General features: G+C 38.1%; 5 protein-coding genes, 3 long non-coding RNA genes and 4 other non-coding genes across 22 annotated transcripts; 6 read left to right on the top strand and 6 right to left on the bottom strand.

Annotated features, from left to right (window-relative positions):
• Positions 1–28,452: 28,452 nt before the first annotated feature.
• On the top strand, positions 28,453–31,768 carry LOC110920606 (paramyosin). Its single transcript, XM_022164782.2, has 5 exons — positions 28,453–30,005; positions 30,082–30,158; positions 30,302–30,413; positions 31,077–31,193; positions 31,274–31,768. Exons 1-5 carry the CDS (start codon positions 28,662–28,664, stop codon positions 31,643–31,645), a joined length of 2,022 nt encoding a protein of 673 aa, XP_022020474.1. The 5' UTR covers positions 28,453–28,661; the 3' UTR covers positions 31,646–31,768.
• Positions 31,769–38,838: 7,070 nt separating this feature from the next.
• Positions 38,839–41,368, top strand: LOC110925607. The gene is made up of 4 exons (XR_002584612.2): positions 38,839–39,621; positions 39,868–40,003; positions 40,663–40,764; positions 41,229–41,368. It is a non-coding gene; the product is annotated as an uncharacterized LOC110925607 (long non-coding RNA).
• A 4,175-nt stretch (positions 41,369–45,543) lies between these two features.
• On the top strand, positions 45,544–48,072 carry LOC110925685. 2 transcript variants are annotated; one of them, XR_002584661.2, is made up of 4 exons: positions 45,544–46,326; positions 46,573–46,708; positions 47,367–47,468; positions 47,933–48,072. It is a non-coding gene; the product is annotated as an uncharacterized LOC110925685 (long non-coding RNA). The 2 variants fall into 2 exon arrangements; XR_004886243.1 differs by having other exon boundaries at positions 45,544–46,708.
• A 23,471-nt stretch (positions 48,073–71,543) lies between these two features.
• LOC110925115 (protein-tyrosine-phosphatase MKP1) lies at positions 71,544–74,136 on the top strand. 2 transcript variants are annotated; one of them, XM_022169084.2, is made up of 3 exons: positions 71,544–73,275; positions 73,363–73,772; positions 73,869–74,136. In XM_022169084.2, exons 1-3 carry the CDS (start codon positions 71,826–71,828, stop codon positions 73,974–73,976), a joined length of 1,968 nt encoding a protein of 655 aa, XP_022024776.1. In that variant the 5' UTR covers positions 71,544–71,825; the 3' UTR covers positions 73,977–74,136. The 2 variants fall into 2 exon arrangements, with proteins under 2 accessions (XP_022024776.1, XP_022024775.1); XM_022169083.2 differs by having other exon boundaries at positions 71,546–73,772; positions 73,869–74,065.
• Positions 74,137–74,287: 151 nt separating this feature from the next.
• LOC110925116 (coilin) lies at positions 74,288–80,551 on the bottom strand. 4 transcript variants are annotated; one of them, XM_022169085.2, is made up of 14 exons: positions 80,306–80,551; positions 79,532–79,596; positions 79,218–79,439; positions 78,448–78,603; positions 78,013–78,079; positions 77,820–77,891; positions 77,671–77,745; positions 77,469–77,580; positions 76,603–76,634; positions 76,307–76,477; positions 75,787–75,858; positions 75,560–75,691; positions 75,290–75,464; positions 74,288–74,923 (listed from the first exon to the last, which is right to left on the bottom strand). In XM_022169085.2, the coding sequence occupies exons 1-14, from the start codon at positions 80,501–80,503 to the stop codon at positions 74,439–74,441; spliced, it is 2,034 nt and encodes a 677-aa protein (XP_022024777.1). In that variant the 5' UTR covers positions 80,504–80,551; the 3' UTR covers positions 74,288–74,438. The 4 variants fall into 4 exon arrangements, with proteins under 4 accessions (XP_022024777.1, XP_022024779.1, XP_022024778.1 ...); XM_022169087.2 differs by having other exon boundaries at positions 78,448–78,591; XM_022169086.2 differs by having other exon boundaries at positions 74,288–74,920; positions 80,306–80,550.
• Positions 80,552–94,060: 13,509 nt separating this feature from the next.
• Positions 94,061–96,392, bottom strand: LOC118489108. Of its 3 annotated transcripts, XR_004886241.1 has the most exons (6): positions 96,360–96,392; positions 96,143–96,258; positions 95,954–96,058; positions 95,169–95,868; positions 94,592–94,652; positions 94,061–94,385 (listed from the first exon to the last, which is right to left on the bottom strand). It is a non-coding gene; the product is annotated as an uncharacterized LOC118489108 (long non-coding RNA). The 3 variants fall into 3 exon arrangements; XR_004886240.1 differs by having other exon boundaries at positions 94,061–94,652; XR_004886242.1 differs by having other exon boundaries at positions 94,061–94,652; positions 96,143–96,282; positions 96,360–96,386.
• A 1,365-nt stretch (positions 96,393–97,757) lies between these two features.
• On the bottom strand, positions 97,758–101,741 carry LOC110922404. Of its 4 annotated transcripts, none has more exons than XR_004886237.1 (13): positions 101,190–101,741; positions 101,023–101,115; positions 100,860–100,925; positions 100,641–100,726; positions 100,478–100,515; positions 100,309–100,372; positions 99,862–99,933; positions 98,782–98,898; positions 98,481–98,524; positions 98,312–98,390; positions 98,092–98,217; positions 97,944–98,011; positions 97,758–97,828 (listed from the first exon to the last, which is right to left on the bottom strand). It is a non-coding gene; the product is annotated as an uncharacterized LOC110922404 (transcript). The 4 variants fall into 4 exon arrangements; XR_004886236.1 differs by having other exon boundaries at positions 98,782–98,888; XR_004886238.1 differs by having other exon boundaries at positions 98,782–98,882.
• A 2,578-nt stretch (positions 101,742–104,319) lies between these two features.
• On the top strand, positions 104,320–110,389 carry LOC110920633 (protein PECTIC ARABINOGALACTAN SYNTHESIS-RELATED). The gene is made up of 11 exons (XM_022164810.2): positions 104,320–104,689; positions 105,509–105,559; positions 105,659–105,749; positions 105,831–105,907; positions 106,253–106,341; positions 106,591–106,710; positions 106,983–107,099; positions 107,192–107,335; positions 107,452–107,575; positions 107,680–107,871; positions 109,756–110,389. Exons 1-11 carry the CDS (start codon positions 104,393–104,395, stop codon positions 110,113–110,115), a joined length of 1,662 nt encoding a protein of 553 aa, XP_022020502.1. The 5' UTR covers positions 104,320–104,392; the 3' UTR covers positions 110,116–110,389.
• Positions 110,390–112,925: 2,536 nt separating this feature from the next.
• Positions 112,926–113,651, top strand: LOC110921311 (sufE-like protein 2, chloroplastic). Its single transcript, XM_022165606.2, has one exon. The coding sequence runs from the start codon at positions 113,044–113,046 to the stop codon at positions 113,632–113,634; it is 591 nt and encodes a 196-aa protein (XP_022021298.1). The 5' UTR covers positions 112,926–113,043; the 3' UTR covers positions 113,635–113,651.
• Positions 113,652–114,973: 1,322 nt separating this feature from the next.
• On the bottom strand, positions 114,974–115,046 carry TRNAR-ACG. The gene has a single exon. It is a non-coding gene; the product is annotated as a tRNA-Arg (tRNA).
• A 73-nt stretch (positions 115,047–115,119) lies between these two features.
• Positions 115,120–115,192, bottom strand: TRNAR-ACG. The gene has a single exon. It is a non-coding gene; the product is annotated as a tRNA-Arg (tRNA).
• A 70-nt stretch (positions 115,193–115,262) lies between these two features.
• Positions 115,263–115,335, bottom strand: TRNAR-ACG. The gene has a single exon. It is a non-coding gene; the product is annotated as a tRNA-Arg (tRNA).
• Between the last annotated feature and the right edge of the window lie 28,844 nt (positions 115,336–144,179).

Raw genomic sequence — 144,179 nt, 5'->3', positions numbered from 1 at the left:
ATACTTTTCTCATTCAAGATTTACAGGAAGGCAAGGTGAGGAAGAAAAATTTAGAAAGCAAACAAAATAATCATACTCTGTTCTGAGGACCCCGAACAACTGATGAACCCAAACCGAGACCCGAACAGAAATCCGAAAAGAACCCGAACCCGTCTATGATCTGCTGATTTGTCTTGACCCGAGACAAAGACAAGTTCTGACCCGAACCGGAGTCTCTATTATCGTCGTCGTTGACATCCATCTTCGTCGGCCGTCACTAGTGTCGACATTGTCGCCGCCGTGAGTGGCGGCGCCGCTCCATCTCTAACCGTTCTCTCTCTCTCATCTCGATTCTTCGATCTCTCGGACCAGTCGTCGCTCATCTCTCTTTCCCGAGTTGCTCTTCGCTGGTGAACGACGGGGTGGGTGTGATGAGGATGATGAAAGGAGGGAGGGTTGGGTGTGCTCGTTGGAGAAGAAGGAGGCGCCGGGATTGCAGCTTGAACCGGCCGGGATGTCGTCGCCGGTGGGTAATCCGGTGACCGGAGAAATGAGAGGTCAGAGGATTTGAGTGTTGTGCGGCTGTAAGTGTTTATAGGGATTAGGGTTTTGGTTTCTTTTGAACACAAATGAAAAGGGTGAGGTTTTAGTGATATTTTATAGTGTAGGGTTTTTAGGTGAGTTGGGTTGGGCTTGGGCCCGAGTGTGCTTGAATCCGCAATGTTATGTGCCTCGCTTCAACGTATTGGCCCGTTTATAATAACTCGTTCGTACATAGTTGGAATTCTCGTCATGGATTATTATTATTTCACAAATAATAATAATGATAATAATAATAATAACTATAATAATGATAATAGCAATAATAATAACGACCATAGGCTCGTCTCTCGACGATCAGGATCAAGGGTTCGAGTTGTCACATTCTCCCCGTGTTACATGAATTTCGTCCTCGAAATTTAAGCTAAGGCATATGATTTGCACTAATTATAGACTCGCTGATTACCTAATGTCATACGTTCATATACGTAGTTCACAAAAGTTCACAGAATAAGCATATAAGCAACACAGAAGGTCACATAGCACGTAAAAATCATGTAACCCAAGATACACAGAGTTTGTATTTATTTCACATAGCATAGAATTCCACAATTTTAATTGTAACATCCAAGTAATGTACAGGAAGGCCCGAAGTGTCACATTATCCCCAAGTTCAAGAAATTTCGTCCCGAAATTTAGCACGCAGCCACTGACAAGCTAGTGTGTTTAAACGTTTTCGTGGGGTGTCACATCATCCCCTTGTTGGCCTGGAATTTCTTCCCAAAATTCAATTGTAGCTTCAGTGCTGGAAGTAATGTTTGTAAACAACTGGGGATACATGCACATCTGCTGGTTTTCCCGTTCCCATGTAAACTCTGGGTTACAGCGTGAGTTCCAACGAACTCGGTATGTTGGTCACACTACGCTCGAGGGACTTGATTTCTTGATCCTTGATCTCAACCGGTTTCTCAACGAAGCGTAGTTTGTTGCTGATCACGAGTTCCTAAAAAGGAATTAACGAATGTTTCATCTGACAGACACTTCTTCAGATTAGGCATGTGAAAGACGTTTGTGTACCGCACTCGGCTCTTCAGGCAGGTTTAGTCTATAACAACCTTACCGATCCCCTCGGTAAATTTCGAATGGTCTAACATATCGCGGATCAAGTTTGCCCTGTTTGTCAAAACGTACCACACCCTTCCAGGGTGAAATTTTAAGTAGAACCCAGTCTCTGACTCGGAGTTCTAGAGGTTTCCTACGCTTACCCGCATAGCCTTTCTGACGGTCTAGAGCTGCCGCCATGCGTTGCCTATTCTGGGCAATCCTACCCGTTGTGTCAAGTGCAAGTTCTGGGCCGGTAATTTGGCTTCCGCCCAACACAGAGGTGACCGGCATCTGCGTCCGTGCAATGCCTCAAATGATGTTGCCTGAATGCCAATGCGGTAGCAGTGGTTGGAAGAGATTCTTCAAAGGGAAGTGTCACTCGTGTCAAAGGACGATAATACATGTTCTCAGCATGCGTTGGAGTGTTTGGATGGTGCGTTTGGCCTGACCATCTGTTTGCAGGCGATAAGTGATGCTCATGCCTAACGGTGAGCCAAAGGTTTTTGTATCTAGCCTGAGGCGAATCGGATACAGAACGTAGGTTTCGATCAAAAGCGATAGCAGTTGGCACTCCGTGCCCCCACAGCTACTTCTATTAAGTAGATGGTTGTAGGTTCGGAAACCTATCGGTTTCTTGGGTTGCGTGGCGTTACTAGCAGACATTTCACCAATGCCTTGGATATGATAAGATAAGATAGAAGCACCTCGTAGAACATCTTTCAATTGCTGAAGTTGCGGATTATTGTGCACCTTCCTAATGTCAGGTGATACTCTATCCGGTCAAAATCGTGAGGGGTTTCGTGTGGAAGTACCAGGGTAGAGCCTAGGAGTCGTCCTGATCCCCACTGGTTCTCGGAATAGGTTCAGACGCTGTTGAAAGAAACAAGTGTCGAATTCTGACAGGATGGAATAAATTCGAGTGTCGTAACTAGGTATTAATCGTATCGAGTTCGAAGAACAGTGCTTGCCATACCCGTTACCCCCGGGGTATCCTTGCCTCGTTGCTCCAACGGGTGACATTTGTAGAAAGTAATTCGTCCGAACGGAGATTTGTGCAGAATAGAGTAGGATAAGGAGCATGGAATCCATGTAACATGGCACGAGTAGCGAGATAATGCAAGAAGGGTAGTCAAAATTGGTGCGTCCAATTTGGGACAGAACACAAAAGGCTTTGAGGTCGGCAAGAAGGATTTTCCTGGTGTCGATGAGGTAGTTGGTCGTACACAAGCTGTGGGCGGTTTGGATTAAGGAACGTCGCTTGTCGATAAGGTGCATTACGTCGATGTGGTTAGCACCATAAGAAACGGCTATCGAGGGATGATCGTCGTGTGGGTTTGTAGGTTTAAGGGTCTACTGAGACATATGGCAAGAGGTAATTCTTCGAATCGGTAGAATCCAAGTTCGAGTGGATTGTTCTAAGTCGCGCGAATGAGTCTGGAGTAGCGCTCGCGTCGTCGAGGGGGTTTCTATTGCAAAAACAGGTTTTCGAGATATACGATTGAAAGAACACGTTGCTGAATTTCAAAGGCTAAAAGTTTGTCGACTGAAGGTCGAGGTTGTTGGATTCACCAACTGATGAGAGATCTGGTCAAGGTTCCTACACGAATAAACATGGATGTCGTGATAAAGAAACGATAGAAGCGGGGATACCATCTGAGCAATAAACGCGGGTTCGTGCGAAAGCTAGTGAAAGAATTCACTGAATCAGAAAAATCGTCAAGGAATATGGTTCTGGCAATTGGAGGATAAGGTAAGCATCTAGATTACCGTGGTCGTCAGTGGGTTGAATGGCTCATACAGTCGTCTTGCCACGCCTTTAAATATGCCGATTTGTAAGGAAGATATCATTTTGCTGGGTTTTGGGGCGTGCTAAGGCATAAGGTTCAACCTGAGTAGGGATTAACCATGTAACAAGGAATTAGGAGGAAATAACTTCGCGGTCAATGGAAAGGGGATACAATTGCTGGCACCACAATGAGAAGCATACACCATGCATGCTTTTCGTGTTTGAGACGTGCAAACAGAAACCCGAAAAGTGTAGACTCACTAGAACGCTTCAAGATCCACATAATCAGTCGTGTGAGGGAACAAGTCTCACTACTTAAGTTGGTAAAAGAAATATGCAAGTGAAAAGGGTGCGAATGGCGTCGTCGTTCCTTCTAATATCCCATGGTGTAGGGGTGGCTCCCCTTCGTTGATTCGGTTTGTAACTTCTCTATGTGCTTCGTAGCAAGCCTTCCCTGGGTAGGTCTATCGAGTGGACGTCCCTCGCGTCGATTTGTAGTTCAATGATGATATCAGGAAATATGTAGACGAGGGCTTGGAATAACTGGTTTCTTGCCCTTAGTGTATCGTGGTTTCGAATCAGGTACAGGAGGACTCACTCCTGTTTAAAACGTAACATGCTAGCCTAGCCTTCGTATGATCCACTGTGTTAAATACTACATATACTCATACGTACTAACACATATATGCCAATTATACACATACACCTGCGTGTTCACACACATAAGTTATGCACAAGTAAACGTCGTTAGCCTACCATTACCAGGTGAGCATCTGAGGTTGACGAACCTTGCAATCCGGAGTGTGGTGTAGTTGTGGTTTCCACTAAAGAACGGTTATAGTCTGGTTTTCTTATAAAAATATTTTATTCCCAAACCAAAATATTTTATATTCAAAACCTAGTTCGCTATAACCAATGGCTCTGATACCAATCTGTCACACCCTCAAAATCCACACGCGGAGTATTACCGCGAGGCGTGTGACGACCAGGATCTTAGCCACTAATTATTTTGAACAGATTAGTTATGGTTATAAACATTAGCGTAATTAGTGACCTAATTTAAATTTTTCAAAACAGAGTTTAAGTTCACAGCGGAAAAGGGAAGAAAACTTATCATAATTGAAACCACAAGTTTATTAACATATTACTTACGAACCACGTACTCCATCCGATTGCAACGTCCGTCCAAAGCTGTATCGAGCAACCTGCAAAGCATGCAGTAGAGTGTCAACATAACGTTGGCGAGTTCACGTGTTTACAGTTTTCCAGTTTTAATTCCAAAAACTTGTTTTAACCAGTTAATTTACTCGTTTATACATGCCATGGGGAGCTACCCCATAAGTAAGCGACTAAACTGTTTTTCCAATACCGAACACTAGGTAACCGTTGCGTTTCCGCAGGATGCCCCGATGTCAATGTTCTATCATCATTGACGGATGCCTGAGTACATTAGTTCACGACCGATTCCATACCATGGCACGGTGTGAGGTTGGTAAGACCTAAATAGCGCTATCAACTAATAACCCGTTCGCCTGGCCCCGGCGACTAATCGGTATTATGTAGTAGGGACTTGAGTGATAGAGTTTCGTTTAGTGTTGCTTGTTGCATTTCCGTATAAACAGTAATTAACTAAAATGTTCCCAATAACCAGGGAAGGAAAGTAAGTTGTACCCCTCACAAGGGGGTAGTGTTGTTACCCGTATCCCACACAAGGAGATAGAAATACCGCATCCCGCATAAGGAGATAGTAAGCAATTCCAAACCAGGAATAGTTGTTTCGTTCCGTTTCCCAACCACCGGGAACGCATGCTTTAAGTAAAAGTAGTGAACTCACCTTTGCTTTGCTCGGTAGTCAATTTACTTGTGTTACGTTGGTCAACCATACCCTATTATGGTTATTAAATATTTATTAGGTTCGTATGCAAGTAGTGTCACGTACAAACTACACGTATCTAACACATAGCACGTAAGTCATACAAGCATATACGTTATTGGGCCTATCCTAGTTTAAAAACAGCCAGACAGTAACAGTTAAATAACAGTAGCACATAGTCCATAACATCAGTTTGTGCGGCCCAATAACTAAGCAAAGTTGTCTAGTCAAAGCCGGGTGGTCTCAACTCGAGAACACGAGGTCTCGAGTCGCAACCACGAGTTCCTGAGTCGCAACAGCTGGTCTCGGGTTGTGCAGTTTTTGAGTCGCAACCTTGAGTCGAGATCAGGAGATCTACGAGTCGCAACCAGCTGGTTCTCGAGTCTCATATTGTACGTTGTTCCGTAGAGAGGTCCCGAGTCGCAACCTTACGGTCTCGACTCGCAACCACCACCGATGCTTCTAGACCCCTTATTCAAATTGGTACTATCCAATTACATTTCATTAACATTTTCTATCATACCGTACAATCACTAATTTAGATCAAATTAACATATTTCAATTATTTTCATATCATTCCAACAGTTCATGATAGCATACATGCAATCACTTTATGGCATAACATCATCTACCAAAATAACACATCCCTCGGTTATCATCAAAGTTTTCCATTCATTTCATCATTCAAACCAACAAAAATTAATAAACACAAGAAAGGTAGCCATTTATATTAACTCAAGTTTACACAATAAATCATCAGTCACAACAAACATTTTGAGATCAACAGTTAACATTATTCATATCAAACCCGAGAAGGAACACATATTTTGCTGCACACATTTTATCCTTATTTCAATTCCAAATGACCAAGATTCCATCATAATATTCTAACAATGCCTACCTTACTGTTTATTTACACTACATTAAGCAACAAGTATTAAGAATCATAAAAGATGTAAATAATGATCACATATTAACCAACAATCACGAGATGCAAACTAGAACAACAAACATATGTTGTATATGCATAATTACCCAATACACTAAACACATATTTGTATTCAACACTCATATGAACAGATCTAAATATAGCAGCTTATTACCAACATATATGTACATATACTTTTCTCATTCAAGATTTACAGGAAGGCAAGGTGAGGAAGAAAAATTTAGAAAGCAAACAAAATAATCATACTCTGTTCTGAGGACCCCGAACAACTGATGAACCCAAACCGAGACCCGAACAGAAATCCGAAAAGAACTCGAACCCGTCTATGATCTGCTGATTTGTCTTGACCCGAGACAAAGACAAGTTCTGACCCGAACCGGAGTCTCTATTATCGTCGTCGTTGACATCCATCTTCGTCGGCCGTCACTAGTGTCGACATTGTCGCCGCCGTGAGTGGCGGCGCCGCTCCATCTCTAACCGTTCTCTCTCTCTCATCTCGATTCTTCGATCTCTCGGACCAGTCGTCGCTCATCTCTCTTTCCCGAGTTGCTCTTCGCTGGTGAACGACGGGGTGGGTGTGATGAGGATGATGAAAGGAGGGAGGGTTGGGTGTGCTCGTTGGAGAAGAAGGAGGCGCCGGGATTGCAGCTTGAACCGGCCGGGATGTCGTCGCCGGTGGGTAATCCGGTGACCGGAGAAATGAGAGGTCAGAGGATTTGAGTGTTGTGCGGCTGTAAGTGTTTATAGGGATTAGGGTTTTGGTTTCTTTTGAACACAAATGAAAAGGGTGAGGTTTTAGTGATATTTTATAGTGTAGGGTTTTTAGGTGAGTTGGGTTGGGCTTGGGCCCGAGTGTGCTTGAATCCGCAATGTTATGTGCCTCGCTTCAACGTATTGGCCCGTTTATAATAACTCGTTCGTACATAGTTGGAATTCTCGTCATGGATTATTATTATTATTTCACAAATAATAATAATGATAATAATAATAATAACTATAATAATGATAATAGCAATAATAATAACGACCATAGGCTCGTCTCTCGACGATCAGGATCAAGGGTTCGAGTTGTCACAACGGGAACCGCCCACAAGGAAACCAGGGAGGTGATGGGAACCGTGTCAACAATGCTAACCAAGCAGGCGCCATGAATCGGAACCAGGGAAACCATCAAGCTGGAAACAATGGTGGGAACGGGCAGAGGCCCGGATGTTTCAACTGTGGAGATCAAGGGCATTACAAGAGGAATTGCCCAGAATTAAACCAGGCACGCGGAAGAGTGTTTAACATGGAGGCCAGGGAAGCGCGCCAGGATCCCAATGTTGTCACTGGTACGTTCCCTGTAAACCAACGCTATGCATCTGTTTTATTTGATACTGGCGCCGATTATAGCTTCGTGTCGTTAGAATTTAGAAACATGCTTGGTTTAGCCGCTAGTAAGTTAGATATTCCATACACGATCGAATTAGCAAATGGGAAGTTAGTAGAAGCAAACGAGGTGATTCGAGGTTGCGTAATCGAGCTGGGAGAGCGTGAGTTTGCTCTCGATCTACTACCAGTCCAGTTGGGAAGCTTCGACGTGGTAGTAGGGATGGATTGGTTATCAAGTAACAAGGCAGAGATAGTTTGCCACGAGAAGATTATTCGTATCCCGACCGATGATGGTGAGACCATTGTGGTTCATGGGGAGAAGCGTGAGACGCCGTTAAGGATGATTAGCTGCCTGAAAGCGAGGAAGTGTTTGCAGAAAGGATGTGTTGCTTTTCTGGCACACATTGTGGATAAAAAGGCTGCTGAGCCGAAGATCGAAGACATCCCTGTCGTGAGGGAATACCCAGAAGTCTTTCCAGAAGACTTGCCTGGCTTGCCACCTCAAAGGCAAGTGGAGTTTCGCATCGACTTAGTTCCAGGCGCCGCGCCTGTGGCTAAGGCACCTTACAGACTTGCTCCGTCTGAGATGCAAGAACTGTCGACACAACTTCAAGAATTGTTAGACAAGGGTTTTATCCGACCAAGCTTCTCGCCTTGGGGAGCTCCAGTTTTGTTTGTGAAGAAGAAGGACGGTAGTTTCCGTATGTGCATTGACTACAGAGAGTTGAACAAGCTGACGATCAAGAATAGGTATCCCCTGCCAAGAATCGATGATCTGTTCGACCAGCTTCAAGGTTCGAGCTTCTATTCAAAGATCGATCTTCGATCTGGATACCATCAGCTACGGATACAGGAGGAGAGTATCCCGAAAACAGCCTTCAGAACTCGATATGGACACTACGAGTTTCTCGTTATGCCGTTTGGGTTGACAAACGCACCTGCAGTGTTCATGGATTTGATGAACCGAGTTTGTAAGCCATACTTGGATAAGTTTGTGATTGTATTCATCGACGACATCTTAATTTACTCGAAGACAAAGGCTGAGCACGAGCAGCATCTTAGAGCCATTCTGGAGCTGCTAAAGAAAGAACAGTTGTACGCCAAATTCTCTAAGTGTGAGTTTTGGCTAAGAGAAGTGCAATTCCTTGGGCACGTGGTGAATGGAGATGGAATTCACGTGGATCCAACCAAGATCGAGGCGATCAAAGATTGGGAAACGCCAAAGACGCCAACTGAGATTCGGCAATTCTTGGGTTTGGCTGGCTATTATCGAAGGTTCATCGAGAACTTTTCAAAGATCGCTCAACCGTTGACACTCCTCACGCAGAAGGATAAGAAGTTTGATTGGGGAATCAAACAGGATGAAGCGTTCCAGATATTGAAAGATAAGCTTTGCAACGCGCCAATCTTAGCTCTACCAGAAGGCACTGACGATTTCGTGGTATACTGCGACGCATCGCGTCAAGGATTGGGTTGTGTGTTGATGCAACGTCAAAAGGTTATCGCCTACGCATCACGCCAACTGAAAGTGCACAAAAAGAACTATACCACTCATGATTTGGAGCTAGGCGCAGTGGTTTTTGCCTTGAAGATCTGGAGACACTACCTTTATGGTACCAAGTGTACGATTTTCACAGATCACAAGAGCCTCCAGCATATATTCAATCAGAAGGAGTTGAATATGAGGCAAAGGCGATGGGTCGAGTTGTTGAACGATTACGACTGCGAGATCAAGTATCATCCAGGGAAGGCGAATGTGGTCGCTGATGCCCTAAGTCGTAAGGAGAGAATCAAGCCCATAAGGGTTAGGGCTATGGAAATGATAATTCAAACCGACCTTTCCTCACGCGTTCGTGCAGCACAGAAGGAAGCTCTCAAGGAGGGAAACCTTGAGGAAGAATATCTCCGTGGGATGGAGAAGATATTGGTGCCAAACAAGGAAGGAATGTTATGTTTTGGGAAAAGGATTTGGGTTCCTCTGTTTGGTGGTTTAAGAGAGGTTATCTTTGATGAAGCTCACAAGTCGCGGTACTCTATCCACCCTGGAGCGGATAAGATGTACCAGGATCTTAAAGATTATTACTGGTGGCCTAGGATGAAGGGCGATGTTGCTATTTACGTGAGCAAATGTTTAACTTGCGCCAAAGTTAAGGCGGAATACCAGAAGCCTTCAGGACTTCTGCAGCAACCAAAAATTCCCCAGTGGAAGTGGGAAGAAATCTCCATGGATTTTATTACGAAGTTGCCAAGAACGCCAAAAGGCCATGACACTATCTGGGTGATAGTGGATCGCTTAACGAAGTCAGCACACTTCTTACCTATCCGCGAGAAGGATCACACAAGCAAATTGGCTGAAATCTACATGAGAGAGATTGTTACACGCCATGGAGTACCTCTCTCGATTATTTCTGATAGAGACGGGAGGTTCGTATCGAGGATATGGCAATCCTTCCAGGAAGCTTTTGGCTCAAAGCTGAATATGAGCACAGCTTTTCACCCGCAGACCGACGGTCAAAGCGAGCGGACGATTCAGACGTTGGAGGACATGCTGAGAGCATGTGTGATGGATTTAGGCGGTAGCTGGGATAAGCATTTACCACTGGTTGAATTTTCATACAACAACAGCTACCACACCAGTATTGGTGCCGCGTCATTCGAAGCGTTATATGGGCGCAAGTGCAGGTCGCCGCTCTGTTGGTCTGACGCAGGTGATAGACAATTGGTAGGTCCCGATGTAGTTCAGGAAACTACAGATAAGATCGCGCAAATCAGAGATCGCATTAGTGCGGCTCGTGACCGTCAGAAGACCTACGCAGATCTGAAAAGGAACCTCAGGAGTTTGAGGTTGGGGATATGGTTTTGTTGAAGGTATCACCCTGGAAGGGTGTGGCACGCTTTGGGAAGCGTGGAAAGTTGAATCCGCGCTACATTGGTCCTTTCAAGGTTTTGGAAAGAATTGGGACCGTAGCATACAAGTTGGATCTACCTGCCGAACTGAATAATGTTCACGATACATTTCATGTATCCAATTTGAAGAGAAGTCCAACTCAAGTTAACGTTGCCATTCCTACCAACGAAATTCATATTGACGACACGCTCCACTTCGTTGAAGAACCTGTCGAGGTCACGGATTGGAAAGTTAACAAGACCCGCCGGAGCAGTGTCAAGCTCGTCAAAGTTCGCTGGAATGCTAGACATGGTCCTGAATTCACCTGGGAGCGTGAAGACCGAATGAAGGAGAAATACCCCAACTTATTTCCTGAGAACCCTGCTTCTACAAGCAGAATTTAAAATTTCGGGACGAAATTTATTTAACGGGGGGAGAATGTGACAACCCTCACAAAACCAGGTATCCGTACGACTTAATTAACTATTAATTGTTGCCTAATTACTGTGCTTAACTGAGATTTCTGATAGACTGCTACTTGATTGTTGATACTTGTACATATCTGCATCATACTTTGATTTTTCCGTCACTACATTATTACTTACTGAACTCTAGTGACAAACATGATGCACAAAAGCACAGTAGCATTTGAACGGATAACCTATTGAACATGCTGATATAGCCAGCATCAGGCAAACACTGCCTCTAAAGGCCTGAATGAGCCAGAAATATTTTACTACACCCATAGTGTGTGTAGGGATACAAGGGTTGTTAAACTACGTCTCTAGGAATAAGATACAGAGATTGGATGTGCCTAAAATGTACTCTAAGCACGAAACACAGCACTTTTATTTACATACTAGCTTCTAGCTAACTAATAAAGTGCCAAAACATGAGGAATTATTCCTGACACTTTTCAGAATAAATTGTGTCGCTAAAAATATTATTTACAACGCTTAAAAGATTACTTAAGCACTTTAACGGATTACTATCCAACCGAACAACCGGACTATACCCGGAACATAAAAATATTGCCAGAAATATTATTAGTATTTTTCTGAGCCAGTTAGGGTCCCTGATTACCCTAACACCCGCATTATAACGCGTCAAACAACTAACGGGGTTAATCCCTAAAGTTAACCGACTTAACCAAACTGAACTCTAACTGAACGATCAAGACCCAACCGGATACCCCCCCCCTAATGGGATCGGCTAACAAGAAAGGACAAGAGGGTACAACTTTTTGATATTTTATTAGATTTCGTGGATATCTAGAAAGCTTGAAAGACCGTTGGACGATGGCACAATTTTCTCTATATAAACACACACACACACACACAAGAGATTTGCACACACACAAAACATCACACACTCTCTCCCTCTCTCTTTGGTTCTCGGCCGAGAGCACCCACAATCCATCCATCATTCTCGAGTCTTGATCTTGCTATTCCAAGCTTATACAAGGTGTGCGGGTCACGTACGAGGAAGCTTGAAGCAAGCGGAAGTTGAAGGACCTCGTTCATTTGCTTTTACCCACGCCATTTCCGCCAAAGATCTTCCCTAGCCCCGAGCTAGAGGTATAACATTTAAAACTCGCTTTTGATCGTATCTAAAGTGGTTAAAATGATTTTTAACGGTTAAAAGTCGGAAACCCATCTTTTGAATCTTTAAAGACTACTAAAACTCGAATATTGTTGGTTAAAAGCTTATAACGCGTGTAAAAGTCGTAGTATTCGAATATGTTGATTATTGAGGCCCGATCTACGTTGTGGTGGCTCTTATCATCGTTTAACCCGACTTTGTTAAGATCATGAATCTTGACATACACTTGTTTCTTTTGGTACAAGGGTTAAAAGGTGAAACTCCACCACACGAGAAACATGAACTTGTGTAAAAGTATTTTGACTTGTAAAATAGTACTTAAAACGAGCCGATCTACGTATGTACAAGTGGTATATTCGTAGAACCAAGTGTCGAGAAAATCATGTTTTATAAAAGTTGGATAACATGTTAACAAATACGATTTTTACAAACTACAAGCATATAAACACTTGTGAAACGAAAGATCCGACAAAATAATGATTTTTATAAAAATTGTCGGGAAGTTGTAAAGGATGATTTGTTCTAAAAACGGGGTTTTTGCAAGACTAAACTATTTTATACATAGATCCACTAAATATAAGGTGATCTACACTATAACTTTCGGAAAAACTACAAGTTCATGTAATAATGCGATTTTACATACTAGTCTACAAGTTTAATGTATTGAAACTGGTTTGAAGTATCGGAAATTGATTGGTTGATTTAAAGAAGTATTGGAATGATTTTGTAAAAGAAAATGATACGCTTGAAAGCGTGGCCACCTCCAGTTACAGGGGAAACTCTGGCGAAATTTTTCTAAAATCTAACACTTAGAATTATTTACAAGTGTTAGACTATTTTTGATATATTTTCAAATATATTTCGCCAAGACTTTATTTATTAAATAATCGGAGGTGGGATTTTTCACAAAACTAAACGTGGTAAATATTTATTCGATAAATATATTTTTCACCACACTGTTTATGATTATTTTGTGAAAATATATAAATATTATTTTTAGAGTAAAAATAATATTTACAAACGTTGTCGAACCCAAAATGATACCAACGCCTACACGACAAACATATAAGTTACAACGGTAATTATTATTACCACTAAATCGCCAAAACGTAACTTACGCTTTATCCGGAAATATTCATAAACGCGTATGTTGTCAACGTATTATTTTGGAAAGTATTATTCGAAGAGAAAATATATTATTTTTGAGAAAAATAATTATATTTTGGAATGAGAAATAAAATATATTAAGTGAGACTTAATATTATGAACGCACATGTATTAATTCCCCCATCCTTGGGAAGGAAATTAACTACAAACTTATGTACAAGGAACAGTTGTCTAACTGTTTCCCGAAGATTAAACTATAAAGCTAAAGCACGGCCATCCGTCTAATAGAATTAGCACATGTAGGTCTTTGCACAGCTTTCGGACATTTGGAGTGCTTGATTTAGCTACGCACTGACTGTGAGTTCATGTCCCCCTTTTCTCTTAACTGTTTTCAGTTTTATAAACTGCGGGGGTGAAATACATGTTACAATGATTATGAATATGTTTATACATGGTATGGTTAGCGTAAGGAGGTTTGTTACTTAGATCATGTGAGTGGGTAGGCGGAAACTTGAGGCCATTAATCCTCATAGTAGGACCGAGGGACAGGAGCGGTAGATCTATCTGGGTGTAGCGAGCCCAGCCCCAGGTCCAGCTGAACGGACCTCGGGGTGACTTAGTGCCCGACGCATAAATCCGCTAGGTTTGAGTCATCCCTACTTGCACTTCACACATATCAATGGCCTTGCAAACCATTGGTGATCTCTTTCTCCTTATTTGCTACATACCAGGTTTTGATAAAGATAAAGGTTTGTTTACTCACTATCGCATGAACTCGCTCAACATTATTGTTGATTTTTCAACTTGCATGTATTTCAGGAAATTAACGATCTGGCGCGGTATGGCTTGTTTTCCGCTGCATTAGGCCCGAGGTCATCCAGGGTTCGAGGCTTGTGACTCTTTCCTGGACAAGTCACAGTCCTTGAATCATGTTTATGTTAAGTTTGCATTTGTAATGTTAAGACAAGGTTATGATTGTTGGGTGTTAACCCGTTAAGACAATGTTTAATATTTTTATCAATGGATGATCTTGCATATTTTTAATTCATATAGCTTGTTATGATTAAGCTATGGTATTAAGAAGTCACACCAAATTAACCACGCTTCCGCAAAGCCAGGGTGTGACAGTTTTCTTCACGATGTCCTGTGGTCTTGCAAAAATTGCAAATTCTATTGCATTTTCCAAAATGGTTCTTTTTGCAAATTTTGCAGAATGGCACAGTTGAAGATTGCCCTGTTCCTTTCCTTTTGAAATTACTACTGTTACCCATCCTGAATCCTTGGGTAATTTTCTGAGCACGTTCCTTCTTCCTATCTTCATCCCTTGTGCGTATCAGTTCATTAGTTAGGGTGTTAGCTAATTCTACTGCATCGTCAATAGTGCGAGGTCTCGCAGCCTTAACGATATTTCGAATTTCGCTGATTAATCCCCAAATAAAGCGAGAAATGAGTACCGGTTCTGGCGAAGCCAGGTTAGGTACCACTCTAGCATATTCGAAGAATGTCGAAGTATAACCACGACAATCCACACCTAACATCTGATGAGTTAGGAACTTATTTGCCATTTGTTCCTTTTCATACTCAGGACAGAATTTTCTTTCTACCAGATTCTTGAATTCTTCCCAAGTCATAGCATAAGCCCTATTTCTTCCTTTAGCTTGTAACACAGTGTTCCACCATTCGAGTGCTCCTTCTTTAAACAGATTTGATGCGTACATGACCTGATCATCTTTGGCACACTTACTTATTGCAATTACTGCTTCGGTTTTCTCGAACCAACGCAGCGATGCAGTTGCCCCTTCGTTGCCTGCAAATTCAGTGGGTTTACAAGCAAGAAATTCCTTGAAAGTGCAACCAGGTGCTGCAGCCTTTTGTTTCTTAGGGAGCGGCGTGTGCTGGGATTCATTATCATGATTAGCATGATTATTACCCCCGTTTATACTATTACTGAAGTTATCCTCAATAGTATGTTTACTAGGAATAATATGTTGGGGTTCGACTGGATTTTTCACAGCAGCAACAAATGCTGGAATAGCATTAGCTATCCCTTGAGCAACAATATTTTCAATATCTTGTCTAGTCATATATTGATCCCCTGGATGTTGCTCTGACTGATTAGCTTCATTTATCGGTTCATTACCACTATTAGCCATCTGATAATATATATTAATTAGTATCTTGATAAATAGCAATTTATACACAAACAATCAGAAAATTTATAATGCATGTAAAGTCAAAACTATCGATTTCTCGATTCTATTTCATATCCGTTATAGTATGCATCACTACACACAGATATTTTACAAAGTTTTATTCGAAGTTATGTTACAGACTGATTTTACTATTTACTATACTATTATACAACTATAGTTTTACCATCCTCCTATCCCTCACCATTTGTTGTTCTAAAAACGCATTTCCCTTTCATCATACTTCCAAGCAATCTGTCCCCCTATCTCCCTGATTCTATTCCCTGCATCCATCAACTCTTCACCGAAATGGCGAAGTTCAGCCATATTCTCAGTGCTCATTGGTAGATTAGGTAGGGGTTCTGGATCGAATTGTGGAAGGAAGGAATAAGGGTCGTTGACAATATTTTGAAATTGCCAATCATTCGTCCACCATTCTTCCATTTCTACAGGTTGAGCGTGGACTATTGGTTCTGGGATTGCTGGTGCAAAATTCATTGGGAGTGGATTTTCACTAGGATAGGTAAAAACATTCGTATTGACAGGCTGAATAGTTTCACAGTTTGCCAATAGAAAATCTATTTCATCCTGAAAAGTTATTTCCTGATTCTGGTTTTGATTGGAGCTCTCTCCGATTTCTATCTGAGTTGGTCTAGAACCTTGCCCTACTTCCATTTCTATTTCTTTAGAATATTCCTCAAACTGTATTCCCATTTGCCTAGTCTCCTCCTCGACTTCAATTTCCATTTCCGGCTGTTTACCAGTGTCTTTTGCTATTTCTAAAGGATTGTTTATTTTAGGAAGTTTCGGAACTGGCTTTTTCCTACGGATATGATGTCCCCACACGTAATTCTTCTTTTTCTTTCGTTTTGGCTTTGTCAAAGGTGGAGCATGGAATTCTACAGGTTGGTCTACATCAGCAAAGTATCCAGTAAACTCTTGGGAAACTTCTATATTCACCGGGTAAAGATTGAGGTTCTGAAAAGCTTCAGATATCTCGCTCATGCTGTGTAGCATATATGCAAAATGCACAGAAATACTAAGTTAAAACTTTGGAACAAAGTTTAACAAATAAACATCGAAGTTTTATTGCACACTATTTGTACAAAATGACAGAAAAGAACACACTCAGATTTATTTATTTATTTACTGAGAAGTGTTATTACTAGACTTAGGGTATTTAAAGATTGGCATGTTCGGCTACAGTAGCTAGCGTATACAAATTTGCCCATTTCTCATCTAGCTTATCTTCCCAAGGTGATTTATTGATTAATTCCTGGGTTTCCTTTTTAATCCTCTTTTCTCAGATTTGCTCTTTACTTTTCTTAATAATCATACTCCTTTTTCTAGGAGAAAGCGGTTTCTCATATTGTGCTTTTCGCACAAATATTCCTTCTTCAGGAATTGTAGGGAGCTTTGAAAATTTAGTTTTGGATGAACTTCCCTCTTCGTAGACTGACCTATCTAATTTAAGATAGATATCTTGCAACTTTTGCTTACCCATACTGTAACTAACAAATAGTCAGTTTAATAAAACACATAATCACGTAATAGTAATCAGGAAAAATTAAGTATCTGTTAAATACTTAATTAGCTTAACTCAGTGGCTCTGATACCACCTTATTTCTGTCACGGCCCCCGACCCGGTTTAACCCGTTTCAGGAGCCGCGGAACAGAAATCCCGTGATATTATTTAATTGAGTTTAGCAGCGGAATTTTAACGTCAGGATCGTTTTAAAGCTAAAAACTTTTCCCGATTATTTCATTTCACAATTCGGGACAAAACCCCGATAATTTACAATAATAAGATTTTTCTGATAATCTTTGTTTCAAAACATATTTCTTTATTTTATATTGAGCCACTATCGTAAGCTTGAAATGCTCCTCGGCACTTTTCCTGAATTACCGTAGATCACCTGAAACATGTTTGAAAAAGGTTTTGTCAGCGGGGAAATACTGAGTGAATCATTCATTTTACTGAAAATGACACATTTATTATTATTCACAGTGTTAAGATCTTTTACGCATGTTTCTGATATCAACCAACTACCCACAGTATTTGTCACTCGACCGGATCTGTGACAGTGGTCATATCACCATTGGCTGCCCCAATGAATGACGTAAATCAATTAAAATTAGGTTCGCCCACCTAAAATGATTTAAACTGTAGTAATGTGCACAATACCCCACATACTGGCTGTAATTTGGTGATTACATCAACTTAATCACTGTAATTATAATTCTGAAAATAATTTGGAGTATTGTAAAACAGTTGATAAAAAGAAGAATGACTCACATTGCAGATTTAATACGGACAGAATATGATTTAGCCTTGTTAACCTAATAGTAATAATAATGCACACAAAACTGGGTTAGTGATCAATACAGCAGTCACGATAACTCACGAAATCAAATTCTCACAATGAACGACAAAGTGCAATACTTAAACATTCATCGATTTAACGACGAACGACAAAGTATAACCCTAATGTGGGCGGCACTTAAACATTCTTTGGATATATTGATCTCGGAAAATGAATCGTAATAGCGATCGAGTAATTACCCTGATTTGCGGCAGCGATTCGAGTGCAGTGTGTGTGTTTAATTGTAGTATTACGACTCTAATTCGACGCACAGACAGCAATTTAACGTCGTTTTCAGTTCTCATTTCAAGTCCCAAGATCGGCTATTTATAGCCAGAAAATAGACTTGCTTACGGACCGTATGCTTCAACCCTTACGGTCCGTAAGGGAAGCACATATGCTTACGGTCCGTAAGGCATTTTCCTTTACGGTCCGTAAAGGGTGCAGTCTATTTACCTAGACTAGCTGAGTTCGGGACTAGCTTAGCTGACTCACTTAAAATTCGAATTTCATTTGTACAACGCAATTTTGTTGATAATTATCAACTAGGGTTTACCCCCCCCCCCCCCTGAGTTTTAGGGGCCCTGATCCTAATTCCGATTATTCCGAAAATTTTAGGGTTAGTGCGGAATTACTTGGGTGTCTCAATTAGGGTTTTCTTATTGACTAATTATTATCCTAATTATTAATTTTAATAAGAGTTGTTACATGTATTGTTAAGAGAAGACATATTTTCATAAAACAATCAAAGGGACGAATAAAATTATCTAAATAATTGTCTAAGTATTCATGAACAAGACATATTATAAATAAATGTTCATCTTGATTAATATTTCACAACTATTAATAGAAATATTCTTTTATAAATATATATATTTATCAAATGTTATTTACGCAAGCCAATATTTAAGTATGCTTGATATTAAAATAAACATTTATTATTTTACTTTTATAATTTAAAATACCCTATTATAAAATCTTATAATCAAACACACTTGATTTTAAAAATGATAATCATGAGTTCTACGATATTGGGTAAACCTATTTATAAAAAAAATATATCATTATTTTGTCAAAAATTTACCCCGGGTTTGATATTTTAAACCTATCTATATTTATTTATTATTCTACTTTATGATAACATAAAAGGAAAAGGTATTTAGTAAATCAAAATATCACCTATCTTTAATCAAACATTTTGATTAAAGTCATCTGAATACAATTATGTAAAAAAAAAAAAATACACTAACTTTATTATCTTTTCATGTATTCTTACAAATCACCCATCTCAGCACATTGATTTTTTCATATCATAATTCAATATTTGACAAAACATTTTCATGTTTTCATTTCATTTTGACCCAGTCAATCTTAAGTCTTCCTTAGGTACCAATCAAGGTAAGTTTTCTTCTGACAAAGAATTTTACTAATTCCAAAAAGTTCTTCACATTCATTCTAAAAATCTATAGATCATATATCTTTTGGCTTAAACATAATCACCTTGGAAACTATATCATTTCATCGGAATGTCTCATCTTTCGAAATATCTAGATTCGCTTCCTTGAAATCTCAAATTCGAAAACGATAAATTTATTCGGTCATCATTGAATTCTTTCAATCATTACAAACACTTTGTAGCGTCCGAATGGATTTGTAGCCTGTGCTAAATCCTATTCATACGCCATTCGTTTGATTTTTCATATTCTTGGTACAATTATGTACTCAGATTACGATACACTAAATTCTATTGTCCAGTACCATTTAAGTAAACGATATTGATTTTCGGATAATCATTAACAAATCATTTTCCATACTTCCATTCATAAATAGATATTTATCAATTCAGAATCTCCCCTAATCGATCAAAGTAAGTTTATTTCGGATATTGAATCCAATTGTTTCTATAAATCATTTTTATTTTCAAACCCCTCGAAATATCTTTTGATTCCATTCCACGATACATTGTTTCTCTTAATTAGACGAAGAAACAGAACCCAAGAAAATATCATAGTCCAAATCTCGAGGACGAGATTTTTATTAAGGTGGGGAGGATGTAACAAGTCTCACTAAAATTAATATTTAATATGATAATTATCCAATAAGGAAACCCTAATTGAGACACCCAAATGATTCTGCATAAACCCTAAAATTTCCAGAACAATCGGAATCAGGATCAGGGCCCCTAAAACTTAAAGGGGATAAACCCTAGCTAACGATTATCAATATAAAACGTTGTTTAATTCTTATTGGTCAAAATCATCAAGTCAGCAAGGCTAGTCCCGAACCTAGGCAGCCTATAAATAGAGTGCTTCCCTTACGGACCGTAAGGGATATGGCTTACGGTCCGTAAGCCTGCCAAATTTCATGTATAAATAGCAGACATTGGCACTTGCTTTCTGTGATTGAAACGATGTCAATTCTCACTATGTACGTCGAATTAGAGCAGTAGTAGTGCAATTAAACACACACGGTGCTGCTACGATGCCGGATATTAACTCGATCGTTGTTCAATTCTTTTCTTTCCGTCAGCTTTTATTTTTGTAAATAATAGCTCGGGATTTTACCCTCTAAATCCCTAAACTCTGCTCGTTATCAGGGTAATAACTCTAATCGCTGCTACGATTCAATCTCCGATCGATTATAACTATCCAACGATTGTCTGAGTGCTGCTCAAATTGAGTTATACCTTGTTATTCATCGTGATTTCGACTTGAATGTTTGAGTGTTGTCCGAACTCGGGCTATACTCTGTCATTCGTTTTGAATCCGCTGAATTGTTAAGTATTGCACTTGTAAATCGTTGTGAGGGTTTCTATCTCGTGATTATCGTTAAAGTTGAATTGATTTAATACACTAATACGGGTTCCCTTGTATCTAGAAATTAGAACTCGTAAGCAGGGAGATGCTAGAATACTTAAAAGCTAAGTAAACTTAATAAGTTAAATAAACTTAGCAGTTAAGTTAGCTGAGTAGATTAATTAATTTGTTAATTAAGTTTAGTATGATTAATTAATCAGTTAATCAATATTAATTAAGCTAACAAGATTAATTAAGCTAAGTAAGGTTTATTAAAAATAGATCTATATATAGGGTCGTATGAGAACGTTTAATATTAATAATTAAATATATTATATTTTTTTCCTTACTCCGTTTTTAATGAAACTTAGGTTAAAACGTAGATAAAAATATGCTCGTCCTAAAGACATATTCGTCGTTTTATAAAACGTCATATTTTAAAAGTTATAAGAGAAAAACGAGTGAAACAGCTGAATTAATATATATAAGCAAGCTAGCTAGCATGTCAAGCAGGTAGGTAGGCACGTCAAATCTATCCTATATCGATCAGAAGATTATTTGAGGTGCTTGCTTGCTTGCTATAAATAAGAAGCTTAGGATTCATTTTTCTTTGCTCATTTCTCTTCTTCTTCTCTCTATACATTGGTGTTCTAACCAATAATCACCGATACGATATTCTGTTCGGTCGATTCAGGAACCAACTAACGGATGCCAAAGTATTATACTTTGTGAATTTCGTTAAACGGAATCCAAAGTACTATACTTTGTGAGTTCGTTAAACGGAATCCAAAGTACTATACTTTGTGAGTTCGTTAAACGGATGCCAAAGTACTGTCTGAATAAGACTACACTTTGTGAAGTTCGTCAAGGTTCGAATCTCGTGACTATCGTTAAGGTTTGATTTAGGTTTTACACAAATACGTATTCCATTCTGTTTAACTACCGAAAATACTTCCCACTACACACTCACAATCAAACAAACTATTAAATCAGCAGAAGATCCAGAATAATAAAGTGCATGATTAATTATCGGAAGAAGTAGAATCAAGAAGTTTGTTAACTCAATCCTGCATGCTGATTTGTGAGTCATTCTCTTTTTATCAACTGTTTAACAAAACTCCAAATTATTTTCAAAGTTATAATTACAGTGATTAAGTTTATGTAATCACCAAGTTACAGCCGGTATGTGGGGTTTTGTATACATTACTTGATAATCGTCACCATTGGGGCAGCCATTGGGTGATATGACCATAATCACAGACACCATTGGACAGGTGGGCCAATGGGTCGAGTGGTAAAGTACTGTGGGTAGTTGGTTTGATATCAGAAACATTGTAATCTCTCTTAATACTGTAGATTATAACAAATGAGTCGTTTTAGTAAACTGAATGAACTCACTCAGTATTTCCCGCTGACAAAACCTTTTTAAAACGCGTTTCAGGTAATTACAGTAGATTGGAGTAAGAATTCGATCCAGCACTGAAGGACTTCAAGAAGTGGCTTATTTTATTAATTAAATCAACTTAAGAAATATTGTTTTTATTAAAAGCTACCTTTGTAAAACATGGAATTTATTCCATCTATTTAAATAAAATCCGGTGTTTCTAAACTCTGATATTTTTCCTAACTCACGGTCCTGATGAAATTTCCGCTGCAATGTTTTTCAAAATGATCACCGGTACCACTTGACTGCTCGCGGCTTCCGATTCCGGCCAGGATGGGGTCGGGGGTCGTGACATTATCACTTCTTTTGAATTGGACGTTCCTACTTTCTCCTGGCTTTTTCTAATAATCCAAATCTCTCTTCTCGGGAGAGAGTGGGTTTTCATAGGATGCTTTATGAATAAATATTCCTTCATTGGTATTCACTGAATATCTTGAGGAATTTGATTGGGACGAGGTTCTCTTCGTCTTTTGGGCACTATCTAGTTGATGGTAAATATCCGAAAGCTTTTGCTTACCCATTCTGTACATTAACAAGTAGTCAATTAACACGAAAAGACAATTTAAGAAACAAATAGTCACACAAACATGTACAGCCAAAACTGTCGACTTTGCGACTATTTGATTTTTATATATTTTTAATAGTATACGTCCGTACACACTGATTATCTTACAACGTTTTATTTTTAGACTATTTTACAAGATTGATATTTTACTATGATTATTATTATTATACACTACAACCACACCACCCCATGCAATCCCTGTTAACTGGTTTTTCAGAAACGACGTTCCCTCTCGTCGTATTTCCAGGAGATCTGCTCTCCTACCTCCCGAATCCTATTTCCGGCATCCACCAACTCCTCGCCTTAACGGCGGAGTTCAGCTAAGTTTTCGTTACTCATTGGTGGGTTCGGTGCAGGTTCCGGGTCGAATTGAGGGAGAAAAGTGTTAGGGCTATTCATAATGTTCTGAAATTGCCAGTCAGCAGTCCACCACTCTTCTAGTGTTCCTGGTAAAGGTCTAAGGTGCATAATAGGGTCTGGAATGGCAGGTTCTAAGTTAACAGGCAGTAGGGCTTCTGCTGGGTAGTTAAAGAGAGTTTCATCGGCAGGTCCGATGATATCAGCTAGTGACAGTTTACGGTCAATTTCCTCTTCCCAAGATAGTGGTTCCTGGTTTTGCCTAGAACTCTCCCCGGTTTTTATGCCTTTCCCTTTGTCTTTTGGGTCGTCCTTTTTCATGGTCTTTTGAGTTGCTGGCTTCTTCCTGCGTACACGCCTCCAACCTGCCCACCTATGTCTTTTTTTTTTCACTACTTTAGGTTTTTCCTGGGGTTGGGCTTTAAATATCATAGGTTCTTCCACATCTGCCAGGTATCCAGTAGTAATACTGGTGATATCCATATCTTTACTATGGATTGAAATATTCTGTAGGGCTTCTGATAGTCCGTTCATGCTGTTAGCACACACGAAGGCGCACATAGTCCTAAGTTAAAATTTTGTAAACTAAAATTTCACAAAATCACAGAATGGCAATCAAATAAATTAAGTATTTTTAAATACTTAATTGGCTTAAATCAGTGGCTCTGATACCACCTTTTTCTGTCACGGCCCCTGTGCCCGGTTTGACCCGGTCCAGGAGCCGCACGACAGAAAACCCGTGGTATTTATATTTACAGCGGAAGTCTTAGCAGGATCGTTTTAAATTTGAAAATGCCCGAGTATTGTTTATGTAATAATGCGGGATAATCCCCGTAATTTATAGTAGAGGAATCTCATAGGAATTCCCTTTTTATTTTACAAAACATGTTTATTTATTTAATTTGAGCCACTACTTCAAGCTTGGGAGTGCTCCGTAGCACTTGTACTTGATTCACAGTAGGTCACCTGAAACATGTTGTAAAAATATTTTGTCGGCGGGGAAATACTGAGTGAATCATTCATTTTAATTAAAATGACACGTTGTTATAATTTACAGTATTAAAGGAGATTACAATGTTTATATGTCAACCAACTACCCACAGTATTTGTCACTCGACTCGTTTCTGTGACTGTGGTCATACCACTATTGGGTCCTGTCACCCAATAGTGACGAATATCACTAATTTTAGGCTCGCCCACCTAAAGTGATAAAACAGCAGTAATGTGCACAATACCCCATATACCAGCTGTAATTGAAGACTACAAAAACTTAATCCCTGTAATTATAGCTTTGGAAAATAATTTGGAGTATTGTAAAACAGTTGATAAAAAGAGAATGACTTACTTTGCAGATTTAACGAGCAGTGTATAAGCCTACTGATTAGCCTTTGTTTAACCTAATTTAAATAACAATGCACACAAACTGGGTTAGTAACTAATACAACATTTACGACAATTCACGAGATTAAACCCTCACAACGATTGACAAAGTGCGATACTTAAACATCCAGCGGATTCACAACGAATGGCAGAGTATAGCCCGAGTCCGGGCAGCACTCAAACATCCTGTCGGAATCACAACGAATGACAAAGTATAAACCCAATTTGAGCAGCACTTAAACATTCGTTGGATAGTTTCAATCGATTGGACGTTGAATTGTCACGGCCCCCGACCCGGTTTCACCCGTTTCAGGAGCCGCGGGACAGGAATCCCGTGGTATTTAATTTAGGCGACAGCGGAAGTCTTTTTAAAACAGGATCTTTCAATAATTTAAACTGCTCGTTTCATAACTTAGGGATAAATTCCCGAAATTTACAATAATGTGATTTCTCAGGGAAATCTTTATTTTCAAAACATGTTTATTTATTTATTTACATTGAGCCACTTTTCTAAGCTGGGAGTGCTCCACGGCACTTTTCTTTGCTCATACCAGATGACCTGAAACATGTTTGAAAAAGGTTTTGTCAGCGGGGAAATACTGAGTGAATCATTCATTTTACTGAAAACGACACTTTTGTTATAATTTACAGTATTAAGGGGAATTACAATGTTTCTGATTTCAAACCAACTACCCACAGTACTTGTCACTCGACTACCCATTGGCTATCTCGTTGTCCAAATGGTGTCGGTGACTGTGGTCAGATCACCCCTTGGCTAACTCGTTGTCCAAGTGTGACGGGAAATAAGTAATGTATACAAAACCCCACATACCGGCTATAACTTGGTGATTACATAGACTTAATCACTGTAACTATAACTCTGAAAATAATTTGGAGTTTTGTAAAACAGTTGATAAAAAGAGAATGACTCACATTGCAGATTTACGAGCAGAGTATAAGCTTTACTGATTAGCCTTTTAACCTAATTTAAATAACAATGCACACACAAACGGGATTAGTAACTATTTCAGCAGTTACGTCAATTCACGAGATTAAACCCTCGCAACTATTATCAAGTGCGATACTTAACAATTCAATGGATTCACAACGAATGACAGAGCATAGTCCGAATTCGAACAACACTCAAACATTCAAGTTGAAATCACAATGAATAACAAAGTACAAGCTCAATTTGAGCAGCACTCGGACAATCGTTGGATAGTTATAATCGATCGGGCGTTGAATCGTAATAGCGATCGAGTTATTACCCTGATTGCGGCAGCACCTCGTGATCGTGTGTGTTTAATTGTAGTATAGCAGCTCTAACTCGACGTACAGACAGCAACTTTACGTCGTTTTTAATTCTCTGTTCAAGTCCCAATGTCTGCTATTTATAGTAATTTTTGGGTCTCCCTTACGGACCGTATGCCTGACCCCTTACGGTCCGTAAGCTAAGCAGTCTAATTCATAGGCTGCCTAGACTCGGGACTAGCCTTGGTGATTCAAAAAATCTAACCAATCAGAGCATAGCAACGTTTAACTTTAGATAATTATCAACTAGGGTTTGTCCCCCCTTGAGTTTTAGGGGCCCTGATCCTGATTCCGATTGTTCTGAAAATTTTAGGGTTAGTGCAGAATTACTTGGGTGTCCCAATTAGGGTTTTCTTATTGACTAATTATCGTCCTAATTATTGATTTTAGTGGCAGTTGTTACACGAATCGTAGCAGCAATCGAGTTATTACCCTGTTTTGCATCAGCACTTCGTGAATTGTGTGTGTTTCAAGACTGTTTCGACTATAACTCAGAGTACAAATTGAAATTGAACGTCGAACAAACGCACAGTACCAAGTCCCACTGCCCTCTATTTATACCCAGAAATTCGCCCCCCTCGCGCCACGCGAAAGATCTCCTTGTGCGCGTCGCGTGGCGCGAGAGACCCTAGTCTACCATAGCTTGGCTTCGTGTCTAGGTAGCTCAGCTGAGTTGGTTTCGCATGCAATTTCATTTCACACGTAAAACTGTTTAGATATTATCAACTAGGGTCATGGTTGCAAAAGTCGCTAGGCGCTCCCTAGTCGGTCGGGGAGTTGAGAGTACTCGGCCTAGGCGAAGAGTACACGGGGAGTACTCGGACATGCCAAATTATAAAGAAATTAGTTTTCGGAAATTAAATATATGTCAAATAACATAAATTTACTAATATTTATAACAAAATACGTGAAATTGATATTCATTCTTTAATATGATAGGCATAGAAATTATGTTTTATTTTATTTTAAGTCAAAGTCGGCCCGAGTTGACCTACTAGATACGGTTTTGGCCGATGTTCACCGCATTTGATCGATTCCAAGTAATTAGTCGGAGTTGAAGAAAGTCGCCTCGGCAACCTACCTTGTAGCGACTACTCGGGGAGTACTCGGCCTTGGAGACCTTGTTTTACAACCATGACTAGGGTTTACTCCCCTTGAGTTTTAGGGGCCCTGATCCTGATTCCGATTGTTCTGAAAATTTTAGGGTTTATGCAGATTTACTTGGGTTTCTCAATTAGGGTTTTCTATTGGACAAATAAAATAATAAATTAATAGTTTCGGGTGAGAGTTGTTACAAGTTTTGTCCTTAACGTTTCAAAATCCTGCACGTTATGTCCTTTAACCCTAACTCAGTCAGATTTTTTTGTTAAATATGGTCATGTGACTTGCACATGAGGGCATCTTTGTCATTTTACCTCCTTAGGGACTATTAAGTAAATAACTTGATATTCAAGGGACCAATTATGTAAGAATTAAAACATATTCTCTCTCCCCCTCCCCCCTCTCTCTTCACCCACTACCACCATCCACCTCCCACCACCAACACCTACCGCCGCAACTTCCCACCACTACCCTTCAGCCGTCGCCACAACCTCCCACCACCAACTTTCAGCCACCACATCCCATCTCCCACCACCACCAACACCCAACCACCACCGCCTCCATTGCTTAGAGCTGAATCACCATCACCACCAAAATTTTACATGCTCAGTTTGCACCCCCCCCCCCAATAACCATACACAACAAATGCAATTCAAACAAATCATACATTACTACCAGAGTATCGATTCAATTATAGAACAAGAACAAGAATAAATCTAAACCACTTTCACAAACAGATTCAAAACATCAAATCAAATCAAGTATCGAACAAGAACAAATCACCTGAAACCTTCATATATAATAACCATGCCCAAACATCTTTCGCATCGATTCAATCTTTCAAGCAGTTGTCCAGTTCTTCAATCGTGAAAAAATAGGGCAAACTATGCAATCGAACTCCGTGAAGATCTCGGCGCTCGATCTGGTGACTGCGTTGCTAAACGGCAAGGGTTTTGACACATCGAACGCATCGGAATCCGGTGAATCGACGGCGCCGATAACGATAGCGATGATTATGAAGAATCGTGAGTTGTTGATGATACTGACAACGTCGGTTGCGATTTTGATTGGATGTGTTGTTGTTCTAGTACGGCGGAGATCGTCGACGAAGAAGTTTATGGGGCTGCCGGTGGTTGTGCCGGAGAGATTGCAGGAGGAGGAGAGGTGGTGCTCTGAAGGTTAGACTTTAGAGAGAGTGTAGGCTGGTGAGAGAGTGAGAGAGAGAGAGTAAATGTTTTTTAATTATATATTTTTTCATTATATTACATAATAGTCCCTAGACATTAAGCATTTACACAATAGTCCATTTAATAGTGAAAAGACAAATATGCCCTCTTATGCAAGGCACATGACCTATTTAACTAAAAAATCTAACTAGGTTTGGTCTAAAAGTTAAAACGTGTAAGATTTTGAAACGTTAAGGACAAAACTCGTCAAATTTAAAGGCAAAGGACACCGCCTGTAATTTGATACAAACATAAAGGACAAAACTTGTAATTTACTCAAAAAAGTAGAGACGCATGTCATTTTTCAAGTACAAACGCATGCCATCCCATTGTGTCTGGCCCACTTGCAACATTTGAAAATGACACACGTTCATTTTCTATTGGGTGCTTCAATAAGGACGCATCAGGTGCTTGAGAGGTCTGTTGAAAGACGTATGAGATGACCATTTTTTAAAGTCATGGTAGATGATTGTTTTCGTAATTTTTCAAAAGAAAAAGTTGTTCTAAAAAAAAAAAAAAAAAAAAAAGATAGTCAGCTACAATGTTCTGTCGTGCCACCGGGTACCCAAATCATCCCCAATCTTTCATACCTAAACCCTAACGATATCGATCTCGATTCCACTTACCGTTACCCACTTTACATCATTCTTCCACAATCCCAATCCATCAGGTACACCCACTTCCTATATTCATCAACCAATCAATTCCCCTAACTCAATCCCCCACCACCAAATGGCCGGAGAAGAAGAACAAGATTCCACCGCCGTATTAAGCGACGTAGAAGAAGAAGACAACATTCCTCCACCAACCGTCATCAACACAACATCATCATCATCATCAACAGACGACATCTCGGTTGAACGCTTCCAACAATTAGTCACAGACCTTGACCGTGAACGAAAAGCACGCGAGGCTGCAGAAAAATCAAAATCCGAATTACAAGTCTCATTCAACCGGCTGAAAGTTCTCGCACACGAAGCCATCAAAAAGCGCGACGAGGTTTCGCGCGCCAAAGACGACTTATCTGCACAAATTGTTGAAGTAGTAAAGGAGAAAGATCACATGGTAAAACAGAGAGATGATGTTGTTAAGCAGTTAGAGGAGGTTATGAAAGTTAAGGATTCGAGTAAATCGGAGATTGAAACCGCTGCACAGATGTTAGTTACCGGGATAGATAAAGTATCCGGGAAAGTTAGTAGTTATAAGAATTTTGTTGGTGTTGGTTTGCCTCGGTCTCAGAAGTATACCGGATTGCCTGCGGTTGCGTATGGAGTTATTAAACGGGCGAATGAGATCGTGGAGGAGCTTTTGAAACAGATTGAGTCGGTAACGAAGTTGGCGAATGAGGCGCGTGAGCAAGTTGACCAGAGGAATTACGAGATTGCTATTGAAGTGTCGCAGCTTGAATCGACGATTAGTGAGCTTAGAGAGGATGTGTTAAAGAAGGATTCGGTGATTGAGCGTTTGGAGAAGTGTGTAGCGGAGAAGGATGAACGGATAATGAAAATGGAAACGGATGTGCGGGATTTGGTTGGTGATTATGATGTGAAGTTGAAGGATTTGGAGTTGCGGATTGATTCGCAACGGCCGTTGTTAGTTGACCAGTTGAATTATGTTTCGAAACTGCATGAACAGCTTTGTAGTGTTGTTAAGATACTGGACGATGACGAGAAAAGCCAGTCGGTTGTATCGGATTCGATGTTTCTGCCGCAAGAAACCGATGTTGGGGAGAATATTAGGGCGTGTTTAGCAGGGTTAGAGTCCGTAAGTGAGTTGAGCTCGATTGTTTACCAAAAAGCGAAAGATTTGGTTTTAGAGAGAAATCAAGAAGTGAAAAGGTTGGATGATAACGTTGCGCAGTTGATGAAGGAGAAAGAACATATTGGATCGTTACTTAGAAGTGCTTTATCGAGAAGAATGTCGGCTGATTTGTCGTCTAAAACTAATGAGCTTTTTAGAGTTGCGGAAAACGGGTTGAAAGAAGCAGGGATTGATTATAAGTTTAGCAATCATACCGACAACAAAACCGCTTCAACTTCAGATTCTGATAACAAAGACGATGAAATTTACACGTTGGTGCGTGTTCTAACTTCTAAAACCAACTGTAAATGTTTTTTTCTTGGCTAATAAGACTTTGATATGGTTTGTGCAGGCGGGCGCTCTTGAAAACATTATAAAGCAATCTCAGATTGAGATAATTGAGCTGAAGCATACTGTTGATGCACTGAGGTATAATTGTTTTCTCTTATATGAATCTATATATGTATCTTTTGGGGGGGGGGGGGGTTATCATAAGTTGATGGTCTTCATGAGGTAAAGATATTTGCTAACGACCAACTGTGGTGTGTTTTGGATAATATTTGTAATTTAAGGGAAGAGATAAGGTTACTTAAGGAAAATGCCGAAGCTCAAGCAAAGGAGCTTATGCAAAGAAGAGAACAGGTAGAGAAACTTAAAGAAAAGGAGAGAGTGGCCAATGAAAATGTAAGTTACATATTTATCATCATACATTTTGTACCTGTTTTGCTGTATTTTTGTGTTAAAAAATGCAACATTCGGCCCTTCATAACAACTAGAGCTGCAAACGAACCAAATGTTCAGCAAACAGTTCGTGAACCGTTCGGCGGGAAGTCGTTTGTGTATTAGTGTTCGTTTGTTTGTAAAAACAAACGAACACGAACAAAAAAATTCGTTCATTTAGTTACATGGACAAAGGCTATGTTCGCGAACGTTCGGTAACGTGTTCGTTTATGTTCGATAATTCATTATGTGTTTAGGTTTTATATCTTATTTAAATACTTCGAATTCCGACAAATAAAATATTAATAAGTATCAGTGTATTATATATTTTGTCGTTCATGGACGCTTGTTTGTGTTCGTTTGTTTCCATCTGTGTTCATGAACATTAGTTTCTGTTCATCAAAGTTCGTTGCCTAAATTTAACTGACACAAACAAACACGAACACGTTCATTTCCTTAACAAACGAACACGAACATAAAATCTCGTTCGGTAAGTGTTCAAGAACAATTCGTGAACACACATATTTCTTAACAAATGAACACAAACAAGGTTTTGTTTGTGTTCGTCCGGTTCGTTTGCAGCCCTGATAACAACCAATATTGTATGTTGAATTGTGTATGGTGTAGGTTGAAGGGCTGATGATGGACATTGCTGCAGCTGAAGAAGAGATTACAAGATGGAAAGCAGCAGCCCAGCAAGAAGCCGAAGCGGGCCGGGCAATAGAACACGAGTACGAGGCCCAGGTAGGCCGGCCGCTTAGATAATTATCCGACATTCAAACTCGTTTCATTTTTTAACACGTCTTATGTTACTATTCCGGCAGCTATATACTCTGCGACAAGAACTGGAAGAAGCAAAACAAGCTGTGATCGAGTCAGAAAAAAAGCTAAAATTCAAGGAGGAAACAGCAGCAGCTGCGATGGCAGCTAGAGATGCAGCTGAGAAATCATTACGACTAGCAGACTCTAGGGCTACTCGGTTGAGGGAACGTGTGGAAGAGTTGACTAGTCAACTTGAAAAACTGGATACACGTGAAAGTCAAAGCGGTCAAAGTAGGGCTAGGTATGTATGCTGGCCCTGGCAATGGCTCGGATTAAATTATGTTGGGTCGTCCAACACACACGCGCACACGAACACGCCTAATTTACAACCACATATTTCAAATGAAATGGAGCTTTCCGAACCTCTTATCTGATAGCATTCTTCTCGTTCGTTACTTTTTCCTTTCCCTGTGTGCAGTTACTCGTTAATTTATTACGAACTATTCTTTTTTGTAGCAAAATTAGTTTAATGTATATCAGCGGTTTTTGTTTTACCTTCTTTGCAACCTTTTTGGTTTCCCTTTACCCATTTGAATCATAGCATAACACGATTTGACCCACTTAAACTATGATTGGTAACCCGGTTATAAGCGGATGATGAAAAAGTTATAGTGGTTCAGTAGCCAACACATTCATCGTCCTTTAAGCCGATGATGCGATAACACATGTGCTATGTTTTTCACTTTCTTTTAACAAAGTTATGCTTTTATGTATCTTTCTTCCTTCATTGGATCACATTCGCATTTCACCATGAAATTTTCATGGTTTTTCACACACTTTCTATGGTAGTTCTAGTTTTTGTGAATATGCTACCGGTTGTTCACGATGGTACTCACTCGATGATCTCTCTGTGGTGCTCCCCATGAGCTAAGTAGTTAATGTGGTAAAATATCGGATATCGGTCAAGGACCGATATTTGAGATATCGGTTATCGCGGTGGGATATCGGTAATTTTTATATCATGCTAAATTTATATATATAGCAATTTAACACTAACAATTGCAACAAGTAAGAACTGACTAAGACTTAAACACTAACATTTAATAGTAACAACTAACAATTAAGACTTAAAACGCTAATAGCAGCAATAAGAAGAAAAATTAACGGTAGAAATAAGAAGAATGGTACTGATATCGGGAAAATCGGTGATTTATCGATCAAATATCGGTCCTATATCGGTCAAATATCGGACAATATCGCTAATATTATCGGTACTGATATTCTAACCAATATTTTGTACCGCTATCTTGGCAGGGGAACGATAACTGATATACTGGTTGATATATCGGGATATTAACTACATAGCCCATGAGATCTCCCGGTGGTTTATGTCGGTTCACGGTAGTTAGTTACGTAATCTATTAAGATGAGATTTTTACTACAAGTTTGGAGAAAATGTCGAACGATGGATGTTTTTTTATCGAATTTAATACTTCATTTCGTATTTGGGCACTTGAAACTTATTTCCATGGGATTTATACTAATGGTAACTAGAAGTGCACAAACCGGGTTTTTTCAATACTCGGTTCTGGTTATAAATTAGGCTCCGGGTATGGTCGGGTATCACCTATACCGGGCATTGAAAGAATAGGTTCCGGTTCCGTTCCTAGCATAAAACCATGCCTGGTATACTTGGTTCCAGGTCGGGTATGGAACCAGTTCTTCAAAAACCGGGTACAATAACCGTGTTATAAAAAACCGGGTATGGTACAATATCCAGGTATACCATTGGTAACATACCTACTGCAACATATGGAGTTTAAAACATTGGTGGCATTTGTTAGGGGAGTTCATGTATTTGTTGACTATATTTTTTTTCTCTAATGGCTTAAATTACATTAAATCCGCATTTGATGGGACTCAAACCCTTGATCTCAAAGGAGCAACACCTTAATTCCAATGGCTTTGCCAATTCGACCCAACCCCCGCCCTTGACAAGATTTATTTGGTTTTTAAGTTTATGTTCTATTGTTATTATATTCTTTTATATAGTGTAATTTAGTTTTATTTTTTTATATTGTTTTACTTTTATTTCATAGTTATGGATGTTCGACCCTGACGACGGGGGTAGCCCAAGGATAAACAAAATGATTAATATGCAAAGAGCTTAAAAGGTTGAAAGGTTCATCGGATGAAAAGCTGTAAAAAGAGGAAATCGAGAAACAGTAATCAGTCATGTCTAAAGACTCGTCCCACCAACTCATGCTCACCAACTCACAAAGTCAGAGCAGGTCTGCACAGGCACACTCTATTAACCAGGGGTCCAAAGCCTTCAACCCCAAAAGGGGAAACCCTCCATTGCAAACAGGTTTCACTAGTCTTGTTTATGCCATTTCAGGAGATGTCTTCCCCTATAAGAAGACAGCTCATGTTCACTTCCAGGACATTCCAAAAGGGCAGAGATTCCTTAATCTCTAGTCATTCAAAGAGTTCTTTGTCACTTCCAAACAACTCTTCATCACTTTCATTCTATTTGCTTTCTTTTCTGGATTCAAGCTGGCCTCGGAGAAGGAACCTCAAAGCAAATATCAAGTACATACTAGTGAACCTCTTTCCACGTTTTGCAAACGTGGAGGGACCCCGCGACCTGCGTTAGGCAAAACTGAACCCTTCAGCCTTTTTGCCTAACCAGCTTAGCTACCATCCTTGGTCCCGTGTTTGTTGCATCAACAAGTTGGCGCCCACCGTGGGGCTACGCCGCTGTTTCTCCTCAAAAGAGACCTGGTAAGTGTAGCTCCTTTCACTCAAAACCACCATGTCAGAAAGTGGATCTCCGGGAGAGGTAAACCAGATCCCTAACGCCTCTACCCCGGGAAGTGGTCAAGCTCACACAACAATAACAACGCCTTTTTCAACTCCGGGGAGTACACCCGAGTTCCTTACCTTCAACACACCAACCCCATCCAGATCTGGAGCTCCGTCTCCCAACGTTGGTGTGTCAGACACTCCAGCACGTGTTGAACTTACCCCCGAGGGGGTAGCTAATAACTTCCTTGAGCTAAGATCACTTCTTAACCAACATGTGAACAGAGAAAGGGAAAAAGGGGTAAGGATTCGTCTAGATTACGACGAACCTGAGCCAACGTTGTCTCCTGGGCCACCTCTACCACCCTTTGTTACAAGAGGTGAGGCTGGTCCCAGCAACCCTTCAAACCCTCACCCTTATCTATCCACTATGACAAACCCCACTGTTCATCCTATTCTCTCTTCCCAACCAACTGCTAGTGGTACTCCTCTGGGACACGAGTTAACACTCGACCAACTCCTACAGTCCCCGGTGACCAATTGTCCCACTTCTCTAACTACCACATGGGAGCAAGCCCTGTCCGTGCTCCCTTTAGCACGAAGCGCTGTTGCTAGCACCCCTCTCGGGGTAAGTTGCTCAGTTGGTCCGGGAAGCCTTCAAGGTTTCAATTTCATACCCAACATGATGTCTCAGATGATGGCCAACTTCCCCTGGCAACACTTCATCAACCAAGTGCTTGCCACCCAGGGAAACCATGGCAATAACAACAACGTAGGTACGAGACCTGAAGAAGACTTGGCTAAACCTTACAAGCCAAGTAACCTTTCATGCTTTTCAAGACAGATAGCTGATTATGATTTTCAGTCTAAAATCAAAATGCCAGCTCACATCAGAACGTATGATGGGACTGAAGATCCCGAAGATCATCTTCAGATCTTCACTGGTGCTGCTCGAATAGAAAAATGGACAAATGCTGAATGCTGCCTAATGTTCATGCAGACTCTTCTTGGGTCCGCTAGAATCTGGTTCAACGACCTACCTGCTCAAAGCATTCGAAGCTTCGATGATCTCAGCAGAGGTTTTCTGGCAAACTTCTCCCAACAAAGGAGGTACGTTAAAGACGCAACAGTAATCTTCCAGATAAAACAACGCGATGATGAAAGCCTACGGGCATTCATTGAACGATACAAGAAAGAAGGGCTAACCTATGTGGGGGCTGATGAGAAAATGAGAGTGGCCGGTTTTATGAACGCCATAACCTCCAAGTATCTCACACGAGATTTCAACAAATCTCTGCCCAAAACCTTGGAAGAAGCCCTTGAAAGAGCCGAGGCTCACATTCGGGGAGAGGAAGCTGTAGATATCAAAGAGCAAAGAAAAAGGGGTCCTGGCTGGCGAAGCAGTAGCCCAGCCAGAAAGAGAGGAAACTTTAACTCTTACGACAGACGCTCAAAGGGTTCAGACCCTCGAAGGGTTGAAGGGCGAAACCCTTCAAGCAGAGATAAAGGCATGAGTTTCACTCCCCTCACCAAAACCCCTCAAGAAATCCTGGCAACGGAAGAAGTCAAGCAAAACTTTAGACCTCAAAGACCTCTTCCCAAGAGTCGAAAAAATGAGAACTCCACTCAGTTCTGTGAATTCCATGAAGAAAAGGGACATCACACCAATGACTGCTTCCAACTGAAAAAGAGAATTGAAGAGGCTGTTAAGTCAGGAGAACTCGCCCATTTGGTAAAAGGGGTTCGAGACAAGATGGCTGAAGGCAAAGGGAAGGAAGTAAACATGGTGTATTCTGATGAAAAGGTCCCTTACAAGAAGCGACGGTTGGAAGATTGGGAGCTTCAGTGTGTCTGCTTCCCCCCAACAAGGAAGGACCCACTTCCTGGTCCCCTTGTGGTTGAAGCCACCGTGGGCACCTTACAGACGTGTAAAGCATACATAGACACGGGAGCAGCCACTGAAATCATGTTTGAGAAATTTTTCAACCAATTAAGTGATGAGGAACGTTCAAGGCTTCAACCTTCCGGGACCTCCATAAAAGGTATCGCCGATATAACCCTGAAGCCTTTGGGGCAAATAACCCTTGATGTCTGTCTTAAGGAGGGATCAAAGGAAAGAACCCGATCACTAACCTTCGTGGTTATCAACATCCCTTCCAACTATGACGTAATCATAGGGAGGCCCGGACAATGTGCATTCTACATGGCAGTGTCCGTTGGCCATGGCACTGTCAAATTTCCCACTGAAAGAGGAATTGCAACCCTTCAACCCTCTCAGGAAGCTTATCTAATCGAAGGGGAAAGTTTGAATGGTGAGAAGGACAAGCAAGGGTTAGTCATCAACCCTAAATACCCTGAGCAACGAATAAGGGTCAACCCCAACCTTTCCCAAGAGACTCTTTCATACCTTGAAAAGCTGCTGAAGCATCACAGTGATGTGTTCGCCTGGTCTCCTGAGGATATGACTGGGATCCCCCGAAACATCGCTGAACACGAGTTAAGGATACCACCCAATGTCAAGCCGGTGGTTCAAAAGAAAAGAAGCCTGGCACCCGAGAGAAGCCTGGCAGCTTGCCAAGAGGTCGAAAAGCTTGTATCAGCTGGCATTCTCCGAGAGGTCAAGTACCAATCATGGATTGCAAATCCTGTTATGGTCAGAAAACCCGACAACTCTTGGAGAATGTGCATAGATTTTAAAGATCTTAACAAGGCTTGTCCCAAGGATTGCTACCCGCTCCCGGAAATTGATCTCAAGGTTGATTCTCTCACAGGGTATCCGTTTAAATGTTTTCTCGATACATACAAAGGTTATCACCAAATCCTCATGAAGAAGGAGGATGAAGAAAAGACAGCCTTCCACACAGACAAGGGCATTTTTTGTTACCAAAAGATGCCTTTTGGCCTCAAGAATGCGGGTGCCACCTACCAACGACTCGTCGATAAGGCCTTTGAAAACCAAATCGGTAGAAACATGGAGGCATATGTCGATGACCTGGTGATCAAAAGCAAAACGGAATACCAAATGCTTGACGATATCCAAGAAACCTTCAAAAACCTTAGAAAGATTAACATGAAGCTCAACCCGGAAAAATGCTCGTTTGGATTTGATGAAGGAAAATTCCTGGGTCACATCGTTGGAAAGCAAAGTATCAAAGCCAACCCGAACAAGGTAAAAGCTGTCCTTGAAGCTAAACCACCGAGAACCAAGAAGGAGGTTGAAAGCTTGAACGGGAAGCTTGCAGCCTTGAAGCGTTTTACCTCAAAACTGGCCGAAAGGTCTCTACCATTCTACAAAACGCTCAAGAACTGCTCAGATAAAAAAGATTTCAGATGGACCGAAGAAGCCGAAGAAGCTTTCAATCAAATGAAGCAGCACTTAGCTTCCCTACCTGATATCGCAGCACCAGAAACTGGGGAGCTCATATCGGTGTACCTTTCAGTTGCCGACGAAGCCATCAGTGCAGTTCTCACTATTGAAAGAGACAAGGCTCAGGTACCCGTTTATTTTTTCAGCAAAACTCTAAAACTAGCTGAAACCAAATATCCTCCCCTTGAAAAACTTGCTCTAGCCCTGGTCCAAACAGCCAGAAGGCTTAGAAGATACTTCCAAGCACATCCTATACAAGTGGTCACTAACCAACCTGTCAAGAATGTGCTTGAAAAACCTGAGAACTCAGGAAGGTTGGCAAAATGGGCAGTGGAACTAGGTGAACATAACATCACCTACGTCCCACGAAAAGCCATCAAAGCTCAGGTCCTGGCTGATTTCCTAGTCGAAGTCCCAAGCCAAACAATTGAAGAAGTAAACACCACAACCGCTGAACCCTCCAACCCTGAAGCCTGGAAATTATTCACTGACGGGGCTTCAAGCGTTGAAGGGTCAGGAGCTGGTTTAGTCCTAATCAACCCTGAGGGGCTAGAATTCACGTATGCTCTCCGTTTTAATTTTCAGACCACCAACAACGAGGCTGAATACGAAGCACTGATCGCCGGTCTACGGCTGGCCAAAGAAATGAAAGTCAAAAAGCTTGAAGTGTTCACTGATTCACTACTAGTATCAAGCCAAGTTAATGACAGCTATGTCGCCAAGGAGCCCAACATGAGAAAATACAAAGAAAAATCTAAGGAGTTAATGAACACCTTCCAGGCATGCAACATCAAACAGATTCCAAGATCCCAAAACAAAAAGGCCGATGCCTTGAGCAAATTGGCATCTCTCACATTCGCCCACCTCACGAAAAAGGTGTTGGTTGAAGTATTGAAGGCCCGGTCGATTGATGAATTGGAAGTGCAAGATGTGGTCACCGAGGAAGATCCAAATTGGATGACTCCTATCAAAAAATTCCTTCAAGACAATGAACTGCCTAATGATCAAACGGAAGCTGAAAGGGTAAAGATCAAAGCAAGACAATATGTGTTGCAAGGAGAAACTCTCTATAAAAAAGGTTACCTTGCACCATTGCTAAGGTGTGTAGGCCCTGAACAAAGCAAGTATTTGGTTAAGGAAGTGCATGAAGGAATATGCGGAGCTCATTTTGGAGCTAGGTCGGTGGTTGCAAAGCTCATGAACCTGGGATATTTCTGGCCTTCAATGCATCGTGACTGTAACGCTCCGCGTTTCCATAACCTTCCTAATTTAGAAATCGAGACAAAAAAATATATTTTTAGAAGCTTGTCTCTTTCAAAAAAAATTAATCCGTTGTAACGTCGAAAAATCTTTAATCCTTAATTTAATTCGTTATAATTATTCCTTATTTTAATTAATTAAATTAATTAATTTTGCTATTTAAAAGTTATTTTTATAATAAACTAAGTTAGTCCCGTTAAATCTTAAAGTTAGTAAACTAACTTAGTTAGTTGTTCTATAAAATTAGCTCCCTCTTTTAAACTATATAACTTGGTTAATTAAAGTTCAGGGGTAAATTATGTAATAAATGAAAATATAAGGGTTTTAAGTCTGAAAAATAAATAAATAAAAAGAATGCTGACCGCAGGGATCGAACCCGGGTCAACACATTCGCAAGCACACGCACAAGCCAGCTGGGCTGGGTCTTGACATCGAACATAACTCGGCTCACAATTCATTTAAACCCTCGTTCAAGCCAAGCCCAACATACTAATTAAACTATAAAACACTAGCAAAACCCTAATGCCTTCTTTATTTATTTTTTTTTTTTTGAACAGCCGCACATAACATAGATGTTTCTCCTCTTTTCCTTGTTTGCCTGTTAATACACACCCTCTTACAAATGGAGACAAGAGACTCCATCTCTTTCAAGCTTATAATCTCACCATCAACCTCACCCAACTTCCCGCATCTCTCTCTCTCTCATTCAGACGTCGGCGACAGGAGCCGCTCCGACCGTCTTCTCCGGCGTCGGTTCCGGCCGACCACACACCTCCCTCGCTCACCCCTCATCCCTGCTAATCGAATGACCAACCACCGCCCTTGGTGGCGGCACTCGTCGGCAACAGAAACGGAACGACGGCAGAACCATCGAGCGGCGAGAACGGCGGCGGTGCTAGGGGTTTCTTCGCGGCGGCTCGTTTTAGTGTTTGTTTGACTCGTGTCGCGTCGGCTCGGTCCAGATTCGGTTCAATTCAGGTATCGGCCTCAACTTAGTTCTGATTCAGTTTTGGGCTTGATGACAACTCCGATTCGGGTCGGTTCAGGTTACCGGCGCCGGCGACTGTGGTGACCATCTTTTTGTTGTCTTTTCTGCTCGATCCAGGCTCAACGGGTTCGGAGCCTGATCCAGATTACGTGTCGAACTCAGATCAGAATCTGATTTGGGTTTTGTTAGTTCAAGTTCAATTCATGTTCATTTCAGTTTTTGTTTTGTTGTTTCAGTTCCGTTCGGGTCAGATTCGATGTTCAGTTATTGTCTCGGGTAGTTTCGGCTCGAGTCGCACAAGGGGCTTGGCATACATATGGGTTCGTTGCGGATTATGTCTCGGTGCCACTCGGCTCAACCCGGTTCGACTCGGTATAATAACGCTTATGCTAATTACTTTGTCTCATATTTTTGTAACGCCTTAACTCGCTGAACCGAACACTACATGATTTGTAAACATAATAAAAGCGTATAGATACATATATTTATATTGTTTGGTTATTGTTTATTGAATCTTGAACATATAAATCGATAACTTTAGTTGTCGGGATCGTCCAAAAACAGAGGAAACTCTGCCCGTTTTTCATAAAAATCCGCAAAACAAAACATGTATTCTTTTAAACAAAACGTGTTTATATGTAAACTAAAGTTCGTTATACATTATGTCTTTTTTTTTGTAACATGTTTATATAAACCAAAATTTATTTTCTTAAACCATTTTTTTTAGAATTAGTAAGTATAATTCAAATCCAAAAGTTTTATTGATTAACTCCTTTCTTTAAATAAAACCTTAAATATAAAATTAACATAATCACTCAACAAATTATTATAATTCTTTTATAACCCTAATGTTAATTTTCACGATAAGATAAAATATTTAAATATTTAATCTATAAACAATAAATATTAGATTTCTTATTTTCTTTACCTATAAATAATAGCGAGTTCGCGATATTTTAAATATCTAGGTCAAATACTCTCGTTCGTTCTCTTGAATTGTCCCAAACCTTACTCGTGCGTTATTCCACTAGGAGTCGCAATCGTAACCACTCATAATCTCGAGACTTCAGTGTTCCATCCTTTTCATCTCATACACTCGTCAACACTTGGATAATCGGAAGACTTAGCAATTTGTGAGTATACTCGAACCCATTTTTACTTTTAACACTTTGGGTGCAACATGTATTCTATATTAAACGCACATGACACTTGAAACTTATTTGAAACTTACTCTATCCATTTAAACATGAAACATGAAACTTGTGAATCTTGAGACTATTTTGTGCTATGTGAACGTTTAATTCTTGTGTGTAGTTCCGCCTTAACAATAGTAGCGCTATAGGAGTAATGCACCTCCCCGTTAGTCTTTGGGGTATTGTTAGGAGGAGACGTATCAACCTCCCGTGAAACTTTGGGTTAGGTACTTAAACGCATTGGGAAACTTGGGCTATCACTTGGACTACGTAAACTAGCACGTTGAAACTATTTTATTATGTTCATGTTGGATTGAGTCTTTTATTCTATTATGCTATGTAACCAAACTTGTATACTCGCTCTTTGCTTTTGCATTGAAACTCTATTTTAATACATGTTGCAGGTTGTTAGACAAGACGATAAAGAAATCAAGTTAGGATGGACTTAGATACTCACTCAATAATAAACAATGTTGTTGCAATTTGTCTTATTTGAAACCATGTAATTCAAATTTTAGTCATTTATGAAATTGGATTTAAATTATATTGTCACATAGTGTTATGATGTCTCTTGCAATCTTCACACTTCGTCTCATCCCGATGTTTCCGCCATTGGTTGGGGTGTGACAGATTGGTATCAGAGCCATAACTATAGGGAATTAGGAAAAGTAGGAATGCTTTAACCTAGTCTATAGTTTTAGAGCTTTATTCTCATGTTTTGCTTGAAACTACTTGCATGCTATCTTATTTGCCTTTATTTGTTCTCTTTTCATCTTCACAAACATAAATGTCACTTATGTGTTAACACTTGACATGCTATACTTGTTTTATTATGTGTTAATACTTGTTCCATCGTTCGATTCTTTATGTGTATTCTTGGTATATATCTCTATGTGTTGGTACTTGTTTTATCGTCCTATTCTTTATGTACCGTTCTTGAAGTGCATTCTTATGTGTTTATACTTGTTTGCATATTCCTTTAACACACTCCCCTTTCTAAAGCATTTTAGTCGATTTTTCTTGAACTCGAAAACACTCATATTGTACAAAAGAGACAAGTTTACCAAAATAGGCGTGAAACCCACAATTTGGTAAACAACTCTCATCCCGCTTGATTTCATTTTGTTGCACAAAATTACACCATTAAGTTAGGAGTGAAATCCACATCTTAATGGAAATTTCAAATTTCAAATTTCAAACAATTTCTAGTGGACCCTCGTTAACGTGTCGAAATTAAATTTTGACCCAACGAGTACCAACCACACTTAGGGTACGAACTCGTCAAGCTAGGGGTGAAACCCGCATCTAGTCGACTAGTCCCACTCCTTGAATTTTACAAAAATCTCGCCAAGTCTCGAATTTTCGATTGAATTGGGGCATGTAGTAACTGGAAGGGTGAATACCGTTAACCGACTTGTCGGCGAGAGTATACCACCTATTAGGCCAAAGCATGCTCTCAGATTCAAAAGACCTTTCGACCACTTTGGTTAGTCAACGTTCCGTTTTGGAACCATCCAAGTTTCTTTTTATCAGATGTACGCTTTATTATCTTCGATCTTTTATGATGAAACTCTTTCTTGTCAATTTTGAACCATTTTTAAGATTTCACTTTTGCGCATACATCATACGATTATACATCATTATTATGCATAATTTCACTTAATTTTAATTACACTTTTGTAACAACGAGTGAAGACATATCATCAAGATAGGAGTGATTTCCTTACCTTGACGATTAACTCCGCTTCCTTTCCCATCTTACAACGACCTCGCCAACGGATCAGGGGTGATTCCCTTACCTAGGTGATCGTTACCAATGCTTTCTTTTAATAGATTATTTTATGTAAATACGATCATGTTTATACCTAAATCATTTATCATGTATTTCAAAATGCTTCATTTATTTAAAAGTACCTCTTATTCTATAATCTATTTTCACAATACTCGCGTTCACAAAAAACTTTAATGTTACCATAAACGCTTGTTCCTCGATTTTCAAAATTTCACGAAATACTACTTGTCAGCCTAGTCGGTCTAATAAATCTGTTGTCCACAAATTCACCAATCAACGTAATTATTGAAACACGCTCCTCTCACACCATTAAACTAGAGATTTTTTTTATTTTCAATTGAGAATCAAATCCACTTTGTCGCACATACCTATAAAATATTACCAATATTATTCAATCATTTACTAAAATTCCTTTTCAACACCAATGAAACACTTTTCAACAATCACTAAGTTCATGTATCAAATTCCTTTTTTTTTCTAAGGATCAACTTTTTCACAAGGAGCTGTAAGCTTCTAAACTTTCTAATACAAAGTTACTTAAATGATACAAACTTTTTTTTTTTTAATCCCAAGAACTGTTCAAAACCTCGCTTGATACACTAATTAAATTCAAAACACGTGGGCACGGAAACCTTATAAGGACGACAAATTTTCAACTATGTAAATTCTTTTAAAACCATAGTAGCAATTCCATTCATTTCCAAAGTACCTTTTACACATAACCAATAGACGTTTTATACTCTCTTTACATTCACGAACTAGAGTCTATATTTCGTGTCAACTCAATCTATTTTAACTCCGCGTTTTGCGCAAACAACTATATATGCATATCATTGTACACATTTTAGTCAATATCTCACAACAATCTCACGCGTGTCACTCGTTCTCTTTTCCTTTCATATTCAAAACTTTAAATCTTTTATGCGCATAAACTCGTGTATTTTAATTTTATATTATAAACAAAATCATTATTTCCTGCGTCCACACTTATACATTTTATGCCTTCACTTATGTTCACACTTACGCATTTATGTTATACTCACGATTCAAAATTCATACGTTTTACGTTTATACACACACTCACAATTACACATTTACGTTGTCCTTACATTCATGTCTATACTACATTCGTATTCATATTCATACGAGTTATGTTTTCATTTGCACTTTTACAACTTTGTTACACTTATACTCATACACATGTATTTTATTCATACTTAAACATTCATGTTTTACACTTAATTTTCACATTTACATCCATACTCATGCATCTTATGTTTATACTCATATTTATACTCGTATTCACACTCGTACTCGCGTTTATACTCTCGTTTATACGATTTAAGTTATACTCGTACTCGTGTTTATACTCTCGTTTATACGATTTAAGTTATACTCGTACTCGCGTTTATACTCTCGTTTATACGATTTAAGTTATACTCGTACTCGCATTTATACTCTTGTTTATACGATTTACGTTATATTCATACTCGCATTCATACTCCCGTTTATACGATTTACGTTATATTCGTACTTGCATTTATACTCACGTTTATAAGATTTCTGTTATACTCGTACTTTTGTTTGTACTCTCATTTATACGAATTGTGTCTATACTCACGTCATTCGTTTGTGCTCAAATTGTGCTCACATTTATGCTCATTCTTTTAATACACGTTATGCTTATGCTTGTACTCATACTCCTGACATGCGTTTTGTGTTTATGCTCACGGGCGTGTTCAAATTTAAACTTATACTATTCTCATGCTTTTTACTCAAAAAATTTATACATTCGCACATGTACACGGGCGAAACCCGAAGGATTCGCTTACGTTGGACTTATACTATTTGGAACGTAAACATGCTTATATGCTACATTTCTATACTCACGCATTTTTGTTTTCAAAATTTATGCATGCCTTGAGTCATACGTAACTAGTACAAGCTATGTAGATCATGCGACGGTCAATATAATCGCGGGTGCACACGGGATTATAGTGATGGGCGTATGAGAAACCATAGAGTGTACTACTGTGTATGGTAAGACACGGGATGTAACATGACACCGAATACGAAACGGACGTAACGTGGTCAAAACATGGTGGATGCGCCGTTGGTACTTCCTATATATAAGTGTTTTCACTATGTTACCGAACTTTCGTAAAACGTGCCGTGAGAAATTCAGTGTTTTGTAGACCTTTTGGACCTAATACAAACTTTAAACAACTCACAAACGCATTATATCTGATTATCCATGACGAGACTTCATTCTTGACACACTACCTTGTCTATCCGATACTTACGCTATTCTCATAATCGCATTCGTTTATTAAATCAATCATTTACTGTTATACTCCCATTATTCACCGTCTTTTATATGAACCCCGTTCGTAATCAAGTCTATTTAAACGTTCGAATCCTGATCTACGTCCATGCTTTTGAAACTACCTCTCTATTCTTTATTCTTCTTCAAACACCCGTAGTTGGTCGTTACCTCGAAAATCATTTTTGTATACTAAATTTACCCTTTTAAACGCGACACATTTTTATATTTATACCTCTCCAAGTTGATTCAAAACTGTGTAAACTCACACACGTGCACGCTTTTACTTATGCTAAATATCTCGATTCTTTTAGTTAAAATGCTTTTCTCCAAGGTCTTCCTCTTGAATAAATTTCGGGACGAAATTTCCTAAACGAGGGGAGACTGTAACGCTCCGCGTTTCCATAACCTTCCTAATTTAGAAATCGAGACAAAAAAATATATTTTTAGAAGCTTGTCTCTTTCAAAAAAAATTAATCCGTTGTAACGTCGAAAAATCTTTAATCCTTAATTTAATTCGTTATAATTATTCCTTATTTTAATTAATTAAATTAATTAATTTTGCTATTTAAAAGTTATTTTTATAATAAACTAAGTTAGTCCCGTTAAATCTTAAAGTTAGTAAACTAACTTAGTTAGTTGTTCTATAAAATTAGCTCCCTCTTTTAAACTATATAACTTGGTTAATTAAAGTTCAGGGGTAAATTATGTAATAAATGAAAATATAAGGGTTTTAAGTCTGAAAAATAAATAAATAAAAAGAATGCTGACCGCAGGGATCGAACCCGGGTCAACACATTCGCAAGCACACGCACAAGCCAGCTGGGCTGGGTCTTGACATCGAACATAACTCGGCTCACAATTCATTTAAACCCTCGTTCAAGCCAAGCCCAACATACTAATTAAACTATAAAACACTAGCAAAACCCTAATGCCTTCTTTATTTATTTTTTTTTTTTTGAACAGCCGCACATAACATAGATGTTTCTCCTCTTTTCCTTGTTTGCCTGTTAATACACACCCTCTTACAAATGGAGACCAGAGACTCCATCTCTTTCAAGCTTATAATCTCACCATCAACCTCACCCAACTTCCCGCATCTCTCTCTCTCTCATTCAGACGTCGGCGACAGGAGCCGCTCCGACCGTCTTCTCCGGCGTCGGTTCCGGCCGACCACACACCTCCCTCGCTCACCCCTCATCCCTGCTAATCGAATGACCAACCACCGCCCTTGGTGGCGGCACTCGTCGGCAACAGAAACGGAACGACGGCAGAACCATCGAGCGGCGAGAACGGCGGCGGTGCTAGGGGTTTCTTCGCGGCGGCTCGTTTTAGTGTTTGTTTGACTCGTGTCGCGTCGGCTCGGTCCAGATTCGGTTCAATTCAGGTATCGGCCTCAACTTAGTTCTGATTCAGTTTTGGGCTTGATGACAACTCCGATTCGGGTCGGTTCAGGTTACCGGCGCCGGCGACTGTGGTGACCATCTTTTTGTTGTCTTTTCTGCTCGATCCAGGCTCAACGGGTTCGGAGCCTGATCCAGATTACGTGTCGAACTCAGATCAGAATCTGATTTGGGTTTTGTTAGTTCAAGTTCAATTCATGTTCATTTCAGTTTTTGTTTTGTTGTTTCAGTTCCGTTCGGGTCAGATTCGATGTTCAGTTATTGTCTCGGGTAGTTTCGGCTCGAGTAGCACAAGGGGCTTGGCATACATATGGGTTCGTTGCGGATTATGTCTCGGTGCCACTCGGCTCAACCCGGTTCGACTCGGTATAATAACGCTTATGCTAATTACTTTGTCTCATATTTTTGTAACGCCTTAACTCGCTGAACCGAACACTACATGATTTGTAAACATAATAAAAGCGTTTAGATACATATATTTATATTGTTTGGTTATTGTTTATTGAATCTTGAACATATAAATCGATAACTTTAGTTGTCGGGATCGTCCAAAAACAGAGGAAACTCTGCCCGTTTTTCATAAAAATCCGCAAAACAAAACATGTATTCTTTTAAACAAAACGTGTTTATATGTAAACTAAAGTTCGTTATACATTATGTCTTTTTTTTGTAACATGTTTATATAAACCAAAATTTATTTTCTTAAACCATTTTTTTTAGAATTAGTAAGTATAATTCAAATCCAAAAGTTTTATTGATTAACTCCTTTCTTTAAATAAAACCTTAAATATAAAATTAACATAATCACTCAACAAATTATTATAATTCTTTTATAACCCTAATGTTAATTTTCACGATAAGATAAAATATTTAAATATTTAATCTATAAACAATAAATATTAGATTTCTTATTTTCTTTACCTATAAATAATAGCGAGTTCGCGATATTTTAAATATCTAGGTCAAATACTCTCGTTCGTTCTCTTGAATTGTCCCAAACCTTACTCGTGCGTTATTCCACTAGGAGTCGCAATCGTAACCACTCATAATCTCGAGACTTCAGTGTTCCATCCTTTTCATCTCATACACTCGTCAACACTTGGATAATCGGAAGACTTAGCAATTTGTGAGTATACTCGAACCCATTTTTACTTTTAACACTTTGGGTGCAACATGTATTCTATATTAAACGCACATGACACTTGAAACTTATTTGAAACTTACTCTATCCATTTAAACATGAAACATGAAACTTGTGAATCTTGAGACTATTTTGTGCTATGTGAACGTTTAATTCTTGTGTGTAGTTCCGCCTTAACAATAGTAGCGCTATAGGAGTAATGCACCTCCCCGTTAGTCTTTGGGGTATTGTTAGGAGGAGACGTATCAACCTCCCGTGAAACTTTGGGTTAGGTACTTAAACGCATTGGGAAACTTGGGCTATCACTTGGACTACGTAAACTAGCACGTTGAAACTATTTTATTATGTTCATGTTGGATTGAGTCTTTTATTCTATTATGCTATGTAACCAAACTTGTATACTCGCTCTTTGCTTTTGCATTGAAACTCTATTTTAATACATGTTGCAGGTTGTTAGACAAGACGATGAAGAAATCAAGTTAGGATGGACTTAGATACTCACTCAATAATAAACAATGTTGTTGCAATTTGTCTTATTTGAAACCATGTAATTCAAATTTTAGTCATTTATGAAATTGGATTTAAATTATATTGTCACATAGTGTTATGATGTCTCTTGCAATCTTCACACTTCGTCTCATCCCGATGTTTCCGCCATTGGTTGGGGTGTGACAGTGACACTGTCGAGCAATTGAAGAAATGTGATGTCTGTCAAATCCACTCCCCAATACCAAAAAGTCCCAAACATGACTTGGTCCCCATAACCTCAGCATGGCCATTCCATAAATGGGGAATGGACATTGTTGGACCATTCCCTCCAAGCAAAGGGGGAGTAAAATTCTTGTTGGTAGCAATTGACTACTTCAGCAAATGGCCAGAGGTTAAACCCCTTGCCAAGATCACAGGAAAGCAAGTCATAGACTTTGTTTGGGAAAATATCATCTGCCGTTATGGGCTGCCAGGGGTAATTGTCACCGATAATGGGAAACAATTCGCTGAAAAACCCTTCAGCCTTTGGTGCAAGGAGTACAGGATCAACCAAATCTTCAGCTCAGTGGCTTACCCGCAATCAAACGGCCAGGTTGAAAGGACCAACAGAAGCATAGTAGAAGGCATCAAAACAAGATTGGGGAGATATGAAAGTAATTGGCTGGAAGAATTGCCTAGCGTTTTATGGGCAATTAGAACAACAGAAAAAGCAAGTCACAAAAAGACACCTTACAGCTTGGTATTTGGATCCGAAGCCGTAATCCCCGCTGAAATAGGAGTTGTAACCCAAAGAATTGTCAACATGGATCCCGAGGTAAACACACAAGAGACCATGTTGAATTTACAACTCCTAGAGGAGGCCCGGGATCAAGCAGCAATACAAGAAGCCAAATACAAGCAAAAGATGGAAGCCTACTACAACAAGAAGGTCAAGAACGAACGATTCAGGCCAGGAGATCTAGTCCTCAGAAACAACGAAGCCAGCAAAAAAGAAAATCAAGGGAAACTAGGCCCAAAATGGGAAGGTCCATACACCATCCTCGAAGCACACAAAGGAGGGTCCTACAAGCTGGGAGATCTAGAAGGCAAGAGGCTCCCAAGGCACTGGAACGGAAAAACCTTGAGAAAGTTCTATGTTTAGAAAGTTTGGTTTGTATCAAAACAAAAACCTTTTGTAAAAGCATATATTGCTTGAATGAATGAAGTCATTTTATCAAACTTGTCTTTCTATCCTAATATCAGGTTGTCAACCTAGCAAAAAACTCCATGGCAAGGGCCATGTAAGGGGATGAGCTCCCAGGCCATATCGCTCAATAGGTTCAAGGGTTGAATGGACCTATATAAGGGGTGAGTTCCTAGATCAATACAACTCCATGAGATTTACCAAAGAAAAACAATAATGTCTCATAGACAGGTTTGAACAGCCTACACCAATCGTTCCTTAAGTCTAAAAAACGTACTCAATAAATAGACTTACGAAATCAAACAAATTACAACGAAATAAAGAAAAGGATAGATACTACGTCTTGATGATAAACACTAAGGTAAAGTGACTGCAGCACTGAACCCTTTAAAGTGTAAAAAACATAAAGACAAAGTAAACAAAGACAAGACAAGAAAATAAAAATAAGGGACAAAGATAAACGAACTTATCAACTAAACATGCAAACCAAACCAAAAGCTACCCAAATTTCAAGCCAACAGAAAACAAGCTTGAAAGGTTAAAGGCTTCAACCCATTAACAACTACACAAAAAGCCTGAAGGGTTGAAACCTCACAAGGCAAACCAAGCAAATGGAGCAAACAAAAATAACACCAACAACAACCATCATATCATAGTTAGGAAGGCCATAAAAGACCTTCAGAAGATAGTCAAAGCAAGCCCTAGTGACTTGCAAATAAAACTAGTGTTCAATGGCCACACAGGCCTAACCAACCACAGGAACCTTAAGGGTTCCCAAAAACCTAACATTGTTTAAAACATTACAGACATTAAGTGTTTGCTAAGAAAGCTACGAATAAATATCAGTTAACAGAAGGCTTGGAACCTTCAGCCTTAGACTTCTTGGCTTTCTTAGTCTTCTTCATCTTAGCACCTTCTTCACCACCAACCGCAGAGGTCTCTAAACCAGCATCCTTTGAAGCCTCAGGCAAACTCGAGAGGGTATCATCACTATCCCCAGAGTAGGACCTCTTCCTTGACAAGGAACCCAAAACCTCAGCACAAACTTTCTCATTCAACCCCTCAGGCTTCAATTCCTGTAAAACAGACAAAGGCTTACCAAAGCAAGATGATACCTCATGAATGAAAGGGTAAGTTAGCCTTTCCATCTGCTCAACAGAAGCCTTGAAGATATCAGAGGCCTCGGGGCGAAACATGGGTGACTTCTCCAAGGGTTGTCCAGACTCATGAAGTTTGTAGCCAGCAGTGAGGCCTTGATGCTTCCCCAAGTTCAAAAGCTTGGTGTAAACATCACCAAGGGCAGATGTAACACCCCGTGTTTTCCAAAAGTCAAAGTCAAGTATTGACTGTTATTGGAATTAAAGATTAATAAAGATTAATTTCATTTTAAGTTTCATTTTGATTTTCGTATTATTTGGAGTAAGTGTTGTATAATCAAACTAATCGACCGATAATCGAACTGTGAATCAACGATCGACTGTGAATGATAGGAAGTAACAATGCAATAAAGCTAGTCAATCAATAATCAAGCTAATCAAATCAATCATCGAACTCAAGTGTGGATAATTTTAATGCTTTTATACGTGTGTGTGTGCTTTATGTGTTACTTGTGCATGTTTACTTTTATGTTAAAGTGTGTGGTGAATCAATCAAATCAATCAAGAATCGAAGGTGAATCAAACTCAATGGAAATCGAACCCGAAATGGTTGTAAGGATGCTTGTATGTTAGATATAGTAGTTAGGACTAAAAGTAATTTGATTAGGAATTCTATCATTCTCAAATCATCGTTCATCGAAGTCGAAATATCAAAAATCGTCGCGAAACACTCAAAACCAGGCAAGCCGATCGAACAGGGCAACCTGATCGAACAGGCTAGCCGATCGAACAGGGCAACCTGATCGAACAGGCTAGCCGATCGAACAGGGCAACCTGATCGAACAGGCTAGCCGATCGAACAGACTGTTCGATCGAACAGCTGCTCGATCAGGGATGCTGTTCGATCAGCTGACCCTTTCCTCTTTTGGAAGCCTATAAATAGGGTTGTCCTTGTCAAGCTTTCCACTTTTGGAAAAGCTCTGATCGACCAGCCTCTTCTTCTCACTAAATCCCAGATTTCTCTCAAACCGGTAAGTATTTCGCTCTAATCCTTGTACGTTTTTGTTCATTAATCGATTCTCCATCTTTCTATCTTTCAAAATCTGAATTTCATCCATGAAATCACCAAGATCTAGGTGTTCTTGAGTGATGTCATCATGGTGTTCTTGGTGTTCATCAAGAACTTCATGTTCTTGACTTCATTCAACCATGAATAAGCTAGATCTAACCGATTTCCGCATCAATAACTTAAAATCTACCAAAGATCTTAACATTCCACGGTGGGAAAGGATTGGAAGATGGGTTTTCATCTATCTTTCAACTCTTTTACACTCAAAAAGGTGAAAACGAGACTTGAACCGATTCACAAATCAATCTAAACAAACACATGGTTCAAGATTCGGGTTCAACCGAGAGATATACCGATTCCGGGTTAAACGTTAAACTTAAGTTCCAAACCGCCTCTGGCCGAGCTTGGGTGATTCCTGCTCGAGTTAGTAGACTAAGTAGGGACTTCAGCTTTGTGGTTCAACTCGTAGTCAAAATATCCCTAAAACACCAACAACTAACGGGAATAACCAAGTGTTAAGTGATAGGTTAACCGAATCGAGAAGCTGGCCGAACGGCTAGGCTGTTCGATCGAACAGCCCAACCGAACGACTATGCCAGCCGATCGGCTAGGCTAACCGATCGACTAGCACTTAGTCCCACAAACTCATGAAGTGTAGTATTGACGAGGTACTGTTCGATCGACTACGCCACTCGATTGTAATCATTACTGCTCGAATCATGAGATACTATACTTCAAAACACTTAGACTTTTCGAAACATTGGAATGTCACCCGATCGAACATGCCAACCGATCGAGTGACATATTTGAAAACAAAGAAGTGCTAGCCGATCGGTTGGGCTAACCGATCGAACAGCTGTTCGATCGGCCAACTTGAAAGGTAGTACAAACCATCATACACAAACACATCCTTCACATCAAAGGAAGAAACAATCCACTTGAAGGAACCAGCCGATCGAGCCAGCCGGCCGATCGAACGGATGTTCGAACGGACTTTCAAACCAATCGAACAGCCCACTCGATCGAACTGCTGTCCGATCGAATGGCCTACTCGATCCAAGTACATTGTTTACTTCTCCGCGTTACTCATCGTTGTGTTATCGAACTATTCAGGCTAAACTATTCTCAGTGCTCCCTTCAATCCACAATCAACCACAGTGAGTATACTCGATCCCTTTTTGCTTTCAGCACTTTTGGGTGTTACATACGTAATCTATCAAATTCACAAACAACAGCACAAACTATTTGAACGCTAACCTACTTGCATGTATTACTTGTCTAAATGATTGCTGTTTATTATGTTTACACGTGGAGTGCTATCTACCTGCTTTAGCAACGTAGTACTATAGTTTGGACTCAGCACCCGTTCACACGGGGGTTGCTAAGGACAATTACTTGCATGGATTACGGTGGTAATCATGTATCGCGAACTGTCCCGGACAGTCAACCCGAAGTCATTGGTATCGATGGTCCCATGTTGATAATTTACATGCATCGTTTGCCCTTGTGTACGTGCTTGGTTATGCGTAAACTATTCGAACTTTATATGCTATATCAAACTTGTGTACTCACCTTTACATTATATGTATTGACTTTTATTTTAACGTATGTGACAGGTGTTTAAGCTACTAGCGTGCTAGGGAAGCGAGGCAATAATAAGCTTCTAGGAGCCAGTGACCTTAGGACAGTGTCCATATACCTGCTCCAGGGCCATAATTATCTGTAGATCTTGTACTGGCACCTGTGGTCAGTAAGATCTATAGTTAGCCGTCTAGAAGTCTTAAAACAATATTTACATTCGGTTTGTAATAATTAAGAATTTGAGTTGTCGGAACAGTTCCCATATTGTTTAGTTGATTTCTATGATAACTTGTTATTATTTGGGACACGGTATGGGACGTGTTATATAACTGAATTGTATGTTAGTTGTTGTGGAAACTTCTGAACAATCTGTTTCGCTCAGTGCCGCGCCCCGATGATTCCGCCATCGGTTGGGGTGTGACAGATTGGTATCAGAGCCATAACTATAGGGAATTAGGTTAGACACGATCTAGTCCGGATCGCTGTCTTAGAGACCTAGACTATAGTTAGGAACCAAGAGACCAAGTTTATGTGCTTATTCTATGTTGTTTCCTTCTATTCTATCATTCCATCCGAACTCCGAGCCAAATTTTGTAATTTGGACGGGATTAGGAGTGAAACCCGCAAATTCCTGCCTAAATTACAAATTTTTGCCAATTATTTTGAGCAATTTCTATCAACAAACGGGGGAGAATTATACCAAATTAGGGCTGAAACCCGTAATTTGATGAAAACTTTCCTCTGGATTTTCTTAAAACAAGGAAGAAATTGCTGAGCTAGGGGTGAAACCCTAACCTTGGCAGTTATTCCAACTTTAATTTTATCTCGCCAAGGCAATTGACGGACTCCAACGACCTGAACTCACGAGTATGACCTAGAATGCGCATGCATAATGCCCAAGAATCGAGGCAGAAACATGTCCCCTAGAGTCGAAAGTGACGACAAGTCAACTGTGAATAGTTAAATTGCCATGGTTAGTCAAAGTCTAGTAGCCGCAGACAATCCATTTCCCGATTTGAGTGTTGTTTTGTTGATTTTATATGATTTACCTGTTTATGTGTTTTAAAGATTCGTTGATTGCTCCATTTGTTATCAATCTGCGTGACTTTTGTTGCTATCCTATCTCGATTCCAATCCCTGTTGATGTGATCTAAACGAAACCAGTATGCTACGCTACGCCATACTAAGCTACTCGATGTGTTGTATGTGACCGCTATATTCAAAACTTAGAGGTAGTCAGGAAACTAAGTGTGCTACTAAGTACTGTTAGGAGGAATTACGTAACATTTACTACCTCTGTGATAAAATTGCGTACGTGTTTAGGAAATTAAGTACTCTATTTGCTTAATTGCTTATGTGCCCTAATTGCTTCTGTGCTTATGTGCCTCTATGATTATGTGCTTATGTGATTATATGTGATACGAGACGAGAGATGCGACGTGATTCTAAGCTTTAGAGATCTAAGAACGTGTGAGACTCGAATTCGTTGTGTTGAGCCTGTGACGATGTCTATTGCAGACCATGTCGTCATCTGGACAACCTAGATCACACTCGCGTCTTACCCGCCAGGAGAAAAGAGATCGACGTCTGGCTGCTATCATCTCTAAGACCGTGGCGAAAGCCGTCAGTGATGTGTTCGAGAACGCAAGCAAGTCATCTGAGGAATCCCGAACCCTCACGCCCAAAGACTCCAACAAAGCTACTTTTAGCTTCAAACAATTCAAGGCATGTGGGCCAAAAGAGTTTACCGGTGAAGATGGCCCTACGGCTCTGTTTCATTGGTTTGACTCGGTAGAAGTCACCCTTCGTCAAAGCGGATGCCCAGATCACCTCCGTACTCTCAATGCTACCGGTGTCTTCCAGTCGCGAGCTTTGGACTGGTGGACCGCAGAAAGGAACAAGCGCGGGAACGACGCTGCATACGAGCTGACGTGGAAAGAATTGAAAGCGATCATGATGGACGAGTTCTGTCCTCCCCACGAACGCCAAAAGTTGGAGGATGAGTTCTGGACTATCAAGCAAAAGGAGGGAGACAATGCTGGTCTCACCGCCCGTTTCAAGCAACTGAGCATTATCTGTCCAGACCAGGTCAAGACTCCCGAAATGACCATCAAGAAATACATCCGTGCTCTTCCGGATTGTATTGCAGATTATGTGTTCGCCGCCAAACCCGCATCAATCGAGGAAACCTACCTACTCGCTGCTGAGATTAACGACAAGCGAGTTAAGGCTGGTGTCTGGGATAAGCCACCCAAGTCGTTGCATCAAGTTACTACCGCATCAACCGACAACCCTACTGCTCAAGCCTCCAAGTCCTCGAGAAGAAGAAAGAAGAACAAGGGTTGTGCCGCCGCAACCAATGCTGCTCCTCTTCAGTCAGTACCGCCACAACAACAACAACCACAGCGCACTGCGCCCGTGATCAATGCGCCGCCGGCGAAGCGTGCGTACACCGGCCCCCACCCACTCTGTGCTACATGTTCTTATCATCATCCGGTGGGTGTGGCTTGCCGATTCTGCGCTCACTGTAACGTCTACGGGCATTTCACTGCGAGTTGTCGCTATGGTCCCCGTCAAACGCAAGCTCAAGCCGCTGTTAACCAAGCCCTGCTACCAGCTCCTCAAGCTCCTCAAGCTGCACAGGCCCCGGCAAACAATGTTCGGACCTGCTTTGCATGTGGTGACCCTAACCACTTCGCAAACCGGTGCCCGAACAGGGTGGTGAAACAAGAAGCCCAACAACCCCAGCAACAACAACAACAGCCTCAACAGCAAGCCGCTCACGCCAGAACCTTCAACATCAACGCACGCCAGGCTCAAGCTGATAACAACGTGGTCAATGGTACGTTCCTTGTGAATGGTATATATGCATCATGTTTGTTTGATACTGGAGCCGATAACTGCTTTGTGTCCTTTGAATTTGAGAAGCTTCTTAGACGTAAGCGCTCTTATCTTTCGACACCCTTCGAAGTAGAAGTCGCTACCGGAAGAACCATTGCTGTCAATTCTGTGCTCCGTGATTGTACTCTCAAGCTCAACAATCATATATTCCCGATTAATCTCATTCCAATGCAACTCGGAAGTTTCGATGTCATAGTAGGCATGGACTTTCTTCGTGAAAACCATGCTGAAGTTGTGTGTGCCGATAAGATGATTCGTTTTGTGCTAGCTAGTGGTGATATTCTATGTGTTTATGGTGAAACTACTGCAAAAGATCTCAAGCTCATGTCCTGTCTTCAAGCTCGCAAATATCTCCGCAAGGAATATCGAGCCTTCTTGGCCAACATTGTTGTAGCTGAGACGGACAAGAAAAAGAAAGTTGAAGTCAAGGATGTCCCCGTTGTCCGAGAATTTCCTCAGGTGTTCCCTGATGAACTTCCTGGATTACCTCCAAGTCGTGATATCGACTTTCGAATCGACCTTATTCCAGGAGCCAACCCAGTGGCCAAAGCTCCGTATCGACTCGCTCCATCTGAGATGCGAGAACTCTCAAACCAACTCCAAGAGTTACTTGAAAAAGGCTTCATTCGCCCGAGCACTTCTCCATGGGGCGCACCAGTCCTTTTCGTCAAAAAGAAGGACGGGTCGTTCCGAATGTGCATCGATTACCGGGAATTGAACAAGCTGACCATCAAGAACCGATACCCCTTACCAAGAATCGATGACCTGTTTGACCAACTACAAGGTGCTCAGTGTTTCTCCAAGATTGATCTACGTTCAGGCTACCATCAGTTGCGGATTCAAGAGGAAGACATACCCAAAACCGCTTTTCGAACCCGATATGGCCACTACGAATTTGGTGTCATGCCTTTTGGTTTGACCAACGCACCCGCGGTCTTTATGGATCTGATGAATCGCGTGTGTAAACCGTTCTTAGACCGATTCGTCATTGTATTTATCGACGATGTCCTGATCTATTCCAGATCGAGGGCCGAACATGCGCAGCATTTGCGACTGGTTCTCGAGTTGCTTCAGGGAAACCAACTCTACGCCAAATTCTCCAAGTGTGAGTTCTGGTTGGAGGAGGTTCAATTTCTGGGTCACATTGTGAATAGTCGGGGTATACACGTTGATCCTGCAAAGATTGAGGCAGTCCAGGGATGGGTTACGCCAAAGAATCCGTCAGAAGTTCGCTCTTTTCTCGGATTAGCTGGTTACTACCGGCGATTCATCGAAGGATTCTCAAAGATTGCTGTACCGCTTACCTCCCTTACTCATAAAGACAAGCCTTTTGTGTGGGGAACCGCGCAGGAGACTGCTTTCCAAACCCTCAAACACATGCTGTGCCATGCACCAGTTCTTACACTGCCGGACGGAAGCGATGACTTCGTTGTCTATTGTGATGCTTCAAACCTTGGACTTGGCTGTGTTCTCATGCAACGAGACAAGGTTATAGCTTACGCATCTCGACAGCTCAAAATCCACGAGAAGAACTATACAACCCATGACCTCGAGCTAGGCGCAGTTGTCTTTGCCTTAAAGATTTGGCGACACTACCTGTATGGTACAAAGTGTACGATTTTCACCGATCACAAGAGCCTACAACATATCTTTAACCAGAGAGAACTCAATATGCGTCAACGCCGATGGGTAGAACTTCTCAACGATTACGACTGTGAGATCCGTTATCACCCAGGCAAGGCGAATGTAGTTGCAGACGCCCTCAGCAGAAAGAATTACGTGATAGGTGTTCGAAACATCCAGGCTCAGTATAACCTCGAAGCTCTCATCCGCGAAGCACAACACGCTTGCTTTAACGAGCGTACGTTGAAGAAAGAACGAATCTATCATGATGGAACTCAGCTCGTGAGCAAAGCCAACGGGATATTCTATTATCTGGACCGAATCTGGGTTCCGAGGAGGACAGATTTGCGAAAGATCATCATGAACGAAGCCCACAAATCCCGATATTCCATTCATCCCGGTGCAGACAAAATGTACCAGGACCTTCGCTACAAGTACTGGTGGCCGGGGATGAAAAGGGATATTGCTCTATATGTTGGTAGCTGTTTAACTTGCGCAAGAGTCAAGGCTGAACACCAAAGACCTTCAGGCTTACTCGAACAACCGCCGATACCCGTATGGAAGTGGGAAAGTATAGCTATGGATTTCATAACTAAGCTTCCGACCACGCCATCAGGTCACGACAGTATTTGGGTTATAGTCGACCGTCTAACCAAATCAGCCCACTTTTTGCCAATACGAGAAGACTACAAGGTGGCCAAGCTAGCCCAAATCTACACCGACGAGATCATTAAGAATCATGGTACGCCTCGAGACATCATTTCTGATCGCGATGCTCGGTTTACATCGAGATTGTGGGAAACTTTTCAAGCAGCTCTTGGTACGACGCTGAATTTGAGTACCGCATTCCACCCGCAAACCGACGGGCAGACTGAAAGAACGATTCGTACTATTGAAGACATGCTCCGTGCGTGTGTTATCGATTTTGGTGGTAGTTGGAGCAAACACCTACCGTTAGTCGAATTTTCGTATAATAATAGCTATCACTCCAGCATCGAAATGGCACCTTTCGAAGCCTTGTATGGTAGGAGATGTCGCTCGCCTATTGTATGGCACGAGGTCGGTCATTCACAATTGACTGGGCCCGAGATTCTGCAAGAAACGACTGACAAGATCCACCAGATAAGGGAAAATTTGGTAAAGGCCCGGGACAGACAAAAGATGTACGCCGATAAACGACGCAGGCCCCGCGAATTTGCAGTTGGCGACTACGTGCTCCTAAAGGTATCGCCTTGGAAGGGAGTAGTCCGATTCGGCAAAAGAGGGAAACTTGCGCCTCGATTTGTTGGACCTTTTAAGATTCTGGAAAGGATCGGTAAAGTTGCCTACAAACTCGAATTACCGGAAGAACTCAGCAATGTCCACCCGACTTTCCATATTTCAAACCTTCGAAAATGCGTAGCCGACCACGACGCAATAATACCACTCGACGATCTTCAGGTCAATGAGACACTACACTTCGTGGAAAAGCCTGTCGAAATCATGGACCGACAGACCAAGCAACTCAGACGCTCTCGCATTCCTATTGTGAAAGTCCGATGGGAAGGCAAACGAGGCGCGGAGTTCACTTGGGAACTCGAAAGTGACATGAAGGCCAAGTACCCGCAGTTGTTCAGATAGATCTGAAGCATCAAATTGGTAAAATCACACGGCGATGTACGGTTCTCGGCCTAATTTCGGGACGAAATTCCCTAAAGGAGGGGAGACTGTAACACCCCGTGTTTTCCAAAAGTCAAAGTCAAGTATTGACTGTTATTGGAATTAAAGATTAATAAAGATTAATTTCATTTTAAGTTTCATTTTGATTTTCGTATTATTTGGAGTAAGTGTTGTATAATCAAACTAATCGACCGATAATCGAACTGTGAATCAACGATCGACTGTGAATGATAGGAAGTAACAATGCAATAAAGCTAGTCAATCAATAATCAAGCTAATCAAATCAATCATCGAACTCAAGTGTGGATAATTTTAATGCTTTTATACGTGTGTGTGTGCTTTATGTGTTACTTGTGCATGTTTACTTTTATGTTAAAGTGTGTGGTGAATCAATCAAATCAATCAAGAATCGAAGGTGAATCAAACTCAATGGAAATCGAACCCGAAATGGTTGTAAGGATGCTTGTATGTTAGATATAGTAGTTAGGACTAAAAGTAATTTGATTAGGAATTCTATCATTCTCAAATCATCGTTCATCGAAGTCGAAATATCAAAAATCGTCGCGAAACACTCAAAACCAGGCAAGCCGATCGAACAGGGCAACCTGATCGAACAGGCTAGCCGATCGAACAGGGCAACCTGATCGAACAGGCTAGCCGATCGAACAGGGCAACCTGATCGAACAGGCTAGCCGATCGAACAGACTGTTCGATCGAACAGCTGCTCGATCAGGGATGCTGTTCGATCAGCTGACCCTTTCCTCTTTTGGAAGCCTATAAATAGGGTTGTCCTTGTCAAGCTTTCCACTTTTGGAAAAGCTCTGATCGACCAGCCTCTTCTTCTCACTAAATCCCAGATTTCTCTCAAACCGGTAAGTATTTCGCTCTAATCCTTGTACGTTTTTGTTCATTAATCGATTCTCCATCTTTCTATCTTTCAAAATCTGAATTTCATCCATGAAATCACCAAGATCTAGGTGTTCTTGAGTGATGTCATCATGGTGTTCTTGGTGTTCATCAAGAACTTCATGTTCTTGACTTCATTCAACCATGAATAAGCTAGATCTAACCGATTTCCGCATCAATAACTTAAAATCTACCAAAGATCTTAACATTCCACGGTGGGAAAGGATTGGAAGATGGGTTTTCATCTATCTTTCAACTCTTTTACACTCAAAAAGGTGAAAACGAGACTTGAACCGATTCACAAATCAATCTAAACAAACACATGGTTCAAGATTCGGGTTCAACCGAGAGATATACCGATTCCGGGTTAAACGTTAAACTTAAGTTCCAAACCGCCTCTGGCCGAGCTTGGGTGATTCCTGCTCGAGTCAGTAGACTAAGTAGGGACTTCAGCTTTGTGGTTCAACTCGTAGTCAAAATATCCCTAAAACACCAACAACTAACGGGAATAACCAAGTGTTAAGTGATAGGTTAACCGAATCGAGAAGCTGGCCGAACGGCTAGGCTGTTCGATCGAACAGCCCAACCGAACGACTATGCCAGCCGATCGGCTAGGCTAACCGATCGACTAGCACTTAGTCCCACAAACTCATGAAGTGTAGTATTGACGAGGTACTGTTCGATCGACTACGCCACTCGATTGTAATCATTACTGCTCGAATCATGAGATACTATACTTCAAAACACTTAGACTTTTCGAAACATTGGAATGTCACCCGATCGAACATGCCAACCGATCGAGTGACATATTTGAAAACAAAGAAGTGCTAGCCGATCGGTTGGGCTAACCGATCGAACAGCTGTTCGATCGGCCAACTTGAAAGGTAGTACAAACCATCATACACAAACACATCCTTCACATCAAAGGAAGAAACAATCCACTTGAAGGAACCAGCCGATCGAGCCAGCCGGCCGATCGAACGGATGTTCGAACGGACTTTCAAACCAATCGAACAGCCCACTCGATCGAACTGCTGTCCGATCGAATGGCCTACTCGATCCAAGTACATTGTTTACTTCTCCGCGTTACTCATCGTTGTGTTATCGAACTATTCAGGCTAAACTATTCTCAGTGCTCCCTTCAATCCACAATCAACCACAGTGAGTATACTCGATCCCTTTTTGCTTTCAGCACTTTTGGGTGTTACATACGTAATCTATCAAATTCACAAACAACAGCACAAACTATTTGAACGCTAACCTACTTGCATGTATTACTTGTCTAAATGATTGATGTTTATTATGTTTACACGTGGAGTGCTATCTACCTGCTTTAGCAACGTAGTACTATAGTTTGGACTCAGCACCCGTTCACACGGGGGTTGCTAAGGACAATTACTTGCATGGATTACGGTGGTAATCATGTATCGCGAACTGTCCCGGACAGTCAACCCGAAGTCATTGGTATCGATGGTCCCATGTTGATAATTTACATGCATCGTTTGCCCTTGTGTACGTGCTTGGTTATGCGTAAACTATTCGAACTTTATATGCTATATCAAACTTGTGTACTCACCTTTACATTATATGTATTGACTTTTATTTTAACGTATGTGACAGGTGTTTAAGCTACTAGCGTGCTAGGGAAGCGAGGCAATAATAAGCTTCTAGGAGCCAGTGACCTTAGGACAGTGTCCATATACCTGCTCCAGGGCCATAATTATCTGTAGATCTTGTACTGGCACCTGTGGTCAGTAAGATCTATAGTTAGCCGTCTAGAAGTCTTAAAACAATATTTACATTCGGTTTGTAATAATTAAGAATTTGAGTTGTCGGAACAGTTCCCATATTGTTTAGTTGATTTCTATGATAACTTGTTATTATTTGGGACACGGTATGGGACGTGTTATATAACTGAATTGTATGTTAGTTGTTGTGGAAACTTCTGAACAATCTGTTTCGCTCAGTGCCGCGCCCCGATGATTCCGCCATCGGTTGGGGTGTGACATCAGAGTTAAATTCCTTGGAATGCAAAAGATAAGTCACAACCTGCTGGAAACCATGCTCGATCAACCATTGATTGTCCGCAGTCACTTGACCAAATGAAGCTTTCAACCCTTCCTTTTCTTCACGAAAAGCCTGCTGCTGGACAGCTAAGGCCTCTCGATCAGCCTTCAACTTCAACAAGTTAGCTTCAAAGCTCTTCCTCAGGTCACCCATCTCAATATCATGCATCTTTTTCAAACCATCAACCTCCTTCTTCCACGCTGCTTCCTTCTCTGCAAACCCAACTATTTCCCTCTTCATTGATGCTAGGGAGGATTTCATCTTATCCTTCTTCTTAGAGAAATCCTCATACTCCCGCATCCTTTGGCGAAACCGAGTAATCCCTTGGGGAAGCATGGCAGCAAGGTTACAGGTGGTTAAAACCATGCGAGATAACATAAAGTCATCGTCCATCTCAGCAATGGTTTCACGAACAGAGGGAGGAGCAAGATGACTAAGAGCATCCTCACAAACGGCAGCATCCTTGAAGGTATCATCATTCTTCACTTGCCAAGAAGGCACATAAATACCTTCAGGGTCCAACCCTGAAGCGTCCCTGCTTGAAGATTCTTGAACAGGAACAACCTTCTTGCCTCGAACCTTCTTGCCATGAACAACCAACTCCTTGTCCTGTTCAACACCCGCTTCAACTTGATCCTCTGAAACTTCAATGTCATCAGTCAAATCCAATGGCTCAGTAGAAGTGGATTGAGGACCAGCTTTCAGCAAACGACGAGAAGATCGGCGACTTGAAGACTTGGGGGCACTAGACTTGGTAAAACCCTTAACGTTGGCAGCACTAACATAACCCGTACCCTCAAACCTTTGCTCGGAAGTCCTAACCACAACATTCTCACCCGGAACAGACGGGGCATCCTCAAACACAACATCAGACGTGTCGTCACTCTTGATAAAGTCCAAAGAAGACATAACTGGTAAAAACAAAACAAAAGAAAATAAGGCATAAGCAAAGTAAAATAAGAAAAGGCATAAGGGAAAAAATGCATACCAACGCCATTTCTCATTAACACCGGATCCCGATCGGCTTTTCCCCAAATATTACTAACCCCTAAAAGCACTAACAAATGTTCGGGAAAGGGACGAACCCTCGAAGGGCACCCCCGAATGGCTGAAAGAAAAGCATCGTTCAACTCTGATTCAGAAGGCTCCGGATCATTAAGAACAGCATCCGGACGCCTCCACACCATTTTGAAAGGAATGATAGAGTCAGAAACCCAGAAAAACCGATCCTTCCAGGACCCAAGCGTTGTAACCATGGATGAAATAAGACAAGTATCAACCTTTGATGTCTCAAAGGTGAACCAATCACCATTTTTGGCTAAACGAAAAAATCTCCGAAAAAGCAACAAAGAGGGATCATACCCAAGAGCACGACACAACATTTCAAAGTGCAAAACCCTAGCCATCCCCTTCGGATGAACTTGCCCAAAAGAAACACGATAATACTCAAGCAAGTTCAAAACAAAAAAACGAAAAAGGGTAACGAAGATTAGACCACTGAAAGTGACGACAATACAAAGCAATCGAACCAGGATTTGGTTTGTCAACAGAGACATCGCAAGAAGGGGCAGTTGGATTAAATTTCTTATCAATACCATATTCAAGACAAAACAGGTCTACTTCCTCTTGTGTCATTCGAGAGAATGACCTCGCTAAATCCTTAAGGGCACCCATGATTGAACAAAGTAAAAACGAAAATGGAGAAGAGAAACCAACCTGAGGAAGGAAACTGTGAATGATTGTAAGTAAAATGAAGAAATTTTACAACTTTAAAATAAATATGAGAGTAAAGCAGGGGTAATAAAGGTAAATAAATGGTTCCTGCAAAACCGCCGCCTGACACATGTCAATCAAATCAACTGTCAAATCGTTTCAAATTCAAAATTCAAAAAAGTAACTACCTCAAACCTTTCAAGCCTCCAAGCAATGAACCCTTGAAGCCTTTAAAAGACATGCATAAAAGTCAGAAGTCTTTGAGCATACTACCCCAAAAACCTCTGACTTGGGGGGCTGACGACGGGGGTAGCCCAAGGATAAACAAAATGATTAATATGCAAAGAGCTTAAAAGGTTGAAAGGTTCATCGGATGAAAAGCTGTAAAAAGAGGAAATCGAGAAACAGTAATCAGTCATGTCTAAAGACTCGTCCCACCAACTCATGCTCACCAACTCACAAAGTCAGAGCAGGTCTGCACAGGCACACTCTATTAACCAGGGGTCCAAAGCCTTCAACCCCAAAAGGGGAAACCCTCCATTGCAAACAGGTTTCACTAGTCTTGTTTATGCCATTTCAGGAGATGTCTTCCCCTATAAGAAGACAGCTCATGTTCACTTCCAGGACATTCCAAAAGGGCAGAGATTCCTTAATCTCTAGTCATTCAAAGAGTTCTTTGTCACTTCCAAACAACTCTTCATCACTTTCATTCTATTTGCTTTCTTTTCTGGATTCAAGCTGGCCTCGGAGAAGGAACCTCAAAGCAAATATCAAGTACATACTAGTGAACCTCCTTCCACGTTTTGCAAACGTGGAGGGACCCCGCGACCTGCGTTAGGCAAAACTGAACCCTTCAGCCTTTTTGCCTAACCAGCTTAGCTACCATCCTTGGTCCCGTGTTTGTTGCATCAACAGACCCATTAATCCATTATCAGTCTAGTGGTATGATGTTTATCTCAACAAAAGTGGTATGTGTTTAAATCCTTGTAAGTGTAAGATTAGGTTGTATTTAAGTGTAAAGAACTATTGTTCAAAAAAAGGTTACCGATGTTCGAGATTTTTTACATGGCTGACCATTTGTTAAAATACATGACTTTATTCTAGCTACGAATGGTCTTCCACGCTCCATCATCCCACGTGGATGCATTTAACGCCCCCTCCTACCCTCCACAACACATGCTGTAAGTGAATGTTAATATAATTTATTTAATTAGCCAACTTTGTCCTACCATCTACACTTTGAGTACTTTAGGATTAAACATATGTATAAAGTTATACAAATGACTAGGTTATACCAAAACCTAATAATGTATTACTATTTTAAGGAATCTTTCAATGACTTGGATGCATGGTTACACATGTTAAAAGGCATATTGAAGACACCACTCAACTAGTTGTGTATATCGGAAGTCGGTGTGTAAAGGGCTTAAATTATATCGAGTACGTGGTGAACTAAGCAAATATGACATGTATAAGAGCATTCACATCCAATCCATCAAATTATACATACATTCCACTAAAAAACAACTCCTATATCAATATATTTCCACTAAAAACAAATACTTTTTCTCTCTCCTTTCAATTAAATAATATTATCATTACATTTTTCTCTCACTTCCACTCACAACCACTTTCAAAATATATTAAAAAATTATAACGGGTGAACAGTGTCCCCCCAAATATACAGATGAACAGTAACATTTTCTCTCTCCTCTACTCACAACCACTTTTTATACCCTTTATAACATAAAAACTCCTCCTCACATAATTTGATGGTTAGAATGTGAATGCTCTAAGGCTCTTTGTTATGGGGTGTGGAACACCACCCCCTTTGGACGCCTGATAGCGACGCGATTAGTGGGTCAGCAAGGGTGACCATGGAGGCAAGATGTTTAAGTTTATTTTTTTTAATTAAAATACAAACTACCGACGACTCCCGGATCAACTCGTTTGGAAGGAGGAACCCCATGACCTTCCAATGTGACGGTCATGGGTTTGAGTCTCACTTGGTGCAATTGATTCCAGGTGGGCCAAGGGTTTTACCACAGTGGACCTTAGTGTGATGGGTTACCCCTCGAATGGGTTCGAGTCACCACACCATATTTTATAGCCACTATAACAGACCTTAGTGAAAAGTGAGACCACTCCTGCCTAAATGGCAGTGACCTGACATCATTTTATTTCACTTTTCACCTTATCAGAACACTGTGAAGAAAGCCGGTAGGGTTCCATATCAAGAAACAGTTTTAAGACATTGGTAAAGTTTCAGCTGTATATATTTATTTGGTAATAAATGAGCTAGATAACATTTTAGATATATAAAAATGTAAAATTAGTGACACGTGACATTATTTAGTTGGTTTCATCCTTGAGCGTTAATATTCGTTGATTGTCGGAAAAAAACGTTATTTTCGTTAAGAATTTCCAAAAATGCGTGAAACCATATATATATGGCATTTGGTTGATTGCGTCCAAGGTCTCATAATTTCGTATAGAACTACCAAAAGACGTGCTTCTTACAGAGGTGTTTAGAAAAAAAAAACGTGGAATCATAGACACGTGACAACATTACGTGACAACATTTGACTGGCTCCGTTCTCTATGGAGTAATTTTTAGCCGAAAATCGTCTTTTGTTGAAAAATTACGAAAACGTGATTTTTATATTTATAGTCACGTCACGTATTAGCTTTTAGTTTTAATAAACTTCTATAGAAAGTTGGGTAAATTTATATTACCCGTGACTAAAAGAAGTTTACATAATATTTTATATCAAAACAATTAGAGATGATAGATAACCCGTACCCGACATGCAAACCTGAAACATTCAGGATAGATAATGAGACAGATAAAACCAGGTATGAGATTAGTTTTAACTTTTTCACACACATTAGACGAGTGTGGCTGTATAGTATTACACAATATCCTAACTACTAATCGGTTGCCCAAAACATGCATACCCTGATACCCATGCATATTTTCGTTTTGCTTTTTCATCGGTAATTCACTACTTTTAGTTTTTATATATCTAGTTTCTTTATTCAATAAAAATATTTAAAAAAAGGTCAAATGTGTTGAAATTTATAACGAGTATAAATATAAAATATTAAGATAAATATAAAACACATTTTTACAATAGAATATTAAACTAGATATAAAACACATATTAGACTAGAATTACCGATACCCATTCACCTTCCTGGTTCCTTCGTTTACCAAAGGATCATGATATTCACCCAATCATTCTTTATTTCCACACCCCTAAAATGTCAGAGGATCAGTAGCTTTAGTCTTTATTTTGTATTAGACATTCAGTTGTACTTATGTTTTGTATATACAAACTGGTTTTATATATATTTATGCGGTATTACACGATGTTTGTTTCAATTATTTGCGTTTATTTCATACGTCTTTTTCGCAACTTATTGTACGTTGTTTTAATTAAATATGTTCGTGTAATATAATAAAATAAAATCGGTTAACATTTATAAAAACAATGGCATAATGAAATGTATCTTATAAACGACTGTTATAAATTAACTATAACCGGTACACTCACGTTAAACGACCGTTATAAATCAACCTTAAATTATATATGTTTTATAAAAATAAAACAAAAATCTACAACTTTTCAACCAAAAAAACACAACCAAATACAACCAAACAACAAACCAACACCCCATTTTTTCCACCAAAACCTCACTTTTTCCCCCAAAAACAAACCGCAAGACCTAAACGCCCCGCTTTGGCCAAAGCGGGGCACTTTGGTACCAGGTCAACATACAAGGACTGACAGACTCAGTCCTTGTCTGTTGACTTTACACCAAAGCACCTCGCTTTGGCCAAAGCGGGGCGTTTCAATGTGTGTGAATAGCCAAGGGGCATGTGTAAATAGCCTAAGCCTAACCAAAACTCATACGTTAGCACCAATAAGTAGAGTGAATTCCAGTACAGCAAACCCTATAAATAGCAACTCTACTAGTCATCTTTGACCACCTCTCAAGTTTCCGGCCATATATACAAATTTATAAATGACAAGGTTATACCAAAACCTAATAATGTATTACTATTTATAGGAATCTTTCGTTACTTGGATGCATGGTTACACCTGTTTAAAGACACATTGAAGACACCACTCAACTAGTTGTGTATATCGGGAGTGTGTAAAAGATTAAATAATATGGAGTACGTGATGAACTGACCAAAGATGACATAATAAGGGTAGGGCTGTAAACGAATCGTTCATTAAGAAATGAACATGTTTATGAACGATTACCAGACAAAATTTCTTTTTCATGTTTGTTCATTAAGGAAATGAATATATTTATGAGTACTTACCGAACGTAGACGAACGCAAACACACATAAACAAATGTTCATGAACATAAGTGAACACAAACAAACATTATATATTTACCTATTATAAATTAGCAAGACTTTGGTGCATACAAAAGTTGTAGTTTATGCTTAGGGAGATTCTTTTAAAAAATGATATTACACTTTTTATCAAAAATTACCTTGATTTTTTTACTTTTAACCCAAAAGTTTTAATCTTTTCCAATTTAACCTTACAACTTTTTTAGTATCAGCTTTGGTTCCTATATTTTCATATTTCGCAAAAATTTCATTTTACTTTTTGTTCTAAATTTTGTGAGTTAACACGGTGCAACGTTCGTGTGTGGTCAACGTTTTTACGTTTTGTTTTACGTTTAGTTTTAAATTTCGCGAATTAACATAACGCAATGTGCGTGTGCGGTTCAACGTTTTTATGTCATTTATTTTTCCCTGTTTGATAGGTTTGTCGTAACGCGGGGATCCTAAATCGACTTAGTTATTATTTTCTATATTTTATGTTTCGGTCTAATTTCTCCACATTAACACACCGCAACTTCAGTGTTGGTGGTTACTAACGATGTTGTGGCATTGGTGCTATGTCATAGTTTACGCCCCCATCGCAATGCGCGGGCGCGGGGGGGGGGGGGGGGTTAATACTAGTTCATCTAAAAATACAATCTGCATTTTTCATCATAATGATTACGAAGAATCCGCCAAAAATAAATAAATGCTTAACGTAATAACACAAAAACTAATAAGTTTTTCAAGCTTTAACACAAACTGAAATTGAAATGATCAAATTAGGGTTGTTGGCGGAGACCTATAGCATAACTATGGTTTCAAAATTTATACACTAAAACTAATAAAATGAAAATATAACATAAAAACCTTTAAATAAACAAATACAAATGAACATAAATGAGTGAACATAAACAAACATATTCACGAACATAAACGAACGAACGCAACATCTGTTCATGTTCTTTTGTTTGACTTATCGAATAAAATTTTTGTTCGTGTTTGTTCATCTATTAAACGAACCTCCCGCTGAATGGGTCACGAACTGTTCATTGAACGTTCGGTTCGTTTACAGCCCTAAATAAGGTTATTTGTTAGGCTATGGTGTGTGCTACCGACTCCCCCATCCTCCACCTCAGCGCCACTTCATCCTCTTCCCCGCTTCCTTTTTTATTTTATTATTTATTTTATTAGTAACAAAATAAAATATATAATACTAAATAAAACTACAAAGACTAGATAATATAAAAAAACATAACATTGGTGAAAAAAAACTAGATAATTACCCTCTCCATCAAATTAGGGGGGGGGGGGGAGGGTCTTGGAGGTAGGGGAATTTCCATTGAAGTCATCGAAACTCAATAGAAGGGAGCGGTGTTCCCCTTCGGTGTACCTGGCATTTGTCGAGCCCTTCCTCGAGCCACACCCTATAGTCTTATGGAGCGTGGACAGGGGTGTTGACCCCCATAAAAAATAGTGTGTTATTAGGTAAAAAAATCTGATCGCTTCCCTAAAAAGTATGGTTAACCCTTTGATCGCTCCCTCAGAAAATAAAATTGTGGGTCTGTCACTAAGCGTTGAGCGTGGAAATGCTCATTGAATGAGCAATTCAATAAGAGAGCTCGGATAGCAATACCGATTCGATCTGAGCTCTCTTGGAATCAGTTCGACAGCGGATCACTATCTAATGAATGGGGAGTCTGCTTTAAAATTAAAAATCGTCTATGGGTCCGTCACTAAGCGTTGAGCGTGGAACAACACCCCCTTTTGGGAAAAGATGTTTAAATTTAATTTTTTTTAATTAATATACAAACCAATTATTTAGCTCTACCTCACTATTTCTTTTTTAAAACTTTAATTACGCATCTCACCAGATTTCACATCACCATAACATACCTTAGTAAAAAATGAGACTACTTTTGTACTCCTGCCTACATGGTTGTATATCATAACGTTTTTTTCACCTTACCATAGTACTTAGTCTAAAAATAAAATGGAGAAAGTTGATAGGGTTTCATTTCTATATTCGAGAAATCTATTTTAAGAAATGAGTAAAGCTTCACTTGTAATTTTTTTAACTGTTGTTATGTTAAGAGAAATAAATTAAATGAGCTAGATAGCATTTTCAATATATAACAACGTAAAATTCGTGACGCGTGACATTATTTAGTTAGTTCCATCTTTGATCATTAATTTTCATTGAAAGTTTTTGTGAAAAAAAAAACGTTATTTTCGTTATGAATGTCCAAAAATGCGTGAAACCATATATATGTGGTATTATTTGGTTGATTGTGTCCTAGGTCTCATAATTTCATACAGAACCATCAAAAGACGTGCTTCTCAAGGAGGTGTTAGAAAAGAAAAAAACGTAGAATCATGGATACGTAACAACATTTGACTAAGGCGTGCTTCTCACGGAGGTATTTAGAAAAAAAAAACGTGGAATCGTGGACATGTGACAACATTTGTCTGACTCCGTTATTTTTGGAGTAATTCTAAACCAAAAATCGTCTTTCATTAACGTGATTTTTTATAGACACGTGTTAACTTTTAATTTTGATAAACGTCTTTTATTGGAAAATTAAGAAAACGTGATTTTTTTTTTTATAGTCACGTGTTAGCTTTTAATTTTGATAAACTTTTATAGAAAGTTGGGTAAATATATTTAACGCATGACCTAAAGTACGTTGACACAATATATTAATCAAAACAATTAGGAATTTACCAATGGGGTGGTGGTCCATTGGCAAAGGTAAAGCCTTTAAAATACCTAGGTTGCGAAGGGGAAGAACTTAGGTTCAAGTCCCACAAATGACAAGGATTAAAGAAATTAGTCGTTCAAAAAAAACAACTAGGGATGGCAAATAACCCAAACCCAGACAAACAAACCTGAAACATTCAGGATAGGTAATGAGGTAGATAAGACCAAGTAGGTACGAGAGTTGTTTTAAAATTCACATCTTAACCCCTAACCAGTTGCCAAAACATGCATACTCATACATATTTTGTTTTATTTTTTCATAGGTAACAAAATAATATAGTAATTCACTAATTTTCATTTTTATATTTCTATTTCTTTATAAAATAAAATTAAATAAACAATAAAAGAATAAATTAAAATGTACTGAAAACTCGAACCAGTAAAAATATTAAGCCGAATATAAAACACGATTTTACAATAGAATGTGATACCGATAATATGATACTGAAATTACCAATACGGTCCGACTTTCCTCTTTGCTTGGTTTACCAAAACTCATACGTTAGCACCAATAACTATATTGTGAATTCCAGTACGTCAAATCCTATAAATAGCAACACATATTCTACGATATCGTCATCTTTGACCACCTCTCTCTCGGTCAAAAATGTCCACCACCTCCTACCTTTCAATATCCAAAACTTACCATATGCTCTCTCTCTCTCTCTCTCTTTCTTTAAACACTATAAGAGGTACCCCTTATTATTCAAGTCTTCGTTCAACCATCCCCGCCCCCTTTTTCTGAACAACTTTTTCTTTATTTCCATACCCCACCATCGATAGTTCAGTCATCGTTTACTCGGTCCTCCTTCGCACACAGTCAACCAGTTTAGGTGACAATTGAAAATCAAAATCATAATAAAAAATCCCCATGTTTCAATCTCATAACCCTCTTTCCTAGAACCATCAATTTCTTATTATTTTAGTTTCGGAAATTCATACCATGTTAGAAGAAGACGACACCCATTCACCTTCACCAACACCAACACCACCACCACAGCTGCCACCGGCAGCCGGAGACACCCGGAAGATATACTCCAGGTCAGTCTCATGGGCTGCCGGAAAAGCGAGGGCCAGTTTGCCCCCACTTCAGCCGCTTTCAGTTACCAGGCCCAAGGCCCAAGAGTGGCCCACTGCAGGATCTGATGATCTCGGTGTGTGGCCCAATATCACCGCCACCTGCACCACCCCCGGTGCTAGAGCGAGTGCTAGACCACCTACACCACTGTTGGATTTAAACACCGGAAAACCCCCCAGAGAATTCGAGTTTAAGAAAGATAAACTTGCGTTTTTTGATAAAGAATGTTCTAGAATTATAGATCACGTGTTTTTAGGGAGTGATGCTGTTGCAAAAAACCGTGATGTCCTTCGAAAAAATCATATCACACATGTCTTGAATTGTGTGGGTTTTGTGTGTCCGGAATATTTCAAAAAAGATTTAGTCTACAAAACATTGTGGCTTCAAGACAATCCGTCTGAGGATATCACTTCTATTTTGTACGATGTTTTTGACTACTTTGAGGATGTCCGTGAGCAAAACGGCCGCGTTTTTGTGCATTGTTGTCAAGGGGTGTCACGGTCAACATCTTTGGTCATAGCCTATCTTATGTGGAGAGAAGGCGAAAGCTTTGAGACCGCCTTTCAGCGCGTGAAAGCGGCTAGAGGCGTCACGAACCCCAACATGGGGTTCGCGAGCCAGCTGTTACAGTGTCAAAAACGGGTTCATGGTGTGCCGGTTAGCCCGAATTCGGTTTTGAGGATGTATAGGATTGCGCCGCACTCGTCTTATGCGCCGCTTCATTTGGTGCCCAAGTTGTTGGCGAGGCCGGGTGCTATGGCGCTTGATTCGCGTGGGGCGTTTATTGTTAATGTTCCGTCGGCTGTTTATGTTTGGGTTGGGAAGAAGTGTGATTCGTTGATGAGTGAAAGTGCGAGGTTAGGTGCGTCACAGGTTATAAGATATGAGAAGGCGAATGGGCCTGTGTTGACCGTTAAGGAAGGTGAAGAGCCGAGTGAGTTCTGGAATGCAGTCGCTGAAGATCAAGTAGGTAGATGTAGAGTAGGTGAAAGGAAGGTTGTTGATTACGACATAGATTTCGCGGTTTTTGATAAGGCTGCGAATAGCGGTGTGGTCCCGCCTTTCTCGGTGTCGGGGAATGACTACGAGATGTGTTTGCCAGCTAGGCGAAGCGGGTGGGAAAGGTTGAGAAGGAAGTTTGCTACTGGGATCATGAAGGATTTGATCGCACCATCGAAAGAAACTTTAGCGCCTTCTGATTCACCGGTTTCTTGTTCTTCTTGGGCGAAAAACGAGGATGATAACAGTGAATGTATGTCAATGTCACCGGAGTCATTTTCTTCGTATCTTGTTAACGATGCAAGAAAGTTTGATAGTATGTCACCTTCGATCTCACCTACAACATCGGATTACTCAAATTCGTTATCGTTTTCACCCACATGGTCTGATTTTTCTGCCTCAGATCCTAGTCCGAATCGTAAACTTGGAAATATTACACCTTGCCCGAAGAATCTGGTCAGAACATGGTCGTTTACGTTGGAGGATCAAAGCATGGAATGCGTTGAAGGTGACGATGAGGAAGAGGGGCAGGGGCAGGAGTCTATGTTTAAAGCCGAAAACCAAGTGCAGAGTAAAAATGACCACAATGACGAAAATGACCCTGATTTCGTTCTATATCATTGGCCGAATATGGAGAGAGTCGAGATGGGTAGTTTGGGGATTCCTGATTCCCGATCGGTGTATATAACGCATTTCGTGAATGTTGTGTATATTTGGGTGGGGCGTGAATTCGGGGATGATCAAATCGGGTGGCAATCGGTTGGCCATGATTTTCTTGTCAAGAAAGGGTTGAATACAAGCTCTGATATTCAGGTAATATGTTTAACAATGAAAGCTTATAAATTATAACAGTGTTTTTGACTTTTTGGTAACATGTTACTAAATGTGGTTTTTTATGTAATTAAACAGATAGTTAGAGAAGGGGAAGAACCAGAGCAACTATGGAAACATCTGCATTGTTTCTCCTTCCAGAACACAGCAGAGAATCAAGACAAAGGCAAAACAGATATCATATAGTTAATATATATTTATATAAATATATGGTTTACATTACAGGAATCCTGTACAGTTTTTAAACTTAATTTAAAGAATAATACTTTTCAGTTTCCAAAATGTATTTACTTCCATAGGCAGGATCTAAAACAGTTTCTATCGAATATAATAGTATATTACATTACTACATTGTATGTTATGATATTCTATTAGTTAGGGCTGAGTTCATGTACAAAATGTTATTAGCGTGCATAATTACGCACAGATAAATAATTACGTAAAATACATAACTAATTATGTAACATATATTTATAAGCATATTATATGTTAGCACATTAACCAATCGGGAAGCGAAAGGATTTAGCATATGTTTGATCCACAAATCCATTTTTATACATAGGATTTCTTGGACCCTAGATTCATACCTCAAAATTTGCCAAATCTTGATACAAACATAAGAAGCTCTCAAACCAACCATTAAACACATCAGTTACTATTTCGCCCTCGACCACGGCCACGGCTACCCTCACGACCACGTCCTCTGCCTCTTGGGGCCCCACGCCACATAGGTTTCCAACTTCCACGAGAGCTTCCCACACGCCACTCATTTTCTCCGTTTTGTTGAATGACAGAACTGCTCTTAGAGACAACAAATGCAGACCATGGCCTTCCCCATGAACTTCCATTTTCACAATGGTTTGCGGTTGGCCCCAAGACATTGGACCAACCGGAATTATTCTCTTGAGATGAGCCGGGCTTGTTAGCACTTAACCATGGATCAATAGAGTTGCCATTCTGCCCTTCTTTTACCACAGATGACTCTGCTTTATTAACATCTAGACCTGTACATGTACTTGGGCCAGCCCCAGCATTTACACTTGGATTCATCCCAGAACCAATCGTACTCTGATTATTTGGCTCAGGAATTACTGTGTTTTTAGAGATGGTACGGTCCCATGGGTTAACATCTACTAACAAACATCGATATGATAAGTGAGAATGTAATATAAGTCCATAGAATATATATATAAACCCCCCCCCCCCCCCATTGTGAGAACTTAGAGAGAGAACTCCGACTTCCCGTGCGAGCCACCATTTTTTGCACACACCTAGATGAAAATGTTATAAACGCAGCTGCTGTAGAAAGCTGTTAACATCGGCATTTACACCCACTGTAAGGGTTTTTTACGGTGGTGTAAATAAAATAAAAACTTTTTTTTTTTGGGTTGAAAAAACCTTCGTTTTGGTCGAGTTCTCTAAGTTCTCACAACTCACAGGAGTTTTCGTTTTACCCTAACCCTATATATATATATATAACAAGCAGAAAACACATATACCTGGATTGGAGTCTTTTGGGACATCCATATTGTGATTACCGTTAAACACCAAGTTTTCTGCGGCATCCTTAGCATCACTCATGGGAGTTTGATCAACACCGTCACTGAGCGGTTCAATGGCATTTGGATCACATTGCTTGACATTCCTGACATCAACAAGAGCTGAATAGTTGATCTGTAGAAGAGGGAAAGAAAAGGTATAAACATAACCTGCATCGACACATTATATTGTAAACGGAACAAGTTTGACCTCTTAACATGTTTGACTACCTTTAAAGTACCATCTTCTCCATAAAGAGAATCACTGGATCCGTCTTCGTTAATCTTCTCTGTAACAATAGGATATTCTGTTACAGGAACGAGAACAATGTCCTTAGCATCATAAAACGATATTCTTCCAACCTGCAACGTAAAATGATTTTGTAACAAAAAAAAAACAAAGAAAAAGTATATTGGAGTGGCCAGGATACACAATGTAGATGCTTTGAGAAAGTTACCCGGAAGGATGAAAGCTCAGCGATCCATGAAGAACTTAACTCGAGAAGACGGTATGCAATCACATCACCTTCCTGCAAATTATAGAGAATATTGTAACCACGCATTCATTCATATATGTATGAAGTAAAGTACACAGAAGGTCCCTGTGGTTTACCAAAATTTTGAATTTGGTCCCTAGCTTTCAAAAAGTACACAAATGGTCCCGTGGTTTGCACTTTGTAACACATTTAGTCCCCAGCTTTTTCCAAAAGTACATGGATGGTCCCTGTGGTTTGCACTTTGTAACGTATCTAGTCCCTAATTTGGACATGCTAAAACCTTTAGATTTGTTGACTAGGGACAAAATGTGTTACAAAGTGCAAACCACAGGGACCATCCTTGTACTTTTGGAAATCTAGGGACCAAATCCAAAATTTTGGTAAACCACAGGGACGATCCGTGTACTTTACTCATATGTATGTGTGTGTGTGAGAGAAAGAACAAGAGAAAAAGAGAGAGAGGGGTAAAACCGTAATATACTTTTGGTTCACAACAAGGAGGAAGCTTGTCAAAATCATTGGGGTCGATTACAGGTACTTTTGAATCTTTAAACAACGTTTTACAGGACTCTTGATTTATTTGTTTGGAGTGATCATTTCTACCGCATTGTTGACCTGTTTCCTTGCTGCCGCTGCTACAGTTTATTTTTTCCTGGAGCATAATTAAAGATTTCATGGTATGAAAAGGTTGCCCCAGCAAGTTAAATTAGCAACTGCTGGTGCAAAAACGACAAGATGACGCAGATATCCAGAGTTCAATTAAAGAATGGTACATACAATTGATACTGCAGTCTGTTTTACAGTTTCATCTGCATGAAAGTATGAAACAAGGGCATGAAAATTAGCACTCTGCAATGGCACAAATAACTCGGAAGAGTAAGTGTAACTAGGGCTGCAAACGAACTAAACTTTCAGCGGACAGTTCATCAACCGCTCGGCGGGAAGTTCGTTTGTGTTTGTTCGTTTAATAAATTAACGAATACGAATAAAAGAATTCGTTTGTTTAGTTAAATGAACGAACAGGAACAGAGGCCGCGTTCGTTCATTTATGTTCGTGAACGTTCGCTAACGTGTTGGTTTATGTGCGTTTGTGTTCGATAGTTAATTAGGGGTTTTAACTTTTTATATTTATTTTTGATATTCTTTTATTTTTATTTGAGGTAACTAAGACAAATAAACCCTATTCCAGTATTACCAAGTTCATTAGTATATTTTGGGTGGATCTTTTTAATGTTTATGATGAAAGATGCCTATTTTATTCGAAATTTAATATATGTTCATTTGTGTTTGTTCTGTTCATGAACGCTTGTTTGTGTTTTTGTGTGTTCATGAACGTTTGTTTGCATTCGGCACCTAAAATTAAAAAACGAACACGAACATGTTCATTTCCTTGATGAACGAACACGAACAAAAAATCTCGTTCAGTAGGTGTACATGAACTGTTCATGAACTGTTCATGGACACATGTATTTCCTTAACAAACGAACACGAACAAGGCCTTGTTTGTGTTCATTCGGTTCGTTTGCAGCCCCAAGTGTAACAGACCTAAATTTTAATCTAATTAATTTTAAATTGAAATATCAACGTAGAAAACACATTGTTAAACATATGAAAGCAATAGATTTAAAATATTTAGCATATACCTTCATCAAGAGATTCAAACCGAATATGCGTAGGCCTATTTACAACAGAACCCACATCAGTACCCATATCCCCATTCTGCAAAGGCGTTTTAGAAGCCTGTTTCCAGTATAGCTGCCATATATATAATAAAAAAAAAATATTGGCAATAAATATAATACTTGAGTTGCATAAACTTTTAGTGCACGATCAGTTATTACTTACTAGTCCCTTTGGCTGATCGTCAACCTCTTTGTTTTTAGGTTTAGTTATTTCAGGCTTTGAAAAGGCTTGTTTTGGCTGCAATTTTCAAGTTACAATAAATGTATAACTCGCTGTGGATATTTTTTACACGAACTGTAGTATACAAATACCTTCTTTTTTGTGATTTTAGCTAATTCTCGCTTCCTTTTAGCCTTTCTCCGTCTAGCAGTTGCACTAGTGCCCTGACATTTTATTAAATTTAGTTCTGCTAACCACGATTTTATACAACCCTAAAGAAGTAAAATCATTGTTGTGACCATTTAATCTCTCGTCGTAAATCAATGCATATATCAGTATTAAAACCTTTTTAGGGCCAGGAGCATTAGTCACTTGATTGACTTCTTCAACATTCCCTTGAAGCTCTTCACTCCTGTAAAACATGGATTAATAAAAACAAGAGTAAAAGACCATTTCGTCCCTGAGGTCTGGCCACTTTCGCGACTTTCATCCCTGAGGTGCCATTTTCATCCAAAACGTTTAAAATCTTGTCATTTTTACCCCTGAGGGCCATTTTTCGAGGGACGAAAGTCGCAATAAATTGCCAACCTCAAGGATGAAAATGGCAAAAAAAAATAAAACCAAAGGTGAAGGACTGCAATGCACAAAAAAGTCATTTTGAATGAAACAGGCAAATATGCCCAAACCTAAGGGACGATTTTGGCAATTTACTCTAAAAACAAAATGCTGGAAAAACGAATATGTGCATTTGGTAGTGATATCATTATTTTTAATTAGTACCGTTTCACAGTGGAAGGAGCTTTAACTTTTCTGTTACTAGTTGTAGCCATTTTTTTAGTCTTTTTTTTACTGATATTTTCAATCTCCTCTGTTTCAGCCTCATCTTCATCATCACCCAATGCTGCCAGACAAAGTTTCTTCTTTCTGCGATTTAAACTAATATGAGAGATTAATCAACATGCGTCAAACATACCAATAAGAGAAAGCAAATATCTTATACCGGAGTTTTGATTTGATTTTCTGGGGTATTAAGACTTATAATCACAAACGGTTCTTGATGTTTATTTAAACGATCTGCTTCTAATTAATTAGTGGTCAGATAGTCAGTTTAATATCATCTTCAGCAAAAACTAGCTTTCTAAAGATATAGCAATAATACCACCACCCCAATAATTGCATTTTAGAAAGCACTCGGTGTAATAAATTTAAGAGTAAATTACGTTTTTGGCCCCTGTGGTTATATCACTTTTACTATATTAGCCCAAAATAAGAATTTTTAACATATCTGCCCCCATGGTTTCTATAACTAACCATTTTGGCCCCCAAGTCTAGAGATCATGGGGGCCAAAATGGTTAGTTATAGAGACCATGAGGGCTAAAATGGTTAGACTTGGGGGCCAAAGTGGTTAGTTATAGAGACCATAGGGGCAGATATGTTAAAAATTCTTATTTTGGGCTAATATAGTAAAAGTGATATAACCACAGGAGCCAAAAACGTAATTTACTCTAAATTTAATAACAAGATGCGGGTATACACTAACACGACTTACTTCAAGTTCTGAAGATTTGAGGAGGCTTTTCTTTTCTTTAATATGGTCTCTTCAGGTTGTTCTTCATCTAGTGATTGTTCTTCCTCAGATTCACTTTGGTATTCTTTCGTCCCGTTATCACGATTATCCTTTCCTAAATGTAGCAAACTATCATCTTCTGATTCCAACACATCGTCAAGCAAATTACATGCATTTGGTGTTGAGCCACCTTTCCTTTTCACACTAAAATAACAAAAATGTGTGGTGGTTAAAAAGTTAGATATGGTAAGATATTCACTAAGGATGGTTAATATGAAAGTAAAAGTTAAACTGACCATATAATTTCCTTATCTTTCAAGATTTCAGTTGACTCAAACGATGGTAATGCAAATCCCTCCATCTGCAAGGTAAATAACAGCTAAATTTGACAAGAACAGGGAAACAAACACTAAACTTCACTTAGTTTACAAAGCAACTCAACAATATCTAGTAGATTTGTAATGTAGTAAATAAGATCAAATAAAATAAACAAACGAACGACGCACGGTAGGGTAACAGAAACTAGACCAATTCGGGTAAAATTCTTATCCTTTTTTACATATCTGTTAACGATAACAGATCTTTTCTACACCTAATGAAGATGGCGATACAGTAAATAAGATCAAATAAACTGGACCAGTGTGTGTATAAAATATAAATGTATATTGTATCCTTGTTATCACTTTTGTAACTTTATATGGTATTAAAAGTATATAGAGCTGCAAAACCTCTAAAATCTCTGGCATGCATTCTAACAAAGAAGTATGTAAATAACTACTCAAATTCACTACAAATGCATAATAATGCTGGCCCTAAAATAAATCATATGATCATACAACACAGAATTCAGTAAAACAAAGTGTAGCACATTGTGTTAATAGTCTAATAGCTTAACTTTAAACTTTAAGGTTTACATAATTACAACCTAAAATGATTATCTAAAGCATCTAACATATAAATAATAAATATTAAACTTGTGTGGTTACTGGTTAGGGTTTTACATAAAAGAAATTAGGGTTTTAGCGTATAGATTACGATAGAGAGATATATGAAGGAGAAAAGGGAGTTACAGAGAGCAGGATGCCATTAGGGCAGGAACGACGGAGGTTGAAAATGCGGAGAAGATGAGTGCAGACGTCAGCAATTGTTGGATGCTGCTGCAATTTGAGAAGAAGCCAGGTGTTGTTCATCCCGTCTGATCGTTGTGTTTTGGTGAGAATCGAACGATCTTCGAAAACGAGACGGACTCGTACCGATGGTGTCCCCATTTTACATGCACTCACTCCAGTCACTATGATTGAGGAGGAATACCAGTGAAAGAAGGTATTTATTTAAAATATTCTAATAACGTCTGCAGTGCCAGTGCATTAGTGCCCCCTTTCCACATCTGCTGCTTGGTAGCTGGCGCCAATCAATGGTGGATCTTGCCTGTTGAATATGCCAGGACCGAAAAACACGAGCACTAAAAAGTCCGGGCAAATCTGGGCCAAACATAGTATATATAAAAAATTTCGATCGAAATGCGGAAAATTAACACTACGGCCGAAAAACTTGCCCGGGCCGTGGCCCTGCCACGGCTCTATTAAGAACCGCCCCTGGCGCCAATAGCATGTTTTGTTTTCTTCTCTTCGTGTGACACATTAGCGCCAACATCATATAAGCGATTTTCAGTTTTCATCGTATTTTTTTCAGATTACGTGGTGTCATCCCAGATTTCGCAAAACTAAACTATTTTAGTTTAATTAATTTTTTAAATACAAGATTTTAACTAAAATAACAGTTACGTAATTAAAACTAAAATAAATATATAGAGTAAAGTACAATTTAAGTCCTAGAGTTTTACATCCAATCACACTTTCAGCCCTCATTTGAAAAGAACAACCGCTCCAGTCCTTGTGGTTGTCGATTGCTCACAATCAAGTCCATCCCACTAACGTCTGTTAGTTAAACGTTGGAATTTCGGTTAAAAGACCACAATACCCCTTAGGGACCGAAGTTGCAAATCAAATTAGTCTTGTCTTCTTTATAAACTCTGCAACTCACAAGTCACAACCACCATCATCTTCAATTCAACTTACCCCAAAATGGTTGCAGCTTCATCGTGGACTAGAAAATGGGTTCAATCAACTCAGAAATCAAATATATATCTATACTTGAAAACTGAAAACTCTAGTCAACAAATACATTTTGTTAAAGCTAAAAACTCTCAAAGTTGCATCAATCGTATATCTAGACCTCATTATAACTTTGAGAAATCAATATTTGTGTGCCCCAACATATTCCATTAAGAACAAAATTAGTGTAATGATAGATACAATTAAGATAATGTCATCATTTAAGGACATAAGATCGCGTATAAACATTCATTATACTAGAGGGTAGGCCCGTGCGATGCACGGCATGATCAACATTTAGCGTCCTTCATTTTGTTGTACGTTCGGGAAAAATGTTTATGTATGGATAAAAGATAATTAGTCGAAAGACAATGTAAGAGAAGCCATACAAAACGTGATAAGAGCTTGTACCATGAGCCGGCCACACAAAATTTAAGGCGTGCATAGCATAAAAAAATTTGTTGCGTAATCTGTTTAAGAACAAACATGTATGCCAAGTCTAAAAACATACATTACAGGAAAAAAACTTAAAAAGAGTTCATAAAGCTCCCGGTTTTATTCAATAATTCACGAAATCTTCTGCCGCTAATGCATGGCTATGTAGTCGACGTTCCCCTTAGTAGTTTCTTGTCTACAACAGGTTTAAGGAAGTAAACATAAGCAACGGGTATGAGCTAGTCAAATCAAATATCTATATGCTTATAGGCAAAATATATACCTTTCACCTGGAGCGCCACCCACAGAACCATCTGAATAAGAACCTTCATAAGTATGGCTGGAAAATAAAAAAAAGGAAATGTTAGGCAGAACTTTAACTTGGATGATGTATATATTAGTAGCTCATATGCCATTATTTTGTACAAAAAATTGATAGAATGTAACTTCGTTCAAGTAGTGACACAACACAAATGGATATGATGTGTAAAACGTATATGCTTATAGGCTAAATACATACCTTTCACCTGGAGCGCTACCCACAGAACCATCTGAATCAGAACCTTCATAAGTAGGGCTGTGAAAGAAGAAAAGGAAATGTTAGGCAGCTACTTGGCATGTATAAATAGGGGAAAAAAAGCATAAACCAATGATTTAACTTAAATATCCAAACGAACAAAGAAGCATAAACAAATTCACTACAAATTTCATCATAATCGATATAAAGAAAGGTAACCTTACGGAATGTGGGAATCTAGTAGTGGGCTCGTATGTGTTCTTAAATCGAAAAAGCACATATCAAAACCAATGGTGTCGATCGTTACTATTTTGCAGTTGGGCCACCAATAGGCTGATCACTTCAAAGGATCATGCTTCAGTCCAAATTAATGTTGGTCATTCGGATGAAAATGGTCTATATACTGGTCAATTTTCCACCCTTGCACTCTGCGGTTTCGTGAGAGCCTAGGTTTGTCCTTTTTTTTTCAGTGTTACAATAAAAATATTATTTTATAATGTTGGAACAGTGTATTATTACAATGCTAGTTATAAAACTTTATGGGTTTTCTTTTTCATTTTTACCTGTATGGATCAAAACATCAGATTAAAAGTAAGTTTATATTATTTATATCTATTTTTCATATTTTTCCATTTAATAAGTAACAGTTGTATGGCGAGTCATAAAGAAATAAACACGATGTTTGTATCATATAATATTCAATTTTGAACATTTGCTTAAACACGACACAAATGGATATGTAGTTATGTGGTTCATGGAATTTGGTAAGTAAAAAGTATATATAGAAACTTACATGTACTTTCTGTTTGTTTCTTTGAGCTTAACTGGTGTTGGTATTGTCATCACCCCTTTACCCTTCCTAGTCATGGGAGTAGGAGTGGTAGATCCAACGGATTGACAACTGGTTTCGTCTGGGAGCACACGCTTGCAGTTGAAGCTCTCAAAGGCCCCATGATTGTAGTATGTGGATGTGTCAACTTGGATGGTTCGGGTGGTGCCCACAAGTGAGTGTAAGCAGTTTGGGAGCGCTGAGATGCTACCGTTAGAGTTCTGTATCATGACTGGAGTGAAGCTATCCTGGATGCTTTCGGAATAAACGGTGTAGATATGCGAGAGACCCGATTCCACATTGAGTATAGACTGAGCAGTGGTGCTTGTTAGAATCTGTGCAGTGTCATCGAAGCACACGATGACCGTATTTGCCGTGGAATCGAGCACATCAAGTTCAAGATGGAACCTGTTGAAAGTTTTTTTTTTCAGATGTCAAAGTGTATAAAGGCGTTTGCCAACGCAGATAACCATAGAATACCAAAACCAAACCTTGCTCGGGGAAACATAACTGGGTTTTCACAGCCAGCACACCACAGCTCCCCGTGATCACACGATACACCTTTCATACATTTTCCTCCTCCATACATAAGTCTGAACCACTCCTCGCTATTACGTACGCCTTTAATCACCACACGACAATTGAACTCAGCACTCTGCATGGATTAGAAGAAACATATTTAATGTATGGATAATAATGATGCCGGGGAAACAATCGAAATTATAGAAAGTGGTGATACCGTGTGTTGCTTATTTTCTCGACCATGGCGTAATATTTCTTCAAGAGTCGCCAAACTTTCTGAACAGTTAGCAACAGCAGTGGTTTTCTTCATGTTGGCAGGTGTCTTCCTTGAATGTAGCTGTGTATTTATAGACACATGATAAGTAGGCTCTTGGAATGACCTGTGGCAGTTTTTATTTTAATGAAAGTTTAAATGCAAAAATGTTATAGGATAGTTAACGATGATATGAAAATTAATATCTTTTATTTCTCTAGCTTCTTGATTTGTTAGTAATTATTATGTGACCTCTCAAGTGGTAACCGACCTGCCTTAAATGGCCATTATTTGAGTAGTAAAAAAATTAATAATTGAATTGCCAAAGGTTATTGCATTAATCGGCAAAGGGGGTGTTCACAACCTTCATATTCATTACCTCAAAACCCTCTGGTACTCTTTCATAATTGACTAATAATAATAAATGATGATAACATTTATTTTGATGTTATGGAATCTGAATATGAGAAGTCTATATATACATAAATCTATATTATTAAATAAAATGGATGAGTTAATTGGTTAAAATATTATTTGAAAATCGTTTGGTAATTCCAAAAAACTGAAAAAAAAAACAATTTTAGCAAAATAAGCAAAAACCATTTCATAATTTTTTTTAAATGTACGATAATATGAACTATGAAGGCTGAATAAGTACCAGTTACGCTCCGTCTTCTCCGATATTGATGGTTGCGTGAAATACGACAGAACTTCGGTCAGCATATCTTCGGAGCTAATATTGGATGTCCATGTCGATTTCGAAACCGAAGAATGATTACCTGACCTTAATAATTCTTAGAATTAACATCAGCTCCATTATCAAGCAGCAATGCAAGAATCTAAAACCACAAAACGCCTAAAAAAAACACCATAACCACAATAATGTCCAAGTAATACCGGGTTTCCAACCGCGTCCGTTACATAGAAAATGGTTAGAGCCATACCCATTGTTGTAGATATCGCGGCCTGTGTTACGTTCATCGCGTTTTCTCTAAACGTTCGTGTCACTTGGGCCAACAGTCCGGGTTTGTCGGGTTTGAATAGCTCGAGACGCACACTCCCGGGTGCCCTTCTTTCAACCGCGGCTTTTAAACACATGATCACTCGTTGCTTTCCGGCTTCTGAACTAATCGGGCTTCCGTCTATATGTCTGATATAAAATTCCTGAAAAAATGAAAAAAGAAACCAATTTTAGGAAAATAAACAAAAAACATTTCATATTTTTTTTAAAAAATATATGATAATATGAACTATGAAGGCCGAATAAGTACCAGATATGCTCCGACTTCTCCGGTACTGATGGTTGCGTGAAATACAACAGAACTTCGGTCAGCATATCTTCGGAGCTAATATTGGATGTCCATGTCGATTTTGAAACCGAAGAATGATTACCTGACCAGAATAATTCGTAGAATTAACATCAGCTACATTATCAAGCAGCAATGCAAACAATCTAAAACCACAAAACACACAAAGAAAGGCGCTACTTAAAAATAATGCTTAATAATAATGAACTACCAGGCCTGCACATGATTCAAAACTAACCGTGTGATATTACGCCAAAGTCCACTAAAACCAGCCACAATTTGAAGAGTTGAAGCAACAATAAGAGCTCCTTGAGTCCCTCTCATAATCCTCTCACATTTCTATATAATCATCAACATGTGGGAGTGAATTGGATGTAATAGTAAACAAAACACTATAAGTTTCATAAAACGTTGATGTGTAAGTGTGTAACCAGCTCTTGAGGATCCACGATGTCGCTATATTGACCGGATAAAATGATTGAAACAGCAGTAGGCACGAAAGTGTATGACCCCCACCCCAGACGACAGTTGGCAACCGTGTCCCAAAATGTGTGTGTGACAATGTGTTTAAACCAGCAACAAACAGTAGTCTTCGAATCATCGTTGCTGTTTCTTCCTAAAATAGACAAATAAACCAACCAGCCCATGTATCTGAATTAAATCAACATACAAAAAACTAAGAAATAAAAAGAATATGAGTTTTCATAATTTAGTGGAATCTGGTAAGACTTACATTCCCACCACCCGTGGCACATATATAGCTGTTGCGCTGTCGTTATTGGCAGACTACATGGATAGTTGGTTGTCGGAGGGTACACGCATAATACTCAACGTGGCACGTATATAGCTGTTGTGTTTGGGACGGAGCAAACAAAAATTGGGTTTAGGGCATGCATCAGTTATTATGTTGGATTAACGGCGAGAAAGGCGATAAAAGTTTCTTTGTAGTCCAAAAACCATGTATAGTTTCGACCCGAACGAGTTGCATAATAACAAGAAACATACATTCCAATGAATGTCTTAAAGAGTCATTTGGTAGTCTATGTAAGTGAAAACCTAAGCCAGTTAGACTTCAATGTGAAATTACAAAAAAGCCTTTTCCATGTTCAAAACCCTAATTAAAAGGAATAAGGTGGATGGAGGCGGACTTATGATTTTGTTCCTGCAATTCCATCACAATCTCAATTTCAATTCACCAATTAACCAAATCAATCAAGTCCTGCATATGCGTATAAACAACACAAATACTTACAGTGGAGCGAGAGATTTGAGAGACGCCATGGACGCTTGCTTAACCATGAGGGATTCATCGGCGAGAGAGGAGACCAAAACCTGGATCGCGTCTGCAAAATCGGGGAGAAAAATAATATTAATTAGAGAATGAAATTGAGAAGATTAATGGAGGAATTTGGGGAATACCAGGAGCAGGAATGGAGTTTCCAGAACTTGCTGCCATTAATTAATAATGAATGATAAATATTATTGCTGCATTCGAAGAGGAGAACGAAGAAGAAGGAGAAGAAAAGAGGAAGATGGATCGCGAACGGCAGAGGTGGGCGGTGGCTTCATCATCGATGGAGGCGGACTTATGATTTTGGAATATATTATTTTAATCAATATTGTTTTAAATGTTGCATTTATAACATCATAAATTTTGATTTTAAAACAGAACATGTAACTAAATTTTAGATTATATATAGATTCATCACCATTTGCATGCATATTTGCATTCATCAGAGAAGTTTATTATTGTGCTACTTGATCCTGATTCATACGAATATTATTGTGTGTGAATTCTATATACGAAATATTTTTATATTTGAGCGAGTGTAACATCTCGCAAAATCACGACCAATATAATAAAGACACGTGTCATGAAGATTAGATGTGTAATGAATTGATTCAGAGGGACTAAAATTGCCAAACAACGTAAATATGTAATTAAAAGGATCCAAAATGTCAACATGCCATTCTTATGCCTCTGATTGACCTCACACGACGTTCGTATTCTTTAATGAATAAATTGTTGGACATAGGAAGCCGTTTGTGCTTAAATTAAAAAGTTTACAAAGCATAATGGTTAAATGTGTCGACATGTTTAAAGTTACCTCTGAATGACCTTTTAACATTTCCAATACTTTGTAATACTTCCTTATACTTCCATGGATATTGGATAATAATTTCGTGGAGTTTTGATGCACAACAGTACATTTCGGGTGATCTCATAACTAACCGGGAGCTTAACGGAGTTAATTTATGACCTAAGGCATTTGTTAGTTAACTATGGGGATCATAAGTGCAAAGAAAGTTAAATAAACTTAAAATGGACCAGGGACTGAAATTGCAAAGTTTGGAAACCTTTTACCGGTTTAAGAGGTTCTCGCGGGCCGCGTAGACTCCCTCTAAAGTCTACGCGGGCCGCGACAGAAGTGCCAACGACAGTTCCCTGCACAGCTGCATGTTGCAGCCTGGTCCACCGCCATTGCATGGTTGCTTTTGATACCATGGACTGAGAAAATGGTTTTTAATGCACTAGGGACACTTGGGAACATCTGAAAACATCATAGGTACAGCTGCAATGATCCTAAAGACTCCAATTTCTTATATAAGGCCATGCATTGTTTCATTAGAGCTTGAATACTTTCAAATTTAACTCAAGCTCACTCTCTGAAGCCTCCTGATGCTAAATGAAGCTTTCACAAGTTCTAAATTCGTGCTAAGGACTCTAGTAAGTGTTCTTAGCTTCTTTAGTTTAAGTTTTATTAGCTTAATGACCGAAAGTCAAAGTTGTCGTAATTAAACTTTGACTTGGTGATTAATCACTAACGGTCCAACCATTATTCAAATTGAAAGTGGCTATGTGTTGGTAATTATGTAGGTGTTAAACCCTTAAAAGGACACCTTCTAATTATCACATTATCTCAGTCAATTGTCGGGTCAAAGTTATGAACAAAAAGTCAAACGGGTCAGTTTTTACAAAATAATACATAACTGATAATGCAGAGGTTATGGAACATGTTTTAACACTTAAACAACTTGGTAAATAATATAAGAACATGTTTAGGCATGTTCAACTTGACAATTCTGAGTTTAGGCTCGGTTCGCAACCGAAAGTCGCAAAAGTAGACTTTTGCTTTGACTTTTAGTTCTGACCCGATTTAGCTTAGTTTAGATATGCCTTAGGGTTCCTTTGGGACCATATTATATGTTAGTAAAACCCTCTGAGGTTATGCTACATAGTTCCTTAAAAATTTGATTCATTTGCATGTCCCCGTTAAATGCTTAATTATGGACCATCATGCCCTTTTATCATTAGAACGAGATTTTTGAAAATGTGAGAGGACGAAAACCTTTATTACTGATATATTAGCATGTCATAAAAATTTGACATCCGTTTCTGGTCTGAAATAGGTGTTATGCATGATATCGTAAAACGAAAGCTTTTTATTAATTAAATAGCATTTTTGGCATAAATCATATTTAAAACCGATTTTTGGCACCAAACTTTCTACCACTGTTATAATATAATATTTTGGGATTTTTTTAAATTTTTTTCGAATTTTATGCTGACCATAACATAGAGTTCGTGCATGGACTCAGTAATTGATGATAAAGCCCTTTTTGTTAATAAAATGAGTTTTAGGCATCCTTTGCATTCCAAACCTTTTTCTACTGATATCATATGTTAAATAAAATCTTTCAAACACTTGAGACTGATCAAAATCTCAGAATTCTTTTTTCAACCCGATTATCGTCAAATACCGACTTTTATGCGATTTAGGTGCATAGTATGGTTTAAAACCATATTTGGCACCTAAGACTCATTACCTACTGATGTTATGGATAAAATTTTATACTTTAACAGTAAGTTCAAGTTTAAAACAAGATTTCCAAATTTGACACTTAAAGCATATGTGAAATGCCCCTACGGTGCATAGTTTGGTCATAAAAGATAAAATTCACATATGTATGATATCTTACTGATATAACTTATTAAAATAAATATTTTTACTGATTTTTCTAGACAAGAACCTCATATTACTATTTAACCTCTTTTAAAAAAATTAAAATGACCAAAATACCCTTACGGGGCTTAAATTGGTTTTAAATTCGTTTTGGGCGTAATGGAAGATATCATACTGATATCACTACATATTTTAATCATAATAATTTGTGGAACCTGTACATGACTCATTTGGTTACCCGTTATGCATATTCACGTTAGGTACGGTTTATGTAACTAGTTTGCATAAATTAACCGAAACGGGTCAAACCTTATCATTTTTATTTCAAATTCTAGAATGTGTTTAGTTTACCCATTTTATACAAGTCCTCATACTTGTTGGTCTAAATCACATTCTAATCCGGTCTTCGCTTAATCTTGCGTTTCGAATCGTAAACCTTTCTTTAAAACTAATCGGTCTAAGTTTAAACATAAGTAAGACCCGTTAGGAATCTAATAGGTTATTAAAACCTTCGTTCCAGATTTAGGAGCCCAGTAAAAACTACTTGTACTTGCTGATTGATATACGGCTGAGAATAAAATTATATTTTTGCTCAAGTAAATACTTTTAACTTATTTTCCCTTATACGGGCTTGGGATACGGTATTTAATAATACCGCTTAGTCGGGTATTGAATCTTTAATCGATTAAGTGGTTAAATCATTGAGATAATCCATTTAATCTGTTTTGTTTGATCTAAGCCTTTGGGGTGTTAATGACCATGTCCTGGATATCTTTGGTTCATTCATTGAAATGGCCACGACTTAAGCACGGGGTGTAGGCATACACCTGACTGTGGGTATGTAAAAAGATATACCCGCCTGTTGAGAATAACTCGCCGTGGGTTTATATTATGTGGCGTGTCTATTAATCTTGTTCCGGCTTCTATCCCAGATCCTGAACGTACGACAAACATATAAATCTGTATACAAAATTATTTTTAATAATTGTCCCAAGTTATAAAAGAATATTTGTGCCTTGTGCATTTAAACCAATTTTCTTAAATGTTTTCAAAAAAAGTCAGTTAATTGTATTTACCAGTGTAAACTGACGAATTTTTCAAAAAGACTAAGTGTAGGTACTACGTGAAATGGGTTAGAACTCCTGAGTATTAAATAAAGAGTTTTGCAAACTTTTGATACTTAGAATCTGTTGAACAATATTTCTTTCTGTTTTAGATCCGCCTGTGGATCCACTTACAATCCGTTGTATAATATTTTATTGTACTTTCAACTCGGTTTGTATAATTACTTTTAGACTTCCGTTGTGCATTAAACTGTGATTAATTGACTATGATGATATCAACTACGTCACGATACTCCCCACCGGGCCCACCGGTAATACGTGGAAATATCGGGGTGTGACAGCGAGTCTCGGTTACTTAGTAGGATTTTTTTTGCATTCAACCAAGGAATGTTTTATTATTATCAACATTATTATTACAAAGTTGTAGATGATCGCTACAAACTATCATGGTTTGTGTTTTGTTTGTAAAACAAGAATTACAATTTACGTAAATACGAAGTGTGTTTATTTTAGGAGTTCATCCCAACAATATATATAGCATTCTTTATAAACTATAACGTTTAAAGACTAAGGTGTTGTTTGTTTTTTCAAAGGTAAAACGTCTGCAGTCTGCGGACCACATCTGCAGACATCTGTAGCTGAAGAGGTGGACCAAACCTTTGCAATCTGTAAGAAGAAGAGTGTTTGTTTTTTAACTTCTAGAAGCTGCTGAAATAAACTGAAATATAAATAGACTGGTTTTATAATCAAACAAAAACTTTAACAATTTATCAAATGAATTAATAACTTCCGGCCAACCCAATTCTAGTAATGTCTTTTCTAGTTTTTGCAAGTATTATGTCATCAAAAATTAACATTAAACAAAAATTAACAACCACTAATTAACATAATTAACTGCCATTTTGATAAGAAACAAATAACCCCAAACTATCAACAGTCACTTTAAAAAAACAACAAAACTCAACAGGATGAAATCTAACAACCTGCGATTTTTAATTAGCCTTTGAAGTTGTTAAACCCGTAAAAATACAAGATTTTGGTTCATAGGCAATCAAACATGCCTCTTTCAGACTTTCAAGAATTATAATACTTATAAAATTCATATAATCATTACATTATCAAACAATGGAAAGAAATATTATGCCTTTAACAGGCAACAACCGCACAATTAGCATAAGAAAAGTGTTCCAGAAAGTGTAGCAGGAGCAGCGGCGACGTGACAAGGGATGAGTAGGGCAGTGACAGCAGAGGTTACGGCGGCGCGTGGAAGGAAGGAGGAGGGGAGCGACAGCTGTGTGGAGGGGAGAAGGGAGGAGCGGCGGCTGTGTGGAGGGGAGAAGGAGCTAGTTTTTTTTTGGTGCTTATGTTTGTGGTATTTGGGGAAAAAATGGAGAAGAGATTTGAAGACTCGAGTCCACATCTGTCCTAAGAAGAGGGCGCGCATACCTTTTTTAATGAAAGGTTTTCGAGAAAACAAACAGTCTTCAGACCCAAAGGAATGCGCATGGTCTGCGCGACGCAGACATAAGAGGCCGGGAAACTCTTCTTAGAAAAAAACAAACAGCCCGTAAGTTGGTTGTTTTGTGGTTTTGACTTTTTAAAGTTAGAAATTTATCAATGAGTTAACTGCCATTTTCGTCCTTGTGGTTTGGTCACTTTGGCCATTTCAGTCCATTTTTCAAAAATGCGCCATTTTCCTCCCCGACATTCTGGAAAGGTGCCATTTCAGTCCAAAAATCATAACCCAGTTAAGTCAGTTAGTAAATAAGGACTGATTGTGTAAATTTGTAACATAAAGGACTGATTGTGTAAATTTGTAACACCACCACCACTAGCCCTGCCACCACCACCACTCCGCTGCCACCACCACCACCACCGCCACCACAGCCACCACCGCCACCACAGCCACTGCCACCACCGCCACCACCGCGACTACGGGATCTTGTGCGATTATCTTTGGCTTGTGCGATCAAGAGTTCATCATCATCGTCAATCATCACGTTGATCATCATCAAGAGTCACCGTTCATCATCGTCATCATCTCCATCAACGATCACAACGATCACCAAGCACATCACCACCGTTGTGTTCGTAGTTCTCGATTTACGGATGAAGATGATTACCGGAGACGAGAAGTGTAACCATGGATGATGATGACTGAAAGAATTGAAATGGTGAAGATGGAGGTTTCAAAACGGAAGATGGAGGTGAACGGAGATGATGGTAAGATGACGGAGAAGTGAAGTTGCAAGTTTCGATGACGGATACATGAAGTTGCAGGTTCCGGAAACACTTCAGATTCAAAAACTCCTTCTCCCATTGATCCGAAACACTTCAGATTCAAAACTCCATATCTTCATCATCGTCATCAGCTACTTCCATTGATCCGAAACACTTTAGAAGTCGAGGAATAATATCGTCTTCAACCGCAAGAAAGCAAGACTGCAGGTGTTGTGCAGGAGCTAAAATATTAGGCCTGCTGTGGTTTAAAAATAGGGCCAGGAAAGTGAGTTTGGATGAGTCAAAGTGGAACAGTTTTGTTTCTGATTAGTTTGTTGTTGTGTTTGTTGTTTTGTGGGAAGCAGAGAATAAGTGATTTGGAGGAAACATGAATACTACTCTTTAATTAAGCATATATAGTCTTCCATAATCCATTTGATTTCAACTCATAAGCCATTAGTTTCTTTGGTACATACAGTCACTTTTCATTTAATTTTTCACTCATGGCCATTGAAGAATCATGTTCAGGGGATTTGAGAACAACATCTGTGTCACCACCTGCTCACTACATTCTCAACATTCAACAGTTTTCTTTGTTAACAAAACAACACGTAGAACGATATGAATCAAACAAATTTGAAGCCGCAGGCTACAAATGGTACGTTGTTTTTTTTTCTCGCCTATCTTCCTAAATAAGTTGCGTAGTGATGAGATTTGTAACTTGTAGGAAGATTCGAAACCGGTCACCGGAACCTGCAACTTCATCCGAATTCAGGCAAATCGACCACTTCCATCGTCTGCATCCTCCATTTCGTTTTGCACGTAAACGTTCCAGAAAATGTGGTGGCGGTGGTGGCTGTGGTGGCGGTGGTGGCTGTGGTGGCAGTGGCTGTGGTGGCGGTGGTGGCGGTGTTGGCGGTGGTGGTGGTGGCAGGGCTAGTGGTGGTGGTGTTACAAATTTACACAATCAGTCCTTTATGTTACAAATTTACCCAATCAGTCCTTATTTACGAACTGACTTAACTGGGTTATGATTTTCGGACTGAAATGGCACCTTTCTAGAACGTCGGGGAGGAAAATGGCGCATTTTTGAAAAATGGACTAAAATGGCCAAAGTGACCAAACCACAGGGACAAAAATGACAGTTACCTCTTTATCAATTATCTTGTTAGAAAAAATCTAACTTTTTCTTAAGTAAAAGGCTCATGTGTTTTTTTACTTGGAAGAAAAACTTAGATGTCACTAATTATATAGACTAATAATATATATAGACTGGGTAAGGTTATTGTAAAAAATGTTAGAAGTGTGAGAAAGGTGAGAAATATTATAGAGACGACATGTGTCCTAAATCTAAATTAATTCAAAAGGGTAAACAAGTAATTTTATCATTAATTCAATTAATTTAAAAGTTCCCATAACCGTCACCTTAATTATAGGAACTGGATTTTTTTTAATAAATCTCTATAAACACCATTCAGCAAGTATATAACAGCATTCAATAAATATATAACACCATTCAGTAAGTATATAACATCATTCAGTAAATATATAACACCATTTAGTAAGTATATAACACCATTCGAAAAGTATATAACACCATTCAACACGTATATAACACCATTCAGTAAGTATATAACACCACTAGGTTATATACCCGTGAGCTTCACGGGTTATGGGTTGTTTTATAAAAATTTATATTTACAAAAGAATTTTATATATATGATTTCTTATAATTGGATAACCTCTTCATACTAACATTTTATTGGATACTCATCTCTATTGGATAACCTTTTTCCCTGCGGATACTCATCTCTATTGCTTCATACATAGGCTTGAAAATCTCTCAGTTGGCTGGCTTTTCTCAAGACTTTGTTCATTCATCGACGACATTGTTCACCTTCTCTCTACTTGTATGCTCCTAACCCTGTTAAACAACACCATTTATCAAATTAGGGATGTTCATTATTGGAACCCAACTCAAAAAACCTGAAATTCCAACTGAAATGAGTTTATAAAACTCAGCAACGTATGAAGAAACCACATAGTTCTTCTCACACCATTCATGGGACGATGTGACCTGCCCCCAAAAGCTTGATATACCATCTGCCATGTAAATGTATATGTTCTCACCAAGTAATAGGTTGCAACTATAGCATCACTTTTGAAATCTTGCTTTTTTTAACTGATGTAGCTGCACCCAACAAAAGATAAGTTACTTTATGAAGATATAAATACCAATAATCAAAACCACATGAAATGAATCAACATTTGAAACACATATTAACATAATAATTACATTTTTAACATCTGAACCAATAACACTAATCTACAACCTAAATCACTAAAGCCACATCCAAATTGAGTAAAAACATTCTAAAACAGTGATCAAAAGCTTGCAATTCCAATAATAAATTCAGATTTCATCAAATTCGCTACGATTCAACCTAAAAACTCAAAACACAACGACAAAACCCTAACTGAGTAAACTAAACCTAATTACACCAAAACTATGATTTAAAAATTTGAAACTCGTATTAACATAATAATCATATTTTTAATATCTGAAGCAATAACACTAATCTACAAACTACTTCACAACCTAAATCACTAAAACCACATCCAAATTGAGTAAAATTCAATTAACTATAAAACAATTCCAATTTACCCATACTCTGATAATATAAGTTTACAAAGTAGATAAAAGTACCTCTTAAACAGTCGTCGGTCGAAGGTCCTTCACCGGTGATCAAATATGTTCTATCTTTCTCTGGAGATCAAATCTGTTCGATCTCTCTCTGAAACTGGTCAATACACTACATATTATGCGATTATCTATCCCTCTCTGAAACTGATCAATACACTACATATTGTTCGATTAAACAATCTGTATGCTAAAATAATGTGTACGCTAGATGAAATATTACACATAAACACTTCAAAATTTGAAATATATAATGATTAATACATACATTATATTCAAATTGAATAATATCAGTATATGACATAAAAACATTGAAAAAAACATCTACTGGCATCAAATCGAACAAAGCACCACTGATCGAAACGAAATGCGAATTCAGATTAACATGAATCAAAATGATGATTAATAATCGGATGATATGGATTCAATAAACCTAGGTTTTGAGGTGTGTGTGAGAATGAAACTCCATTAAAAGATTGGATTCGAACCCAACAGTGGTTGTTTAACCCAACAGTGGTTTCAAACCACAGTTTTAACCCAACAGTGGTTTCAACCACCGTTTTAACCCAACAGTGGTTTCAGACCACCGTTTTGACCCAACAGTGGTTGAAACCACTTTTTACTCCACAAAAAAACTGTTTTGAAGTACAGCTCCATCCGGAATTTCCAACTTCTCTCCAGAATTTGCAGCAACCAGCACTTTACCCTTCAGTAATGAAATTCAAAAATTAAAAGAGGAATAAAACAATCAAATTTTATAAAATGAGTTTAGATATTAAGTGAGTTGATACCTTGAGAACAACATTAGATCCAAACCACACATCACCAAAAACCTTCAAGCTATCAAGCTCAATAATGCTGGGGATGGACTTGAACCTCTTCAAGAATTCTCCAACCTAAGGGAAGGGACAATCAGATATGCATTTTCGACCGTGTATTTTAGAAATGAGTTGATTCAGGTTATGTTAAATGAGTAAAACCTTAAAATCATATGTGTCGGGTTTTCGTTTCACCTAGAATCTCTCAGGTCCTTAAGAGTGTTGTGAAATTACAAGTCCTTAATCACATAAGATGCTAGGAGTCCAAATCCCCTCACCTGAAACATCAAACATACCACCTCCTAAATCAAACACCAAACATTCAAATTTCAACCCACCATGATCAACAAAACTAATTATTTCACAAAAAAAAACTTACTTTTTTCAACAAAATCGTGTGGTAAGCTGCTACTAAAAGCCTCGATAATATCCACCAACACCTTCTCCCTCGTGGATACTCTTTAAAATCATAAAAATCACAATTAATTCAAGTTTCCATTTTCGAATTGTTTCAAATCAGTCATATTTAAACAAAATCAGGGATGAGCAAATGGTAGGCAAAAGAAATCAGTTCATGAATAAAAAAAAATAACTTACGAAAGCAATAACAACATCTCTAGCTTTACCCTTAGTCTCCTCAAAAACCTATATGAAAAATCATCAGCAATAAAAAACAAAACCAACACCTGTAAAGAACTGTCTGCTCAAGTAATTAAAGTAAATACTAACCAATTCACGAAAACAGGTTAGACCAACTTCATTTAGGGCAGGTAGGGACCTTCGATTAATAAAATAGCGATCGAGATAATGGAAAAACCGTGAAAGCCACCTAACCATTATTTTATGATTTGACCATCGTTTCACAAGCTCCCTCAACATGAACTCGTCATGCTTCTCTCTTAACAACGGCAGTACCTTAAAAATGATGTCAAATGTAGCCATGAAAAAAAATAACAAAAATATGTAAGCCATGAGTTGCATATAAAAGTCCTAATAAGACTTGGGCAGTATTTATAAAATTCTTTAATATGATATGATTAGCCAATATATCTACCGGTTTATCAAATATGAAGATACGTGCAGTGGCGGAGCTTGACCAAAAGTTTTGAGGGGGCGTAAAGTGATGAGACCCAAAAAAAAATTTCCTATCGTTATGTTTCGGGTCGGGTTGGCTATTCGATTCAAGTCGGGTCAAATAATAATAGTTCCAAATACTGAAACATTGGGGTGGGCGGGTGCACCCCCGGGCACCCACTATACTTCGCCAGTGGATACGTGTATAGCATCATGTATTCTTCAGATGTAAACTGTTCTAGATAAACAAAAGGCTTACTCTGGAACATGGTAACTAAAACATGAAAAAACAATAAAAAATCACAATACAAACCAGTAGGCTACAACAGTTGAGGATGAACCAAGTTGAACAACCCCGGTAAATTGAATCCTAGATTACCAATTACTACAAATCCTAACCGGCAAATTTCATATGTACTCGTCTTGTAGCAAGTTCTCAAAATTACAAGCCTAATAGAAATCCATATAGATTAAAATATTAAGTGTATGTACAATCAAATATATAAATATAAAAAGTAAATTAAAAATTAATGTTAGAATGATTTAATATTAAAAAAATAATCTCACAATAGCTAAGTTAATGATTTCTCCACATCTTATAGTTACTTGTTTGAGTATTCGGCACCCGTTGAAACATGATCAGTATCACCAACTTTATTAAATGCATGTCAGTTTCCAATATAGAATATAGAAAAATATCACATACCATTGCAGCCTCTAATCCGCCACCTAAAGCAACCCCGACAATAGCAGCAACAGAAGGTTTTCTTGCAGCTGAAGCCAACATAGCAAACACTTTTTAAAAGAGATTCTATTAATGAGTAGTTAACAATAAAAACCAACAAAAGGGTAAAATAAAAATCACAAAAATAAGATTAAGAAAACTCACCTTCCATGGTATCAGACAGAATATGAATTGATGCACAATGAAGTTTGATTCCAGTCCCGTTGCCATTGCTGCAAACAACAAATCAACATGAAAAAGTAATAAAGTTTGTAGCAAAACTAATGGGTTAACAAAAAAAACTTTAACATACTTATTTACAAGTGGGTCAGTTTGGGTTATGTTCTATCTTGATTTTGAATTTGGGTAAGAGTAAACCAATCAAACTGGTTGAATGGACCAAACAGCTCAAAAGTCGCATAAAGTCTAACTTTAATGCCTAAAACATCAAAAAAACTTTAAATTATTTCTTCAAATGCTAGATAAATAGTAAAATGCATATGCTGATGATTGCACAGAGCAGAATAACTCACAGGTTCCGTGGTATCTTAAAATCCTTCATAGTAAACTCAACCATAAGGCTAATTATGCCCAACAAAAGGTGTGATACTCCTGCATATACATAAAATCACCAAACATTAATGCAGAAACAACCTTCAATATGTTTTGTTCTAGCATGGAATGTAGGAGTAGGATTCTCACCTAACATAATCGAGGATATATTGTCTCAAACAAAAGTCACCTTGCTGCACATAAAAAATATGAAAATAAAAAATTAAGAGATATAATAAAAAGATGAAAATAAAAAAAATAAACAAATTTTGTAAAATTGATTTAAACTTAAATAAAATTAGGTGTTAGTACCCAAATGTGTTACATTGATAAACTTAAAAAAATGCAAGGTTATTTTAGTCATTAATTAACTAATTTTGGTGTTAGTACCCAAAGGTGTTACAAAATTGAAACCATAGAACCTAAATCTGTTAAAAAATAAAGTTAGTACCCAAAGAAGAAATTATGTGTAAACCACAGGACCCATTTGTGTAATTAACTCTCTTTCCTTAGTTGTACCAACCAAACACTCTCCTGAGTAGCCAATGCAGGCTGCAGCTGCACAATACTGTGCTTTAGTATTAGACGGAGACACAATTTAATTATCTCTTGCTACACCACCCTGCTTCAATAGTGTAAACACATAACCGGAAGCTCCAATATTCAGTATCACAATAGCCAAACAAATCCAAACTCGACTCCTTCTTAAACGTTATACCATAAGTAGGAGTCATTTTTACATACCTCATCACCGGCCAAAAGTGCATCCCGGTGAGGTTTCAACCAAGGGCGGACTTATTATCTTACAAGAGCGGGCGGGCACCCCCTTGAATTCTTTTTTTATTTTTATACGTACATGAACATCCCAAGCGCCCCCCATTAAAAATCACAAAAATTAAAAAAAATTAAAAAATTAAAAATAAAAAAAATTAAAAAATCAAAAAACTAAGCGTCTGGAAAGTTGGACAACGGGTCAAAAAACGTTCACTTTTAGGATGGGTCGGGCTCGGGCCCAGCCTATAAACACCTTGTTTTTTCTCTTTTCTTTAATTATAGGAATAAAACTAAGGTTTCAACTATAATTCAAAAACTATATTATTACAACGATAATCTTGTTTTTAAATGAAATGTTTTAATGCATTATGAAAACATTTTGGCTTCCACTTTAACCAATCATTAAATAAATCCCATTTAGCTCGATAGAGGCAAAGTGTGACCCAAAGTAATCCGTACAAGGGTCCAAGTAATCCGTACAAGGGTCAAAAACTGATTCGTACAAGGGTCAAATATGACATCTTTTATCTAATATCGAAACTTCTTGTCAAGCCTTGGTGGTTTTGGTTTATCAAATCAACATATGGTGATAGAGAATTTCATTTCATTTTATGGTAAAAAGAGTATCCTCGAGTGAATAATGGTCTTCAAAAAAGTTTGAAATAGACCACTATACCCACCAAAGCTAATAAATTTGACAAAAGGTGGTTGACAATTGACATCAACTGTCTGTAAAAGAAGTGGTTGATATACTCACATCTTGAGTATGACCATCCGAGTGTAAGATTTTCCCTATAAAAAACCAACCGATATCCTGTCATGAAGTTCTCTGCACATATGAAAAGGGAAGCATTCTACATTATTAAAAAAAATCATGAACTCAACAACAAATTTACCAATTTACTTAAGCGGGTTAAATCCACAAAATTAGCTGAAAGGGTTCGAATTGTTCAAACGAATTGAAACTCGTGCAAAGTTATTTTTAATGAACATAACCTCCTAAGATGTTTTTTTATTAGAGTTTTGAGATTCTTGTTGTAATAATATTGCTTTTGCAATAAACTTATTTCAAAAGTGGACAAAAAGGTGTTTGTAGGTCAACCCAATCTATCTGATAAATAGTTTACAACCTTCACTAAATACTGGATGTTTGAATTAGTTTGAAAAACAATGAGCAAGCAAAAGGAAGACTAAGAATGCTTACGTCCAATAAGTCCCATTATAGTAGGTGATGACTGTATAGCTAAACAAACTCCAACAATTCCTCCCTGCAATTCAACAAAAGGGCACAAAAAACATTATGATGTTCAAACAACAAACGCAAGTACTACTTCGTAAAACCATAAGTGGGACAAATTGGGACAAATTAGTACCGATACAGAAGTTCTCTACTCCAATTATGTAGGTAATGCTGCATATATAAACCCAAAGACCAGTAAAACAACCAACATTGCTAGAACCAAACATGATTCCTTACTACATATATTAATCAACTAAAAGCAATTTATAGCTAAAATGAAGAGAGACGAAACTTACGATTGCTAGAACCAAACATGATTCCTTCCTGTTACTTCACTACACGCTCAAACACCAAGCTCTTGATCTCAAACTCTACAGAAACACTACACACATACAATTTTACAAATTACAATGTATATTAAACACATAAAACAAATAATAACCTAATCGGGCACACCCCTAGTGTCACTATTACACAAAACAAAAAACTACAAAATAATAAAAATAAAAAAACACCTTCACTACAATATCAGACTTTGCTTCTGCAAGTGAATCCTTTAAATTCTGAGTTTGTGCAGGACCCTAAACACAAATCAATAACAATTACAGCTTCTAAATGAAATTATCATATGCATGCAACATAGTGATACATAAACTCAAAACAATAAAATATACAAACCTGAGAACCCCAACCAATGACACCAATCTGCTTAATACCTTTAAATGCATCCGGCAATAGATGAAATAAATCTCTTCCTCCTGTCACAATGTACTACACAAAGATCGTTTACGAAAGTCAATTATAAAATATTTTAGAAAAAAATAAATTAAAAAAAGATATTGTACCTCTCCGTGACCGGCAATGTTGACTTTCTCCTTTTTAAAAACAGAGGTTTCGAAATCAAGAGACACCGACGACTTGGTGTTCGTCGGAGATGCAACCATACGAGCTCCCATAGCGGAGACAGAGGTCATGTTGGATGGAAATACGCGAGCGTGGAATGATTTGAAGGAGGTTTTGGATGAGAGGAAGACTGTGGTGAAACCTAGGGTTTTGAGTGTCGGAGATGGTGAAGAGGAGGTGGTAGGTGCGACAGAGGAGAAGGTGGTTGCAGCGACGGTCGTCATAAGTAACAACTCAACTCTCAATCATCAAAACCCTAGATGAAGAACAAACTCAGATCCCACACCGGCTCTGTATCAAGTCGGAAGATGAAGATGAAGATGAGGATTTTGATTCCACTCTGATATTGTAGATCAACAACACATCTCTACATCTCTGATTCTTTTTTCCTTTTGAATCCACAGATCCAAATCCAGATCTTTGAGGGAGAGAGAGAACAAAAATGAAAAGGGCTCGTAGTTTGAAATTTGAAAAGGGTTCACGTGATGAGTTACAGAGAGCTGGTCAAAAGACTTTTTGTCTATAGCCTGTTCTCACCAGCTTTAAAAAAAAAAAAAAACTAATAACCGGAAAAAAGGAGGAGTAGACACGTGGATAAAATGAATGTGGGAGTGACAAGTAGGAAAGAGAGAAGGGAGGGGTGTTGTGGTGTTGACACATGGGATTTAGAAGCTTTGATTTATTATAATAGAGAGATTCAATAAAATATATAACACCATACAATAAAGTATATAACACTATTCAACACATATATAACACCATTCAATAAAGTATATAACACCATTCAGCACATATATAACACCATTCAATAATCATTACATCGCTGTATCGTCTTTTCCACTTCCGGCATCACCATTGCCGCTCGACATGGATTCCGTCACAAGCACACCTCCTAAAATTTCCAAAACTTCGGTCGCACATACCCTCCTCTCACCCCACTATCTCGGTTCCCTCTCTCTATTCTCTGGCCACCGGCGCCGCTTTTCTGACGGCTGCCGGCAACGGTTTCTCCAGCAAAGACAGGTGAATTATAGAGAGAAATCCTATGTGATTTGTGAAAGCTCTGAAAACCCAATGGATGGACATAGTGTTGTCACGTGTTACACTTTTCCACTACAATATTTTTATTGACACCTGCAACATTTTCTAACACTGACACACTTTTTCGTAACAGTGGAGAGAGAATATGTTGCATTTTTTTAGTTGTTCACAATATTTGTAACTCATTTGTAACACATTTTTATTGTGTTTTGATAACAGCTTTTTAGATTATATAAAGTGTATGGATATTAAAATTTATAATTTACAAAATTTTTATTTTGTAATGTGCGTAAAAAACATGGTATATTTTTTTACAGCGAGATTTTTATGTAACGACGCAATTATCACATTTTTTTTGCCAGATGAGAGAGGAGAGATGAGAGAAAAGTATAACACTTTACACTTTTCGTTTATATAGATATCAAAGATAAAATCGCAATCATAAATATATATGTCGAATAAAGCTAACAATCTACTTATTGTGTGGAAAGAATGGTGTAATTTTAACTTTTATAATATCATGTAATTAGGGCTGTAAACGAACCGAACGAACACGAACAAGGCCTTGTTCGTGTTCGTTCATCAAGGAAATAAATGTGTTCACGAACGGTTCATGAACACTTACCGAACGAGATTTTATGTTCGTGTTCGTTCATTAAGGAAATGAGCGTGTTCGCGAACGGTTCACGAACACAAACGAACATAAATAAATTTGGCGAACGCGACGAAGGATAAAGATAGATGGCCCAGAGAGTAGCACTCGAACTTGAATCCCTTATTGTGGAACGGAGGTCGATCGTATTCGCCGATGTAAATAATGAGAAATGAAAGAGAAATGATGCATAAAAAAGGTGAAAGCGGGTTTCCTAGTTTAATTGTTAAGGTAATAAAATAAATAAAAGTTTAATAATATATAAAGTACAAATAAAATATAAGAAAGTACAAAGATCTTCAATTAAAACACAAACATACGAACATAAACGAACGCAAATCAACGAATGTTCACGAACACCTTACCGAACGTTCACGAACACAATCGAACGAACGAGACCTCTGTTCATGTTCGTTCATTTAACTAATCGAACGAAATTTCTTGTTCATGTTCGTTCGTTTATTAAACGGACGAACATAAACAAACTTCCCGCCGAACAGTTCATGAACTGTTCGCTGAACGTTCGGTTCGTTTACAGCCCTACATGTAATACGATAATGTACCTGTGGTGCATCCTCTAGCATATAGTAGTATATTTTTCATAATAACATAAAAAAACGAATACATACAAGGACTATTTTTATACACTATTCAAAATAACAAAAGTTCATCGGGTATAGTTTTCATAATATAACATACAAAAACTGAATAAATACTAGGACCACTTTTATAATCTACTCAAAACAACAAATCAAAATAACAAAATTGCATCCCCTAGCATCTACTATAGTTTTCATAATAACATACAAAAATTGAATTAATAAGGTCATTTTTATAATCTATTAGACCATCCATAGTGGTGAACAAAAATAATGCTCCCACCATGGGGTATTATCCGACATGTGGCATCCTAGTCAGCGTTGGGCATTATAGCAAAAGTGGCGTAGTGGGGCAGTATTCCAATAACGCCCCTTCCAATTATTAAAAAAAAGGAAACAAATGGTGATTGGCTGGTCAAACACATGGTTGGTGGGTCAACCATTCCACAAAACAAAATGAGCGTTTAAAAAAAAAACGCCAACAACAAATTTGAACAAAAAAAACGCCGGGTGGAATAGGGTCCGGGGCGTTTTCCAACGTTTTTTTTGAATTAAAAAAAAAAAACGCCCCACTACGGGTGGCCTTATAGGGATGAGTGTCGTACCGGTATCGTACAAAAATGTTAGGTACGGTACAATATTGATATCAGTATGGGACCAATACCGTACCGGTATTTGAAGGTAAAAATCAGTATTTTATCCATAGTGTATCGAACCGGTACCGGGTACCGAATCGATTAAAAAAAAAAAACAAAAAACATAGATTGCAAAAGGAGTAAACACCACGCACACCGGCACCAAGTAGCGAGTACCAAAAAATACTCCAAAGCAAGCCTACAGTCCGAAGTGAGCCATGGCGGAGCTCCGCCACAACAGCTCGATTGGCGCCAGAGCAACACCGTCGCCTAGGAAGCGCGATGACGTCACTTCGCCGCTCTCCTCCGACAATCATCTCCCGCGAGACGTTGACGACGACGGTGGCCGAGATCGGCACCCTCGAGATCGGTTTCGTTCACTCTTCTCTAATCATTTTCAGTTATTAGACGATAGTGCTAGGGTTTATTCACAAAACTTCAAGATCTTGCTTTTCATCGTCACGGTTGTTGCATTTGCTGGATTGTTTACCGTTTATTCGGTCATAACTCATCTCGTGAGTAATCCGATCTCAGTTTCCAATAACATTGATGAAAGTAGCATATCTGATTGTTATTTGAATATTATTATAGCGTTTCGTGTGCTACAAGCAACTCCGATTGCACATTATGCTTTAGTTGAAATTGCAAGCCTGATTAGTTAGGTAAGGGTTTTAGGGATTTCATGACCTTCAATGCCAATGCAGTGACATAAAAGTATCAGATTTGGATGGAATTAGAGATTTAGGATGCCAATGATGTGCAGCATTGTGTACATATGTATAATTGTGTAAGTATATTGGCATAGGGTGAGGTTCTAGAGTGAACACAAGTGTATTTGCGAACTGAGTGAACAAATCCTGGCCATTGATCTACACAGGTGTATGGCCAGGATCTCATCATCAAATCGTAAAATACACTAGTGTATTTCAACATCAAATCCTGGCCATTGATCTACACACGTGTATGGCCAGGATTAGTTCACTCAGTTCGCAAGCTACACTAGTGTTCACTCTTGAACCTAATCCTATTGGCATATATGTATTAGGTTGGACATAGGTTAGCCTGTGGTGTTGCAAATTAAAATTTAGCTCACTTAGTACTGGATCTATCATCTGAGCATCACATTTTTAAAGTTTGAATCATTGTAATGAAGTAGTTTTTTTTTTAATTCATTGATTGGACAAATTCTTAGCATCTTCAATTTTTCTTGTCCCCATATGGGCGTGCATGTGATGAATGGGATTAATGGTTTTGATACTCTTTATAGTATGATATATATGTATGGTTTCTATAGTCAAACTAATGTTGTTTGAATCTATTTTATTCACTTGTAGAATGCGCCATATTTGTGTACAAAAGATGGCATTACGCTTCACTGCCCTCGTGTAAGTTATACTGGACTATATTGAGAATACTTTATAGTTTATATGTGAATTTGATCATCTATTAAGTTTAGAGTTGTGTTTGGTTTTTGTTTTCGTTAGGTCAAGGAGCCACCTTCTTTATGGGAAAATCCATTGTCTGCTGCCACTTCTTGGAAGCCATGTGCTGAAAGACGCAGTGGTTCAATTTCAGGTAAAATTCCGGACATATATGTAACTCTATATGGGCCTCTCTTTGTTAGACGTGTCCTTTATGGTTCTTGTTTTTGTGCAGATCTTCCCGAGGCAAATGAAACAAATGGGTATATTTTTATTCACGCGGAAGGCGGGCTGAATCAGCAAAGAATTGCTGTATGTACTATTCTTTAAAACACTCTAATAAAGGATATTGGGTGGATCTGTTACATTTGTCTGCAATGGCGAAGCTTGAAATTTCCGACCAGGGGGGGGGGGGGAGTCACCGGACCTAAAAAATATAAAACTGGGGGGTCGAAAACATATACCCAAAAATTTCTATACAAAAACTACATACTCTCCACTATTGACCGAAAAGTTCGGGGGGTCGGCCGCCCCCTCCCGCCCCTTAAAAGCTTTACCCATGTTTGTCTGTACTATTGTGAACCTATTGTAATCCAATGTCTCTTCACAAATCTTCTGCTTCAAATACTAACTTTTTAATGGTGTCTGTGCATGTAGATATGCAATGCAGTTGCTGTGGCCAAAATCATGAATGCCACTCTTATTCTGCCCGTCTTAAAGCAAGACCAGATATGGAAGGACCAAACGTGAGTTATCTTTACACTTTACCAGAAAATCTCATATTTCGTGTGTGTAAAGTTTGACAATCGAAGATCATCAATGTAACACACATTATATTCGAAGTAAGGTTGTGTATTTCAAGGATGTAGTTATCGCAAAAAATACCATTTCTGAAGTGACTCGTATGTTTATGTTCGCACACTTGAAATATTTAGCCTGTTCTTAATCTCTATAATTGTTCATGAGGTTAACATGTATGCATGTTCTTTTTACAGAAAATTTGAGGATATATTTGATGTGGACCATTTCATTGACTACTTGAAGGATGATGTGCGAATTGTGCGTGATATTCCATCATGGTTTACTGACAAGTCAGAGCTGTTCACGAGCATAAGGTTTTATGCTCGTTCTCTTTTTTACACATATTGGAATGTATATATTGATTATGCTCAATTTGACAGGTCAAACTGGTTAAATATTGAATTAACATATTGGAATGTATATATTGAATTAATCTCAAATTGGAAAGGATTGAACGTCAGCCAATCTTAGATCATTTAGTTTAAAAGATTAGTTATTTTTGAAATAATATAGTTTCTTTAATCATATTTGACCCTTATTATTTATCTGGAGTCTCACTGACTAATTTTGTAACTATGCATGATAGACGTACGGTGAAAAATATCCCGAAATACGCACCCGCACAATTCTACATAAACAATGTCTTGCCTCGGATCAAAGAGAAGAGGATAATGGCATTAAAGCCTTTTGTAGACCGACTTGGGTATTTAATATGTTGTGGCTCTTTATTATCTAATTAATTGAAATTTGTTTCATTCTAATTTCTAAGATTGTATCCGTTTGTTTTTTGTCCAGCTATGATAATGTCCCTCAAGAAATCAACAGGTTAAGGTGCAGGGTTAATTATCATGCTCTCAAATTTCTTCCCGAGATTGATGAAATGGCTGATCAGCTTGTTGCAAGGATGAGAAACCGAACCGGCAGTCCAAATCCTTTTATGTAGGTCATTCTATTGCGAGTTTGCAAAGTGTTGTGTTTGGATAAACAGATACTGCTTCTGGTCATCTTATATTTTAAGGGTAATATAGTCAGTGATACAATATCTTTCTCCACAGGGCTCTTCATCTTAGATTTGAGAAAGGGATGGTGGGACTTTCGTTTTGCGACTTTGTGGGGACCCGGGCAGAGAAAGCTTTGATGGGATTATACAGATTAAAAGAATGGCCTAGGCGTTTTAAGGTTAGATGTTATTCTAATTTTACGGGACTAGAATACTTGTTTATATTAGAAGTTTTATTGAAGGAGGCTGGATTAACAAAAGGTTATTATTCTTTGTAATGCAGGATGGGTCGCATTTATGGCCACTTGCTTTACAGAAAAGGAAAGAAGGAAGATGCCCGCTTGAGCCTGGAGAAGTGGCGGTGATGCTGCGGGCAATGGGGTATCCGAAAGAAACTCAAATATATGTTGCTTCTGGGCAGGTCTATAGTGGCCAGAACCGAATGGCACCACTTAGGAACATGTTCCCTAATCTGGTAACAACCTCTTATCAATCTTACAATAATGGGGTATAAAAAGGGGCGGATAATTCGGATTGGGTAACGGGTCAAAACAATTGCGTTTCTAGTATGGGTTGGGTGAATCGGGTTGCGTTGATATACTAACCTCATGTTGTCCATTATATGTGACTAAAAATTATTAGTGTGTTAGTTATGATTATGAAACGGCAAACTGCATGAATAAGTTAGTTACCGATATATGGGACATGCATTCTTTAATGCCATTAGGGTACCGATTAACTTGGTAAAGTTGGAAGCTTTAATGATACGGGTAAACGGGACAAAAATGGGACAATGTAGTACATTACAATACTATCGATTTTTGAAAGTGTATTATTGTTTTAGTTAGCATAATCCTGATTTACCTTTACTGCATTTAAGATGCAAATTAACTTGGAAAAGTTGAAAGATTTCGTGGGGAAGTTAATTAACGGTAAAATAAAAAAAAAATAGTATATTATAACTACCTGTTTTTATAAGTGGACAGTTATTTTGAGACAATTTTAAATAGAAATATGGACAATAATTTGGGGATGTAGAAAGTTTGTTGCATCAAATGATATAAGAAGAGTGAATTGCATGTTTTGTTCTTTATCTTTATACCTAATTTCAAGCGATGTCCTTTATCTTTAAAATTGATGAGATTTGTACTTAATGTTTTTAAATCTTGCACGTTACGTCCTTTGAGCCTAACCCAGTTAATTTTTTCTGTTAAATGAGAATAGGTAGACCCCATATGAGGTTATAAATGTCTTTTCCCATCCTAATACATAAATATCTTAAAAAAACAAATAAAACCAACCCGCTCATCCACCACACCCACCTACTCTTTCTCTGTCTAAACACACACTCTCTCTAGTCATCACCCACCGTCATCACCTGCACCACCCACAACCATAACCCTTCACCCACCTCCATGTTCAGATCTGGAATCAACATTTAGGGCTTGACCAGTGAGACGGGCGCCGGCGTCTAGACGCAGAGGAGTGAGCGGATCAAAACGTGCAGTGAGAACTTAGCTTCGGTGACGGTGTCGGAGATTGTTTTAGTGTTGAATGGTGGAAGTGCAGGTGCAGGTTCTGCCATTTTTTGTTGAAGTGAGGGGGATAACTGTTACTTGTGTCTAAACCCTCATGTGTTGGTTGTGTGAGTTTGGGTGAAATGCATATAGATACATCTCATTGATATTTTGTTGTTATACATTGACCCCTCGAATTATTGTATAAAAGTTATTGAATAGGTTAAATAATGAAAATATTTGAATAGTTAATATTAAATATTTTCTGTTGAAGTAGTATATTGACCAGATAGTGGTGGTGATACGACAAGAGTGGCGACGTGGCTGGTGGTGGTGGTAGGTTTCCAGTGGTAGCAACTAGGATAGAGAAGGGAAATTTGGGGGAAAATGGAAAGGGCAGTTGAAAAGACAAATCTACCCTCATGTGACTGACATGCACATATGTCACATGAGGATCTTATTTAACAGAAAAAATTAACTGGGTTAGGCTCAAAGGACGTAACGTGCAAGATTTGAAAACATTAAGTACAAATCTTATCAATTTTAAAGATAAAGGACATCGTTTGAAATGAGGTATAAAGATAAAGGAGAAAACATGCAATTCACTCATATAAGAATTGATAAGAACTTTATATTGATTGCGCATATTGGTCAACAGTGTATTGCATCTTCTTGCAGTTTACTCATATAAAAAATAGACTTTAATTGGACACCCCATTGAACATGTTCTTCTTTTAGTTAAAATTATAGATTTGACCGTTTTGAGGTAAAAGCAAAACCCGGATTGACCCTAACTACTTTTATTTCACTATACGTCTGATTCTGATGCTGGTGTGTAACAGGTAACAAAAGAAGAGTTAACAACAAAAGACGAATTGGACAGCTTCAGAAAACATGTCACAAGCTTGGCCGCCTTAGATTTTCTGGTATGCTTAAAATCAGACGTATTTGTAATGACCCATGGAGGAAACTTTGCAAAACTAATTATCGGTGCAAGGCGGTATATGGGCCACCGCCAAAAATCCATAAAGCCCGATAAAGGCCTGCTTTCGAAATCCTTAGGAGACCCCTATATGGGCTGGGCCACCTTTGTTGAAGATGTTGTCCTAACCCACCAAACCCGCACTGGACTTCCGGAAGCTACATTTCCCAATTATGATATATGGGAGAACCCTTTAACACCTTGCATGTGCAAAGCTTGATTATATTGTTGATTTTTCTTCTAAAGGTATGATCTTGATCTTTATTTTGTTTTTAACTACAATCTGTGAAGCAAATAGATCCTATCCGTACACGTATAAAGATAAGAATGGTGGATTAGCAATGTTGGTGTAAATTAAAATAGTGAAAAGGAGATTAGCTCTTGAACCCTTCTTTAATTTGGGGGATTAACTTTTTGAATCTTGTGAGAATGTCGTAACGCTGTGTAATTTGCAAGAACTAGTAATTTTGTCGAAACCCGCACGTTCATGTGAATTATTTGTGTAGCTGATAAACAACGGTCATCGTGTGTTGTATCGTGGCTTTGTTTTTGGGGCAAACCGATAGCTGTGGATTGTTTTTGTTTAGATTTGAATTTGGTATTTTGTACGTGAAAAGGTTTATTTCATTGTAATAAATTTTGTTCGGTAGTTGTTGTTAGAGATGCACAAACCGGTTAATTTCTCTAACCGGTTCGGTTAACCAGTTTAGGCGGTTATTTTCTCATTTTTGCTTTAACTGGTTATTATTTTAATTGGTTCGGTTAATAACCGGTTATTTTCAACTTTTTTTTTTTTTCATTTTTTCTGTTTTTTTTGCCGGTTAACTGGTACATCGGTTAAAACCCGGTTATTTGAAAAAAATCTCTAACCAGTTACAAACCCACAGTTAAAAATAACCACTAACTGGTTACTCCTTGATCGGTTATTTAACCGGTTATTTTGTGCGCCTCTGGTTGTTGTGTTATAAATACAAAGACGGGAGTGGTATCTAGTGTCGGATGATCATTGTCTTTTCCTCTTTATGGTGAAGAAACTAACTGTCTTGATCAGGAATTAGGGATCTTGAAAAGATTCATAATTGTTTGCTACAAGTGCAAGTCTTGTTTTCTTTAACTGTACCACACGCTTTAATGACTAATAGGGTGCTAGAAATTGTACCTACGGTCTAAACTCTAAACAAATCAATATATTTTCTAGAAGTTGTTGGAATTGTGTGAAAATAATTTGGCTTGCACGTTTGTGATTGTGGTGTTTACACTCAATCGTTACGTGTTTTCAAAAGCTTCATATGTGTTACGCTCTAGAAGTCATAAACTGATAACCGACCAAATATCATTTTCTCTGTCAGAGAAATATAGGTTACATTATTTTTGTGCAATCGTCATTCACATAAATTGTTAAATAACGACAAACTAAAAGTACATTGATGTTTAATTTGCCATTTAATCATGGTAAACGGAGAAATAAATGGTTGAAATAGTTTTGTAATCTTAAAATTTATCTTCTAAATGAAGAGATCCGTTTTATAATGTTAACACGGCCTTGACCTTACGGTATTTAGCCATCTAGATATTTTTGTATGATTGTGTCGGTGTTATTTCTGGGACCTAATTGTATTTTAGTTTCTGACTGGTTGTTATATTAACCTACATTATTTGATAATCAAAAGGTTTTAGTTGAAGTCTCTTCCGAGATATAAACTTGTTAAAGTGCATGCCTTAGTGGTTGTTTGTTTACCTCTTAATGAAGCTCTCAATGATTCAGACCTCTTACTGGTTCAGCACTTAATGGTTCAGATGTCTGAATGGTTAAGATTTATACAAAGTATGAATGGTTAAGACCTCTAATCTGAATTGGTCAGACATTTGCCTCTGAACGGTTAAGCATTATACAGACACTTAATGGTTCAGACTTCTTACTGGTTCAGCACTTAACCATTCAGATGTTGCCAAACAGCCAGTGTCTTACTATCAATGGCGGAGCTTAGTGCAAAGTGGGGGGTGCACCCGTCCCCCCGAATGTTTGGGTTAGAAGTGTAAAATTTCATATTTTTCGTCCGAAAATTTTAAAATTATATAGGATTGTCCCTCCAATTATTTTGCCTAAATATTTATACGATATATAAATTAGGTCCCTTGACTTTCGGTCCCTTAATTTGGATTTATTAAAGTTAAAAAGAGAAAAACTCTAATTTACCATGTTAAATCCAATTTCCCTATAATTTTTATTTAATTCCGCTAGTACTAATATTCTAATAGTTCTCTATTGATACTTGTTCACAAAGATTAAAATCCGTTTTTCAAAAGTCTAAATTTTAACCTTTGATCCGGTACCGTATACTTGTTTAAACCGGTATAGCCTAACTTAACGACGGTATAATTTCTTTGTTGTTTTCTCAGTTTACCGGTATGATTCGTGCCGACTAAACTTCTAGCATCCGGTTAAACTGTTAGATATTTTAGTGTAATCGGGGATTGACTTGGTGATCAAAGCGAATAATAATACACATCAAGCAAGTTAGGAGGTGCGGGAGTGCACGCTTGTTTGAGTTATTATTATTCGAAGTGTACGGGCGGAGCCCGTACTCTACGGGGGTTCCAAGGGGGCAGCGCCCCTGGGAGCAGGGTCCAAGGGGCGGCAACCCTTGGCGGGGTCCAAGGGGCAGAGCCCCTGGCTGGGGTCGAGCTGCATTTTGCCACATTTTCGAAAATGTTTGAAAATGGCAGTTAAATGACAGTTTTGTCCAAAAATTGGATTAACTGCCATTGGGCAGTTACACCCCAAAACCCAATTCGTATTCAGTTTTGATCATATTTTCTGGTTCATCAATTCACACAAACAACATACACTAGTTCAATTTCTCGAAATCAGAGTTGTATCCGATTGAATTATTCGGGTGAACCACCGAAATAATTTGATCTGAGAGTGATTACACGCCTCTCTGATCGTCCGGTTTCTGAAAATTCCCCAACATAAACCGGTTTTTAAAACCTTGCTTGTTCCATAAAGATCCTCTTGTTATATAACGCAAAGTCCCACTCCCAAGTCCCAACATCCCAGGATCTCTCTCTCTCCCCTACCTATAACTAACTTTCCGACCGTTATTCTCTTCTTACAACTGCCATTAACCACTAACCACCATCTTAAATGAAAACCACCTCAGCCTCCTACCACATCATACCACCAACACCACCACCAAACTCTTCAAGCTCTAACTCTAACCGTATCCAATACAAACCAAAACCATCACTCCACACCCCTCATCCCAAACACCTAACACCACCACATCTCTCAACAACACTAACCGTAGCCGAAAAACTAAACATCCTCGTATCCGAATTCAAATCCTTACCCAAGCCAATCGACCGGGTGAAACGCTTAATACACTACGCAAGTCTCCTACCAGAGCTGGAACAATCATGTAAGGTGGAACCAAACAGAGTGACCGGGTGTACGGCTCAAGTGTGGCTAGAAGTGGTGATGGAGGATGATGGAACAATGAGATTTAGAGTGGACAGCGATTCGGAGATCACGAAAGGGTTCTGCTACTGTTTGGTTTGGTTACTGGATGGTGCAGCTGCTGATGATGTTGTTGAAGTCAGGGTTGATGATTTGAGTGAGATGAATGTTGGAGTGTTGCCGGTTAGGGTTAGTTCTAGGGTTATTACATGGCATAATGTGTTGCTTAGCATGCAGACAAGAACTAGAGATTTGGTTATGGAATCATCAACCTCTTAGTTTGTTACAATAGTTGAAAAAAGTTTAAGTAATTTTAGTTAAACTTTATCAGAAAGATATAATTTATTTAATTTAAAAAGAAATTAAGTAGTTTTTTAGTTAAGCTTTATCAGAAAGATATAATATAATTTAATGGTTAAAAAATCTTGGTTGATATTTAGAAAAAAAAACCACCATTCAAGGTGTTTGATTTCGTTCATAGAGGATTTCAAGGTTACAATAAAAGGGTTTGATGGTTGTGAATGTAGGTTGTAAAATAGATGAAGGTGTTGGTAGAAAATGATATGGATGGTGGTTGGATTAATGTAGTGGTGATCAACATAACATAACATAAATATAATATCAATAAAAAATAAAAGCATAAAAGTTTTTTTTAACTAACGTTTTTTATACATTATCATCATCATCATCATCATTATACTCAGTATATCCCACCAATAGCAAAGCTAAGGTAGGGTCTGAGGAGGGTAAGATGTAGACAACCTTACCTCTACCCCATAGGAATAGAGAGACTGCTTCCAATGAGACCCCCGGCTCGATAACGTTTTTTATACCTAAATATCATATAACTTTACACTTGCGATAGTTTGAATTTTCATCACTTTTGTGAGAAGCAAACACCGTACTACTAAACACTAGATTATAAGTTAATTTTACGCTAAAGTACCCCATAGTTTGCCAATCAATAAGCTACTCCATGTCTTTACTTGTTAAGTTGTTATAAAGTAACATCGTAGATGATCATCAAAGAGGTAAACATAAATTTTTTTAGATAATAAGACACCTTATGTAAAGTTCATTAATTTTTATTTAAATACTCTAATAAAATAAATTCAAAAAATATAAAAATAAGTGATATTTGACACAGATCTGCATTTAGTATTTTTCACTCAAAGAATAGGGAGGCAAATACAAAACCATTTGTATAGATTTGTAGACGGAACACATTAGACTCTATACTTTGTTTTTGTAAGTAGACGGAACACGTTTAGACAATTTTTTTTTTTGAGTGAATTGCAAGTTTTGTCCTTTATCTTTAGGCCATTTTGCAAGTTTTGTCCTTAATGTTTAAATTTGACGAGTTTTGTCCTTTATGTTTGAAAATCAAGCACGTTTTACCCTTTGGGGCAAAACGTGCTTGATTTTTAAGGACAAAACGTGCTTGATTTTTTAAAGATAAAGGACAAAACGTGCTTCCTAGATCAAAGTCCAAAGGATAAAACGAAAGTGTTAAATGTTTTTTAAACAGATTGGGTTGGGTCTACAAAGCCCATTTGAAATATGCAAAAGAGAAATGAGCTAGTATAAAAAAAAAAAAGTAAAGCCAAAAACATATAAACGACTCTGCTGGGGATCGAACCCAGAATCTCTGGTTTCGTAGACCAGCGCCTTATCCATTGGGCCACAGAGTCATTCGGGTTTAAGATGTTCGATTCGACAATAAAACGATATAAAACACGTGACAGTTGACAAAATAACAAAAAGCGACTCTGCTGGGGATCGAACCCAGAATCTCTGGTTTCGTAGACCAAAGCCTTATCCATTGAGCCACAGAGTCATTTGCATTTTAGCCATTAGATTGAATAATCATAATCAATATAAAGCATGTAACAAAGCAAAAAAAAAATCGACTCTGCTGGGGATCGAACCCAGAATCTCTGGTTTCGTAGACCAGCGCCTTATCTATTGGGCCACAAAGTCATTGATGTTAGACTAGTTTTATTTACTCACCCTAAAAATTTACGGGCTAGCTATAATAAGGGGCATATTAACAAAAGATCTAGCATTAATCTAATCTAAATATTAATAAAAGACTACAAAATGACACGTGATAATTTCTTTCTTCAACTTTACAATTATATTTTTATTTTTATTTAAAAAAAAAATTATCCTTATCCTTATACTTATTATTATTATTATTATTATTATTATTATTATTATTATTATTATTATTATTATTATCTATAAATCTCTCAATTTCAATTTTAGTACTATATATAAAAAACTAGGTTAGAACCCCGTGTATTACACAGGATGAATAAATCTAATTTTATATATTAAATAACAAAAAAAATTATATTACTGAGAACCCCGTGTATTGTACGGGTTGAATAAAGATAATTTTATATATTAAATAATGAAGAAAGTTACATTTTTTAAGAACCTCATGTAACACCTCGAATTTTTGTGTCCAATGATGTGTTAACACGTGTCATTTGATTACACGTGGCATTGATATTAAATAAAGGACTAATATTGACAAACCTTGAATGTATGTAAATTCGAGGGTTATAAATGTCAAACAAGGGTAAATATACGGTATAGTAACCCTAAGTAGTGCTTATACCTTCAAACGAATGAATCATGGATCGTACGGAAGCGAAACGTGGAAGAAAGTGAGAGATTACAAGCTACAGGGGTTAACTGTGTCAACATGTTTAATTATACCTTTGAGTGACCCTTTAACGCTCCCGAGGCTTTGTAACAGTATTATACGCTCACTAGAATATACTGTATAAATTCCGCGAAGTTCCGCTTTAAAACGAGAAAGTTATGATCGAATTCGTATGAGGAGGGTTAAAAGCGTCAATAATGAAAGTTAAGGCTTTCAGAATAATTAAATAAACTAACCAGGGACTTAACTAAGCGAGTAAGTAACACAAGGCCCTTAGCAGTAAATAATCAAGGGCCAAATCGCAAAGTTACCCCTTCAAAATCCGAAAGGTCAAGTTAATGATTACTAAAGATTTCATTAATAATTACTAAAGATTTTGTTATTTATTACAAAGATTTAGTCATCATTACAAAAGATTTAAAATCTTTGAAAAATAACCCTCTCGCGGGCCGCGTTGCGTTTTGGGTTAAGTTGAGGCGGGCCGCGAGCCTCCTAAATTGTACGCGTCTGATGTTGAACTCAGGCGACCCGCGTACAAAGTGCATGGATCTTCCATGCGGGCCGCGTCAGGCGCCCAGATGCAGAAACATGCTCAAATTGGCTGTTCAGCCTTCTAAACGCCATGAGATGCATTTAAACCCTGCCAATTGGTCCCTAAACAACCCCTAAGCATTAGGAACTCATGTTGGAAGGTTGTGGATAGTTGGGGGACTTGTGTGTCAAAAAGTTGTGGTGAAAACTACTATAAAAGGCCATATTAAGTTCACAACTTAATCATAACTCAAAACAACTTCTCTGATCATTTCTGAAGCTCCCAAGACTCCTTCGCATAGAGTACAACAACATATGTTATTTTAATTATTTTTCTTCCTTCATTGTTTTTCTATCGCCTGCGAATGCCAAACTATGTTTGATAAAAGTGCCATATGAGGATTGGCGTATTCTAGTGTGTCCCATAGATTACTTCCATGCCTGATCAGTATGGAGGTTTAATACATGGAACCCCTGAGATATCCCAATGGTCATATTGTCCTAATGTCGACTAGTAGTATTCAAAGAAGATATCCAGAATGGTATTGCCCAAGTAAATGTTCCCGAATTGGAAATTCGTGGACTTATATGTGTCACTTGTTTGGCACAAACAATAATGAATGAACTGGAGCCTGAGATATGGAAAATCTCTGTAGTCTCCCAGTATCTTGATTATCTTCTCATAAGCTTTCCCTGCTAACCTCATGGGAGGCAGGTAGGATAAATATTAACATCCCGCTGTGGGCTGGAGCATTGTGAAAACTCCATATTGCCATAGAAAAATCGAAACCTTGATTAAGTAAGTTTTAAGATATAGGCTCATATAGCCTGACTCAATATTCTGAAGGTTTTATGTTATTAAATAAGAAAGACGGTTCACATTGCTTATATAGTAATTACCGCAACCCTAATTAGGCAACGATTAAGAATTGCCATCAGCTACCCAGGATCTAAAAGCAAATTGTTAGTGGATAAGCTCGAAAAAGTCTGTAGCCACCTATGTAGCAAAATGCTTAACTGGTGCGCAGGTCAAGGCTGAGCATCAAAAGCCATCTGGCTTGCTATAACAGCTTGAACGTCCCAAGTGGAAGTAAGAGATGGTAACTATGGATTTTATTGCCATATTACCCAGGGCGAGGAAAGGAAATGATACGATATGGGTTATAGTTGGCAGACTGACTAAATCAGCACATCTCTTACCCGTCAAGGAGACTTATAGCTCTGACATGTTAGCCCAGTTGTACGTTGCTAAGATTGTAGCCTTGCCTAGCGTACATGTGTCCATTATCTCTGACAGAGATAACAGATACACATCGCATTTTGGAAGAATTTCCAACAACCTTTGGGCACACGTTTGAAATTTCAGTACAGCTCATCATCCTTAGACTGACGGTCGGAGTGAACGTACTATTCAAACGTTGGAAGACATGCTACGTGCATATGCGATCGATTTGGGTGGTAGTTGGGATAAGAACCTACCACTAATCGAATTCTCCTACGACAATAGCTACCATACCAGCATTAAGGCTGCGCCTTTCGAGGCATTATACGGTAGAAAATGTAGAGCGCCTGTCTGTTGGGCGGAAGTCGGAGATGTCCAATTATCCGGACCAGAGATAGTGTTCGAAACAATGAACAAGATTGTTCAGATTCGTGACCATCTCAAAGTTTCCCGAAATAGGCAGAAAAATTACGTAGACCCAAAAGCGTAAAGCTTTTCACTTCAAAGTAGGTGATAAAGTGTTGCTTAAAGTATCACCCTGGAATGGGGTGATGCGTTTTGGTAAGAAAGGCAAGCTAAGCCCGAGATACATAGGACCTTTCGAGGTTATCGAACGTGTTGGACCGGTTGCCTGCAAGTTGAACTTACCAGAAGAGCTCAATGGAATTCACAATATGTTCCACATCTGCAATCTAAAGAAGTGCTTCGCCGATGAGTCATTGGTGATCCCACACACAGATGTGCATATAGATGAGAGCTTGAAATTTGTGGAGGAACCGCTGTCGATTAAAGATCGACAGGTGAAAAAGCTTCGAAGAAAGCACGTACCGATGGTAAAGGTCAAATGGGATGCTCGTAGAGGTCCCGAATATATGTGGGAAGTCGAAGCCACAATGAAAGAAAAGTACCCCTATTTATTTGAGTAAATCTCGGGTCGAGATTTATTTTAAGGGGGTGAGGATGTAACACCTCGAATTTTTGTGTCCAATGATGTGTTAACACGTGTCATTTGATTACACGTGGCATTGATATTAAATAAAGGACTAATATTGACAAACCTTGAATGTATGTAAATTCGAGGGTTATAAATGTCAAACAAGGGTAAATATACGGTATAGTAACCCTAAGTAGTGCTTATACCTTCAAACGAATGAATCATGGATCGTACGGAAGCGAAACGTGGAAGAAAGTGAGAGATTACAAGCTACAGGGGTTAACTGTGTCAACATGTTTAATTATACCTCTGAGTGACCCTTTAACGCTCCCGAGGCTTTGTAACAGTATTATACGCTCACTAGAATATACTGTATAAATTCCGCGAAGTTCCGCTTTAAAACGAGAAAGTTATGATCGAATTCGTATGAGGAGGGTTAAAAGCGTCAATAATGAAAGTTAAGGCTTTCAGAATAATTAAATAAACTAACCAGGGACTTAACTAAGCGAGTAAGTAACACAAGGCCCTTAGCAGTAAATAATCAAGGGCCAAATCGCAAAGTTACCCCTTCAAAATCCGAAAGGTCAAGTTAATGATTACTAAAGATTTCATTAATAATTACTAAAGATTTTGTTATTTATTACAAAGATTTAGTCATCATTACAAAAGATTTAAAATCTTTGAAAAATAACCCTCTCGCGGGCCGCGTTGCGTTTTGGGTTAAGTTGAGGCGGGCCGCGAGCCTCCTAAATTGTACGCGTCTGATGTTGAACTCAGGCGACCCGCGTACAAAGTGCATGGATCTTCCATGCGGGCCGCGTCAGGCGCCCAGATGCAGAAACATGCTCAAATTGGCTGTTCAGCCTTCTAAACGCCATGAGATGCATTTAAACCCTGCCAATTGGTCCCTAAACAACCCCTAAGCATTAGGAACTCATGTTGGAAGGTTGTGGATAGTTGGGGGACTTGTGTGTCAAAAAGTTGTGGTGAAAACTACTATAAAAGGCCATATTAAGTTCACAACTTAATCATAACTCAAAACAACTTCTCTGATCATTTCTGAAGCTCCCAAGACTCCTTCGCATAGAGTACAACAACATATGTTATTTTAATTATTTTTCTTCCTTCATTGTTTTTCTATCGCCTGCGAATGCCAAACTATGTTTGATAAAAGTGCCATATGAGGATTGGCGTATTCTAGTGTGTCCCATAGATTACTTCCATGCCTGATCAGTATGGAGGTTTAATACATGGAACCCCTGAGATATCCCAATGGTCATATTGTCCTAATGTCGACTAGTAGTATTCAAAGAAGATATCCAGAATGGTATTGCCCAAGTAAATGTTCCCGAATTGGAAATTCGTGGACTTATATGTGTCACTTGTTTGGCACAAACAATAATGAATGAACTGGAGCCTGAGATATGGAAAATCTCTGTAGTCTCCCAGTATCTTGATTATCTTCTCATAAGCTTTCCCTGCTAACCTCATGGGAGGCAGGTAGGATAAATATTAACATCCCGCTGTGGGCTGGAGCATTGTGAAAACTCCATATTGCCATAGAAAAATCGAAACCTTGATTAAGTAAGTTTTAAGATATAGGCTCATATAGCCTGACTCAATATTCTGAAGGTTTTATGTTATTAAATAAGAAAGACGGTTCACATTGCTTATATAGTAATTACCGCAACCCTAATTAGGCAACGATTAAGAATTGCCATCAGCTACCCAGGATCTAAAAGCAAATTGTTAGTGGATAAGCTCGAAAAAGTCTGTAGCCACCTATGTAGCAAAATGCTTAACTGGTGCGCAAGTCAAGGCTGAGCATCAAAAGCCATCTGGCTTGCTATAACAGCTTGAACGTCCCAAGTGGAAGTAAGAGATGGTAACTATGGATTTTATTGCCATATTACCCAGGGCGAGGAAAGGAAATGATACGATATGGGTTATAGTTGGCAGACTGACTAAATCAGCACATCTCTTACCCGTCAAGGAGACTTATAGCTCTGACATGTTAGCCCAGTTGTACGTTGCTAAGATTGTAGCCTTGCCTAGCGTACATGTGTCCATTATCTCTGACAGAGATAACAGATACACATCGCATTTTGGAAGAATTTCCAACAACCTTTGGGCACACGTTTGAAATTTCAGTACAGCTCATCATCCTTAGACTGACGGTCGGAGTGAACGTACTATTCAAACGTTGGAAGACATGCTACGTGCATATGCGATCGATTTGGGTGGTAGTTGGGATAAGAACCTACCACTAATCGAATTCTCCTACGACAATAGCTACCATACCAGCATTAAGGCTGCGCCTTTCGAGGCATTATACGGTAGAAAATGTAGAGCGCCTGTCTGTTGGGCGGAAGTCGGAGATGTCCAATTATCCGGACCAGAGATAGTGTTCGAAACAATGAACAAGATTGTTCAGATTCGTGACCATCTCAAAGTTTCCCGAAATAGGCAGAAAAATTACGTAGACCCAAAAGCGTAAAGCTTTTCACTTCAAAGTAGGTGATAAAGTGTTGCTTAAAGTATCACCCTGGAATGGGGTGATGCGTTTTGGTAAGAAAGGCAAGCTAAGCCCGAGATACATAGGACCTTTCGAGGTTATCGAACGTGTTGGACCGGTTGCCTGCAAGTTGAACTTACCAGAAGAGCTCAATGGAATTCACAATATGTTCCACATCTGCAATCTAAAGAAGTGCTTCGCCGATGAGTCATTGGTGATCCCACACACAGATGTGCATATAGATGAGAGCTTGAAATTTGTGGAGGAACCGCTGTCGATTAAAGATCGACAGGTGAAAAAGCTTCGAAGAAAGCACGTACCGATGGTAAAGGTCAAATGGGATGCTCGTAGAGGTCCCGAATATATGTGGGAAGTCGAAGCCACAATGAAAGAAAAGTACCCCTATTTATTTGAGTAAATCTCGGGTCGAGATTTATTTTAAGGGGGTGAGGATGTAACACCTCGAATTTTTGTGTCCAATGATGTGTTAACACGTGTCATTTGATTACACGTGGCATTGATATTAAATAAAGGACTAATATTGACAAACCTTGAATGTATGTAAATTCGAGGGTTATAAATGTCAAACAAGGGTAAATATACGGTATAGTAACCCTAAGTAGTGCTTATACCTTCAAACGAATGAATCATGGATCGTACGGAAGCGAAACGTGGAAGAAAGTGAGAGATTACAAGCTACAGGGGTTAACTGTGTCAACATGTTTAATTATACCTCTGAGTGACCCTTTAACGCTCCCGAGGCTTTGTAACAGTATTATACGCTCACTAGAATATACTGTATAAATTCCGCGAAGTTCCGCTTTAAAACGAGAAAGTTATGATCGAATTCGTATGAGGAGGGTTAAAAGCGTCAATAATGAAAGTTAAGGCTTTCAGAATAATTAAATAAACTAACCAGGGACTTAACTAAGCGAGTAAGTAACACAAGGCCCTTAGCAGTAAATAATCAAGGGCCAAATCGCAAAGTTACCCCTTCAAAATCCGAAAGGTCAAGTTAATGATTACTAAAGATTTCATTAATAATTACTAAAGATTTTGTTATTTATTACAAAGATTTAGTCATCATTACAAAAGATTTAAAATCTTTGAAAAATAACCCTCTCGCGGGCCGCGTTGCGTTTTGGGTTAAGTTGAGGCGGGCCGCGAGCCTCCTAAATTGTACGCGTCTGATGTTGAACTCAGGCGACCCGCGTACAAAGTGCATGGATCTTCCATGCGGGCCGCGTCAGGCGCCCAGATGCAGAAACATGCTCAAATTGGCTGTTCAGCCTTCTAAACGCCATGAGATGCATTTAAACCCTGCCAATTGGTCCCTAAACAACCCCTAAGCATTAGGAACTCATGTTGGAAGGTTGTGGATAGTTGGGGGACTTGTGTGTCAAAAAGTTGTGGTGAAAACTACTATAAAAGGCCATATTAAGTTCACAACTTAATCATAACTCAAAACAACTTCTCTGATCATTTCTGAAGCTCCCAAGACTCCTTCGCATAGAGTACAACAACATATGTTATTTTAATTATTTTTCTTCCTTCATTGTTTTTCTATCGCCTGCGAATGCCAAACTATGTTTGATAAAAGTGCCATATGAGGATTGGCGTATTCTAGTGTGTCCCATAGATTACTTCCATGCCTGATCAGTATGGAGGTTTAATACATGGAACCCCTGAGATATCCCAATGGTCATATTGTCCTAATGTCGACTAGTAGTATTCAAAGAAGATATCCAGAATGGTATTGCCCAAGTAAATGTTCCCGAATTGGAAATTCGTGGACTTATATGTGTCACTTGTTTGGCACAAACAATAATGAATGAACTGGAGCCTGAGATATGGAAAATCTCTGTAGTCTCCCAGTATCTTGATTATCTTCTCATAAGCTTTCCCTGCTAACCTCATGGGAGGCAGGTAGGATAAATATTAACATCCCGCTGTGGGCTGGAGCATTGTGAAAACTCCATATTGCCATAGAAAAATCGAAACCTTGATTAAGTAAGTTTTAAGATATAGGCTCATATAGCCTGACTCAATATTCTGAAGGTTTTATGTTATTAAATAAGAAAGACGGTTCACATTGCTTATATAGTAATTACCGCAACCCTAATTAGGCAACGATTAAGAATTGCCATCAGCTACCCAGGATCTAAAAGCAAATTGTTAGTGGATAAGCTCGAAAAAGTCTGTAGCCACCTATGTAGCAAAATGCTTAACTGGTGCGCAGGTCAAGGCTGAGCATCAAAAGCCATCTGGCTTGCTATAACAGCTTGAACGTCCCAAGTGGAAGTAAGAGATGGTAACTATGGATTTTATTGCCATATTACCCAGGGCGAGGAAAGGAAATGATACGATATGGGTTATAGTTGGCAGACTGACTAAATCAGCACATCTCTTACCCGTCAAGGAGACTTATAGCTCTGACATGTTAGCCCAGTTGTACGTTGCTAAGATTGTAGCCTTGCCTAGCGTACATGTGTCCATTATCTCTGACAGAGATAACAGATACACATCGCATTTTGGAAGAATTTCCAACAACCTTTGGGCACACGTTTGAAATTTCAGTACAGCTCATCATCCTTAGACTGACGGTCGGAGTGAACGTACTATTCAAACGTTGGAAGACATGCTACGTGCATATGCGATCGATTTGGGTGGTAGTTGGGATAAGAACCTACCACTAATCGAATTCTCCTACGACAATAGCTACCATACCAGCATTAAGGCTGCGCCTTTCGAGGCATTATACGGTAGAAAATGTAGAGCGCCTGTCTGTTGGGCGGAAGTCGGAGATGTCCAATTATCCGGACCAGAGATAGTGTTCGAAACAATGAACAAGATTGTTCAGATTCGTGACCATCTCAAAGTTTCCCGAAATAGGCAGAAAAATTACGTAGACCCAAAAGCGTAAAGCTTTTCACTTCAAAGTAGGTGATAAAGTGTTGCTTAAAGTATCACCCTGGAATGGGGTGATGCGTTTTGGTAAGAAAGGCAAGCTAAGCCCGAGATACATAGGACCTTTCGAGGTTATCGAACGTGTTGGACCGGTTGCCTGCAAGTTGAACTTACCAGAAGAGCTCAATGGAATTCACAATATGTTCCACATCTGCAATCTAAAGAAGTGCTTCGCCGATGAGTCATTGGTGATCCCACACACAGATGTGCATATAGATGAGAGCTTGAAATTTGTGGAGGAACCGCTGTCGATTAAAGATCGACAGGTGAAAAAGCTTCGAAGAAAGCACGTACCGATGGTAAAGGTCAAATGGGATGCTCGTAGAGGTCCCGAATATATGTGGGAAGTCGAAGCCACAATGAAAGAAAAGTACCCCTATTTATTTGAGTAAATCTCGGGTCGAGATTTATTTTAAGGGGGTGAGGATGTAACACCTCGAATTTTTGTGTCCAATGATGTGTTAACACGTGTCATTTGATTACACGTGGCATTGATATTAAATAAAGGACTAATATTGACAAACCTTGAATGTATGTAAATTCGAGGGTTATAAATGTCAAACAAGGGTAAATATACGGTATAGTAACCCTAAGTAGTGCTTATACCTTCAAACGAATGAATCATGGATCGTACGGAAGCGAAACGTGGAAGAAAGTGAGAGATTACAAGCTACAGGGGTTAACTGTGTCAACATGTTTAATTATACCTCTGAGTGACCCTTTAACGCTCCCGAGGCTTTGTAACAGTATTATACGCTCACTAGAATATACTGTATAAATTCCGCGAAGTTCCGCTTTAAAACGAGAAAGTTATGATCGAATTCGTATGAGGAGGGTTAAAAGCGTCAATAATGAAAGTTAAGGCTTTCAGAATAATTAAATAAACTAACCAGGGACTTAACTAAGCGAGTAAGTAACACAAGGCCCTTAGCAGTAAATAATCAAGGGCCAAATCGCAAAGTTACCCCTTCAAAATCCGAAAGGTCAAGTTAATGATTACTAAAGATTTCATTAATAATTACTAAAGATTTTGTTATTTATTACAAAGATTTAGTCATCATTACAAAAGATTTAAAATCTTTGAAAAATAACCCTCTCGCGGGCCGCGTTGCGTTTTGGGTTAAGTTGAGGCGGGCCGCGAGCCTCCTAAATTGTACGCGTCTGATGTTGAACTCAGGCGACCCGCGTACAAAGTGCATGGATCTTCCATGCGGGCCGCGTCAGGCGCCCAGATGCAGAAACATGCTCAAATTGGCTGTTCAGCCTTCTAAACGCCATGAGATGCATTTAAACCCTGCCAATTGGTCCCTAAACAACCCCTAAGCATTAGGAACTCATGTTGGAAGGTTGTGGATAGTTGGGGGACTTGTGTGTCAAAAAGTTGTGGTGAAAACTACTATAAAAGGCCATATTAAGTTCACAACTTAATCATAACTCAAAACAACTTCTCTTATCATTTCTGAAGCTCCCAAGACTTCTTCTAGCCATCTAAATCGTGCTCAAACTTCTGTAAGTTGTTTAGAACATTTGGAGTTTAGTTTTTGCTTAGTATATAGCTAAAAATTCAACCGTCGTAACTACGGTTTGGCTTCGATATAACTCCTAAATAGCTCAGTCATATCTCGAATCAAAAGTAGTTATAAGCTGGTATTTATGTGGGTAATAAACCTCTGAAAGGGTTCCCCACGATCACCACTCTAACTATGTCAAAAATCGAGTCAAACGAATGCATAAAAAGTCAACAGAATTCCATTTTAACGATTCTTGCATAATCTATGATATAAATGATATGAAACCTGTTTTGATATTCATAAAACCTGATAATAAGTTTATAAACTTGTTTACGCTCGTTTGGTTCTACCATTTGCTATATTAACCCGGTTTGGAGCCGAATGTCGCAAAAGTTTGACTTTTGCTTTGACTTCAGTTCTGACCCGTTTTAGTGAGGTATAAATATGCCTTAGGACTCTCTTAGGACCAGGTCACATGATGGTATAACCCTCTATGACCGGTTCGTGGTTGTCCGAGTCTTTTACGCATTTCCGCTAATTACTTAAAAGTTGACCGTAACGCCCTTTATAAATTTTAACGAGATTTTTGGACATGTGAACGGATCATGACCTTGGTTACTGAATTCTAAACATGTCCCTAAAATTTCATGTCAATCCGAGGTCCAGAATAAGAGTTATGCCAATTAGCGCAAATTACGAAACTTTAGTAATTAAATAGCGCGATTAGCATAACGCCTATCTAAACCCGGATTTCGACACCCAACCTTTTACTCACTGATGTAAAATAATATTTTGGGATTTTTAAAGATTTTTAATTATTTTTACCTTGCTCATAACCAGCGGTTATGGCTACGATTCGGTAAATACCGAATATGCCCTTTTCGGCCATAAATCGAGTTCTATAAGGTCTTTTGACCCGATTCCAGTTGCTACTAATTTTAAATAATAAATAAAGTATTTTGGACTTTATAAACTGTTCGGGAAACTCATATTTCCTGTAGAACTCGAAAAACCCTTTAAAAATCTTTAAAATGACCGAAAAACCCCTACGGGGCGTATCACCAACTTAAACTCGTTTCGGGCATCACGGAAGGTATCCTACTGATACCACAACCTCTTTAAGGCATATTGAATTAGGAAACAAGCGTAGGACTCTCACGGTTACCCGTTGCGCCTATTGCGCGCACAGTTCGACTTATGTAACTAGTTTACATAATTTAGCCGAAACGGGTCAAACTATATTGTTTTAACCCCAAAATCCAGAGTATGATTGTTATACCCATATGAAACAAGTCTTCAAACTTGTTGGGTCAAAATCACACTCCATTCACGGTTTTCGCCTTTCACGCGATTAAACCGTAACAATTCTTTAAGACTAACCGGTCTAAGCTTAGGCTTAATTAAAGACCCGTTAGCATTCTAATTGGTTATTTATACCATCGTTCCAGACTAGAGCCTTCCGGTAAATTGTACCTACGCTTACTTAAGTGAATACGACTGAGTTATTATTCTTGCTATTTTAAGACAGGAGCTAGCTCAGGTAAATACTCTTAACTTATTTCCCTATACGGGCTTGGGATACGGTATAATAATACCGCTTGGTCGGGTATTGAATATTTAATCGGATTGTGATTAAGTTATTGAGGTAACCCGGTTTGATCTGTATTGTTTGAAATAAAAGCCTTTAGGGGTTAATGACCATGTCCCGGATATCCTTGACATCATTGTATTATAAAATGGTCACATCTTATGCACGGGGTGTAGGCATACACCTGACCGCTGCATAAGGGAAACGGTATCTCACGCTCAGTGGGCCTATACTTGTGACGTGTCTGTTAATCTTGACTCGGTTTCTATATCGGGCCCTGAACGTACAACGAACATGTAAATCTGTATACAGGATCATAAATATGATTGTCTCAAGTTATAAAAGATTAATTTTGCCTCTGTGCATTTTAATCAAAGTGTCAAAATAATTTGTGTCTGGTGCATCTAAATCAATTTTCTTACACTCTTTTCAAATGAGTCAGTTGAGTGTATTTACCAGTGAAAACTGACGTATTTTCAAAAGTCTAAGTGACAGGTACAAGTACGTAATAGGCTGGAAGCTGCTCAGGACATTAATAAGGAATCTTGCAAGTTCTAGGCGTCTAAAGTCTGTAGAACAATGTTTATAGATCTGCCTGTGGATCCCTTACTTTCCGTTGTAATACTTGGATATTACTTTTATTCGGAATATGTAACGCCCCAAAATCTGAATGTTAATATTTGTCGGATGTTCCTTTATGACACGTCATGAAATAAATAACTAGGCTATTTAACATAGTTAAGGGTATGGTCAAAAGTATTAAGTAATGAAAGGTAGTGTCATTTATGTTTTAAAGGAAAACCCGAGGGGCTAAAGTGGAAACAAATGAAAGTTGTTTACTAATTAAAAGATCAACACACACACACAAACACACATACGTGTGTGTTCGTGAAGCTTCAGGAGCTCTCAAGAACTCCAAACCCTAAACATGAAAGATCATCCAAATTGAAAGGCTAAATGATGCTTAAATCTATAACCGAGCATGGATTAATGATCACCAACATGAGGAGATCATAAGGTATGTTTTAAATTTAAGATTGGTGATCATGGGTGAAGTGGGTTATGCTCTAATCCGTGAGATAATATGAAATTGATTATGTATAAGGGTTAGAAACATCATATAGAACATGGGTTATGTAAGATTTGTGTTAATTTGAAGTTTAGATGCGAAACCCGTTTGTTATGGTGAGGATGATGACTTGAATCACCATTTATGTTTAATTCTTGTTGAAAGAATGATGTATTATGTGGGTATGATGAATTATTGTTAGATAATGGCATAAAAGTTATATGATTCTAGTTGAAATTGATGATCTATGTTATGAACTAGGAAGAGTATGCATAAAATACTTGTACTATAGGCTTAAGTGATGGCATGCACACCAAGTGTTTGATGAAATGCCCAAGTGATATTAGGATATGAGAATTTTATCAAAGGGCTTGACATTTATGAATGAATTGGGGAATGACGAGGTCGGTAGTAAACTAACTTGAATAATGTGCCTTAGAGGAAATTCATAAAGAGAATTCGGGTTGAATGTATGTGATGATCAAGATTATGCATTAGAAGCTTGTACGTTGTGCTTGAACGGGCGATGCTCCCCATGTGTTTTTATTAATCACTTAATTTCAATCAAGAAGTGAATGTGTACTAAATATATAGTATATGACCATGCTAGTAAAGGATGATGTTATGAATTACGTTAGGTTGTCTAACTGAACAATGTGGTTGACAATTTATGTCGTATGCGTGTTAGTGAAAGTCAATGTAGATAAGAGCTGGAAAATATGTATTAATATGAATAAGCATGAGTACTAACATTATTATGGCATGACGACATGAAAGGATAGGAACCACACTAGCATGGACCAAGCATGAAAGGCTAACGGGTCGAAATGAGGCAAGGAAGCGGTTACGAACATGGATGCACGAGGTAAGTGATTTCCGTAATCACTTCTTATTTGGTTTAAGTAATGTAGTGTTAGTTAATTGAGCATGATGATGAATGAAATTTGATATGGTTTTGGTTGTATGAAATCGGTGAAGACATTACCATTTGGCAATATTGACTAATGAATTGTTTGTCAAGTATTATGCATTCACAGGATGATTAGCGAAAGGGATCATGTTGCTATTTCTTAGTCAATTAGTGCACGAAGTATTAAAACGGGTCATAGCTTTGATCCGAGCCAGGTATGTGCGATTAGAGTCGTAGTTAAGTCATGGGAGTAGTCAAATGTTTAAGGAAGCCCTTTATAGTAAAGGATGGAACAAAGTTGACAAAAACGCCCTTGAAGGGTAAATTGGGCTAACGATATTAAAAGTAGTTTAAAAACAAGCTAATCGATTGGTGTAATGTTTTGGTCAAGTATGAAAGTGAGAAGTATAGGGTTTTGTATGTCGTAGACCTTTTTATGCACGAATACCCATGACGTGTATCACCCCAAAGATAAAAGACACAATAAATAATAATAAACTAAATGTGGGATCCTAAAGAATATGTAGCAATAAGGTACCTAAATGTGGGATCCTAAAGAATATGTAGCAATAAGGTACCTAAATGTGGGATCCTAAAGAATATGTAGCAATAAGGTACCTAAATGTGGGATCCTAAGGAATATATAGTAATATGGTACCTAAATGTGGGATCCTAAAGAATATGTAGCAATAAGGTACCTAAATGTGGGATTCTAAAGGATACATAGTAATATGGTACCTAAATGTGGGATCCTAAAGAATATGTAGCAATAAGGTACCTAAATGTGGGATCCTAAGGAATATATAGTAATATGGTACCTAAATGTGGGATCCTAAGGAATATATAGTAATATGGTACCTAAATGTGGGATCCTAAAGAATATGTAGTAATATGGTACCTAAGCGTGGGATTCTAAGTTAAGAATTTCATTAAGTAGATACGTATGAAGGTATGTATGTATGTATGTATGTGTGAATATAAGTGGTATGTATGAATGAATGTATGTATGTATGTAGGTGTGTATGTAGGTAGTATGTGTATGTGTATATATATATCCAAGTGAGTATGTACGAAAGTGTGCACGTATGTAGGGTTGTGAGAAGGCATGTAATAGGTATGTATGTAGATATGTATGCATGTATGTATGTAGGTATGCACGTATGTAGGAACGTACGTAAGAATGTAGGTACGTAGGTTTGTAAGTAGTTATGTGTGAACGGATGCATATATGCAAGTATGTATGAAAGTATATACGCATGTATTCAATGAAATTGAGTATTGACGATAATAATAGTGTGCCTTGTGAACGAAGTGTAACGCAGGTACAATGAGAAAGTCTCACCACGGATTGTACGATCAGATGGGACGCTGGGATGTAAAGAGTTAACGGAACAGAAAGTAAACGTGAATAAATCTTGTATGTTTATAATGCGTACTAATGTTATGAATTTTATGTGGTGAGCGCAGGTAGTACGAGTCATGAGGATCATCAAGGATTAGAGATCGAGGATCGAGTCACTAGTGAGATTGTACGGGAACGTTGATGTATATAATGTAGTAAACATAAGCTATGTTTTTACTTAGTAAATAAGTCGATTGATGGATTTATGTGAAAGAGTTATGTTAAAGTTAATTTTTAAATAAGTTAAGGTGTTTATAATGAAAGAAAGTTTATGGCTTGAACTTCCGCTGCGACTTTTAGTCAAATACGTATTAGGGTCTTACAAGTTGGTATCAGAGCCCTGGTTTGAGCGAATCAAGTACGAGAAGATAAATACTTGAACTCAAACCTGTGTGCTCTTGTGATAAAGAACCCGTACAATCCACGACTCGATCGAGATCTAAAGGTAGAAATGGAATGAAAGCATGTATGAATACATTCATATAAAGAAACTAACGGTTTTATATGTGCAAGGTAAACATAAGTGTCTGAAGAGGATGGTCCGTGGATGCAGGATAGGATGAATACTAAGGCTGGCAAAGGTGTAAATAAGCTAATGAACCCTAGGTACACACTATTAATATGTATGGGTATCAATGTTGAAAGAAAAAGGAAGAAATCTCCTTGGGAAGGTAATTATTAAACGAAAGGCAATGATGTGGTCTTGTGGAAATTTTAGAAATGTGCACGAAACTGAAACCCATTTCTCGGACATAAGGCGATGATTACACGAAGGCACGAAACTAGTATGTGGATTGCGCACCTGGCCAGTACGCAAGAAGCATATGACGTTCGTGAGACCGTGGTAATTATCGCAGGTGTGTCCGGTAGAACTGGGTAACAGGTGGGCGTGCAGTGAAATGGGTAGTAAGACTCTCGGGAAATTGAGAGTACTATGTAAGAGTGAAAAGTATGAGTGATAAGAATGAAGAATGTTGAATCCGTAAGACAGTACGGATCAGCAATGTATGAATGAAATGTTTGAATCCGCGAGACGGATTCAAAGAATGAAAGATGCGAATGCAATGTTTGAATCCGCAAGACGGATTCAAAACATAGAAGGTACGAAAGGTATGAATAATGCATTCGAATCCGCGAAACATATTTAAGGTATAAAAGACGAAACTAGTCTACATAAGAAGTGTCGATAGTCTGACCGTGATTGTGTTAAATGAGTCATATGGGCAAATGTAAAGTAAAGAAACAAAAGAATGATCGTAATGAGCATGCAGACCTAAGTTATAAAACGAAAGAAGGAAGTTTTGAACAAGGTATGTGTTAAATGTGTTAGAAATCGACTCTTAGAAGTCAGAATGAATGACGGGCTATGACCCAGACAATGGTTTAAGTATGAACAAAAAGGGTAAGTTTGTTAAGAATACTAAAACGATGTAATGAATGTCTTTGTAAGTAAGCATGAATGGAAGGAAGCACGAATGTGTACTTCAATGCATCTACGATAAGTAAGAAAATTCAGTTTAACCCTAAAAGGTCAAACTGCAAAGGTTGACGAAATAAGTAACTAAAATGAAAGAATTGCGTGTAAGAAATGGAATGTAAGATATGTTATAGCATGTACGCAGGAAATATGTAACAGAATTATAGGTGTGTAATCACCTAGTGTTATGAATGTTTGAATGACATATGCTAACCGCCGATGTTGTTGATGATAATGTTAGAACTATTGATGCGATGAAACCAATCGTATTGGTGAAAGGACGTGCACGAGCGGAAGCTCATAACACGAAGGAATGAAACTTGGCCTGTACGGCTAGTGCACGAGGAGAAGACGATCGATCAGGGTTGCGGATCGTGGTTGGGAAATGAAAAAGAGGTTAGTAAAATGTCTAACTCATGATTGGAGAGATATGAACTGTCTATACACGTGAATTAAGTAATGCATGAAGTGAAAGCGATAGTAATGTGAAATGAACGGAATGATTTAAAGATACCATAAAGGTATGCAAGGTATACGTAAATGTAGAAAAGGTAGAATAAGGTTAACGTTAAAGTTAAGCATATATGAGTATGTATAGATTTCGGGTAATGGTTAAATTCTCGTAAGATGAACTACATGATACACATACGTATGTAAACTAAATAATGCACGAAGTGAGAATAATTGTAAAGTGAAATGAAAAAGATGGTTAGAAAGTAACGTAAAGGTATGCATGGTACAAGTAATTGTAGAAAACGTAGAAGGATGATCACGTTAGAGTTAAGTAAATAGGTGTGTGTGATTACAAGTCAAAGAAGTATGTATATTGAACCGTGGTTGTCAGACCAAGGAAATGAAAATGATATGCGAAATTATGATAAGGAAGGTATGGAATTGTTAGGGAGAAGTCAATGATATGAATAATGAAATAAACATGAAAGAAACATTAATAGGAATGTTTTTGAAATTGAATGATAGTCATTGTGATGAGCTCGTGGTTGTGTCGAGTGTATGTAGAGAAGGAATAATTAGTGTTAAATAAAGGTAAGAAAGGTTTCGTGGACGAAACCTCAATTAAGGGTGGTAGACTTGTAACGCCCCAAAATCTGAATGTTAATATTTGTCGGATGTTCCTTTATGACACGTCATGAAATAAATAACTAGGCTATTTAACATAGTTAAGGGTATGGTCAAAAGTATTAAGTAATGAAAGGTAGTGTCATTTATGTTTTAAAGGAAAACCCGAGGGGCTAAAGTGGAAACAAATGAAAGTTGTTTACTAATTAAAAGATCAACACACACACACAAACACACATACGTGTGTGTTCGTGAAGCTTCAGGAGCTCTCAAGAACTCCAAACCCTAAACATGAAAGATCATCCAAATTGAAAGGCTAAATGATGCTTAAATCTATAACCGAGCATGGATTAATGATCACCAACATGAGGAGATCATAAGGTATGTTTTAAATTTAAGATTGGTGATCATGGGTGAAGTGGGTTATGCTCTAATCCGTGAGATAATATGAAATTGATTATGTATAAGGGTTAGAAACATCATATAGAACATGGGTTATGTAAGATTTGTGTTAATTTGAAGTTTAGATGCGAAACCCGTTTGTTATGGTGAGGATGATGACTTGAATCACCATTTATGTTTAATTCTTGTTGAAAGAATGATGTATTATGTGGGTATGATGAATTATTGTTAGATAATGGCATAAAAGTTATATGATTCTAGTTGAAATTGATGATCTATGTTATGAACTAGGAAGAGTATGCATAAAATACTTGTACTATAGGCTTAAGTGATGGCATGCACACCAAGTGTTTGATGAAATGCCCAAGTGATATTAGGATATGAGAATTTTATCAAAGGGCTTGACATTTATGAATGAATTGGGGAATGACGAGGTCGGTAGTAAACTAACTTGAATAATGTGCCTTAGAGGAAATTCATAAAGAAAATTCGGGTTGAATGTATGTGATGATCAAGATTATGCATTAGAAGCTTGTACGTTGTGCTTGAACGGGCGATGCTCCCCATGTGTTTTTATTAATCATTTAATTTCAATCAAGAAGTGAATGTGTACTAAATATATAATATATGACCATGCTAGTAAAGGATGATGTTATGAATTACGTTAGGTTGTCTAACTGAACAATGTGGTTGACAATTTATGTCGTATGCGTGTTAGTGAAAGTCAATGTAGATAAGAGCTGGAAAATGTGTATTAATATGAATAAGCATGAGTGCTAACATTATTATGGCATGACGACATGAAAGGATAGGAACCACACTAGCATGGACCAAGCATGAAAGGCTAACGGGTCGAAATGAGGCAAGGAAGCGGTTACGAACATGGATGCACGAGGTAAGTGATTTCCGTAATCACTTCTTATTTGGTTTAAGTAATGTAGTGTTAGTTAATTGAGCATGATGATGAATGAAATTTGATATGGTTTTGGTTGTATGAAATCGGTGAAGACATTACCATTTGGCAATATTGACTAATGAATTGTTTTTCAAGTATTATGCATTCACAGGATGATTAGCGAAAGGGATTATGTTGCTATTTCTTAGTCAATTAGTGCACGAAGTATTAAAACGGGTCATAGCTTTGATCCGAGCCAGGTATGTGCGATTAGAGTCGTAGTTAAGTCATGGGAGTAGTCAAATGTTTAAGGAAGCCCTTTATAGTAAAGGATGGAACAAAGTTGACAAAAACGCCCTTGAAGGGTAAATTGGGCTAACGATATTAAAAGTAGTTTAGAAACAAGCTAATCGATTGGTGTAATGTTTTGGTCAAGTATGAAAGTGAGAAGTATAGGGTTTTGTATGTCGTAGACCTTTTTATGCACGAATACCCATGACGTGTATCACCCCAAAGATAAAAGACACAATAAATAATAATAAACTAAATGTGGGATCCTAAAGAATATGTAGCAATAAGGTACCTAAATGTGGGATCCTAAAGAATATGTAGCAATAAGGTACCTAAATGTGGGATCCTAAAGAATATGTAGCAATAAGGTACCTAAATGTGGGATCCTAAGGAATATATAGTAATATGGTACCTAAATGTGGGATCCTAAAGAATATGTAGCAATAAGGTACCTAAATGTGGGATTCTAAAGGATACATAGTAATATGGTACCTAAATGTGGGATCCTAAAGAATATGTAGCAATAAGGTACCTAAATGTGGGATCCTAAGGAATATATAGTAATATGGTACCTAAATGTGGGATCCTAAGGAATATATAGTAATATGGTACCTAAATGTGGGATCCTAAAGAATATGTAGTAATATGGTACCTAAGCGTGGGATTCTAAGTTAAGAATTTCATTAAGTAGATACGTATGAAGGTATGTATGTATGTATGTATGTGTGAATATAAGTGGTATGTATGAATGAATGTATGTATGTATGTAGGTGTGTATGTAGGTAGTATGTGTATGTGTATATATATATCCAAGTGAGTATGTACGAAAGTGTGCACGTATGTAGGGTTGTGAGAAGGCATGTAATAGGTATGTATGTAGATATGTATGCATGTATGTATGTAGGTATGCACGTATGTAGGAACGTACGTAAGAATGTAGGTACGTAGGTTTGTAAGTAGTTATGTGTGAACGGATGCATATATGCAAGTATGTATGAAAGTATATACGCATGTATTCAATGAAATTGAGTATTGACGATAATAATAGTGTGCCTTGTGAACGAAGTGTAACGCAGGTACAATGAGAAAGTCTCACCACGGATTGTACGATCAGATGGGACGCTGGGATGTAAAGAGTTAACGGAACAGAAAGTAAACGTGAATAAATCTTGTATGTTTATAATGCGTACTAATGTTATGAATTTTATGTGGTGAGCGCAGGTAGTACGAGTCATGAGGATCATCAAGGATTAGAGATCGAGGATCGAGTCACTAGTGAGATTGTACGGGAACGTTGATGTATATAATGTAGTAAACATAAGCTATGTTTTTACTTAGTAAATAAGTCGATTGATGGATTTATGTGAAAGAGTTATGTTAAAGTTAATTTTTAAATAAGTTAAGGTGTTTATAATGAAAGAAAGTTTATGGCTTGAACTTCCGCTGCGACTTTTAGTCAAATACATATTAGGGTCTTACAGAATATAATATATTTATCTTTTGCTTCCGTTGTGCATTCATATATTGTGTGGTTTGACTATATTGTTGCCAACTACGTCACGGTAATCCCCCACCGGGCCCACTGGTGAGACACGTGGAAATCGGGGTGTGACACCTCATGTGTTATACGGGTTGAGCACATGTAATTTTATATACCAAACAATAAAAAAGTTATATCTTTATAAACCTTATGTATTATATGAATTGAATAAATCTAATTTTATATACTACATAATAAAAAAGTTATATTTTTTAAAAACCTCGTGTATTACACGAGTTGCATAAATGTAATTTTGTGTAGTAATATTTAAAAAAAAACTAATGGATATACTTGATATACGATGGATGGGGTGATTGCGGTGATGGTTCTTATAAATGTCATGTAAACATAGTGATTACCGTATTTGAGTTGAGAATTGAACACGGAAATAAAAGTATAGAACCAATAAACATTGATTAATCTTTTTGTTTACCCCTTATAAACATTTTTGAAATAGGTTCTATCCTTAACTACTTTAGTTTAATAAAATAAATAAATCATTTACATTATGTTAATTTATATCGAAGGTATTAGTCCAAACGTTATGTGATGTGTTAACCATATAAAAACGCACGTTTTGACGTATCCGATTGAACTCAATATATCCTATAGTTGCATTGCGATTGGATCAAAACGTAACGTAAATCGAATTTATATCATATAATCATAACGTATTATACGCGACCCGACTAACTCGAATTTATATCGTCAAGGCAAAAACTCTTGAGGGGGTCGAAGTGGCATTTAAAAAGTTCATAAAAAGTTAAGTGATTAAAAATTGCATTTCCTGAACTTAAAGGCTAAGAAAGGGTAAAGATAAAATTTGATAAAGTTTTGGGTAAGAAGGAAACTATAACAAAGTTATATATGTTATAAAATATTATATTATCTCCTATAAAAATTGTTTAAATTTATATTAAATTTAATTTTATATTTATTTTTTAATTGATATTAATTATCTATAAAAATAGATAGCTTCAATGAATGACATGTGTGCAAAAGTTGGTTTCTTTTATTATAGTAGATAGAGTAGGTTATAACCCCGTTTATTACACGGGTTGAATAAATGAATTTTATATACCAAATAATAAAACATTATCTTTTTAAAAGCCTACTTTATTGCACGGATTGAAGAAATGTAATTGTATATCAAATAATAAAATAAGTTATATCTATAAGAACCATATGTATTGTACGGGTTGTTGGATAAATGTAATATTATATACCAAATAATAAAAAAATATATTTTTAAAACCATTGTATTACACGGGTTGAACAAATGTAACATTGTTTACCAAATAATAAAAAAGTTATATTTTTAAAAAACCCCGTGTATTACATGGGTTGAATAAATATGATTTTATATACCAAATAATTAAAAAATATATTTTAAAAAACTAACGGATTTTTTTTATATTTAAAGTAGGATAAGATTGAATATTAATCTGAACTAACGGATTTTTTATATTTAAAGTACGATAAGATTGAATATTAATCTTTATTTATTTAGTTAATATAAGATTGAAAATCATATAATTGAATAGGTGGGAGGTTGTATTATGATAAATCGGTTAACCATACTGAATGATAAAGATAATAGTGATTATTGAACAAATTAATTAATCGAATTTAACAGAAACATTTGTGATGTTAGACGGGTTTTTTTTAATTATGTGAAAGTTAATATCAACTTTGGAATTCGTATGAATTCTTATTATATTAGATTAAATATTATTAATAATAAAAAATTGTATTAGATTAGTTTTTAGATTTGATTAAACTAATATTATTAATAATAAGAATTTTAATAAAAATTGGTGAAATCTGTTAAAATTATCCATGGAGCTAAAATGGTTATTCAATTATATATACATAAAGCATCTATATTGTATTAATTAAGAATAAATACTATTATTTTTAGTATTATTAATAATGTTAATCAATTAAATGAGAGAATGATAAGTGTCCCAATAATAAAAAAATTGTATTAGATTAGATTTTAGATTTGATTAAATTAATATTATTAATAATAAGAATTTTAATTAAAATTGGTGAAATCTGTTAAAATTATCCATGGATTATATATACGTAAAGCATCTAGTCTGTATTAATTTAGATTAAATATTATTCTTTTTAGTATTATTAATAATTTTAATCAATTAAATGAGAGAATGACAAGTGTACCAATAATAAAAAATTGTATTAGATTAGATTTTAGATTTGATTAAACTAATATTATCAATAATAAGAATTTTAATAAAAATTGGTGAAATCTATTAAAATTATCCATGGAGCTAAAATGATTATTAAATTAAATTATATATACGTAAAGTATCTAGTTTGTATTAATTTAGATTAAATATTATTATTTTTAGTATTATTAATAATTTTAATCAATTAAATGAGAGAATGACAAATGTCTCAAAACAGGTTTCTTTTATTGTATATTATAGATTATAGATATTGTGTTATCCTTATTATTATTATTATTATTATTATTATTATTATTATTATTATTATTATTGTTATTCTTATTATTAGTTATTAAATCTCTTAATTTTAGTTTTAATAACATATGGAGGAATAATATATTTTTTTGTCTTTTGTGTATTTTTTTTTTTGTTTTCTACTTTTGGCATTATCGTTTTCCATTTTGTAGCAAAACTTTAGTTTTTATAATTTGTGTCACAGGATTAGGTTCAAATGTGAACAAAATCCCAAGAGTGAACTGCGTGAACTGATCTGGACCCTTGATTTGTATGATCTTGAGATTAAAGTGAATGGCATGATGGTAATTATTTGGTTAATTTTTTCTATTTAATTAAATACATAAGGGTATATGTGTAATTACATAATCAAAAGAAAAATGGAAACCTAAATTGTTTCCATTATTTAAAATCCAATCATATCAATTATTTTGTTTCTATCCTTCTCAATAATAACAGATCTGCCGTCGACGATACAAACATGAAACACACCATTCTCGTTCTTCATCCTACCATCCTGACGAAGAAAACGATGTTGATTACCGGTATACCGGCTCAATCGCCGCCGTTAACACTACTCCGAGGTAATTTACGGCGTCTCCTACCATAATGAATATCGTCGTCGCGTTTCCGGTGACGTCAGCGGCGGCGAAGCTGAACAGATCTACCGCCGACGATACAAATAGGAAACACACCATTCTCGTTCTTCATCCTACTGTCCTGACGTAAATTTTTGAACTGTGTTCAGGGCTTCAATGTTGGTAATGTTCACTGTTGAGGGCTTGAATGTTGGCAATGAACGAAAATTCAAAATCAATATAATATTCTTTATTTCATATCCAAAAGATTGAAGTTTTGGATTGTAAGATTGAACGGTGTACAGGGCTTGAAATAAAGAATAGGTCTTTATATAATATTCTTGATTTTGAATTTTATATAATATTCTTGATTTTGAAATAAAGAATAGGTCTTTATATAATATTCTTGATTTTGAATTTTAACAAATCTATAATATTCTTTATATAATATTCTTGATTTTGAATTTCGTACATTACACAATCTTGAAAATTCAAAAATCAATATAAATTTTTGAACGGTGTTAAGGTTGAAGTAGTTAATCGGTGTTCAGGGCTTGAATGTTGTGATGTTGTTATGTTTTTATTGGATTGTAAGTATGTTCTTGAATCGATTCAGATTCAGAGTACACCTGTGTACGTTTTAGTTTGAGTGTGTTATTTGAAGAATAGGTCTGGTCATACTGCTGTGTTCTATTCACGCCAAGAAGACAATACACATGTAGTAGGTTTTCAAAGTACAGATGTGTACTGGTTGCCCAAGATTTTGTATTTAAAAGTCTGGTTTTGTGAGTTTTGTGAGTTTCTTTAACACGATGTACACATGTGTATTCTGATTTTGCTCTGTTTTTAATGCGATGTACACATGTTTATTCTGATTTTGCTCTAATTTTAACCCAATGTACACATGTGTATAGCGTCTGCTTTTATGATATCTCATAATTTTTTGTGTATTGAATGTGTAAAGTTGTTGATGTACACTTGTGAATTATGCAAAGTATTAGTTACTGAGTTTTTTTTGCTATTATAGGAGATGTCGTTAACGAGAAAAGTGGAGATGGAAGGTCGATAAGAATGATTCACGTATGAGGTCGATAAGGATGATTCAGCATACAACGTGGCGAATAGTTGTAAAAGATTATGATTTTTGTTTTTTCGATTATGTTGGGTTTATTGTTTTTACGAAACTGGAAATTGTAATTATATGCTTTTTTGTTTGGTTAGGAAATCATTATGGAACTTGTAATTTGTTAAATATAAAATAGTTTTACAGGTAATGTTTCTATGTATGTATTATGTAGCTAATTACACATATGCACGATGCTGAGTACACATGTGTACTGTTCTATTTATATCCAAGTACACATGTGTATACCGTTGAAATATGAAGGTTACGTGGATCTTAAAAATCAAAATTTGAATTCTGATGATGAAATATGAAATAAAAATTAAAATTGAAATCTGATGATTTGTTGTTTGTTTTGATAATTATCTTATTAATAATTAAAACATAATGTGGATAATGAATTTAAATTAGGAAAGATGTAACTTAATTCAATTATTAAAATAATGATTTAAATCTAATTTTTTATATAATTACAATCCTACCCTTAATAACTAAAAAGAAAATCAAGAGTCCAGATCTGTTCACGCAGTTCACTCTTGGGAGGTTGTTCACGCTGGAACCCTACCCTTGTGTCACATTGGTTAAATAATTTTAGTTTTTTATTAGTTTTTCTTTTACGTTTTTCTCGGATTTGTTCGTCGTTCGTTGTTATTTAACACAGTGTTTGATAGTCACATTTGGCCCCTCGGGGTTTCTTTTCCTTCGTATTTGGTGGTCATATTTGGTTTTTTAAGTTTTTTTTACCCCTCCACTTTCTAATATGTATCGTTATAAATTCGACTTCGTTTACGTTTTACGTCACGTATGTCACTTTGTGTTGGAAATTCATGTTTTTTACGCTTTTCCCGGTTTTGGTCTTTGTTCGATGTTACTGAGCATGGTTTTACGTCCAAGGGCGTAGGATAGTGGGGGCGGCAGGGGTCGGTCGACCCCTCGAACTTTTCACTCAGTACTGGAGAGTATGTAGTTTTCGAATAGAAATTTTTGGGTATATACGTTTTCGACCCCCTGTTTTATAAATTTTTTTTGGTGTGTACGTTTTCGACCCCCGGTCGGAAATCTCAAGTTTCGCCACTGTTTACGTCCCCATCTCCTCAACGTTGGTAGCACGCTTTTACGCCCACTGGCCCGCAACGCGGGTAGCTTAAGGGTGTGGTTATGACCCAAACCAGGCTATGGTCATGACCCTCATGATCACCAAGACCCTCCACATCAGTGTTATGTTACCCATCTTTAATCCACAATCCAAAACCATTACATTAAGGGTGTGGTTATGACCCAAACCAATATCCCCTTATTTATTTTAATTTATCTTTGTCTAAAGAAAATAGAAATGATTACTTGAAAAATGGAAAAAAAGACCATGGTTGTCATGGTTTAATTCATGCAAACCATGGTGAATTAAGGAAGGGGGTGGTATAGCTTTATATTCATGTTCCTACGTGTCGAATCATGTAACAACCATAACTCACACACCCTTTTGCCTTAATAAATGATAAAATATCAATATCTCTAAGCCAACAATCTTTTCGATTACGTCTACATATTTACAACATTTTGAACGACCTTTAATTATAAGTAGAGAATGTTCAATGGTTTTACTGTCATATACATTGTCTTACCTAAATACATGCTTTGCATCTTGAAAAGTTCGTATATACATACATGCATCACATATTTAAACAACTGGCCAAAAACTAGCCGCAAAAACAAAACATTACACAAACAAGAGCAGGTTTTGTAACTAACCCGTCCAAAAAACGTTACTTTTTATTTTTCTAGACACCATCACATACAGGAAAAAAATACGGAGTTAATATTCTCACACACATCCTCTCTATCTCTTTCTATACATACATAGATATATATATATATATATAGAGAGAGAGAGAGATAGATAGATGGAAAAGAGACGTGAAAATAAGATTTAGGAGTGTGAGAATAGTGGAAATCAAAAAATAACAATATTATCAAAGTTCATACATGTTTAGAAAGTCTTACGGAACATAGTGTTTAACTCCCTCCATGTTTATTTTTTTTTAACCGTTGTGGCGCATATCTCATGGGCTAATGCATATCAAAAGAACAAATAAGAATGTTGGAGTTGATTATGAACTAGTTGGATGAAAACACTTCTACGGGTAAATAATATTTTTCCTAAAAGCTGGGAAACATGACTAGGAAGTAGTGTTTGGAAGTTTGGTGTGATGCTAATTCGGTTAGGATAAAGTTATAACTTAATATTTAATAAAAACTTGGTTAAGTTTTTTTAGTGTCGAGCAAAATATCGAGAAAAAAAAAAGATGCAACTAGTGCATTTTAGGTTTATACTTGATTCCCCTTTAGGACTTGGTGTCTGGTTTTATGCACCATAAAATTTAGAGTTAAATGCCATTTTAGTCCCTTAGGTTTAGGTCATTTTGCCAGTTTAGTCCAAAAGTTTCATTTTTCGTCTATGAGTCCAAAAAGATTTCACCGTTGTCATTTTAGTCCATCGGGTTAACTTCATCCATTATTTTTGTTAACGAGAAGGGCAATTCGGTCATTTTATATGTAATTATGTTAACTAGAAGGGTAATTCGGCCATATAAAATGACCTAATTGCACTTCTCGTCAACATGAATAATGGATAAAGTTAACCCAGTGGACTAAAATGTCAACGGTGAAACTTTTTTGAAACCACAGACGAAAAATGAAACTTTTGGACTAAACTGACAATATGACCCAAACTACATGACTAAAATGGCATTTAACTCTAAAATTTAAAATCATCAATCGTATGCATGTTCTCTGCGTAGGATTTTCTTTCAAATGTTCTGCTACCTTTACTTTTAACTTTCATTCCAATCACATCAAAATTATTATCTTTTTTTTAGGAACGGCACATCAAAATTAATGATACGAAATAAAAGTACGAGTTGTTTGCTTGTTTGAATGGTCGTTGACCGGTTTGGCGGTTTTACACGCCAAGTTCGTTAACCAAACACGTTGCCGAGTGGACTAATTACATCCACTGTTTTACTCAAGCCTGCCACCAATCAACATATCCACGTGGGCATCAAAATATTTAAAGTCAATATACCATTCCCTGACTTTTTTTTAACGGCTAACTGCTTTCCACGTGTAAACCCATCCTTTCGGAGTTATGTCCAAAGGCCGACTACTCGACCACCGCTAGAAAACGTAGCACACCCCTAATGCGCAGAAACCCCGTGTAATAGGTAAAACTGCACCCCCCTTGGACTCGAACCCGGGTAAAACCCCGGGCCAAGCCTTCACCGAGATGGGCAACGACCACTGCGCTGCAGTGGAAGACCCCATTCCCTGACTTCATGGATTGAAACGGGACCCTTTTTTGGTCTAGTGGCCTTAAGACCCACTAAATTTTGTTACCACAAAACCAAGAGTTAGGGTGAGGGGCACCCTCGGTGACCCCATGCGGGGACCTTCTCCACCAAAGAGGGGTGGTGCCGCCATTCAATCGGGGACCAAAATCGGTGGGAATTCACCGAAGAGAGGGAGGAGATAGACCAATGAAAAATTTCCTTTTTTTTTTAATAAAAAACCAAGTCACCTAAGAGGGGAGTGCCGCCATCAATTTAGGGTGTTAGGTTAGTTTAAGAGGGGAGTTG

Source organism: Helianthus annuus, chromosome 17 (genome assembly GCF_002127325.2).
Source record: "Helianthus annuus cultivar XRQ/B chromosome 17, HanXRQr2.0-SUNRISE, whole genome shotgun sequence".
In the NCBI taxonomy this organism is placed as follows: domain Eukaryota; kingdom Viridiplantae; phylum Streptophyta; class Magnoliopsida; order Asterales; family Asteraceae; genus Helianthus; species Helianthus annuus.
This window is presented reverse-complemented; position numbering and strand designations above follow the sequence as displayed.

What these genes read in the sequence shown, in the direction of transcription:
- LOC110920606 (XM_022164782.2), top strand. Translation starts at nt 28,662, where the DNA reads ATGGCCGGAGAAGAAGAACAAGATTCCACCGCCGTATTAAGCGACGTA. An exon ending in CATACTGTTGATGCACTGAG is followed by an intron (nt 30,159 to 30,301) that starts GTATAATTGTTT and finishes TTGTAATTTAAG; the next exon opens with GGAAGAGATAAGGTTACTTA. An exon ending in AACACGAGTACGAGGCCCAG is followed by an intron (nt 31,194 to 31,273) that starts GTAGGCCGGCCG and finishes CTATTCCGGCAG; the next exon opens with CTATATACTCTGCGACAAGA.
- LOC110925115 (XM_022169083.2), top strand. Translation starts at nt 71,826, where the DNA reads ATGTTAGAAGAAGACGACACCCATTCACCTTCACCAACACCAACACCA. An exon ending in ATACAAGCTCTGATATTCAG is followed by an intron (nt 73,773 to 73,868) that starts GTAATATGTTTA and finishes GTAATTAAACAG; the next exon opens with ATAGTTAGAGAAGGGGAAGA.
- LOC110925116 (XM_022169085.2), bottom strand. Translation starts at nt 80,503, where the DNA reads ATGGGGACACCATCGGTACGAGTCCGTCTCGTTTTCGAAGATCGTTCG. An exon ending in CTCCTTGTTGTGAACCAAAA is followed by an intron (nt 75,859 to 76,306) that starts GTATATTACGGT and finishes TATAATTTGCAG; the next exon opens with GAAGGTGATGTGATTGCATA. An exon ending in GAGAAGATGGTACTTTAAAG is followed by an intron (nt 75,465 to 75,559) that starts GTAGTCAAACAT and finishes CCTCTTCTACAG; the next exon opens with ATCAACTATTCAGCTCTTGT.
- LOC110920633 (XM_022164810.2), top strand. Translation starts at nt 104,393, where the DNA reads ATGGCGGAGCTCCGCCACAACAGCTCGATTGGCGCCAGAGCAACACCG. An exon ending in ACGCAGTGGTTCAATTTCAG is followed by an intron (nt 105,750 to 105,830) that starts GTAAAATTCCGG and finishes GTTTTTGTGCAG; the next exon opens with ATCTTCCCGAGGCAAATGAA. An exon ending in GGCAGTCCAAATCCTTTTAT is followed by an intron (nt 107,336 to 107,451) that starts GTAGGTCATTCT and finishes CTTTCTCCACAG; the next exon opens with GGCTCTTCATCTTAGATTTG.
- LOC110921311 (XM_022165606.2), top strand. Translation starts at nt 113,044, where the DNA reads ATGAAAACCACCTCAGCCTCCTACCACATCATACCACCAACACCACCA.